Raw genomic sequence first — 107,013 nt, forward strand, 5'->3', positions numbered from 1 at the left:
CAAAGTCCTCAGCTTTTCAACCGGCAGTAACCTTTTCAAAGACAACTTCTATGCCAACCAGTAAGAACAAGATAGGTGGGCAAAGATGACAAAGATAACCACTTCAAGGTCTTGGAATGTCAAGGGTGCCTTACGCATGCTCCTGTTGAATCCAGCCACATTCAACAACTGGAGCACTATGCTGCCCAATAGTGTAGCATATTTAGGACTAGTGATTTTATAAAAACCTGCAAGTCACACAAGCGCTTTGCAATTAAAGCTAAAAATATTGTGTGTATAAGTCTACGTATCCCAATAGTTTAAGGAGGAAAGGCCACAAATGGGTTTGGTATGTAGCAGTGATTCAACTATGCTCTGAAAAGAAATCAGCTAAACGTTAGAGACACTAACTTAATATACACACATCTGCTTGATGTGCGGGAAGGGAATACATTAATTTCTAGGCATCATTGTGCCTCAGGGAGCTTTTAAAAGAACCAAACTAAAAGCAGTCTGCAACAAACGGGCATTACATTAAGCGGCAGAGCAGGAACTAAACAGAAGAAGGTTAAAAATACTAAACAGAAAATGGTTCTCAATCAGGCATTGAGGGATGACACCTTTCTGCCTGAGGCTTCCTGAGGTGTAAGTTCTTAATTCTACGGGGTGCTTAAGGATCATTTTGAGTCCTGCACAGTTGGGCTAGAAAGGTATATTTGGTCCCATGTCACCATAGGAAACATCGTTTATTTAATCAGTACTCTTCTGTCATGCTGTAACATGGATTTTATGATAAATCCTTCACAGATACCAAAATAAGACCCTGTAAAGTATATAGAAACTCTAGCAATCTTAACTGAACAAGGGTGAGAATCAGACAAGGACACATCTATTACAAGAGGAAGAAAACACAACTAATTCTCAAGAACGAAGGCCCATGCGCTGCTGTTTTTCATGTTTTCTGGTAACTTTGTACATGCACTATGAATCAATCTCATTTACATTTTTTTAAAGCTAGGCTCCTGTGTCTGAACACATGAAAGGCAACAGCGGGTCACCTAGAAAAGTGACCTTCCTTGTTCACCCTGGAGCAAGGAAGATATTAACACTCTAAATCCTGATCAATTTCTTTACAGAAGGTGAATCAACAGGGTCTCTACTGGCCACACCAGAGGTTGATTTCTGAGGGAAAGATCTTCTGATCCAAGAAAATTAAAACTGTATTTGTACTTCCTTTGCTGTATCAGTGGCACTGCCTAAATAAATGCAGAAATAGAGATAACGCATCCAGGTTTCATGCCAGATCATACTGCTGTAAGATCTGATCCTAAACTGCCGAAAATCACATAGTTCCTTGGCTGGTTGCTGTCCATTAGTAGAACTATAAGGGGCAGTAACACTTCCAGAAAGCATCCAAAAATGGATCTCCTATTTTCACAGCCAATAGCTGTGCAGCATCAGTCAGAGGTACCAAGCCAGGCAGTGGCTGCTGCTTCTGAGCTTTTGTACTCATCTACATCAGAACAAGTTAGGCACCAAATCGTATTCCCACAATGTTCCTGTGGGCATTACCTCCTCTCCCTTATCAGCTTGCTCCATAACGTCGGGGGTGGGGAGGGGGGTGGGGGGGAAGTTCAGTGATTCCCAAATGGTTTGCAAGACGGCTGTGTGCTCTGCCTGTTCAACCACTAATGACCATTCATAGGACTGCTGCACAGGGTAAGGGCTGCTCGGCCACATCTGTCATCTGCCTAGCAATTCCCATCTAAACCAAAGTGTTCCCTGGGTATCAGAAATCTGAGAAACATTTGCTGAGATCTTTTTTTTTCTATGGTGGTCAGCACACCAGGGCCCTATTCCTGTGTAATTCCTCAGGCACTATGCCAGTGCAAATAAATACACCATTCTGCCTGAGCACGCTTCTAGTGGTGTTTTCATAGGTGCCAAAGGCTACTCAGAATGCATGGATGTGGAAAATCAGGGCCTGAAGCTTATAAACTAAATGTAAAAAATGTCATTACACACACAAACACACCCACACTCTTTGGACAGTCTGCCTGTAAACTGTTTGACCACAGCCTTCAACAAGGAAAGCAGCCTGAGATTTCATGCTGAGAATTACATAGCTCTCACTTTGAGAATGCCACAGGAAAAAAATTAAGATCGATTTTTAAGAAAGGTTTAGGAGGTTTGTACTTAGGCTCTGTATGATTTGCTAGGAAGGTTGGACTCTGGTCAGTGGTCTTCGGCTTATATTTTTCCTGTCAATTTTGCATCCCTTGGAACAGCCTACTTTTCTCTCTACTTTCTCCCTCCATGCTTCTGCCTAAAACACAGCCACTACCATCAAAAGCTGTATTCCGCAATGATTACAGTTAAGAAATTGTAAGATTAAAACATAAAAATTACTGAATTGGGTGGGATTCAGGGGGCACATGCAGTATTCAGGTAACTACTTTTACCGGCCTGCAGTAAGAGCAAACTTGTCAAAGGTTGCAAGGGATTTTAATTGATTAATTTTAAATCTTTACTCAATGAAATAACATTTATTAGACTGGCTAGCAGTAGGGAGACGTTTGTCAGCAGTGCTTAAGTTGGGAGACTCTCTGTTACTATACATAGCCAGAGAGGCAGAAAGTAAACATCTTATAGGATTAGCAGCTATGTTCATAGCTGAGATGAAATTTGGACATTTCATTAGTATAAGATTGATTCTGACATTTCATAAAGCCAAAATGCAAACAAAAAAAAATGTGTCTGATATAAATACAGTATGCGGCACTTACTCAGATAAAGTTCAAGAAGCACAGCAGGTTTAGTACGATGACAAAGGAAATACAGAAGGGTCATTTGAGGACCCAACTTCTGCTAAGCACTTAAGTGTATGCTTAATCCTGTGGGCATCAATCAGATACTTTGGACTTATTAAAAGCACACAATAATAATAATAATTAGAAAACATGAAAAATTTCCATGGCTAGTTATTGTTAATGGTGGTAAGAATTACACCACCCTCACCAACGGAAACAGTATCACAATTGATTCAATTTCATGAAAGTTTTCATTTATTGTGCCACCCTCTTAGTTTAAGATATTCTGTAACAACCACAGCTTGACTGGTGAGACTACAGAGACACATGACAATGTTATAATAGGAAATACTTCATTACCTTAGCTAGGCACTACCTACTGTTGTCTTTTTTTAAGCCCCCCACGCCACAACAGATTGAAAGTAAATATATGCCCCTCCTCTATTCTCACATCACTATTATTCTATGTTTTCATGCTATTACATGCTTTCACGTGCTAAAAGTAAATCAATTGTTACTTTTTTTCATTGGTTAGTTTTTATTAGACTATCTAAAAAACATTCTGTTGAAAATCTTCTTTTGTATGTTAAAATGAGGTTTAAGCAAGGCTCATCTTTAAAGCTATACCTGCATGCTCATTGCTTTGTTCTAAACTGGGCATAGGTAGGAGCGAGCATGTTTCCCTAGTTTCTAGAAGTCCTCTTGCGCGTGTTATCTCTTGAGGTTATACAATGGCTGCATAAGACTCAATTTAGCAGTGTAACAGTACTACAGCTACAACAGGAATCATTCAAACCACTCATGGGTTTTATATAGGAAATTGGGGATTTGTATTTTCTAGGAGTTGCTAGCAAAATTGACGCATTTTAAGAATGTTACTTAGCTTATGTTTCATTGTGAATTTGTTATTAGCAAGAATACCCAATAAACACACACAAAAAATTATTCCCTTGCTATAAACCCAGCAAACAGAATTTGTTTGCAGAAGTGCAAATTCATTAGATTAAACCTGTCATTAAAGGCCTCCGCAGAGGAAGACTGCCCAGCCTTGCCATACAATATAGTCCACTGCTTAACAATTTCTACTGTTAGAAAAGTTTTTCTCATGGTCTAACCTGAATACTTCTGCAGCTGAAGTCACTAGGTCTTGTGTTCAACTTGCTCAAGGAGAATTGATTCATTTTTACTTCTCTGCAGGGTAATTATTTATACCTGTACATACATATATCCAGAGCTTATCACGCCTGCTTCACTCTTGCATCTCCCAGCCTGCCTTTCTTAAGCCAAAAAGCAAAACCTCTTTCATTCTTTCCTCACAGGTTCCACTTTCTAGACTTCTGTTTATTTTCATTTCAGTTCTCTGGAGATAGCACTTCAGCTCCAGCCCTACCATTCCTTAGTAGACTAGCAGCCTTTCTTTACATAGTTTGCAGTCAATATTCCTGCTCATACACATCCAGCGCAAGGCTTGGCTTTTCTAAAACAACACGCATTGCCCATTCATACACAGCTATCGCCGATTTGTAAGCCCTAGATCCTCTTCTAAAGAACTGCTCCTTAACCAGCTTCCCCCTTTCTCTCTTCCTACAACTGCTCATTCCTGCCTACTGCAGTATCTTAGCTTTATCCTTACTGAATTTAAAAGATCAGTTTATCAAGACCATTTTGATCAGCTCAGACTATTGTTAAAAAGAGCTTTCTTCTTTAATAAAAAAAAAAAAAAAAACCCCAACAAAAAGACCCTTCCCTTTTGTTAAGGACATTACCTTCCTAAAACTTCACTAAGCATCTGACAGTGCACTAGAAGCAAAGCACTACAAATTAGAGAGACATGATGAAAGCTTAGAGGCTATAATTGTTCAAAAAGAATGATTTCCTTTTCAAAGGTAAACATCAGCCTTGCAGACAAAGATAAGGCCAAGTGCACAATTAGATACGAAAGTCTGTGCTTCTGCTCATATCTCCTGATATCAAAGATTGCAGGAAAATTCAAAATGTTTTCTTAAAACGTAAAAAAGAAATGAACAGGAAAAAGTGTAGGAGACTAGCAGGAGTCATACCAGAACTGCCAGCAGCTTTTAGGAAAGCTGTTTTCCTCAATGCCGGAAGTCTTTGAAATGGGAGATAACCAGCCATGAACTACAGCAGCCATTCAAAGCAGAAATAATTTAAAATGTTTAGATTTTGTATGCTGGTCTTTTGAATTAAAGCATGCCAACCTCCATAATGTTATTTAATTACGTCTTTGACAGCCTGTCTCTTATAAGCAGAAAAGTATATTGTCAATATACACTGGGGAGAGCAAAACAGTAGCATTTTCACCTATGCAGTTTGAACGCAGGTTTGAACTATTATTAACTCAAAGCTACACTAAACCTAAAACAACCTTTGAAATAAGGAGCAGGAGCCGTTCTTTCTACCTTTGCTATTGCCAATTTTAAAGGCAAAAGTCTACGGTTTATATAGTGGAAACTTCTCTTTTAGTAGAAAAGATATTCTGTGGACCAAAGAGAACCAGGCCTTCAGACAATGACAAGCAATAGGAGACACCTTTGACAAAACTCTCCATTATTATTCATTTTATTACAAGGGACTTTGCAGCTCTAGCAGAAGAAACAGCCATTGAACTAACTATTGTATAAAGCATGTAATGAGTTTCTACCTTTCCTGGATATTCAACAGTTTATAAATAGACAAGGCAAAAGGAAAGCGACTACCTTGCCAAAAGTTACACAGGAGGGCACTGGCATAGCAGAGAGAGAAATACCAGAGTTCTGACTCCTGATAAAGTGAATTACCCATGGGTGCTTGCGGTGTCCCAAACTTTGGAATCAAATTTGACATTCTTTGCTTTAACACTCCCACTGATATTTTTTTCCAGATGCAAGAAGGCAAACTCAGCATCAGATCATGAAAAGCACAGATTAAACAGATTTGATCATTTATGGCAAGATGGTGCATTTAGACTCTTTTAGCATCTTTTTCCCTATCAAAATACTTGTACTTCTTACCTGCAGCTATCTCTGACTTGCTTGCTGTCACTAGGCATTTTCAGTGATATCAAGCCTGATTCCTTCCACCATGATTTGGTGCATGCTAAGGTACAAAAGAAAGAGATTTCAGGTCTCCATACAGTTACACAGGGGTACATAGGCAAGCTCTGCCCTAGCAGGCACCGGCCTGCCAGCACCGGTCGGTGTCTGACCTTCTGGTGGAGTCAGTCAGTCTCAATTTACTCTTCTTCTAGTCTAATGTGAACAATTTCACAGTAGACAAAAAAACCCCTCCCCTCCACTTAATCTCTTATTTTCCCAAGTGGAGTCCATCTAGCTTACATCAAAGAATTGGTCTCGTTAGGCCATTGTTTTATAAGTCTGCTAATATTTTTCCTGTCCATAATACAGAAGACACTGCTGATAGAAATATGTCAACAGGAAAACAAACAGGCAGCATTTGACATGCTATTAGTCCAAGTCTGGGTGGATAAATAAATCATAGATCAAATATTCATAAGGGGGAAAACACTGTTTATTTCCACTGGGTTCATTACGCACACATCTCCCATACAGCACAGTGACAAACACATCCCACAAAAAGGATGTCACAATGTACCCAAGAAGTACTGTTGATACGACGAGGACAATGTTTTCCCTCCTTAGAAAGTGCTTCAGTCTCTTGGGAATGTATCACACCGGTCACACAAAACGAAGCCAGCTAGAAGTGTCTAGCTCTATCACTGTGTAAGGCAGGGTAATTCATCAAGACTGAATCATTCCTAATCACTGGATGTTTCTCTGAAAGTAATTTGTGCTATAAGTGCAATAAATATTAAGTATTTCACTCCTTTCCTTAAAATATTGAAACTCCCACGCTATTCTTAGATGAAAAATATATTCTAATCCTATTCTGATCCTACATCAGGCCTAGCCATCAGGGTATCCCACCATCTTCTAACTGAGAAAATATAAAATAACTTAATGTCATTAAGTTGTTGGCCATCTACATATATTTCAACTCACAAAGCTCTCCATAATAAATGATACTGATGTAGCAAAACTGAACCCAATTTATTTTGGTGATGCTTCCTAATTAAAAACATCAGTAAAAAAACCACCTTGGCAATTGTTTCAGATGCAACCTTAACTATAGTCAACCCAGGATAATAAGGTTAACATCTCTTCTCTCCTAAAAACAGTGCTATTGCAATGAGGTCACCCAAACTCTAAGGAATAAGACACATAACAGATGTGGAGTCTTCAGTTACTAGAACTCTATAGCTCGTGTCTTTAGTGGTGAAATGAGTCATCAGACAAGAATATTCATTTTGAGTTAGAAGTTGCCACTAGACCAATGCCTGTGACCCACTGGTGGCACCCACTTTCAGACAGTGGGAAATGATTAAAAAAAAAATCAAGAGCTTTTTTCTATTTCTTCAGAAGCAGTTACTTCAGAGGAAGCATCTCAGGTAAGTAAAAATTTACCTTGATCTCTAGACAAATGCTGTGTAGAAGTGCCCAGAGACAGAAGGTCATGTTGTTTAAAGCTCAAAGGTACCTCTGTGCCTAAAGTACCATTTTCCAAAAGCCACCTATAGTTTACAGGACCAAGTATCCTTAAAATACATTTTCAGTCTGTTTCTTCAGAAAAGACAGCCCAACCAAGCACAGGGCAGAAAGACGGTGTGATAGAAGAGAAGAAAATCCCTGTTAACTCCATTTTAATTGTGAAAATAAGCTGTCTGGAGGACCTAAGCACAGGACTGGTAGAAAAGCACAAGCCAGTCTTCCCCCACTGCTTTCTTAGAGCAAAGACTGATGAGAAGCCAGGCAGCGTTCACAGTACTGGCAGAAGAACAACTCTCATCCTGGTAATGAGGCAACTGCAACTAGAGGCAGAGCAGCAGCATGACACAGCCCTTTTGGCTTACAGGTATCTCCTCTTGCCAAACGCCAAGTAATTTTCAGTCAGCATTGCTATGGGGGTAATGGAAGATGTTTGCCACCCAGTGCAACAAACCCCGTGTATTTTCTTTGCTGAAAGCCTCATTTATGCATGAGGAAGCTCATCTCATTTATATGGCACAGCAGCACATTGACATAGCTATTGCTACTGAAAGTCAGTGCCGGCTCACAAGGCAGGTCTGTGTGTGTAGGCTTTTTTCCAGCAAAGGCCATTTCTATTCAGTTCTTTCATTATTCAGGGCTGGGTGAGGGAACATTGCCATGGTGTCATATTTTGCTCTGGTCTCTTCTTACTTACAAGCTTCTACTATAACTAGTCAACGTTCATCACCATACTCATTACAACTTTGGTTTCTCATTAACTGATAAATGGTTCAAAAACCAGTGCTGATTTTCTCTGAATCTCTCATCATCATGAAACAGCATTTAATGAATAGTTTTAATCGAACACATTCAGCCCTGGGTTACACCGCAGACCTTATTCCATAGCTTTAGCCTTACTTGCCACTCCTGCTATATGGTTGCAATCACATGCTGTGTCCCCTACTCCTTGATTGGATAAAAATATTTTTAAAAATTCCAAACCATCCCAAAAAGGGAGAGAATACAAACCACTAACCTAAACTGCAGCCTTCCAGGAAATATTAATGCTCTTCCAGGCAATATTAATGCTAAAATCAAGGTAACTTTAGTTACATAACTGTTTCAATGAATGTCTGGCAACTAGCAATCTGAATTTCATTTGTTCCTACAGAATATAATAAACTGAACTTAGTTCTTTTGATTGCTGAAACACTTCCCAAATGGGTGCTTATTCCTCCCAGATTTAGTCAGCGCTCAGTCTTAAGTCACAAAATCATTTCGATCGTATCGCTTCTTCTTTACCTTCACTCTCTCCATTTCTGTCTCTTCTCTGTACAGAACATCAAACACTGGAAGTAACACAGACACGTTTGCATTTCAGATAACTACACTTAGTAACTGGAGGCAAAGAGACTGTATAGTCTCAATAAAAAGAGCTGTATTCAAATCACATCTGTACATCACAGTAGTGTGTGAAAAACAAAAAATCAATGAATCAAGAAATGCAGCAAAAGCTATGCCTAATAAAGTGCCCTATTACCCCTTCCTTGGGCCTTACTAAATGAGTTTCTGGGAGAAGCAGAGCAGCTGAGGTTTTCTCAGAGACAGATGAAATGAGATCCCATCACTCCAAGAACAGGTCTCCCTCATTTGTTTGTTTTAAAAATCATGAAACAGTCCTGAAACTCAATTGCATCCCTCTAGAGACACGTTAAGGGTGATTTTTTTACATATTACAGGCAAATGCTCACCGTTAAAAACAAATGTGTGTTTTTTTCCTAAGAAACTCCAAATAAAGTCATACATCAAGTACGTTATCAAGGTCGTTCCCTTGCTGCAATTCAGTAAAGGATGCATTCCCAACAGGAGATAACACAGTAGATTTTAACAAATTCAGCAAACTTCAAGGGAGATTCAAAGAATGGCTGCTTCATTCCTGCAAAAGGAACCAATTAAAGACCCAGTGCTGAAAGGAATTTTGAATGTACTGCTCTTGAATGAAACAATGTTTGAAGAAGGAAATGAATTTGTTTATGAGACACATTGTTGGCTTTGCTGAGTTTTACCACCACAGTTTTCCTCCAAGAGGAAATACATTATTAAACAAGAAGGAAGAAAGCCTCTATCAATCCCAGTAAGGCAGCCTAACGTTAATGTCAGCAATGACATGGTAAGGCTCCTACCAGAGTTTTATTTGGCATTTTTAATTATAAACCCTCCAGAGCTGCCAAGTTCCAATTTACATCCAAATTCCTTCCAAAAGGTTGGGATTTTGACTTGAGCCTATTACATATTCTTCTCTGTTTTTTTTTAAACTTGGACCTTTTTTAACACTGGCCTTATGTTAGACATTTTGCAGAGCCTATCATAACAGGGCCCCAGACCCCACCAAAATACAAATAATAAATTATTCAGCACAGCAGTCTGGCCTTTCAATGTACATTTTTGGAAGCTGCATTATCAGGTATATCTGCCAAGAAACAGGCCCCAGAAAATAGGTCCTACAAACTGTATACCAGAATCAGATAATTACATTGTATGATAATGAACTAGCACAGTTAAGGAAGCATCAATACTGCCTTAGTGGTTCCTAAAAGTAAAAAAACTGAATTAGTGTGCCATCAGAGCAGTGTTGTTATACCACAGAAACATAGCACGAAGCTTCCAGCACTTCTCTGTTCCTGGCATCATACTCATTCCAGTAAGACAACTGTGCCCTGCTGCTGCCTCTGTAGCTCTGACCCATTTTCACCTTCTCCCCATAGGGGCTGCAGAGACTTACCCGACAGCGGGGACTGGAACCAAGTTTTGCTGAGATCAACTCAGAAGACGGAAAAAAGAATGAGCGTAAGAGAAAATAGGGAAAAGTATAAGATAAATAATATGGGAGCCAGTGATCAATGTTAATGATTAATTTATTGAGAAAGAGAATACTGAAGCGCTTTTGCTGCATTAAACCCTGATAATGACTCCTTACAGACACATAGATCAAGAGTTGCAGGGGCTGAAGCCCTCAGGAAAGGGAGACGTTGAAGACAACCACAGCAATTCTAGAACCGAAAGAAGCAGGCAAACTAGTAACTGGCCTAGATGAAGTAAAATATAGGTAGTTTTGCCTTCAGTAGCCCTCTCCTTGATGAAGTTATTGACCATACCAACTTAATTTGGTTCTGTCTTCTTATTTTCTCTCTTCTAGTCTTGTGAAGTCAGCATATACTGACGTAACCAAATACGCAATATTCCTTCAAAGTAGAATTTGCCTTCCAAATTTTACCCAGGGTCTCCTAAAGCACAGCCCTGATGAAAAAAAAAAAAAAAAAAAAATGCAGGATACTTCAGAGAAGTCCCACACTCAAGCAACTCATCCCCTCATCCTCAAACTCCCCATAATTTCCTCTGTACTTGTTAATTTATTGAAAGGGCTCCTGTGCTAACCAGAGATCAGAGTCCAGCAAATATGCTAGCCAATTCCTTCTTGCAACCTAAATAAACAAACCAGCTCTTAGCTGCCAGGACATCGAAGTCCTCACCAAGCAGCACCTATACCTATCTCTTCCCACCCCCTCCCCCCCAAAGAAAAAAAGAAAAAAGAGAAACCACATTTCCCAACTTCCTCTGAAAGTCTTGAGTAACTCAGCTCATCTGCATCAAACTGCCTTAGCTCACAGCCCTTGCTGGAAGGACTCTGAACTCCTGGCTGGAGTTGAACTCAAGGCAAACCACACAACTGTGTGACCCAGCAGGACTCTGAGCCCCTCATGAAGAGGTATTGAATATATTCGACACTCCCTCGCCCAGAAAATCTGCAAACTGCTAATGAGATGCAGAAGCCAGGGATGAGACTGGCCCTTTGATTTCCTTCTGCAGTATGTATGGACCTCAGGCAGATCCTTGTCCAAACTTTGGAAATAAAAAACAAAACAAAACAACAAAAAATGCTAGGATCACAGGAATGCATTAAGAAACAGAACTGCCTACATTAACAACATGCAGGCTAATAATTAACAACAGCCTGCCATTAATAGCAAAAGCTTGAGGAATTAGGAGTGAGCATGTAGAACAACTTATTGTTCTATGCTGCTCAGTAGCTCACACCGTGTGTGCTAGTGTGTCTTGATTTTCTGTAATAATGTGCTAGTTTGCTTTTGGTTTGACATCCTTTCACGTACATTCAGCTCACTCCCCCCCCCCCTTTTTTTTTTTTTTAAATTTCCATGTGCTCCTTCGCGCAGGAAATTTCTGCACTGTACAGCTGCAGGACAGCACAACTGAGTGGAACGTTATGTAATTAGGGCCTGATCCCATTTGCTTCCCCATCTCTACCTCCCTACCATGGTAGACCTGCAGAATGCGAAGTATCTTAGAAAGGTTCTGAGATGTCTCCCTGAATGCACAGAAAGAGGTTTCCCTCTCCTCAAGACATTAAAAAACACACTGAAAACCCCTCCTAAATTCATTGTTGTTTTTCTTCCAAAAAATAGTAAGGCTTTTTTTTTATTAGCCTTCCGTTTTGGAGCCCTTATGGTTCACATTTTCAAGCTTATGAGCTAGAAATGTATCTTTTTACTCTTGAATGGAAGCTGTGTATCTAACAGAATCACATGAATTCAGAGGGTGGGACTTTATGAAAATCCCCTAAATATTGTGAGGTTTGGGCAAGCTGGCAGCCCTGGGCCCACCCACAAAGGCGGAGGATCCCTGGCGAGCTGCGGTATAACAGCCCATCTGCACCAGGCCACACCACCCACCAGCCCTCCCCAGCTCTGTTCCAACTCAGTCTCGCTGCCAGGCGCTCCCTAGGGCTGGCACCCTCTCAGATTCTCTTTAAAAAGAGATTCCCTTCTGCAGGACATCCTCTTCAGAGCACTACTGTTCCACCCTGTGCTCATTTTTCTGGGTTCCTCTCTATGGCAAGAGCAACGACGGTGTTTGCATCATTCCAGTTCCTCCCCTTACGCAGTGACGGCAGGCCCAGGTCCCGTCCCATTCCCACTGCACTGTCCTTAGTGTACGAATGGTGTCACTTAAAACAGGAGCGAATGGTGTCACTTGGGTTCCCATTCTGTACCCGAATCCTAAAAGAACAGTGGCCGCAGTTCACCAGAGGCAAAAGCACAGATGAAGGGTAGGCGGGTGCATAGCACAATGTTCTGCCATGCTTGGAGATAAGCTGTGTAGCAACTTACTTTGCCTTTCCAGTGCACAGTCATATTCTCTATGCCTGAATTTGAAAAATCCAAATTGCAGACACAGGGAAGGAAGGCAGAATACTCTTCTGCTGAGATTACATGGACTAATCAGTTAATAACGATGATCTGCAAAGGGGTATAAGAGACCACCAGCGGGATAGAGAACGGGGAGACTGCAAATGCAGGTGTTCACTAAGAAAGAAAAGGAACACAGCTGTCAGCTCTTCTTAACAGGGTAAGTTCTCCTTATACCTCATGAAGTGCAATGGGACTCCAGTCACCAACATGGAATCCCAGTGTTACCATACTTGCCACCATGATCCCTTCCTGGGAATGCTAAAAACTTTGTACTCTAATGTGTATCAGAAGAGCAATTATCCCGACATTAAGCTTCCCAGGAGATGGATTTCAGGTAGAACAGAGACTGTATAGTCTGCAGATGTATCCTCAGTCTACAGAAAAGGTAAGAATTAACATTCAGAGGATCTGATTCTGTCCATGGACTAGCAGATGACCTCTTCTATAGCATAATCTGAGCTACTGTTTATGTATCTCTTCTCCTCTCCCTCTAATCTGTTTCCACTGTAATCTTCTGTCCCTGTCTCTGCCTGTGCATGAGCATACGATGAAGTCCACCGTAGACTTGCTATTACAACACGGTTCTAGACTCTGCTATCAAACAAGTCACAATATTCTCTCAGAAACAGCACAGAAATTGTTAATGACAGTATAGAGGTGAGTATATTCAACTTCCCCATCATACTTTCCCAATGAACGATAATTTTTGACCTTGACCACGAGGAATTATACACTCTCTCATCATAACTTGGACACCAAGAGAATGCAACATGCAAATCTTCAGAAAGCGAAAGAGATTTTTTTAATGTTAAGGCTACATATGAACGCCCTGTCTTTTCTTCAGAGTATAATGTCTCACAAAGACTCTCTCATGCTGATTAATCTTCTGGTATCACTACCCTTTCAGTACATAAACAAAAATTGAAGCTTTGGCTGGGCAAAGTATCATCATATTTTTTAATTACATAATTTTATGTTTAGCCATTACTATGCTTATGTTTTACTGAGATGCAAGCAGTGTACTTTGATTAAGAACAGTTTGAAAACTAAATAATCGCAGCAAGGAGGGATGACTGCATGTTTACCTGCTGGTTACATCTGAGCTCATTTATTTGAAACGAACAAAGAAATAACCGATTCTTCAAATCTACATCTCACGTCAAAATCAGCATTTTCATTCCCCTTCCTTTTACGTCAAAGATTCTTGTCTGCTCAGGACAAGGAGCAATCAGGCAAAATTTGGTATTAGCTTTAGGAAACCTACATGGAATTAGTAGGTCACAAAAGTTTCAATTCCTGGAAATGGCAGAGAGACAGAAGACATCTGGTGTGTGAGAAAGCTGGCTGTCAGAGGAATGTCAGAGGCACAGCCATGTTTCTAAGATCTAACATCGGCTCTTGCATTTGCTTGTGTCACAGCAAAATCAACTAAAGCATTATCTTGACAACATTTCCTAAACTTTGATTGCTTGACTTTGCAGCCAGGACTGGCTTTTAACATTGCCATTCATAGGTGTCAAATATATGCTTTAAATCAGTATATTTGCTGCATCATTAAGGAAGTTTGTGTCTTCCTTATTTTCAAAGCAGGTGTCTTTAATTTCTGTAGAAACACACTGAGCTCTGGTCTTTTTAGAGGTCTACAGTATTTGAAAGGAGTAAGAGAACAGGCACATAAGACCAGACCCAGCTTTCCTTAAACGACTTTTCTGAAGTTTCAGGTTCAGCCGTACCAGAAATCCCAGCTGCTGTGCATCCTGCCGCCTACACACCAGAGCCCTCCCGTTAATCCCTGAAGCTGGAGTGAAGGACAACCAGCAGGTGGAGCTTTAGGGCAAGCCAAAAAGACACTTTCTGCCTTTCCTTCCACAGCATTTACTTGAAAGTTGCTCTTACTGTATCCCCACAGCCAGCCACGCAAGGCTTCCTGCCAGAAAAGCAGAGCCGCTCAGAAGCCAGAAGCCAAAGCACTGTAATTATTAACTCTCTAGACACTCACTCAATAACCCCGATCTGGACAAATGCAACCCCATCCTGGCACCTTTTTTACCTGCTCTGCGGGACACATGGCAACAGAACTTGCTACAACATCCTCATCGGGGCAATACTGTCTCTGCTAATTTGTGTGCCTCCTTTTCTCAGTTTCAGTAGTCATGCAAGGATATGTTCGCTTTAATATATGTACACCCAAAGCAGTAAGAGTCATGCAAGGATATGTTCACTTTAATATATATACACTCAAAGCAATAATGCAAGTATTTTTTCTATATCTTTTCATTCTTTGCAAAACAAGTTTAATGCCTATGAAACCATTTGTGCTTAGTCTGGAAATGCAGAAAAGGAATTAGAAGTTAAGTGAGTAACAATGGGGAAATCCTGTCTTCTACTACCCTTCAGTATTTCCATCTACATTAAATACATACACGAGTTTATTTGAAGTTGCTCTCACTGTGTAAAGTTTGTCTCTGACTTTTCAAAGAACAGATATAGCTGGAAAAATATTTTTTTCTTCACTCCATTCTATAGCCTCCCACTCCAGTACCGCTCCATTTGCTAGTGTCCAGGTGCTGGGTGTCTCCAGAAGGAATTTACTGTATCCTACATTACTGGCCAACGTTTTGGGTTTACCTACTTCTTTTAACACACAGACACACCTTGCACTCCTAAAACATCAACTGCTCTGTGTAATGTGGCTGTCACAGTACAGCCTTCCCTTTCAATCCTTGACCTGAAATGCAGTGATACATACAGGTACATACGTGTGCAAGAGAGCGAGGACTGTGGGTCACCTATGGTTTTCAGTGACGAGTGATTTTAGATGCAAATTAATATAGAGATGGCTAATTATAATTTTTTTTTTCTACTTAGAAAAATGTGTCCCTTCTGCAGGGATGCGCAGTTTGGTATCCCCTCCTCCGCTCTCCCCCAACACTCCCCAGCAATCAGCACAATCAGCAGCGTTCCTGCTGATTTGGGAACTCGTAGCCAGTGTTACTTACAGAACTCAAGTGTCCACAGTCCCTACCACATTTAGGACCTAAAAGTTAACTTGTTTTACCTAGACTTGCTTTTTCCCAGGTCCACCTTCCTTCAATTCAGCTTCTTTCTTCTAACCTTTCAGCTTATCAGCATTGATTTATTTAATACAAAGTAGTGAGGTTACCTTGGATCAATTATACCTTTTTTTCTGTGCAATTTCCAATGCTTAATACATCTGTTACTGCTCAGCCGCAGGGACAACTTGTCCAGCTGGATCCTAAATTATTTCAATCCTTAATTCAATTGTATTTTTGCCACAGCCCAGCCAATGAGCATAATTCTTTTATGGCTAAGAAGCCTCTTTAGAAATAATCCAATAGCCCACATTAAAATATAGGTCATTGTGAAAACTGCCAAGTGCCTGACTTGTCATAACTTTGAAGACAGGCTCTGAGTCTCCTTCGGCATTGCTGATTCTTTTTGGTGCTTGGAGGCTTAATTTTAAAACAATCAGCTCAACAACAACAATTTACTTATAACTGTCCAAACTAGTCAACGTTAGCTGGGAAGCTAATTTGCTATTTGGTGCTGCACTTGGATAAATGCTACAACTGAGGGCAACTGGAGGTTTCCAAGTAGTAGATCAGTTCACAACTTTAAGTATTTACATGGACCTGTTGCTATAGAACTGCAAAGGCTCTGGACAGTAAAAATAAGTAAAACCCATTCAAACCTACACATGAGGTGACCAGGTGAAGAAACCACCTGCAAGATGAATGTGTAAACTTACGTAAGGCAAAACATACACAAAAGCTCTTAAACTTTGAGAAGAAATTATTTTTGCCTCTTCAACTAATACCCATGATGAGACTTGGATCCTTTTAAATGTTTATATTTTTACAAATTCACTTGGTTTTAAAAGAAATAAAGAACTCATCTTATTCAGTGTTTTGGAGGAGACTATTTTCAATTAGCTACTGTTTTTTTCTCCTTCTATCTAAAGAGATGAAATCACAATATCAAAAGCTTAAGGAAATCAGTTGCCTTCGGACCACTGACAGACATGTGGTCCTTTCTCTCCAGCTACCAGCAATGGAAAGCTAATTGCTTCTAGGTAGATAAGGTGAATCTGACTTTTTTTTGTGCTTATGCATGTTCAGCGTCTAGCACAACAGAACTCTGATTTGGATATAACTGCAGTGTAAGCCTTGGGCAACAGTAGTGTGAGCTGCTGCTTGCACGCCTTCCCTTATTGAAAATGCAACTTTATTGAACACAATTCACTTGTTTCCAAGTACTCTTAGAAAAGCCAAAAATGACAAACAGAATTCAGATAAGTAAGGCTTTCATTTCCACATCTCCTCTCCAGATCTGTGTATACGAATCTCACTGGTAAAGGGAGCTCTGTTTCTATACCAAAGGAAGTAATTTGGTCCCAAATCATAGAATTGTTTAGGTTGGAAAAGACCTTTAAGATCATAAAGTCCAACTGTTAACCTAGCACTGCCAAGTCCACCACTAAACCATATCCCTAAGTGCCACATCTACACATCTTTTAAATACCCCCAGGGATGGTGACTCAACCACTTCCCTGGGCAGCCTGTTCCAATGCTTGACAACCCTTTTGGTGAAGAAATTTTTCCTAATATCCAATATAAACCTCCCCTGGCGCAACTTGAGGCCGTTTCCTCTCGTCCTATCGCTTGTTACTTGGGAGAAGAGATTGACCCCCACCTCGCTACAACCTCCTTTCAGGTCGTTGTAGAGAGCGATGAGGTCTCCCCTCAGCCTCCTTTTCTCCAGGCTAAACAACCCCAGTTCCCTCAGCCGCTCCTCATCAGACTTGTTCTCCAGACCCCTCACCAGCTTTGTTGCCCTTCTCTGGACACGCTCCAGCACCTCGACGTCCTTCTTGTAGTGAGGGGCCCAAAACTGAACACAGCGTTCGAGGTGCAGCCTCACCACTGCTGAGTACAGAGGGACAATCACTTCCCTACTCCTGCTGGCCACACGATTTCTGATACAAGCCAGGATGCCATTGGCCTTCTTGGCCACCTGGGCACACTGCTGGCTCATATTCTGCCGGCTGTTGACCAACACCCCCAGGTCCTTTTCCACCGGGCAGCTTTCCAGCCACTCTTCCCCAAGCCTGTAGCATTACATGGGCTTGTTGTGACCCAAGTGCAGGACCCAGCACTTAGCCTTGTTGAACCTCATGTTAACATTAGGTCTAGTAGAAATCACTAACAGTGAATAATGTAAGTGTTCTCACTGTTTGTTTGGGCTTCAGTGCAATCAGTGAAATCAGCTGTTCTGCATTTGGAAAAAAAATCAGTCCTATTGTGTCTTCAGATATAGGTGCATGATGCCTCTTAAAAGATTGGCTTTGAATATGTGCAATATTCAGTGTAGTACATAATAAACTTAAGATCAGAATCCCATGTTAAGGTGCCTATTTCTAATTAAGCAAGATATCAGTGCTCATTCTCAGTCTTTTTTGCAGTCTGCACAACTGGACATATTTTACTTGCTGTACAAGCAGAGATATCAGCAAGAGACTGGCACCAAGAGAAAGGACAGGTCCTCCCAGCAAGCAAGGACAGATTGCTTCTGGTGTTTTGTTTAGTCTTTTCGACAGGAGAAAAATAATATCCAGTACCTTGCAATCAGCAGTACAGTAAAAAATGTAATCTTAGGATCATCTGAAATTCAATGAGTTTTCATATCATGGTATATTTTGGGTCATCTCCCCGTCTAGATTTGGACATCGAGCGAGGTGTCTTGTTCAGGGTCTGCAGACGACAGAAATTATGAAGTATCTTACAAATGCCTTGATTTAGGGAGATGCATATAATCCTATAACCACATGGAGTTCACAAGTTAAAACACTTTTCACGTATTCTACCCATAGGCATATAAGCATAGAAGACTGCTACATGCAAAACAAGCTTCCCAAAGGAAGCCAGATTAATCTGCTACCTTATTCTGATAACTGCCTTTTATAAAAGCAAGGAAAACATGGTAGATATTAGTCTATCATGACTTCAGAAAAGCAGCTGCTACAATGACACTTGTAATTGTTAGTTTGAGCAGAGGAGATGAAGATGAATTGTTAAGACAGGAAAGGAACTGACTAAAGAGGATGTAATACTATGTTGTGCTATAAGAATAATTACAGACTTGGAATGAGATTACCCATCCTGAAAGATCTGTTATTGGGAATGAGCTTATTAAATATTTGCATTAATAATATGCACCCAAAAGTTTGTGTTTGCTAACGAAATTTGGAGATGATGAAGTTGGCAGGCAATATTAAATCAGTGAAGAATGGGACTCAGGAAAAAAAGGAATCCTAGAGTAACAGAAATGGGATGGAAGCAAACAGAATAAAATGTTAAACCTGGTCTTTAAGGATTAGAGAAAAAAGAATTTGTTCTGTAAACTACAGGATCATCATCTGGAAATGACAGAGCAGAATGACTTGGGTGTTTATAACCTGTCTGTGGACAAACATTTAATACAGGTGTGAAAAAGGCAAGTGAGATCCCCTTCTCATTAAAGTCTTGGTTGATAATCCTGGGAACTATTACTGTTTCACTAAATGTTTATAAAACTTCATCCGAAACCTAGGCCATTTTTGTTCAGGAAAGGTTTATTCCAACTAGAAAAGAGAAAGATTACATGGACATACGACATGGTGAACCAAGAGGATGGACTACAGTGGACCCAAGTGTTCTGGTTCTTTTACTGTTCAAAGTAGGGACTAGGTCAGCGTGTGCCCTTACTCCCTTCTGGACCCTGTACCTGGATTCTCTTCTGCACAAGCCAAGATGAAGGGCGGAGGATGGAGTGCACTTCGTGCACAGTCAGGCTGAAATTGGGAGTGCTCCCAGTTTCACCTCACTTATACGCAGTTTTGCAAATGGCTCTCATACAACTATCTCTGAGACAGAATAAACCTGACACTAAAGCAGCAGCAAGAGCTAGCGATTCAAAACAGGTAGCGAGAAAGAATACTGTTGCAGCTGAAACTTAACTACTTCCAGTGTGAAATGTTCCAAAGTAGATTTATAATCTTTAAAAGACAGTAAGTGCTAGTAAGCCGGAAAGAGGCCAAAGTGAGGAGAAGAAGGTATGCCTATAGAGAGGGAGCAGTGTTGAAATTGTGAGAGATAAATCTCCTAGACTTCAACATCTTTAAACGTTGGAACAGGCTGCCCAGGGAAGTGGTGGAGTCCCCATCCCTGGAGGTATTTAAAAGACGTGTAGATGAGGCACTTAGGGACATGGTTTAGTGGGCATGGTGGTGTTGGGTTGACGGTTGGACTCAATGATCTTAGAGGTCTTTTCCAACCTCAATGATTCTATGATTCTATGATCATCCTCTCCATACACACACACATACTTTATATGTGATAAAATGATAAAGATGCCACGGGATAGCTTGCTTGGGTAACACTGATGGCTCCCTTGAAGAAAGTCACCTGGTGCCAGGGGTAGCAGATCCCAGGTAAAATGAGCTTGGGAGGCGTGTATTTGTGACAGTCTCAAGCAACTTGATAAGGAAGATACAAATACTACTATCATAAGATAGTAGTAGATAGATAATACTACTATCATAAGGGAGAGGCCTTATCTTCCCCTAGAACTTGGCATTCTTGCATAAATGGAATACCAAAACATTGTGGAGTGCTTTTGTAATATTTATTTTCAGTCTGACGACAGTTTGTAGCTTGACAGACACTGACTGTCAAAATGCAGGGTTGGACCAACCCAAATGGGCCCTCCCAGTGAAAGAGATGCATTTCTTTGGCTCTAGGGAAGAGATACTATGACAACAGCCTGCTAACAATACAACACAAAGCTTTTAAATACTAAGTAAACACTGTATTTGGAATGGCAATATGATTTGAGAGATACAATGAAGCAAACCTGCCCAATCCACTTGTAACAGTCCAAGAAGCTGGAGCTGATATATCTACTGTCATCAAAAGGTGTCTGATACAGTCTACAGCGTGGTATCCGTTACCTGCTAACCTAGAAAGATGGGCACCCCTGCCACTGCCATGTTCCTATCACTGTGAAATTGTTTTAACATTGATTCAGTCAGAAGGCTGTTGTCTACTTTGTTCCCAGTTCCTACAGCAACTGGCTATTCCCCGAGTTTCTTTTATCACAGCATAACCAAACCTAACTTCATTCAGCTTATGCACTTCGTTTGAAAAATGTTTAGTCTTTTAGGGCCAGTGAGCCCCAAGGCCAGAATGAGCTCAGAGTTTCTGTGGATGTACCAGGACGTGAAATTAAACAGTTGGTGTATATATATTTTACTCTTTTCATTATATATTGGATTATAATAAGAAAGTGATGTCCTGGGTCTTCAAGTCCAAATCCCAGCTCTCACAAGCAACTTCATCATACAACCCTGCTCATAAAACAACATCCTAAACCCCAGGTCTTTAGTTCCCACTGTATTCACTGCTTTGATAGTTAGAACTCTTCTTCTCATTTTCCAACTAAATTTATCATGATTCTTCTGTCCTTTGGTTTGAATGTTGGTGGTGGTAGTGGGTTTTTTCCTCAATGACATTAATCTCAATTTATTTATAAAGCAATCATATCCTCTCTCAGTCACTGTTTTGTCTGGCTCAACTGCCAAGCTCTTTCATCAAGTGTATCAGCCATAACATGAAGCAAGACTCTTTCAGATGCACCAACTGTAAAGTGTGAGTTCCAACATATTTGAACACTGTTTGACACAGCCCTTCTCAAAAGCTGGTTCACAGGAAGGACAGTAGCCAGCTCCTGTAGTTCTGTAGTATCAGTGCCAGAGGGCTGTGCTGCCGAAGGTGGAGAATTCAAACCCTGCTGCCAACAAGGACAATGAGCCTTCACACCACCAGCAAATGGAGATCTGGAAGCACACACTAAATTGTTGTTCATTGGGGTTTTTTTCTCCATAGATACTAACATATGAGAGTAACAATCCCAGCTTACTGTTTGTTACAGGATACAGTATATTCTCCTATATGTTGCAAAGAGAAGGATAGACAAGAATTTGAATAATTGATGACTAACCTAGCAACACCTGACTTTTCTGAAGTAAATTATAGCCTATTTCCCAGTCAACGGCAGAGTATCACTAACAGCCTGCCATCTTGCCTGGCTCCATTGAGGTTTCTAAATACAATATTCCCCTCTCTGACTTCAACTCTACCCGCTGTCAGGCTCCATTAGGCATAACAAGATCCAGACAGATTCAAGATTAAGCAACTTTTTTTATAAAATCCAATTGAGGACTTTCTTACCTTGAGGGTGCAGCAGCAATTACATTAACCAGATCGTGCACACTTTCCATGCAAGAACTAAAGGCATATATATATATGCACAGTGACTTAATTCTCTTAGGAAATAAGCGGGGGCTTTCTAGATTCCTCCCACCATAGACATCATGATCAAGCTCAGCTAATTGAGACCTTGTGGTGAAAAGAGTGTTCCTTAGCAAGGCCTTATTTTTCCAGAAGCAATATATGAGTGCTGCTGTCTAAGCGTAGGAAGTCTGTGCAGATTATTAAGGCAGTAATAGTCACGTGGAGAGAGGGGAACCAGGTTTAAAAAGCTCCTTACCGGCTAGGCTACAGCTTCAGCTCCCAGAGAGACTGCAGTCCCAGAGCGGTGGAACCAAGAAGGAGGAATCCCCCTTCAGTCATCTTCCCCCTCCCCATAGGTACCAGGGAATGGGACAGAGACATCCCCAGTGCTACCTGGTGAGTCTGTCAGCAAGATGTCTTCAGGGCTCTGCTGCTGGGAGCGGAGGCTCTCCTTATGCCCAGAACAGAGCTTGTCCTTTATTTGCTATGGGAGAATGGGTGTGCAGGCTCACTGAAACGCAAGGGAGCGTGGGCATATTTGGGGACACTGCATGTAACACGGGTATGTATTTGATGCATGTGGTGGCAGTGACTGATGGATGGTATGAGGAGCAGGCAGCAGTGTAGCTGCGCATGAGTGTAAAAACGTGGGTTGTACTGCATGGGCAAACAGCAAGTGCTTACAGGGTACTATGTAATGACTGTGCACAGGGAAAGTACTTGCAGCACGTACGGCATGAAGCGTCAAAAAGAAACAGTGAAAATGGTCTTATGTGGTGTATTCGGAGAAGATGAGGGCAGGAAATCACAGAGTAACCAAAAGAGAACTTATGAGCTGCATGTTCTAAGCATACAATTGCTCTGAAACAGTATAGCCACAGCTCAAATACTTCACCCAGATGAGGGCTTTAGGATCCAAGTCACAGCTTGGATCTTGGAGCTTGAAGCAAGACCTTTTTGTGAAGGCAGAAAATCTGCAAATTGTCAGTAGCTGTCTTACTAGCATCTTTGTAGTCTGTGGCCTCAAGAGAGGAGGGGAAGATGCCAATACGCGAGCTTCAACTCTGAGCTGGGATTCTTTTTCACATTCCAAGTTTGCAAAGGAACCTGGTATTTCTTGCGAACTGTGACTAGCACCTCTTCATATATTACAATTATAATACTGTCTTATCAGTCCTAGCAGAGCGAATAAGAACGGTAGGCTGTAACACCACCAAGAATCCTCTGTGATCTGACCTATTCTCACGGATGCCAGGCAGAAGGGAAGCTATTTAACACTGGGGAGGGGGAGCCAGTTTCTGCCTTTTGTGCTCAAATTTTATTCCCTTAACAGAGACTGAATGTAAAGTTACTGCTCACAGCTGTAACAGGAAGAGCCCCTGAAAACCCCTTTCTGCAGCTGTATTTAGCCAACTTTTGGCACCAATCACTGGTGTTCTGCCTGCTAATTCTTTGCTCATTTTACACCTAAAAGACTCAGGTCCCATTTGGAATAGCAGCAAATAGTTCATGTCCTGCAAATACCTCAGCCTGACAACTGAATCCTACCAGCCCCACGCTTGCCAGGAAAGAAAAAGCTGGGGCATCCATCAATCCTGGCGTAGGAGTATTAGCAGTGTCCAGCTCTGCCATTCAACCTGCACCCCACCAGGTTCTGATGTCAAAAGCCAAATTCTACTGTTTAACTAAAGCCACTAGCAGACAGGGGAAAGCTGCCTCTCTGCTGCAGTTCAGCCGGGAAAGAAGGGAAGAGGGCAATCCAGATTAGCTCTACCTGTTGCCTGCTAACAGCACTTTCAGATTGCTTGACCCGGGACGCGTATTTTGCCTGGCGGGAAGGAGCAGCTCCGAGCGCCCCGTAGTCGGCGGCAGGACAAGCCCTAACCGTCTAACTCTAAGGTGAAACCGCCGCTGGTGGACAAGGCGCAGCGCTGGCGCTGGGGCAGCACGGGGTCGGACGGTGCGGGGCTCCGGCCGGCTCCGCTCTCCCCGGCTCGCGGCGCGGGTCGGGAGGCTCCAGCTCGGTCTCCACCGGCGGCCGGGGCAGGGGCGGCGTGCCCCAGGTGCGCCCGCGGCTCGGTAGGCTGCGGGCGGCGGCGCCGCTCCCGGCTGCCGGCCGCTCCCCCGCGGAGGAAGGGCGCGGGAAGCCCCGCTCCCCGGGGGCACCCCGGCGGGCGCGGGCGCCGCGGTCCCCCCTCTCCCGCCTCATTTGCATGGCTCTTATTACGGCCGTGCCTCGCTCCTGCCGCGCTGACACCGGCGGGCTGGAGCGCGGAGTCGCCTCCAGCGGGAAGTGCACTTCCGTTATCTGCGCTCCCACACCCCGCCTCGCCCGCTCCCCCTCCTCAGCTCGCTCTCTCTGGATGTTTAAGGCGAGGATGAACAAACAGATCCAGCCCGACCGCAAAGTGTCGGTGGTGGCCCCCTTGCCGGACCGCGCGGGGCCGCCGCCCCCGAAGAAGGACGTGGAGCTGATCCTGGTGAAGGAGCACAACGGGGTGCAGTACACCAGCAGCAGCCTCCTGCCCGCCGCCCCCGCGCCGCGCTACGGCGCCCAGGACAGGGAGACCTGGGGCAAGAAGATCGACTTCCTCCTCTCCGTCATCGGTTTCGCCGTGGACCTGGCCAACGTCTGGCGATTTCCCTACCTCTGCTACAAAAATGGAGGGGGTAAGAGCACCGCTTGCGAGGTCTTTTTCCCCGGCCCCACACCCCGAAGCCGTACCGCCGCAAGGGCGGCATCCCCTCCTTCTCCCCGGAGTTTCAGGGCGAAAGCCAAGAGCCGAGGCTCACCCCGCTGTGCCCGGGAGCGGTGCCGGATGGCGAAGGGAGGAGCGGCGGCACTGCCGCTCTGCCCCAGCGCTCCCCCGCTCCTCCCTTCGCCATCCGGCACCGCGCGTCCCGGCCAGCGGGGCACCCGCCGCGGCTCCGGGCCCCGAGAGCACACGGGTCGCCGCTCCCCGCCCTGCCGCGCAAATCCTTCACGGTAAGGATTGCTCGCACACCCCTCGGAGTTTAACTTAGTTTTGAGCACAGGCGTATTTGCCTTCTGCTGCCACTTCAGCCTGCTTAACACTTTTTTCGTTCGCAAAAAATAGCATCGGGAGGGAAAAAAAACCCCAAACCAAAAACCACAACAAAACCCAAACCAAAAACACTTGAGCAGAAAAACGGCATCTAGAAAAAGTTAGCACCGGACCACTGAAAGGTTTCTTGGGGGCAGTTTTAACGTGAGATCAGGATTTCTGCCCTCCATTCTGCAGTTTGGGGGTGTCGCCCCCCCCCCCCCCCCCCCGTAGGTAGACTTGTTACAAACAAAACCTCACCTCCTGCACAGTTTGGCTATGACAGCAACAAAAAAAATGACACACAATAATTACAGTTAGTTCAGATTGTCTGGCACATCTTCAGTAAGACCTTAACTCCATCATCCCCTTTCATGTCCCTGAAATACGTTGTGTTGTCAGTGATGACTCCACACTGTGATGGAGTAACACCATCTGCAAGCCGGGCAGGTGCCTGGGGTGCTTTCAAATCACACATAGGAAGAACAGACCCTGCCTAGCAGATGGAGGACTGTTTGTGTCAATGGTGAATGATACAGAGAGAAGAACTGCTAGATATTCTGTATCTAGCAATCTGTAGTATCTAGTATTTGGATGTTCTGTAAGATAGTTACGTATGTCTTGATAATGTGGTTGCCTGGTGATAAAGGCTAATGGTTCACACTTGTAGCATAAAATACTTGCTTCCTGCGAAAAGAGGACTGCGGGACGGGACAGTCCCTATCAGTTAAGACAGAATTACACCCGTCCTTGGAACTGAATAGGATACTAGAAAGGGCTGATACTGAAACACGTGGTCTAGTTTGGTACCTCCAAAACTTCTGAGAAGAGTCAGAAATTCTCTCTCTCTGCTCACCACCCAGACAGGCTGAAGAAAGTAGTTAGTACTGAAAAATAACCTCCATCCTTATTTCATTATGTCCAAAAATAATTCTAGCAATTCACACTACAGCAGCACAATGCATCATGAACCCAGCAGGCTTCCACGGTGTCAGGTGCAGGTGTAGCAGCATCATCATTCATGCCACTCAGTATGTATACACCATTGCCAGATCTCCAGGTCATCTTGCAGTTTTTAGGGAAAGAGATATATTCCCCTATCTCACATTGCACAAGGTGACACCCAGAGCGCTTGAACTCTTTTCTGTCTTATTTTGGGTCACTTAATTTCCTAACCTGCTTCCTTTATAATTTGCTGCTAGCTCAGGCACAGGAGGTAACAGTCTGCAAGTCTCTTGCATTTTGTTTAGTCTCTGTATACTATCTTACGTCAGTTCAGCTAGAGAAACCCGGGTCTTCATTAGCATCTTTTAATTCAAATACTTCCAAATTGCAGTGGAGAGACAGCTAACTACTTCACAGCTACAAGAGGCACTTTTCAGTGAAAAGTTTGCACCAATTCTTCCATACCATCAAAGCGAAATCAGACCTTTACAAGCAAAGGTAGAGAGGCCTTATGCTATCAAAGTCTATAGAATGACTGAGAACTGCTTACTGATACAGAGATTATAAACACTCCTTTACTCTGCTCTCCAACAGAGGACAAACCATAGTATGAAGCATCTCAGTCAACCCCTAGGATGTCATTCCCAAACACATACATAATATTCACATCCTTTACTGGCGCTTAAAAGACTTATTTTACCATAAAATGAAAGATGGGATAATCCCGATGGTCAAAAACCATCAACAGTGGGCTTTTCCTAAGGAGGTGTTCTCAGGGAGGTATTCAGCTAGCTGAGCTGGACAAAGACATATCAGCTGTGGCTAATAGGGGGACAAACTAATTTTTACAACTTGATTGTGTTTGTCTTAATGAAGTTTAATCATATATACATATTGAGATTATTTTTCTTTTTCTATGCTGTTTGATAGACTATGGCCATCAGCATATCACTCATGACAGAATTTCCAGGGTAGACCCTGCGCTGAGAAGTGGGAAATGGAAATATAGCCAGGGACTGGTTAACAGCTCTCTTCCTTCTCTTTACGATTATCTCTATGCTATCTTAAAAATTTTTCATCCGTTGCCTCCCATGTTGGACACACACACACACATATATAAAAATTTCATTTAGTAGAAACTCCTGTAAGAGATTCAGGCTCTAAAAGTACTGAGTTTCAAGCCAAGTCAGTCCCTTTTCTCTGTCAAACTGGGTTTGGGAGCTTCTTTGCTCTATGTGTAAATTTTCCTACAAGAACATGAAGCAACAGGCACAAGCTATGGGATACTGTTGGATTTCGTTGCTATCTTTCAGTCCTAAACCACAGATATTCTTAAACATTCCTTGCCCCCGCCCCCCCCCACCCCCCGCTACTGCAGGCGGGAACCTTTTTAGCACTAGAGCAAGTTTTGCTACCTCAAAAGAATAATCCAATGGGTTTCATATGACTGCTGGCTTATATATCTCCATACAGAAGATGTAATAAAGTACTAATAGACAAGGAGAAAATTTAATTTCATTATCTTAGTCGTTTTGCTGGACTGCTGAGCAAGCTAAAGAGACAAAATCAGGTGGCATTTCTGTACTTGTATAGCATGCTCAGACTTGCTCCTTAAAAAAAGTTTTACAAGATGCTCATAATAGGGTTATAGTTTGCCTTTTGATATTTATAAGGAGCTACTAGATAAAGGAAAAAAACCAAAACTGACTAAACTTGAATTGGATGGCATATATAAAGTAAATCAGTGGAAGGAAAAAGGTTTCCTTTCTTCTTCCTCCCTCAGTTTCTCTTTATTCTGAAAGCCTCAGCAATTAGCCTCAGCAATCTAAGTAGAGCTGACTTTAGACAAAGATAGTCAAATGTGGGTTATGAACTTCTGTATCTTCAACAGATTGATACAAAATAGGTAGTGAAAAGGAAGCATGTTGCAATGCCCTATGTCCTAGTCTGCTAAGGTATTTTAGCACTTGTTTTCAGCATGGCTTGTGCTATCTAGCAAAAAGAAATTCTGTTATCCTTCCAAAATCTACACCCACAAAGGTTCTACAAATGGTCTTAAATGTTGAACAGCAGCATCAAGGACATGGAAGTGGTAGAAAATGGCATCCCCCTTTACATCTGAAAAAAGTGACGTGTGAACTGTTGTGTTCCTAAGACTGGCTATGATTAATTTAAGATGCCAGCAGACACACTAAGGGCCTTTCCATGCTTGTAAAAATAGGTGGTTCTCAATAAAGCATGAGAACTTACAGGAACTCAGAAGGAAAGTATAAATACACACTGTATTCCCTCATTCAAAGTTGAATTTTACAAGGACGTGGATACATATACACCCCCACCTTCTTACTAGCCACATCCTTGAGTTTCTTTTCTTTGATAAACTCCAGGGAAATTTCCTCATTAAAAACTAGACATACAGACTTTTGGGTTAGATCCTGAAGTTCCACACATACAAAACTCACGATAGTTTACTTCAGTGAGTTGTACTTACACGAGGCATACACCACCCAGTGGTAGTTATATAGACTTTTTTATGTTAGGTAACTTTGGAGACAGCACCAGTGGTGTTAACAAAAAACCCTATTTGTATTTTAATAAGCTTTCACTAAAAGCTAGAGAGTAAGAAGCATCCAGCAGCACTAAAATGCTGAATGAATAGCCAGAAACATCTGTGTTTTGGGAGTAGCCTGCTGAGAGACCCCAATGGGACTTCTGCACAAAGATAGATGGCAGAATGTAACCCTTCTATGAACAACTGTGATTTCTGGAAACATTCTTCTGCTATTAAAAAAAAAAATCCCCAATCTTTAGTAAGATCTAAAAAGCTAGAGTGTTTATTTTTTGTATCAGTTACCTACTTCCATAGGACTCGCCTGCCTTACAAGGGCAGAGACAGATCCAGTGGCTGTATTCTAATATGAAACGGGCCACAGAAAACTTTCAGGACAGTTTAGTATGAACAGACTGGATGAGATCTTGCCCTCACCGACTTCTTGGAAGCAGGATATGCCCACTATGTGCTCTAAACTACTTCTGTACAGATGATAAAATTCTGCAAGCTCTCATTAAGCACATAACACTCCAGAAGGGGGAATTCTCAAACACTGCCTTGTCAGTTTGCCTGATCAATAAACACCACGACTCACATGTATTTGACTGCTCCTCACAGCACAAAGGAAAAGTACTGTTTGCAGCAAATCAAATACTTTTTGTGCAGTCCATTTGTGAGAGTTTCAAGGAGCAGGGTATGTCACTGGAGAAATCAGCAGCTACGGTCATTTCTACTGGCTATTCTCACAAGTGCTCTATCCTCATTATAACTCATTTCTGGCAAGAGTGCATTTTTCTTTTTTTAAAAAGAAACTCCCTAGCTGTATGACTCTGTCTGTAAGTGGTCAACATCAATGTACTCAAACCAAGTCTTTATAACACATCCAACCTTTTAAGTGCTCCCCAGTGCTGTAAGAGGCTATACATAAGAAGAGTATTAAAATTAGACTCTCATCAGCTTAGGGAAAGATTTACCCTGATATTTGGACTACATCTAAAATTTTACTGATGCCAAATGAAGTTGAGTAATGCCTAGTATGATTAACTGATGTGCTCACAGTGGGGGAGGATGATGCTCGGTCTTAGTTAACAACGCTATTGTAGTTTTTGTACAAGATACTTTTAGTATTAATGTTCATTTTTGTTTCGTTTTCCTGCATAGTCATAGGCAAAATTAATATTCCCCACTGAAATTTGTGGAAAAAGAATTTACCAACATAAAGTACTTTTTTTGTGAGCCAAGGTATTTGCAAGGTCAGTCATGTTCAGACAACTCATTAGGAAGCATGTAATTGTCGGATTAGTCACTGGAGACTTAGTGTATCATAAGAATCAGATTAAGCTTTTCATGAATTTATGAATAGCTGCAGATAAATATTTTAACAGTTCTCTAGCTATCATAATATACACTTTTAATCTCCTCTGAAGCATTATTTTTAAGTGTTTTTAGACCACAGTATTTCTAGAAGAAATTGTTTGCTTCAGAGAACAGTTCGCCAGCAATCAATACACTTTAGAACAGAAGTATCTTACAATTTATCCTAATGCTCCCTTTCCTATTCATACTTCCATGAGCTGTAATGCAGGACTGAGCAATCCACAGCACAGGTACCAAAGACAGCACACAACCAAATCCGACTATCCCCAAACAGGGCCAGCACAAACCCAGAAGCCAAGAGCTGTCACACATTGAGAATGACACCTGTGAAAGTATCACCTCCCACAGAGCTGTAAGCCTGGCTAGCACACCGCTTCACCAAAAGCAAGCTATGATGCTGACCAGCAGCACCTTGCCTTTCCACTAGGCTCTGCCCCCTGCGTTTTGCCAAGTGTCTGCCACCAAGTTTAATCGCTATTTTGAGAAAGAATATAATCTGGCACTTTACACTTCAAAGGTGGATGACCTTTGCCTTGTAATATCAGGGTTTACATTCCAAAATAGCATTGATGATGATAATAAATCAACTTTGAACTAATCTCACGGCAAAGCCTACGCCAAGAGTTTGACTCATCAGTCAATCAAAGCTTAGATGCAAATCTAGTGATTTTGGTTTCCTAATAAGGGGTTTTCAATTCCCGTTAGCACATCGAACCAGTGACCTCAGATAGGTTAAACTATTATGCTGATCTCCACACTGTGGCCACGAGCTTTGGGCTCCTGGGCATCGTGTGACATTGGGGACAATGTTCAGTTGTGTAGTGTGACAGTACCTCCTTCCCCAGAGCTGGATCCAGTGGCCAGCTCACGGTTGCCGTCTTCCCCGTCCCACATGACTTCATCACTACTCTTTCCTTTCCTTGATCAGCCACGAATCATCTGGTGTACACAGAGCATAGATTCACCTAGGCTCACCAGCACTGTAGCTCACATGCCAGTTGCCAGCTGCTTCTCTGAAATTCCCTGTTCTCCTCTGCATGGTTTTTTGGCTCCGCAAAATAAATCTTCAGAACTGTAATGTCTGCAGGGTTATAAGCTACTATGTCATACACCTACTACATATGAAGCATTATGAATAGTTGATAAGGAAGAATTGAATCTTTCTCACCCAAATCTTTCATCAATTCTAAAATTCTAGTTTCTGACTCTGGGGTAAGATACCATGAAATAGCGTGTAAGTGGCACACTATATGGACTCTCAGGTAAATACCTGGCTGAGCAGAAAAGTTATTTGTCCCTGAACAATTCTAGCAACTCTTAGACAGAATTTTACAAAGGTTCTAGATATGTACAAGCATAGAAAGGTTCTAGATAAGATTCATAGTACTTAGCTTGACTTTATGCCTTAAGAGGACCATCCTGTGATCCCCTTGCGGGGCAAGCATTCAGAACTGATCTAAGGGGTGCTCCAACCAACCACCAAAACTGGTTTTCCGCCTTTGCTTCTCCACGTTACCAAGACAATAAAAAAGCTGGTGTGAACCAAATGAGCTGTTCTGACAAAAGCAAAGATACCTCTTTCTAAGCATGCTGAATGAACACATTTTGATTACCACTCAGAAGTGCTTTATTCTAAAGTAAGAGGCAGAAAAGACATCAAGTAGTAAACTTAGTTCCGTTGTTTGGAAATTTAAAATCTCTGCTTAAGGTCTTCCTCCTCCCTGCTCCCCCCGCCTTCATTCTTGTATGCCCTTCTCAATTCTGCCAAGAAACTGAAGTACTGAAATATCCCTAGAAAGCCATTCCAACAGGATATATATCCCTCCTGGCCAAGTAAATTCCAAAAGTCGCATTAGGAAGCCTACTACATTCATATTAACACCTATTAAAACAGATACAGGAGTTTCTTATAGTTTAGCTAGGAATCTCAGGTTTTGGATACTCATTCAAGCTGAAATAGCAGGCACTTAAGCTTCATCTGTTTCTAGTCTGTTTTCTCACTAACATCTTTTTAAGCTATTAAATTCGCTAGAAGAAATAGAAAATAGAAAGGCCATATTAGCAGTGTAGCAGCCAACAGCCCTTCTTTACTGAAGAACCCAAAATATCTCTAAGGAGACTGAGACACGGTCTACATGGTGTCAGGGCAGAATTTCCCTTTCATCTTTTGGCATAATATCACAAACCTGTCTGTCAGTTCAGTGAATATGTGAACACAGCTCTAGCAGTCTAAAGATGTTATTTCCAGACAGATACTTTCTTCCCCGTACTTACACCAATACAAAACAGAATGCTAATACAACTACTTACACATAAGATCAGAGGGAACATACAGCTTTAGTGAGTGTTTAGATATGCTGTGAAGGAAATGATGATTAAAATCAGTCCACAAATTACTGAACCTCTTGCTGTGAATTAAAATGGAAACAAATGGTTTAAAGAATTTTGAGCAGTTCTGAGGAGCAACATCAAATAGCTCATGCCTTCATTTTTGCTGTGTCTAATGGGAAGCACATCAGCAACTCCCAGCTCTAAAGCCTTTGTCCCAGGTTAACCAATTGATTAAATAGTTAAGAACTGTAGTATGACTCTCTAATATTGGTTTGCACTGTAAACTCCATAGCATTTACATATATTGTAATTATTAGATGATGTTGCACCTAACTGCTCTCAGCACTATTACAAGATAATAAACCATAACCAAATAAATATATACTTAGAGATATATTAAAATATTGTAATTCAGGAGGCAGGAGACATTTAAATGGAGTGTCTTTGTAATACAGTTCTAGATATTTCAGTACTATCTTGCTCTTAGTACTTTCCATTCTCTCTGTATATATCCTTCATATAGACTGTACAAAACCGTGATAATGGATTTGGGGGAATCTTGCAACTGACTCTTGACTTCTTGACTTGAAATATGACAACAAGAAATTATTATTATTATTATTATTATTACTACTACTACTACTATTATTACTATTATTGAAGTTGAAATAAGTTGTATTCAGGACAACTCCACTGCCCCAATCCAGTTTCAGTGAAAAGTATGTAAAGATTCCAGGAATATCACACTGATTATAAACCTTCAGTTTCCCTTCCTCAGGGCAATTGGAGATAAAGGATTCATGTTAGTAGCCTATTACCCATGTCTTGACAACCTGTAATTCCCTCCTCCAACTACAACTCCTCAATCTTCCCCTTGCCTTCTCCCTGCCTCCGAGTTAAGTCTTGAACCTTTCATGGCAAGATTTCATCCTAATTGTGTAGATCTTATGCACTGGTGCCAAGTCAGAATAGTTTCAAATGAAAGGCTTTACTGACACTCAGAACTTGACTTCCTAAAGATGGATATCCGAGTCCTTCAGGAAATTGGCACCAAAAGTGCCTAGACCCCCAGTAATGCTGAATAATCCCTGTTCTCATGGAAATTCTGGAGAGATAACTGTAGTATAATTCAGCATCTTAATTTCTGTATAGATTCAACATACTTAATTTTAGCCGTACAGATTTTGAAACCTTTAATCTATAAAGAAGGAGGAAGGAGGTGGGGGAATGGAAGGGAAACAGTTAAGTTCCTTGCCTTGTGACATATTATTCTTCACGAAGACCATAGGAAAGAACCTCTAAACTACTTATCAAAGCTATCCTTTGTTTTATTTTCACTCTTCCTTCTCCCTTCCCCTATTCTCTATTTAAACAAGTTTTGCAATCTCTCTCCTGAAACATGACAAAGGTGACAGCACAATACACCACTCTGAGAGCTAGGGTCTACCATTCAGAAACAAACTGTCAGCAGGGAGGTCTGGCTATGTAAGCCACATACTTCTTTACACTCCTATTCATCCAAAGTACACTACCAACTTTCCAGTGCATGGAATTCTGTGATAACATATTACTAAACAAAACTTGGACAGGATTGGGCAGGCAGTTGTCTTTTGCCAGTCCATAGATGTTTTTTATGACTAGCGTTCTGATTGCCGGTATGCAGTAAGACAAGCTGCCCTTATTATACAATATGCCTTTTTATATTCTTCAACAGCAGAAGAATATTACTCCTTTATAGTCTTTATTTCAGAGCTGGAGAAAAATATTGCATGATTTCCAAGCACTGCAATTAGTGACAGAGTGAGTAAAAAGCCATGTCTTGCTATAGCACTCTTGTTAGTTTGAGAAACAGCTTTTGTGGCATTGATGTACAGGAAGGATTGTGGACGGGTAATTGCATAGCATTCATCTTTACTGAAGTCTGCAGAACTGTGGGAAGCCACTGATTTTCTGGCCCATCGGCAGCATGGAAGAATACACCCTATCTGATTGCCTCACTGACCATAAAAACAAGCTGTTACCATGGGCCTAGCATACGTACTGAAAAAAGCAGCCGAGTATTGTGTATCTTATTTTTTGCTAGCTATTTATAATTTATTCTGCACCTACTGAACTATGTGTACTGAATAGCACTCTTCACTGATTCAACTTTCATTTCTTTCTCTCTTTTTCTCTTCTGTAATCAAACACCTCTTGCAGTGTCTATCCTGAAGCATGCCAAAAGTGACAACACATTACTTGCCCTTAAGATCTGTATCTTGAGGAAAAGTATGATACTGATTCCAGTCAAATTCCAGTTTAATAAATAAAGGAGGAAAGGCTGGACTTTTTCTGACACACCACTCTAGAGTAACAGAAAACTTTTTTCAGACCACAAGGTGGAGCAGCAGATCCTTATAGATCTTAGTAGATGCTAACCTGATAATTAATGTAACAGCAACCTACTGCATTTATAGAAAAAAAAAAAATTACTGGAGGACCTAACAGGGTGGCTCATGACTTTGAAATACAGAGCTGCCCAGTAATAGCAATGATTGTTCCCAAGCAGACCCTTCTTGGATTTCCTGATTCATTTCATTTATTAGGACATTATAGGAGTGGCAGCTTTTAGTGATGCCTAATAAGGAGCTCACTTGTCAGCATGGCCACAACAACAGCAAGGAGACAATCCATTGATAACAAGATATTAGCCCCCGAACACACCATTTTTTAAATGAGTGCAACATTAAAATGGAGATAGTCTCTTCCCCCCAAGGAATGATACAGGAGGGAATAATTTCTCAAATACTAAGTTTAGGAGGTTGTTCTCTGCAGACCTCTCGAAAGATTTACCTTTGGAAAACAAGCTCCACACAGACTTTCACTACCATTCTACAATAAAGAGCCATGCTTTTTTTTTTTTTTTCTTCTTCAATGCTAATATAGCTCGCCTTCCAGCAGATCTCAGCGCCTTGCCTTCTTGGCAGAAACATCATTATTTCACAACACCAGTAATGGAAAGCAAAGAGTTTCAGTGAGCAAGAACAATTAAGTATATTGGACTAACTATGATATTAGAAAGTTCAAGGCCAAGTGTTACCAAAACTTCAAGTTCACAGCTTAGAAGCTACTCAAAAGTATCTCTGCTACACGACTCTTTATCAACATGCAGGACTGTATCTGTCTACTGATGTCCAATAAGACTGATGCTAGAAGAAGGTTCAAAAGCTCGTGCCCCCAACTGAGGGGTGATTATAGCTGTACACAGGCATCTTATAAGATTTATCACAAAACTAAGGACTAGCTTGTGCTGTGCAGTGCTTTTGTCTCCCCTCTAAAGAGAAATACAGATGTGTCAATGAGAACATGAGGCAGGTGTTGGTGAGACCAGAGACACTCCAGATTTTGTTTTGGGGAAGAGTTTGATCATTTGCTCCTTTTCTGCAGTTTGTTTCTCATTTATATATGGCTCTACAGCCTTAGTTAAAATCAATAGATTCGTAAACCACAAGGGAGAAATCCTGACCCAGCTGAAGTCAATGGGTGGTTTTTTTCCATTGACGTCACCAGAGCTAGGATTTGAACCCAAATAACAGACGTCTCTCTCTTAAGGACTCCTAAGTAGACAGAATTTCCAGACGAAGAATTATGTGAGAAGAAAAACAGAGTAAAGTAATAAAAAACTATTCAGACTAAACTGATATAGAAGACTTCCACTGGCTAATAACTGATCTTCACTCAGTGCAATAGCTCAGTACTTCACCTAATAAGCAAAATGTCAGGACTTACATAGATGATGGTCATTATTACACAAAATGAACTTACTCTGTGAGAGTTAGACTATGACCTCGGCATTCTCCCATGTAGGGCTCAAGCAATAAAAAGAAGTACTATTTTAAGAAGTGCTTTTTACTCTTGCAGTTTCATAGACACAAATGATTAGGCAAGAATCTCTTTCTAGCTCTCAAGGCTAAAGAGAAAAACTGGGAAAATACAAAGCAAGTACAAGACTAAAAGCCAGAAGGCAAATAAAAGGATTGGACTAGAAGATCTTCCATTTTAAGATATTTTAAATTATTCTGGGGCCTAACCCATGGTTTTTGAACTTTTGAAATTGGCGGCTGAGAGAATATAGCTGGCATCGGTTACTCTCTCTCCCTTGACTCTTCCCTAACAGAAAGTGACAGAAAACAGTTACCAGGCTATTCCTAAATTGCATGTTAATCCTTCATTGACACATACAGAGGCTGATGACAAAATCACTGTCTCTAACCCTAAATTAAGAGATTTGGAAATCTTCAAGATCACCTACATTTTTCCTTCTAAATACTGTTTTACAGTCATGAGGTATAATGTGTTTTAAAGCTGTTTAGAAATATGAAAAAAAAATACAGCTGTGTGATAAGTTGAAAACACCAAGCTCAGCCACACTGATTTATCATAAGGTCTGAGTAACCAGTGAATAAAATTGCCCCACAATCTGCCCTAGCAAAAGTTTGCACTGTGACGAAACAAGAAGAATTTTGCTTCAAACTGTTAATAGGCCTCTGCTTCATCTTGGCAGTGAGCTATGATGGGCCCTGAGGTCATTTACACATTCTTCTATGGCATTTCAAACTAGGAGGCCCTGTGCAGAATGGCAGTGATGAAATATGTACTGGACAGCTTGGACTGAGGGAAAAATTTACTTCATTGCTTGAAGCCTATTAGAAAAATAGTCCAGTAAATAAGAACAAACATAAAGCTCAGGTTTCAAACTTAAATAAAAACTTTTGTCTGATTAATGCCCACGGAAGAGGGAGAGTAGTCAGACAGAAAATGAAGGAAGGGTGTTGCTAGCCAGTACAGCTAGATTGATGCAGCACTGTTATGGTTTCATGCTGGTCTAGGTGAGACTCCGTTTACCCTTTGGAGCAAGGGAACATCAAGAGAAGTAGTTCTTATAGCCTTCCTGTTGCAGGGATGCTACTAAGAAGTTTTGCTTTGTGCCCACAATGCCCAAATTCTCAGAGACCCCACCTGATGGCTCTGCACTGCATACAGAATATTACCAGCACTACCCTAGGCCAAATACAGATTTTTTCCAAATAGAAAGGTTTTCTGTGAAGAATGCTGTGACAGTTTTTATGAAATTCTTGTGTTCAGTGCTAATAAAAAGGTACAAAGTAAAGAAGCCGCAGCCATTTGGAGCTACCCTCGCCCAGACCTTCCAAAATTTTAGCACAATCCAATAGCAACTATAATCTTTGATAAGAGTACAGGGTTTTGCATTGTCCTAGGCAATTACACAGTACTAGCCATCACTGTAATGGTAAATTTGCCAAAATTGTGGCTAACAGCATCACATATGCAGCCATTAAAGTTTATGAATGAATTAAATTGATGCAACATCTGTCTTGTATAAGAAAATATTATTTATGTCTAGATAGCATACTATCCATTTCAAAATGTGTGAAATCTGTACTTTGCAATATATAGAAATATAGATGTCTCAGAAAACTGTACATAAAGAATACTTCCCAGTAGTGTTGACAGAAAACATAGGTGGGTTTTAATAAAACATGGAGAATGGCTTTATAGTGTATGTAACTCTTTGCCTTCTACTTCAAAGCCCTGTATAAACATGCATTATATGTAGTTTACGGTATAGTTATTCTGCTTCCTTTACTGGCATCAGAAAGAACATTCATCCTGAAGGCCTCATTTATAATGACTGAGAGTAAAGGTTAGATTTACTAGAATTCTTATAGATAGGAACATGTAACTGTCTCATACTTCTGTGATAGAACATAACCTTTTATTGATAGGAAGAATTTAGAGGATTCTGTTGTGCAAGAGTTTGTAAAGATTAAGATAGTACAGAAAGTATTACACTATTACAAATAAATCTCTAATAAAGCCTGGAAGGAAAAGGAATGTTTTGCTTTGGTCATTGAGTCCAAAAATTGGAGCTACAACTTAAAATTGGATTAATTACTAAATGATAAGGCAAGTTTTAAGTGTACCTCAGAGTGTTTATACTTGATTCTTCTCTAGCAGAATTTCAAGACATTTACCTCCTATTGGTTTGTACATTAATCCTCTTGAAAGCTGCCTGGCACTTGTCTAGAGCTGATTTAAGATGTCTTAAGCACTTTGTTTTACCCTGGCACAGTTATGAATCTCATGCTGCCTAAAATGGGTACTGTGTCCTCTCCAGAGAGTGCTTAACTTTGGGGCTGTTTTTTATTTTGACAACCTCCAAAAGAAAAGCAGTCTTTAAGAGAAACACCCTCCATCTGAGGTTGTGTTGTGAACCAGAAGTTGCACTGTTACATGGACAGAACAAAGCACGTTTAACATGCCTTGTCTTACTGTGTACATTAGCTACTACTGTGGCTCTAATTAGCTCTGCCAGGGCAGTCATATCACCTCATATTAGGCACCCAACGCAGGTGGCATAACTAGGAGGTGAGTCTCCCCTGTATACCCTGTACAATGTACACAGGACAGCGAGCAGCTCCCACAAGGGCAATCCTGAGAATGTTAGAAAGAGTAGAAAGACCAAAGCAAGGACTAACCCTGCCTAAATGAGGGGCTAAAAATCCAGAGGATTCATCCCAGGCTCTCTCTGGTAAGGCGGAGGAACGTCTCGAGGATATAAACTTGGCATTCCTGAAGCATCAAATGCGCAGCTCAAAGTGGGTACCATAACTTAATGTGGGTACAAAAAGTGCCCACATAACTTCAACCTGACAATATATGAACCTGCTACACCAAGAAATGCCTGTAAGGTGGGGATTTTAGACAGAAAAGCAGGAATCACTATTACACTGTAGTTCATCAGTTTAATTCACTCAGTCTCTTCAGATTATAAAAAGAAGACCGAAACACTTGATTGCAGCACTTAAGCATCTTTCACAGGAGGGAAATACAAAGTATTGCAGGGTATTTTAATTTATCAGGGAAAGCACTGCCACAATCAAATGTCAGATATATTCAAATTAGAATTCTTTTTTTAAATTAGTTTTATAACACCGAAGTTATTAACCTATGAAATAAACTACCAAAAAAAGAAAAGGAACTGCCTGGTATCTTCAAATCAGGATTGTGTTCTTCTGTCTGAAACTCTGGTTTATGTTAGACAGGAAGATAGATCAAAGTATCTAACAATTCATTCTGGCATCAAAATCAGATGGATCCATGAATTTTGAAAACATTCATTTTAGTTTACAGCTGACTGAGACAAAACAAACACAAATGAACACACAAGTTCTCTGAGAAGAGAGAGAGAAAACTATGACTAACAGTCTGTATCTGAACCGAAGTAAAACTGTAGTTGCCAAAATCTCCCTGGCACCAAGCAAGGACTTCCCTACACTTAAGAGACAGCTAAAGCTGATGAAGTAGTATTTCCTTTCATGTACATGACTATATTCTGTACATGACAGAAAATAGTTTTTCAGTACACACATTTCAAGGAAAACTTATCATATGAGGTTATGTTGTTACGGATTTTCTAGTGCTGGAATCCAGCAAAACCTGCTTATCTTGATCCACAAGCTCACAGCAAATAGCTTCTGATGTCTTCATTCAAAAATATTTTTAGCCATGGATGTTCTGCCACCAATAAATCAGGGTACCTTTTGACAGACACTTGATTTTGTACATCTCAAGTACAGCCTACACCTTACATGGGTGGTTTTGTTGATAGGCAATTGCAGGTGAATATAACCTTGTGTCACCCCTAATAATTGCAAAGTTGGGGAAAAAACACAAATAGAACACTCCTATTAATAAAATGATAGAATAGTATTTTGTCCTCTTAATTTAGTGTCTCTTAAGCTTCCAGTCATGTCTATTGTGAAGCAGTAGCATTCTCCAGCTAGGCATCTGCACGCTGACCCGGCAGTCCAGTACTGTGCACTTCCCCTGACCAGCACCTTCTGACGAGCTTGTGAACTAGAAAATTTGCTGTTTTGTCCCCAACAGCGTTAGCTGTTGCAGGAAAGGATACCACCACTCCTACAAACCCTGTCCTATTGAACATTAGTAATAGTGATTTCATAAATCACCTAACAAAACAGTCTACAAGCTGGCTCCACATTCCAGCTCACTTACTCTCTCATTTCTTGTTTAAACCAGCCAGGTAGTTAAAAAAAGAAAAAGGCACAAAATCAACAAAATGGATTTGGGCAGGAATGTTAGTAGCTAGACCTTCACATTGTTACAAACTCCAAGTTATTTACTTACCAAACTACTGTCAAAACTCACCTTGATGCTAATTCATTTATTTAGAAACAAAGGGGTCAGCAGCTCCAGTAGTACCTCTGCTATAAGGAGGCATGATGTAGAACCAAAAGCTATCACTGCAACCTTGTAAAGCAGATTTTTGGACTCTCTATGGTCACACTCACAGCAGAGATGGGAATGGCTTAATTTCCTAAGCTAGCAGCAGTGAGAGTGTTGTGAAGGTCAGCAGCAGGAACCCCCCTGCAAAGCTCCAGAGCTCCCACTGCCACGCTGGCCATCTTGGACCAACCTGATTTATATTCTCTTAAACCCACCATGTCTCTTTATTTATTCTTTAATTTCCTATCAAACAACATAGGCCAGGGTTCTGTTCTTGTACGTTCCTGCGATTATCTTTAAACTACACACTGTTGTAAATGTTATCATTTCATTAATTTATGTAAATAGGACCTTAGTCAATGACTTGGGTGTTATTTACGAATGAATCATGCTGCTCTGAGTGGCTGGGTATATTTAACTCTCATTAATTTGTTCAAAATAGCTACTAATGGGTTTCTTTAGCTCATTACTCTTGTAACAAAAAGCCAGAGATGACTGGGTTTGCATGGAAGGGCTTGGGTAACCCTTTCTGTTACAACCCAGTGACCAGCTTATAAATACACTGCACTTCAAGTCACTTCAAGTAGTTTCAAGGCAGTAGCAGGTTAACGGCTCAAGATAAAAAAATACAGGCTTCAGTTGGCATCAGCCTATGAACAGCATTGAACCATTTCTGGAAACTATTTGCTTTCACTTTCTTTTGAGTGAAAGGAATGCTATTAAAATTGGAATTCTGGAAAAACTGAAGGCTCTGAGCCCAAATGGAGAGTATAAATAGGTTCAAATCTAGCAACTGTTTGTTAGAGGGAATAGCTAAATATAAGGGCTTCAAAAGAAACGTGTCACTCACCATGGTATAGCTCCACTGGATTTATGATTCAGAAATACTTTCCATGAAAAAGGTTGCATACTTGGAAGATTTTATTGCATACTTGGAGGATTTTATATGTGCAAAGTGCTGCTTAAGTTTTTATAGTGTGTCATGCGATCTGTTTTGCAGAAAAATGTTATTTTTGACTACTATAATCTATTGCTGGCTGGACTCAACATCATCATACAGCTGCTGTTAAAATCATCATCTTGGCTTTGACACTGAGGTTACATCATGCTCCTTTGTATCTCTGACTTCTCTTTGCTGTACCATGCAAACCCTTATTGCTTTTAATCTCAGGTCAGTAAAGGTCTACGCTTCCACCCCTTCTTCCCAGGAGTCAGCAGCAGGCTCAAGCTCGCCTCCTTCAGAGGTGCTCTCGGTGGCGGCACAAGCCAGCTGGTAGCTAGTCTGCTGAAGAGCCAGAACTAACGTTCATGTACTAAGAAATGCCTGCCTTTCCGACTACTTAGTTTTTCTACCTACAGTGATCTTGTAAAATCTAGATTTCAAGATCTCTGCATCGGGGACTTCCTTTTTCATTCACAAGACTCTGCACAGATTAGAGTTTCACCCCATTTCCCTCGTTGTCTGAGCAAATGTACTGCATTCTATCAACTGTTTGCTGATACTGTTTGAAGTACTATTTATTCTGTATGAAAAAAACAAGCAGCGTTGATCAGATACAGAGATTAGCTTGTATTTCAATTCACCAGTTGGGAGATCTTTGTTTTTAGACTCTTTTCCTGCACAAATACTGGAAACACTCCTATCTGAAAATATACTGCAATATTTGCTCAAAGTTTGTTGTTTTAGCAGACATCCCCACCAGTTAACATTTTGACTAGAATAACCATAGTAACAAACGCAGAAGGCTAACAAGCACAAATAGTTCAAAGTTGTTCCAACTACCCCTGGCCTGGCCTGCTTCTTGTATGTGCATCAACAAATCCTTTTAGGATAACAGTAGCTGTTTAAATGATCTTTTTTCAGTCATTAGTAAATTAATGCTTGCTCTTTCTGGCATTTGAAAGTGAGATGAGACCTCCTTGTAGGATTGAGAGGAGTATTTAGAGCTGTATTCCGCTTTCTTCCCACCCCCTAGGATGCTGTGAATGCTGAAGAACAGAGGGAAGAGACACTCTTTGCTGTTATACCAAAATTAAGAAGTTGTTTTGGCACCGAACACAGGAATGCAAAGCCTGTCTTGTATTTTGTCCTTCATTAATTAATTATAATAGTTTTTTTAAAAAACTTCTCTGTAAGTTTCCACTTGAAATTTCACACAGATGGTTCTTGTAGAAGCTGAGGGTTTGACCTAATCTAGTTTTGAGTAAGACACAAGGCTGTCTTACCTCCATGTACATACACTGACACCTTAAGGGACGTATATGGATCTCATTAAATCTGTTAACAGAGGCATAGCCATTCGCAACAGTCCAAGGCCAACGTGGGGCTTTTGAGCTGCATGTGACTCAGTAGCAAGTTAAATATAGCTCTTATGCCAGGGCTGTAATACAGATGTTAATTGCTTCAGATTTTGAGCTGTAAAGGGAAATTAGGAACCATTAGGGATTGCTGAGACCAGTATTGCCTTTTGGGATGCAGCTGTGTGCTCAGCCCCATCCCATCACGCAGTAAGGGGAGTGGAATCCCCTCAAGTGCTCTCAGTATGTTACTGCCAATGCAGCAATCCCACAGATTGCATTCCCTCAGCTCTCTGAGGTAGGTAGATCTTGGCAAGCTAGTCTGAAGCATTAGCCAAACTGTGTGCCCCCTAAGAGGGGGGGCTACCTAGGCTATACAAATCTGACTGGCCCCTTGGATTCATGCAATTAAAGCACGGCAGTTTCTGCGGCCTTTCTGGCACAGGCGGGAGTGACACAGCTGGCATCATGTCACTCTTCCGAACACATTTTGACTTCATAGACCAGGTAGGCATTAACAGCAAGGCTGCGCCTTCAGAGAAGTCTGGTATGATGCTCAAATTCACACCAGTGGACCTAAAGCAAGAGGCCCACCAGGATGCTGGTTTGCCTCCTCCCATGCCCACAGGATGTTAGAATCACACACACAGAGGACAGTATGAAGTCTCCTTCCAAATACCTCTTGTTCATAAGATACCGTACACAAACCAGTCCTATGATGGAGCCCCTGTGCAATCACAGCGAGGTTGATCATATATCACACATATGCTGTCTATAAGCATTTGCACACCGTTCTAGTTTGCAGCAATTTGAATACTACTTTGACCATCATTTATTTTCTGCTGAAGTGCCCATGATCTCAGAAAGGGTTCAGTGAACACAATGAAGTTTAATTCTGGATATTGGCTAGGAAGAGAAGAGCAAATATCAAGATGTTTACAAAATACCTGACTTTTTGGTATTTTTTACCTCATCAGAAGCTGCGAAACAAGAAGTTTCCAGAAGTCTCCAAAACATTAAGTCAACTTAATGTGACTAAGCACCCTTTGATATTTATCTCAATTTCAAAATACTTCAATCATTTAGTTACCTGAAAAGTAACCCAGCTATGAAACCCTGCCATACTGCGTAACTGCTCTTTGCTGAAAATTACACCACACCTTATTAATCCCTTGCGGGGGCAGGGCGGGGGAAGAAAAAAAAGAAAGAAACCTCCTTTAACTAAAGCCTGAAATGACTCGCAGCCAAATAGATGACGCTTAAGCAAGTATGCCTAAGTACAGTACACTTCACAGTTCATCATGGTATTAGTCATACTTGGAAAACACGTATTTTAAACTAGCATTTAAACGTATGTCCACTACACATCTCCGGGATTAATTTTCTCAGACACAAATTTCCCTATTCAATTTGTGGCATCATGTTTTCCAGTCTCTTGACATTAAAGTTAATCAAACAGCACTCTGTGCAAACTCCACACCTCCCAAATACAAGCTAGGTTTGTGAGTCAGCTCCACACACTGTAACACTATCGAAGCAAGACAAGTATGGCACTTCAAAGGCTGTCACTTACAAGAAATCTGACAGTAAAACTACCTAAAATAATTTTTCTAGATACTAGATATAGTGAAAGCAATATGTAGTGTCCCAGATTGATTTAGCTGAGTATGTTTCAACATTGAACAGAGCTCAGAACTGCAGGGTATCAAGTATTTGTTGACTACAAATATTTTTTTCTCTACAATATTCAAACATATGACAGTTCAACATGACAATCATAGAAAGCAGCTTATAAACAACACTGAAACATTATTAAAACATATAACACTGGTACTGTAGTAGCTTATGTGAATGCAGGTTGCATTCACACAACACTCCATATAAACATCATGAAAAAGAAGATTCTTGCCCCCAAAGTGATACAACCAATATATTTCAGCTTTTAGGATACCTTCTCAAAGCTTTAAGCTATTCTTTATTTCTGTTGAAATACCTTGTCTCTCTGTTTCATTGCAAGATTTCAACTTTCAAATGCCTAAACTTACAACTGAATGCTCAATACATTGTCCTTACTATTATGTTACAGCATGTTACTTTTAGAAGTAGATTTGTGGTATGACTAAGAGAACAGAGTTTGTTTTTTCCATTCTTATTCTCCAGTATATACTCAAAAGTCCCTCTCTGAACAGTCATGCTAGGCAGCTCACACTAGTAATATCTGTGGAAAGCAAACGTGAAAGGTAAAGGAGCAGCAACTATTCAGACTTTTAAAAGCACAACAGTACTTTCAGAAGTACTTTTTAAGCACACAGTTCACTCTGCTTACTGGCATGTTTCAGATAGCTACAGTCATGCTTTTGTACTTTTATAGACTACGCATACCTTCTGTAAGTTTATATATTTAGAAGCAGTGCAAACTTACTTCCTTTTGCAAGGAAAGTTTTCAAGTTACTAAAGCAGTACAGCAGATTTTAAAGGTTTGCAAAAGCTCCTACTACTTGCTATTGGGAGAAATAGACAGCTGCTGCTATTTTTCTTTTGCTGAACAATTTAACCATGTTTTTCACAATCTAGTTTCTTTTTCATAGGTAACTCCTAAGGAGAGCAGTCAGTCATTCAGAATATGTAGTTACTCTGTCAGCTCCTTATTTATCGAAACAGTCTAATAATTTTTTATAAAAATTTTACATGAATTGAACTGTTCTGGACCAAGTAAGCTATGCAATAAAATAAAAACTACACTTCACAGATACCACAAAGCAGAGGACTGACAGAGCATCCAGTTATTAAACATGACACCAACTATAATTGTTTTATAGTATCATATGTAGCCATGCGTTGGGGGAGTCTTCTTTCTGTGACCTGGATCATATAAAATAGCTACGAAATTTTCAGATAGTTTTGACATTAGATGATCCTTTTGTATTTCAGTTGGCAATACTTTTTATGATAGTAGCACTGACACATCACGATTTTTCCACAGGGGACAGTTTCTGTGGTATGAACTCACGAGAGAATCCTCAATCAAGTGAAGTTATGTATTCCAGGAAGGTGCAAGCAGCCCCAGCACTGTCCTGCTGCAATATAAAGACCCTGTACTTGAGCCCAGCAGTGAAACCAGACCTATCCTAGTACATACTCCACATTAATGGCAATGAGTATCACTAGGTTGGAGAAGGGGTGCATTGTCTAACACATTTCATAAGAATAAGGGAATTTATTATAGCAAAAACCAAAATATGCCATGGAAACCCAAATTCCATGTGACTGACCAGTAGTGATTCACTTTCAAGCCAGAGGTTCCTGCAGACACCTTACACAGTATGACTTAAACTGCACTTACAGGAACTTGCACAACATTTTTTTGCTTCTGTCGCTGGCCTCCATGCTCCCTTTTGAACATCCTACACTAAAAAAACAACAAAATTTTTCATAGTCCCTTTCCCTTTTAGCTCTGCAAGTGTGTTTGGCATCATTTCTTCTTCAGTTAGGAATTAGTTTTCAGGGTCACATTTTTTTTCCCTCTGAAGCCAAGAAGCAGAGGGGAAACATTAGGGGTAAATAGAAGCCATGCTCTACAGCTTTTTTCAGGGGTTCTATCTCTGAGACCTTAAAAAAATACAGGAAAGGGACAAGAGAACATGGGTCCTTCCTTCCTGATACTTGATTTCTACTTTGCAAAGGCAGTGACTTTGTTTTTAGACAGTAAAAGCAAGCAATAGAGAAAGCAAAATGTAACCAAAACATATCGACTACAATGTCTAATTATTCTCTTTCCAGGTGCTTTTCTTATTCCCTATATCCTCTTCCTAATCATTGCTGGAATGCCCCTGTTCTATATGGAATTAGCACTGGGACAGTATAACCGAGAAGGGGCTGCCACTGTGTGGAAAATCTGTCCAGTTTTCAAAGGTAAGTGTCCCTCTGCTCACTTAGCACCATGAAGGTGCCACACACTTGTGATCACAAAGTAAAGGTCTCTCATCTTTCCACAGACAGCATGATATTTGCTGACCTTTCCTCAACCCTTGAAGTCAGAAGCCTTTTTGTTACCACAGGTGGAGCACAAAATGAGAAAAGCCACAGAAATCATCTTCAGGGTTATTGCTGAGGAGTGCAGCAGAGAGCAATGAGCACGGGCAGTTCAGCCCTGTCCTCCCTTTCCCCTGAATATTGGGGAGTGGGAGGAACTGGGTATCTCTAGGTGGAGGGAGAGGCTGGCAATGCAAACATTTAGAAATACCAAATCCCATTCAGGTCAGTTCAGCCCTGTCTCCCCCAGTGACTAACATACCCACTGACTCCATTCAGTTCATTGTGTGGAGCTTTCTCAGCAAAAGTCAGCATACCACAGCGGCTAGAACACTAAAGTAGAGTTGTGAAGACTGTAGTTCAGCTGCTAGACTTGTAACATCACACAAGTTATCTGTGGCTCTGTACCTCAGTTTTCCTGCCTATGAAATGGGAGCAATGATTCTGACAGACTTTGTAAAGTGGTTTTCAAATTTAGCAATGAAAAGCACTTATTAAAACCTGAACATTATTATTACTGTTGAGTGTTTTCCACGAGGGTTAACTCTCCACCGTCACTGAATAAAAGGCTGTGGAGTGTTGTCTTGTGCACTGAGTTGCAATCATTCTGCAAGGAAGAAACAACCGAGGTTAGGTGTTTGGATACTGATCAGGGTGTTTGGCACTGATCAGGGATAAAGGGATCTCCCTGGGTAAAAGCAGCCATATACTTTCGGTACGTGAAACAAGTATTTCTTAAGGAACCTCAAGAATTTTCTTAAGCGTTGCTTACCAGCAGAAATTGTAAGTTCCCTTATATCTATACCAGATTATATCTAAAATCTTATGTAAAAGCCTTTTCAACACAGAGCTATCTGAAATGAAACAACTCAAGCTCAGCTGATCTTAGAAGCTTAAAATTCAGATCATGTTCATCCCGTGACTGACAAAAGCTGAGGAGCTTAACAACAGCAGTCCAAACTTGGCGGATCCGATGCTTGGATATAGGTTACACTGAGTAAATGTTAGTCGTCTTTCTCAAAATACAGCTTTCCTTTTCAAGGAGGCTAGTGCCGCAGAATAGGAAAACTGCAGGTTTTTTTCTTATCAGTCAAACCCCAAACTCACAGCAAAATTACAGATATAATAAAAAATAAATAAGCGAGCTAATAAATTATGTGTCCCAAAATTGTAAAATTAATTCATCTAGATTTACCTAGCCCTTCTATAATTCCTTCACGGGAGACAAAATTCATCCCAGCACCCAGGAACCTGAAGACCCTTGCTCAGTCAAAATTCCTGCTGGTATCAGTTAATACCTTTGGATGGCAATGAGGATTTTGAAAACCTAACTGCAAATTTAGACCTTAAGGATCTCAAAGTGTTTGAGCCGAATACCACTGTGCTCAGAGGTACTCTATCTGTTGACTTCAGGATTGAAAAGATGATGAGAAAGGAAAACAGAACTTATTTCATGTATAGTCTTGTTGACATTCCAGCTGTGTTTTTAAGCTGACATTTTCAAGGTGGACTAAACTTACGTTACTGTTGATTTTTAAGTGTTCTTATTACTAGCATATAGAATAGCATAAGTTATTTGATTCTTAAAAAGTAATAAGCATTGAGTTGTATTTGCACCTCAGCACTAGTATAAACTCAGTACTTTTAAAGTTTTGACCAAATCTTCTGATAACATACAAACACCTTTTACTGCTAATGCTTTTGAGTTGTTTCTGGAATAACTCAAATCTCTCACTCAAACGAAAACTACAGTCTACACAAATTTGTAACAGCTTCTCTAAATGAAAAGCACTACAGGACTAATTTTAGCTATGAATATTATTGCTATGAACTCTAAGGACTCTACTTCTAATGAGATGCTCTCATAACGCATGCCATTAAAAATATACCCTGTGACCTTTGCACCACAGTCTGTTTTCATCTCTGCATTTTCCAGGGTCTATTTTACAGTGCGGGTGGTGCATCATTACTTTTACGAAAAGCTAGACCTAGAAACAGGAGAGCAAATTCACTCCTGAACATTCTTATGATTTCAGAGGAGTGACATTTAAGATACATTTAATATCAAGATTAAAAAATACTGGATCAAGTATCTATCATTGTCTTCCTGAATTGGAGAAATTTCAGGAACACTTTTTTTAAACAAAAGTCATCCCATTTCAGTGCAACATATATTATTCGTACTTAGTATTTTAACATTCACATTAATATTTAAGAATTATCCCCTTGGGTGATTCCCCCCCTGCTCCATTCTGTTGATCATAATGTATCACTACAGTTTGAGCGTTAATGTACTGCACCATCATTTAAGCACCAAAGATTTGATGATACAATTTCATCTTTACTTTCACAGTCTTTTCCCCAACATTAGGGATGAGCAAACTGGTCTATGTATTAAAAGCCTCCTGAAGAGCAAAGAGTAACTTTGGTATATGCAGCAGTCTTTGAACTGCCTACTCCTTCAGGGTCAGCATCTGTTCCTTATGCAAATTTTAAACCAAGGATTAATACTCAAAGTGTGTGCTACTTCCTTGCTTTATCAAGAAATACAAAAGCCTAATAATCTCCAACTGCTAGGCCTCCAATGCAGTATCTCCAAAAAACTGAACTGAAGAAAATGAGAAGGAAAGGTTTACACTTAGGTGCTGTGAGAGTACAGTGATGGTAGTTATAAAACAGCTGTAGTCTCTACCTGTTATATGTAATACATACAACTTCGGGGTAGGATTCAGAGAACAATGCTGCACACAGAGTGAAGGAAGAATGATATATAGAATCATAGAAGAGTTTGGGTTGGAAGGGACCTCTAAAGGTCACCTAGTCCAACCCCCCTGCCGTGGGCAGGGACATCTTCAACTAGATCAGGTTGCTCAGAGTCCCGTCCAACCTGACCTTGAATGTTTCCAGGGATGGGGCACCCACCACCTCTCTTGGCAACCTGGGCCAGTGTTTCACCACCCTCAGCGTAAAACATTTCTTCCTTATATCTAGTCTAAATCTACCCCCCTTTAGTTTAAAGCCATTCCCCCTTGTCCTGTCGCAACAGGACCTGCTAAAAAGTTTGCCCCCATCTTTTTTTATAAGCCCCCTTTAAGTACTAATAGGCTGCAATAAGGTGTCCCCGAAGCCTTCTCTTCTCCAGGCTGAACAACCCCAACTCTCTCAGCCTTTCTTCATAGCAGAGGCGTTCCATCCCCCTGATCATTTTTGTGACCCTCTGGACCCACTCCAACAGGTCTGTGTCTGTCTTATGCTGAGGGCTCCAGAGCTGGACACAGCACTCCAGATGGGGCCTCACCAGAGTAGAGGGGCAGAATCACCTCCCTCGACCTGCTGGCCACGCTTCTTTTGATGCAGCCCAGGATACGATTGGCTGCCTGGGCTGCGAGCGCACATTGCTGGCTTATGTCCAGCTTTTCATCCACCAGTACCCCCAAGTCCTTCTCGGCAGGGCTGCTCTCCATCCCTTCATCCCCCAGCCTGGATTGATACCGGGGGTTGCCCCGACCCAGGCGCAGGACCTTGCACTTGGCCTTGTTAAACCTCATGAGGTTCACAGGGGTCCACTTCTCCAGCTTGTCCAGGTCCCTCTGGATGGCATCCCGTCCCTCTGGCGTGTTGACCGCACCACTCAGCTTGGTGTCATCTGCAAACTTGCTGAGGGTGCGCTCGATCCCACTGTCTATGTCATTGATGAAGATATTAAACAGTACCGGTCCCAATACGGACCCCTGCGGGACGCCACTCGTCACCAGTCTCCATCTGGACATTGAGCCGTTGACCACTACCCTCTGGATGGGACCATCTAACCAATTCCTCACCCACCGGACAGTCCACCCATCAAATCCATACCTCTCCAGTTTAGAGAGAAGGATGTTGTGGGGGACCGTGTCAAAGGCCTTACAGAGGTCCAGATGGATGACATCTGTAGCCCTTCCCGTGTCCACTGATGTAGTCACCCCATCATAGAAAGCCACCAGGTTAGTCAGGCAGGACTTGCCCTTGGTGAAGCCACGCTGGCTCTCTCGAATCACCTCCCTGCCCTCCACGTGCCTTAGCATAGCTTCCAGGAGGATCTGCTCCATGATCTTCCCAGGCACAGAGGTGAGACTGACTGGCCTGTAGTCCCCCGGGGGTTCCTTTTTTCCCTTTTGAAAAATGGGGGTTATGTTTCCCCTTTTCCAGTCAGCGGGAACTTCTCCGGACTGCCATGACTTCTCAAATACAATGGATAGTGGCTTAGTAACTTCATCCGCCAGTTCCTTCAGGACCCACAGATTATATATGCCAAGGTAAAGCAAGCTTCCTGAACAATTCTGGCAATGAACTTTTGTTCTGCTCTGACATTAGTACCAAAGCTTCCTCCCAAACCATTGGAAAATGTGCATTTTCATGAGGAGAACATGCACTCTCTGGGGCTCTCTCGCTAAAGGCACCCTCCAAGCACACTTCACAGTATGCAAAAATACAAAACAAATGTTCAAAGTCAAAAGGGAATGCTTACAGTGGGGATTCTGTAATCCTGGGGAGATAATGAAATGGTTTGAAAGTCCACACACAGTTTAGCCCCAAGCTTGATATACACCAAGATTTACTGGCATGCCCAAGAACCACTTGAGCCCCTCAGTGGAACAGCAGAGACTGTTTCATGCATGTTTTGGACCTAGTTACAGGCTGACAGAAGCCAATCTGGAGAGTAACAATGGGAAAGAAACAGGAGAGGCATCGGTGTCTGTTCCAAACTAGCTCAGGGTGGGAACGCGAGGCATAGGGAAACTTCACTTAAGTCTTGAGCTTTACTTTTCCAAGAAAAGTTGCCAAGGACTCTGACATTATGAAGATGAAGTGAGTTTCACTCCTAACATGGGCTTGCAATCTTCTGCATTGGAAGCAAATCAGCAACAGAGTTGTACAACAGCAAATTTTGACATTGCATTGCTTAATTCCATTTTCTGGCAAACAACTAGATTTGCTAAAAGCCCGTCATTTTCCAAAATCATTAATGTAATTTTTTGTTTTAAGGTCAGTGACACTGTGTCCACATGTGTGTATGTAAATGTCAAAAATTCCTTTTATTGGTCTGAAGATGTAAAATGAATTTGCAACCATGTATAGCTGAGTTTAACTACAGTGTTTGCATAGACTGTTGCATGTAAAATGCAATGTATAATCTAGTTTTCCTTTGTCTTTAGGTGTAGGCTATGCAGTGATACTCATAGCTCTTTACGTGGGTTTCTACTACAACGTTATCATAGCTTGGTCTCTGTATTATCTATTTTCATCATTCACATTTGAGCTCCCCTGGACAAACTGCGACAACAGTTGGAACAGCCCAAACTGTACAGATCCCAAACTCTTCAATGCATCAGTGCTTGGCAATGGTACCAAATACTCGAAGTACAAGCTCACTCCTGCAGCTGAATTTTATGAGTAAGTGTGGACTTGACTTTGCTATTTATTAGAAATTCTATGTCTAAGAGCATTTCCTCCGGAAGGTAAAATAGCTTAGCATCCAGCCCCTAAAATAAGCATAAGACTAAGGTTAAAATGCAGTTGCAATGTTGATCTGTATTCCTGTGTGATGAAGACTCTTGCCTCTGCAAGCTTTAGTTTTTCCAGTACAAATGCAGTACTTGCCACTGAGCAATATGGAATTGGACCAGACAAATCCCCCCTGATGTTCCACTTTTATTTGCACCAACTTTGCCAGGGCAAGGAAACACAGCAATATTCTGACAAAGACAACTGCATGTCAAACTGAGCTGACTTCAAAGCTTTAAAATAATCATTTGTTCAACAGACTTGGCCTGTTTCTCCACTTGCAAAGTATCTCAGAGCAGACCTCTGTTTACTCAGCTGCTTCAATAGTTCAATGAAGTGAGATGAAACACTGAGCATGGAGGAGAGCACCACAGTTGTAGAAAGACGGGCTTTTTCTAATTCCTAAGCAGAAGAGCATTCTGCAATATGGGCCAAAACAGGCAAAGGCACACTCAAATCAAACACTTGGAATCAAAACCAAAAAGGTATATAAATTAACAACTGAACTATAAAACAAAGATATCAATCTGTGTATAAATAATTGCATTATGGACCTCCAAGGGAAAATAGGATTTGATTAGGATAAAGAAAGAAGGGTGGGCATCAGGCTAATTGAATCAGCTGTTGAATTAATCTGAATAATCAATTAATATTTCTGTGTTGGGAATAGAAGGGTATCAGGGCACACACCTGCTGAGCAGCGAGTCCTACCCTGTAGAAACAAAGGGACACCACTGTTACCATAAATAACCTAGCGTGTGTTACACCATGCCTGGTTATAGTAGGGATCCTGACGTCTGTGTTTATAGCTCTGAAACATTTGTGGCTGCTATTTGTCCTCTGAAGACAGCACAGTGAAAGATCAGTAGTGATAAACTGTTGGCAGGGGTTTGGGTAAACTAAACTCAGTGCTTTGAAAACAATAAGGGGGGTTGAGTTCAAAGGAACTCACTACAATGGCAAATAATGACAGCTAGGAAATCTACTGCCCTTACAAAGACAATATGTGATGTGTTCATAACTCAAATGGAAAGAGAGATCATTTATAGCAAAAGGCTATATACGCATGTAGTCAGTCAGAGAACCTGACTTGGAAGTGAACGATAAGAAATTATACATTCAGCATCCTCAAACAAAGAACTGCATTATTACAGAACTTCCATGTGACCAGCATTTAGAAAAAGGTTTTCTTTATAATTTTCTTGTGCTTAAGCCTTTGTAAAGCAAAATACAATCCCTATATTCTTGCTTTGCTCCTTTATGATTTGAAGTGGTTCTACACATTTTCTGTTACCACATCATGCTTGGGGTATGATTTTGAATTTGTAGTGGGTGAGGTAGTGGTAGAATCTATTCACAATGTTTTGATTTAGTTCCACTGATTTGGGGAACAGCTCAATTTGTGATTCTGTCTGTACACTGAAACTTCAAATATTAGGGTTCTTTCCTTACCATGAAATAGATTCAAGGTGCAGTTTTCAGAACGTAAGAATAAAAAGGGAATTTGACATTTCATTATGCTTTGCTCCTTGAATTTTAGGGCAGTAATTAAGTCCCTAGGCCCTGTACTTATTAGCAACTAGATTATATTGCAAAAATGAGAAGAATAACCACTCAAGTAACACAACCTATAACATCTGCTTCCCCAGCTGTAAAAACAGGGAATCACAAGGGGCATTATGTTCACTTATTCAATATTTGGATTAGCTCATCAAGTCCAGCTGTAAAGCTCAGGTGTGGACCCAAACTTGTGCAAAGTTTTAGTGTATTCAGATCCAACCTAATAGAGACAGCCCAATTCAGAAAGCAGTTTCTTCTATCAAATAACCTAACTCATTCCCATGTTCTTCTTACAACAGGGAGAGCTGAATCTTGATTGTACAAGATTATTATCATATTATCTGCAACAGGGTCAGGAAATAGAAGTGATGATGTAATGTTAAATTTGCATCAGTATAATGAGTTTACAACATGATGCACCATTTTTGGATGCAGTATACCATTAAGTAATAGTTCAAGTAAGGGTCTTGACTGGATACATTCCCTCTGAAAACCCCTTCAAGTAAAGGCTGAATATTCCTTTAAGAATACTGGGTGTCCTTACACCATATTGCACTACTGCTTGAATGACTGCTGAACTTGACCAAAGTGTTTGTGTAGGAATCATACCTGATTCTTCCTGGTAGATAGCCATTAGTCACTTTTAACCCACAAATCTTTGCCAGAGGAGAACTACAGTTCCTGACAGATTAGTTTGTGTCAGGTCAGTCTATTCCTTACAGCCAGAAATCCTAAATTATCGACTGGATAGCTAATTGATCCTTCCTCAATAATACTGTGGATGAGTAAAGAGTTTTTAAGTAACAGCATCATGAAGACACTGGTTTCCAAATTCCATGATCATGTTTACTTTCTTAAGGTTTGTACTGCTATCCAGTGTTGCCAGATATTAGCAATAACAGAAACAATTACTTTTTGGGCAATAGATTTAATATGGCAGATTTCAGATTTTGAGTTTTGATCAGTTATATAGAGAAACAAGGAAATAGAGCAGCTACTTTTATACCACAGGGAAATCAAACTATGCCACTCAAACTTCAGTGGGATACCTATGGAAGCCCAGCCTCTGCACTAACACAAGGTATGATAATTAGTAGTATTAAGAGAGGGATTGAAAACAGCAATAGTGCTGGTGCCCACTGTAAAAATATCATAGAAAGGGAGTGATTTTGTCAGTGCAGGTTAAAATAAGTTCCATTATTCTCCTCAGTAGTACCAAGGCATAAGGGAGACCGCCCAGTTTGGAGTATCTGGGGCCATGTTTTCAACCACTGTAACCAGCATAACAAGAACTTTGTGTTCTGTGTTACTGGGATGCACTGCAGCTTATGGAAAACTTAAGGATGCTAAATGCCCAAGCACTTAAGTCTTCAGCCTCAAGACTACATGGGAAGCAGTACAGCTTGAACTTGGTTCTCTAGGTTGTATATTTACATCAAGAACGTAAACGCAAACTTTTGCCTTCTGGCGGGCAAGCTGAACTGGAAGCAGGGAGACCAGAAACACCAAACATCTATTTTCCAGTTGAAGAATAACTGAAAAGAGGTACTTCCAAAATAGGCCACGAGCAGAAAGCTGGTGTGGTTACCCTTAAGAGAAACAGACACCTCTTCTCTTTGGGGCACGATTCCTTCACACAAAGCTGGCCTGACCATGAATTTAGAGTAGGTTATTTCCTAAAACCATGCAGCTGCCAGAGCTGACTCTCTATTGCCACCAGCACAGGAATAAACTGTAGGAAGAGGTGGGAGTACTGCGATGTGGCAGTTCACCTAATACTTCAAGAAAGGCACCTCGAAGTTCAACAGAAACATGCTGATTCTCACCACTTACACTGAGTGAGAGAAGGGAAAACTTGCTAAGAATCTATGCCAAATCTTTCAGCTGTTCAGTGTTTAGGGGGGAGGGAAAGCAGAGAGAAACCTCTAAGCCTCAGACTTGGAAGAAATCACTTCAAATTGCAATTTCCAAGCCAAGGCAGTGACAGGCGGACTTTGACAAACATATTTGGCTTTTGTTTTCAAGCCTTAAGAGTTGGGCAATAATTCAGGTTAAAGTGGTTCTACACTTAGGCTTTCTAGAGCCTTTTACTAAGATACATTTTACTAAGTCTGGTTTTCAGTCATTCAGGCTTAATTCAGGCCAAGGTGCCACTGACGTCAACAGGACAGTTGCTTACAACGGGAATATAGGATGGAATGGGATCTCTACAATACCTCATTAGAGATGGTTAAAATCAATTATAAACTATTTGTACACTGCAAACTTAGCAAAGCAAGCACTCCAAAATCTGAAAACAACTGGTGCCCTTCTGCTAGTAATAGTCAGTCATAAGAGAAATCCAGTTAGGAATAAAATGTCAATTCCACATTTCTTTGGAGACGCACACTACTGTAATTACTTCCCTGTTCATTGGTTTGGAATTAAACACACAAAATGCAAAAGACCTTCTATCCTTTCAACATGTTAAAATAAGTCATTATAAACATTTTTTTGGAAGAACACAAGTGCTTCACTGCAAAAAAAGTTCCCCTATCTACTCCATATCACTCCTATTTAAATACTTTATCTGAATACAGACGTACTTTATATTTGTTCTCTCCATTCTTGTGTCTGGGAAAAGTTTGTTACCATCTTGCTTTCATTTATGCTGACAATTAAAAAATACCCTTTTGGAGGAACAAAAGCACTATTCTTCTCACGAGGTACTGTGCTTGTAAAAAATCATCATCTGTTGGAGGAACAAATCCTGGCAATTTTTTAAACAAAATAGTGAAATTGTCAACAAATGTATTGAGCTACGGCTATTTTCCTCTCATAGTACTCTTTCTCAGGACTGTAATCCATTCTTTCTGCGTAAGAAATAAAACACATTTTTACGGGGAAATTTTCATGCCAGACTCAGTAAAGGAAATTCACAGAATTCACAAGTCTGCCCAGATGTAAGTAACTGCAAAAAGCTACCTAAGAACAAGGAATAAAGACAATGTTCAGTCACAGCAGTCTACATCTATCATATTTATGAACACAAAATTACGAGGAGTGTGTGAACCGAGAATATCCTGAGAAAATCCTCACCCTATACAGCAAAGGGAACTTTTATAGTCCAATAGGTTTGTGCTTTGGGGTACAAGTCATAGAATCATAGAATAGAATCATAGAATCATTAAGGTTGGAAAAGACCTCTAAGACCTCTAAGTCTTCACAGGAAATACCACCACAGACCAAAGGGTCCACATAGTTCAGTAGCACGTCAAATGGAGTGATCAACGCTATGTGCTGCAAAGGAAGATGCAGGAACCTATCCCCATAAAACAACTGTGGAGCAACCTCTCCCAAAAGAGAGAAAACACCATTTCAAAAGTAAGCATAAGCAATTCTGCTTATAAATGCTTATAACAACTGAATCAAACAAGAACTAGTGAGAGTGGATAGCTCTATATTCTGCTAATCACCTCAGGTAAGAAAAGACTCTAAGCTCATGCTAAAACATGATCAGCAGTTGTCAGTAATATACCACTTTCCTGGACAACAAACCTCCACTGAATACATCTGAAGCTTCTTGAAGAGGTTTCTTCACGCAACACCCATACCTTATAAACTAATTTGAGAGTTTGCAAGCAATGAGAAATTAAGAACCTCTCTAGACATCTAGACTTACTCATCTTTTGCATCTTAATTGAAAAGAAAGTTGTCAGATGTTTCTGACAGATTTGCAGTTGAGTAGCAGTCATCTGCTTACCTTCACAGAGATCACGCAATCAAAGACCAACAATAATTCTAGCCAGGTTCTGTACCTTCACCCCTAGAAAATCCCCTGAATATAACAGAAGAACTCCTCTCAAGTGGGCTTAGAATCAGGTACATTATTAAATACTTTACATGGGAAATTTATGGCCACATTGCTGAAAGAGCAGTAAGAAAGCTGCTTTCGAAATCAATTCTATATTAACTGCACAGGCATATTTAGGAAGTGTTTGGGTGCATTGTTTACACATCCATAGCCTGAGACTAACATTTTTACATCCCTACACATTGTATATTTACTTTTTGACTGTGTTGACTTTTTTGGACTCAACTAAGTAACTCAATCTTTCTCTTTTTGACTCAATGCCCAGAAATTTCTGGTACAAGTATTTATGTGCATAAAATAAAAAACAGCTATTCCACAGATATTTACATGCGCAGCTTTCAAATTTATTTTTCACATATGTTCACATCTTCACATTTGTTGACCATTTACTTACACAAAGAGAAAAGAAATTAAATGCGAGTACAGTGGAAGTCAATCCATGTAAGTGTGTACGCATGTTCTTAGGCTTTGGACAGCTTTATGGAAATGATTCCTAAACCACTACACGCCCTTGTGTAGTAAGTCCAGAAGACTGGAAGAATGACCACTTTGCCAATTTAAATTTGCATGGGGGGGTGTATGAGATACTGCAAACGTCAGGAGCTGCACATTATGCTGCACGCGATTGGCTCACTTTGTGCTAACTTGTAGGAGGAATTCTAATTGCTTATCTTTATATACAGAATCCTGTGTAGTTTGGTAGTGGTACCAGGCTCTGAGCAATAATTACAGCAGGTGAGGTCAGAGCTGCAGTACCTCCCCTATATTACCTTGCATTTGAAATCCTGGCAAGCAGAAGCTTGTTCTCTGTGGAACATCTCCACCTGCACATGTTGCTCAAGGTGTCGCACACAACTAAACACCCATTTATTTGTATTCACCTGTTTCTTATCCAATGTTCTCTATGACAGTACTGACATGGTATCACCACTAGTGTTTTATGTGTTGCTTCCTATAGGGGAAGTGTTTGCTCATCCAAAACTATCACATCTAAGCATTAATCCATGAAAAGGTTACAAACTTAACCTCACTGTGTAAAGGACCCAGCATTACAACAAATGTCAAACCATAAAGTGAGCATTCATTTGTTTAAATGTGTCTGCAGTCCTCAGTTTGTGGCGCGTGGGCCTATTCCTATGGTTGACTTTCTTCTGGCAACTTTGTGTCTTTCCATGCAGCTCTTCTGAAATCAGTGAAGTTTCATGAAAGCTCAACAGCTTCTTTGGAGAGGCTGGGGCTCTTCTTTCACAACCCTCCTGTCTAGGGCAGTGCATGGCCCATTGAGAATGCTGACAGAAGCACCATTTAACTTGCTGACTAAGGGCTGGGGCAGTTGGGAGCACGTGTGCTCTAACTGCTTTGTCATGTATCCTCAAACAATAAACTTTTTTTCAGGAGTTTAGTATTCATTAGACCTACGGAGGGATGAAATTCAAGCGTTTCCATTCTATCTGCAAATCTCAATGTAATGGTTTAAAAGCAGATTTTGAAAATCTCTTTTTTCAGAGTGCTTTGCAGACTTGAATGTGCTGAAGTGTGGCACAAATAGCAAGGGAGGTCAGAATTATTAAGTTAATGGGAGAATTAAGCTGGGTAAAGACTTAAGTGAGTGGAGATAAACATTCTCAGTGAATGAAGAGTTTTAGTCCTAGTGGCCACATATAATTTCAGGATTATTGTGATTCAAAAAGAAATACCATTTCATTCAGTACCAATAGTAAATATGCCAACCAGGGTGCCACTGGTAAATTATCTTTCTGTAAGTGATTCCCAAATGTAGCTTTAAGTCCATTACATAGCTCCATTCTCCAACACAAGAGGGAGCTGAAACATCTTCAGAAAAGAAGATCCCAGACAACAAAGGTGTTGGCAAAAGACAATGCAGTATCCAACAGAGCTGCAGTGACTATGTCCAGCTGAACCCAAGCTGGCTGCTGCAGAGCCCCTGGCTGCCTCTGATGTGTGCCCAGCGCTCCAGGGCGGGGGGAGGTATGTAGCGCACATGTAGCACTGCACGTCAGATGGCTTGGCAACACTCTCCTATGTTCTTGGCTGTAGAAGAGCACTCCCTCCCCTGGAGCCAGGCTATCCTTCTGCATTGCAGTGATGCCATAGACAGAGCTCCTTACAAAGCACCCAGAGGCACCCAAGCAGCTCACAGCAGCTGCATGTATAGCAGAGCTGGATCTGAGCCAGGCTAACCCTGTTGCACTTTGCTGACTTCTTGTGGAGCCACCCTGCTATCTCTGCACTGCACCCCCAGCCCCAGAATTACAGTGAGGAGACACTGATGTTCAACCTGCATGGAGCCAGCTCAGGTCTGCAGGGTTTGTACCACAAGCTCCGTGCCACACAGCTGTGGATATACACCTCGTAGACACAAACTGCTGTGGAAACAGTTCAGCTGAATTTAAGCAGTGCTGTACCTGAAGTAAAAATACCTGGAGCCTGGCAAACTGTGTAAAAAGAAGTCCATCCACAGCTGCTTAAAGCAGATAACCTAACCTTCCATGGATAAAAGATGCAACTGTATTTTATACTCTGAAGGAAACTGGCAGCAATGACAACCAAACTATGGTTGCCCAAATATATAACACAAGAGAGGCATGTAGGAGAGCCTTCTAATTGAGTACAATTATCATGCTTCAAATTGCCTTCTAAATTGAGTATGTAATTTAATTTCTATGGATTGCACACTGTATACACTGACAGTCCTTTTAGCATCTTCAATCTACAATTTGCATTAAGTTTCAAATCATAAAAAAACTAGTCTAAGTACCAGAATAGGCAACAGAGCTCAAGAGACCAGGACTATATCTATTTATATCTTAGCCAATTTGCTGATACTTACTCTATGCAAGCCATTTGGGTTTGATCCCATAAAAGTGACTACTAACTTTTAGAAGTACTTGGAAGTTCTAAGAAGTACTTAATATGTTAACTAACAAATGTATTTGTTAGTTAACATACTAATGTGCTGACAAGTTGATGACATTTTTGTAATCTGAACAAATCTGATACAACACATCTAAAAATTGTTCAGATGAATGACACCCTTCTATTGATCGCATCAGATTTAGGCAAATAACTTTTGCCTTTAATAAAAAGAGAAAGAATGAGCCTATGAAGCTGTGTAATCATATTTGGATTGAAACCTAAAATTATAATTGATTTGGGATTGAAAAACGAGGCCTACTCCAAGGCCTTTAACTTGATCTGCTTGTACAAAAGCTTCTAAATTTCCAAAATACAATCGTGTAAATCTCCATAGGGATGAATAATACAAAAGTCTCCGTAGAAAGTCCTTAGAAAGAACCAGTCTGACAAAAACATCTAGGAGAATTCTACACCTAAAACACTTACCTCCTGTTTTCTGGCTATGGATTAAATGTTTTGGAGTGAACAAGATACACAGTATTTTTCAGATCATGACCCGTGGCATTTCTTTTTCCTTTGGTTTGGTTCCCTGTTTATACTCAAATACTCACCACTTCCATAAAGAGTATGTTCTGAATTGCTCAGAGTGGAGACAAAGCAAAGGTTTATAATAATCCTTATTTTATAGATGAGAACACTAAGAGACAGAAGAATTTCTTGGTTCCAGCATCACCTATTATTAGAATGATGACTGGATCCTTCATTTACTGAGCCCCACTGAGCAGCTGCCCTCCTGCCTCCTCAATAATTTGTCTTTAGTAGGGTTTATGTGTGAATACCAAACAGCTGGGCTTCCTGTTGGCTCTTTGCGATCTGACACCAAATTAAAGAGGATCCAAGTGCTGCACAAAGACAAAACAGAAGACAGTGGTACCAGCCAACAAATTGCTGTTTGCTGATTTCAACAGAAGCAAACTATTTCCCTTTAGCTGAATGCAGTGCGGAAGTAAGGCAAGAATTGGTGCCAGAATTATTGGGTGACCAGGGGAATCTTTCCAGCAGAGAGCACAGGGAAGGAGAGGACCAGAAGAAATCTCCGAGAGAGAAACCAGAATCTCTGAATGCAGCTTCAATCTGAAATCCCTTCACATTCCTGCTCCTCTTGCAGATAGGCAGAAAGACTCTTGGGACCTGTATTTACAGTGATGTACAGTCTCAAAGTCATTGCAAATGTAATTTACACTCCCTTACATGGAAAGCAGTGTTAGCATAAATCAGGCTCCTTTGCACAAATCCCTGATTAAAAAAAAGTTCATTTCTTATCTCTAGTGCATGTTCTTTGATTCTAGGTGCTGTACTAACTAAATATTGCTAGAGCTCTGACTAGAATATCAGAAAGCTTAAACAACTTATTAGCTCTTCTTGTATTTTGCTCAGCATAATATAGTAGGTCCCTGTTCTACTTTCTGTCAGCTCCATCTGTTAATGTTTATTCTCAATCTTTCCCCCATAACATTTTCTTCTCCTTTTTGCATGCATTTCTCATCTACTTTTTCTTTTCTCAATAACAACAATCTGCAGGCAAAATACTAATTCCAGCTGTCTTACTGCCTCTGACTTTTCCTTTGACACAGAGTTGTGAATTATTAGAGTTTATTTTGTTAGCAGAATTGGACAGATATCTCTATACTTATGAAACAAGAATCACTTTCAGAAGCTTTCAGTTAAGACACTCCCAGTAGCTTTGGACATAATTTAGAGAAGTTGACAGACAACAGAGGCTGATACTAGTTGGTGTTATATTTCCTCTGGTTCCCTGGCTTAGGGATTTAAGAGAGATCAGTTTATGCCTTTTTTTTTTTTTTTAATGAGTTGTACATGTCTTTATAGCATTGGGAAATGGGACAATCCTGCAGCTAGTGAAGACAACCCTCGATTCAGGAATGGACGTTGGCCACGCATTATTCTGCTGTAATATCAAAAGGCTGAAAATTCAGGTGTTTTGACCTCAGAGCTTCCTGAACGGGGAATCTTGCAGTATCTCTTACTTCTCATTTTCCTCTTCATGGCCAGTATAAGGGAAGTGACCAAGTATAATGTAAAGGAGCCAGTCAGGGATTCATCACTCAACCTTTCTTAACAGAGACAGGCTAAAAACAGCCTCAGCTGCTCCTGAAATAAGTACTCCTTGATGTGAAACAAGAATAATTGTGGCATAATTGAGCTAACTGGATTTTCTATAGCATCACTGATGTATGCTAACTTGGATGAACATGATGAATGCAAAGTTCTTTTCAAATTTGCCCTTCTCCAAAAAAATGACTGTTTCTCAAAGAACGTTAGAGAGCTATATCCTTCAAACCAAGAAAGTTTAGTCTATCTAATACTTTGGCTGCTGCTTCTCTCCTTCATCTCTTCAGATGTCAACACATCTTAACCTAAATCACAGCCTAGCACTAGATCTTTTATACTTTATGGTGCTGCTGGAACAGAAATTTAGCTTCTAATACGTAAGCATTCACAAACTACTTCCCAGCAACCCTCAAAAAGGGCATCTTTCGGAAAGCTTCTATGACTTATCTTCAGAGGTCACAAAGAAGAACAAAAAAGAAAAAAGGAAAAGGGAACAAAACCCTCCAGAATTACAGCTCAGTAACAGCAGCTGTCTATGACGATTTCCTTGCTTAGCTGCCCAGTTACACAGCTGTTTTGACTGATTACAAAAGTATTTTTCTCTTCCTATTTTATGATCCCTTACCCCAATTAAGGGAGCAGAACTTTTGGAATGGAGAGTCTCCTGAAAATCATGGGAATACCACATTTGAAATGGCAGTTCTGGCAAGTGTTCCAAACAGTAAGATGCATTGCTAGCTGCTTCTTGGAAAGCAAACACACAAGGAAGCAGGTTTCTTTACAAATCCAGAAAAATATTTGGGCAAGAAGAATAAAAAGTTAAATGGGCACAAAGAATGCAAGTTCAGATTCAGTTTTTCTGAGTAGGCATCTACACATCATAATCCAAAGGACTTTCTTTACAACATCCAGCTCTGATAGTGATAGCAGTGTAAGTGTGATAGGACAGATTGCCAAAACCCTCCCAAGATCCTGGACAAATGTTCTGATCAGAAGCCTAGGAAGCTTTTCCCGGCTACACTTACCACTGCCCAAGCTGGTAAGTTTAGAATGGAATCAGGCATCCCTGCCCAGGATTCACTTACGCCTGTGGATCCTCTGGCAAATGATACTTTATTAGCAGAAATACAAGTAGCTTTCACTCACACTCTAAGCAAAAGTTGAATGAGACCTGCCTATTTATTTACATTTAATTAAAGATAATAGGTTTTTAGATGAGATAAAGAAGTCTGCCTCTATGTTTTACTGTTTCCACAGGTAACAGCTATATTGTTATATAGCTATATTGTTGTATAATAAGAGTTAAACTCACCTCATACTTTCTAAATAGGAACATTCTCGAATATATGCCACAAACACATGGTCACTACCTTTTTAATGCCTCACTTGTTATTAGCCTTACAATGCAACAGAAACAGATCAGCTGCTTAATTTAGGAGGATGCTTTCTACAAGTATCTTTTATCCAACCTGGGATAAATCACAGAAACAGTCCAAAAATACAGCATTTCTTATCAAACAGGAGAAACTACAGAAGCAGAACTATTACAATTCTTAGTTGATCATATCTCGATGCTTTAGGAATCGAAAGGGAATTGTATGCAACTCTTTCATATTACTAGATCGTTCTAATGGGCCTTAATTTTCCCAGCATGTTTCTACAGTTTAAGTAGTACAGAGACATTTTTCAGTTTTCCCCATTTAAGTTGACACAGGTTTGCCCTGTCTTGGAACTTGCTCAACCATCTCACTCATCTCTGACTTGGCAAGACAAGTGCTTAAGTTAACTCTGAAGCACCATCTATCTAGTAAGAGATTGTACACAGACAGCCAATAAGGCTGGAATTATACTCCTGAGGATTTAGTCTCCACATGTCTGCAGCCATGCAGAGCAAATCACTCAGTACTTCAGTTTCTCTAAAATGTAGTTATCTTCATAAAACATGTCAAGTTTCTCCAGTGAAAAGGGCTTCTTTGATTTATTTGTACCATCATGGTGCTAAGAAAAGCCAACAGAGATCAACTTTCTATTTTATCCAAAAAGTGCATAGCAAATAAAAGGTGACAGAGAAAGGGGAGGAGACAAGGAAGGTCATGACCATTTTATCTGGATGGGCACTAAAACACTAAGACATTATATCCCTGAGCCAGCATCCTGTAGATCCATATCAGAACAAGGAGTTAGCTCTGCAGTTCTCCTCTAGTACAGGGCTCCAGCCGCAATGCCATTCCTCTTTGCAAATACAGCTTTCAGTAAAGCAAAATATTTCTGCATTTTTTAGATCTGGAAAAGCAGCGAGACACTTCAATAGCATAGAGCTGAGTTAAAGCAAGGGAGATCTCTCCCATAACCCTGCTCCTGTTGCACACAATGTGTTTTGACAACGCTAATTGTAGATATCACCAGTCATGGGGACAAACACTCTTTTCTACACTTCAATCCATTTAATTGTGTAGATCTCAAAAGAATTAGCCTACCCTGCTAAGCAACAGATTTTCCTCTGCTATCACTCCACTATCTCAGTGAACAACACAGAGTACTATATCCAATTTAAATTTACCAACTGTTGTCTTTCCTATCCAACCACTTTTTTGCAGTCTCACAATAGTCTATTCAAAAAGAAATTGAAAGTAACTTTGGAACTGCCCAAGTTGCAGGAAGCCAGCTGTTTGCTTATCTAGAATCACAAAATAATTTAGGTTGAAAGAGATCTCTGAAGGTCATCTAATACAACTCCTTACCCAAAGCAAGGCTAACTTCAAAAGTAAATCAGTCTGCTCAAGGCCTTTACTGGCCAAGTTTTAAAATCTCCAAGGATGGAGATTCTCTGGGCATCTGTTCAGTATTCAAGCATGAATCAATGAATGACACTTCCAAAATCCCCAAACAATTCCAGTGAAGAAAGTGCTACCATTATGGCACTATGGTGTTAAACAGACACTGATGGGCCAGTGAGAACATAAAGGCATTGTGGGAAGAAGCTCAATACATGGCTTCACAAAACAGGATTTCACTAATGGGTAGCAATGTCAGTAGGGCAGCTACTACTGCAGTGCAGCATCCATTTCTGCTGCCCACAGGATGAGATATGTAAAAACCTTTCTCCCCCAGTGACTTCGCTTTGTTTCTGTGTATCTGGTATGTAGGCGAGGAGTTCTGCACCTGCATGAAAGCCGTGGAATCCATGACCTTGGCTTGCCTCGCTGGCAACTTTCCCTCTGCCTCTTGGTGGTGGTAATCATTCTTTTCTTTAGTCTGTGGAAAGGCGTGAAGACTTCAGGAAAGGTAGAGCTAATATTGTCCTTCTATCTCAACTACATTCTTTGTCTCCTTTAAGAAGTCTCCTAATTTTAGAAAGCAAGAGACTAAATCACTGCTTCTGAGGGATCCTCGGGGACCAAACCATGCGAGAGGCCTTCAAATATGTACAGTGGAAATACACAATCCAGATTCAGCCTTTATTTTATTTACAAGTTTTGCTTGTGTGATGTTCCAACTGGAAATTTTATTAGCATATTTTTTTCAATTCAACATTAGTGGTCTCATCCAGAAAATATTCTGAAGGACTTAGATGTCTTAAATTTGCCTCCTATTCTTAGCCAAATGTACTAATGTTTCGATGGTTTAAGATGCTTTCATTTTATTATATAAAATGCCATGACAAGAGAAATATCTGATGAAAGTAATTTGAAATTACTCTTTGACATCCCTTAGAAAACACCTCAACAGAAATTCTAGTGTTGGATACACCTGAGAGCTTTTTGTACATTTTCATGAAAGTATCACCTAACATCAGACAATGACTGCACTTGTTTAGTAAATGAATATATAGCTGAACTATCAGCAGTCTAACACACACTGGTAACGTATAAGCACTCCAAGTCTTCTGTTTGTCAAAACTGTCTCCTACTGGTATCTGTAAACATACATACGTAAAGAGTCATGATACGTAACAGCATTTTCCCAAGACGTCCTCTAAAGAGCGCCTCCATCGAACTGCATGGATAAAACCGAGAAAGTGTCAGCTGTATTTTTCACACATTCTTCAATCTTCTGTAATAGCTGATTAACCTTTGGGATCTCTGTTGTCTGCAGGTTGTTTGGATAACAGCCACTTTGCCTTATGTTGTATTATTTGTCTTGTTAATACATGGAATAACCCTGCCTGGTGCATACAATGGAATAAATGCATACCTGCACATAGATTTCAGAAGATTAAAAGAAGCCACAGTAAGTGTACTCTTCTGCTCTCATTCCCTTGTTATTATTAAACCTGTTGCCCCTGTTATTAAAACTGAAAATATTAGAGCTAATTTCTGAAATTATATAGCCACACTTCTGCTTTTGCATAAGCACTAGTCCACTGTCCCTGATAGTCTAAACTTTCCAACACTGTCCATAACAGGACTATCTCAGCCTGAACCCAAACTGTTCTGATCACAAAAAAAACCCTGTACAAGAGCAGTTTCAAGTGTGGCAGTCCCTTAAAGTCCATGCCTTGACTGTGTACCCCGTAAACTACAGTATCCTTTATACACGAAAATTGAGTCATGCAAAAATTTAGTTCTCAAAAGGCTAAGGATTCCCTCAAGAAGAAAATTTTGCTTTTTGAACCACTAGGTTAAACATTAACCTGGTAAACAAAAATCCTGGCCTATGAAAACCTTGCTAAACATACTAAGCCAGGACTAACTCGTCTAATCACGGTCCTTCATACAAATGAGATTTTCAATAGTACGGTGTTCTTATCTTACTATTGAAAGTAACGTACATTTCCTTGTATCATTTAACAACGTTGCAAGACATTCTCATTAAATATATCCAAACCAACTCACTTCGTGGAGTACCCTGGAACTAAGAATTATTTCATCCATTGTAAAGCAAGATCTACAAGTATAGTGACTAACTCATGAAATCACCAGCATTTCAGACCTACGAAGAACAATGATCTGGTGACTACAGATAGATCTTACCACTGTGCTATTCTAAAAATGTCATAAATCATTTATAAGACAGTGGTATCTCTGTGGATGGGTCGTGAGGCCATTCAAATGGTTACAAAAAACATTAAATAATTAAAAAGGCAGACAAAGACCTTGAGTGTTAGAATACAGACCTATTTTATATTCTCTTAGCAAAACAATCCTTCCTTGGTTTTGTAATACTAAATTTGGAAACTGGCATTTCTTCAACAACAGAAGTTATCACCAGAACCCAGACCCCATCTCACTCCATTTTGGAATAGTCAAACCGAATTTCAAATATGGGACTTTCATCCACCTTTGTCACCAAGGCGGTAGCCACCTCAGTAGTTCACGTTTATGCATACACATAAATAAAAAGATGCAAGGATGAACAAAGGAGGCGCTGAAATTTTTCTTATATATTTTAAGTGCTGTTTGGAAAAAAACATCACAAATTCAACTAGACGTCTATGGAGCTGTGCCAGCTTGCATCAGTTCAAAATCTAGGCCTCCATAATCATAGCTGCCTTCTGCTTTTGGAAGGATATTCTGTGCACCGCTCTTTCTTGGCTTAATACTTCTGCAGCTGCTATTTGAATGACCCTAAAGTTATTTGTTTCGAAGACTAAATTTTTCAGACAACAAAAAAAAAAGTTGCTCTGGAATAATAAAAGGCTAAAGTTCATTTACAAGGAGAAGTTTTACGAACTGCTTTGTCACATCAGCCTTTCTCCTGCTCAGAGACTGGGACACCTACTGCTGCAATAGGCTCGTGTGTTTAATCTTTGTCCTCAGGCTCCGAAGAATAGACTCCTGCTTCAGTTCTATGTCAATGTGTCCCTGAATCTTTTCAGGGTTTTTTCCTCCCAAATGAAGAATCTAACAAAGAATCATCGTAAGTCACAAACAGTAATGACCTACAGAAGGCTCTGCCAATGCTCTTCTAAAAGACCTTAGAGCATCCTGATCAGCGTCAACGTCTGCCTCATTTTATAGGGCCACATACTGCACAGCGCTGAGCAAGCCCTAAGACACCTCAATTTTCAGGGATATTGAATCCACAAAGGGTGTCTCTGTAAAAAGGAGAGAAAGATATTCACCTGAGAACCTCTTAACTAGACCGATGCCTAGCTATGTCCCTTGCTGAAAAAACCAGAAGCTACAAAGCCATAGTACTCATCTCCACTGCACAAATGGATACTTTAAACATCTGTGTAAAACAGCAGCTACACTTCTGGTCTGCTAAAGGAATCGGCGTTAAATATAGAGTTAAATCAGACATGAGAAGACACTCGCTCTTTCATACACCTTAACAAGTTTCCTGAAGTTCAAATAACATCTGGAGGTGCACACAATGTTTCCTCTCCACACAGCACAGTAATTCTTTAAATCCACATACACAAAAGTTATAATGGCATAAACAACCATGAAGAAAGCTGGAAAGATTGATGACTGCCTCCTGTGTAAAATGTTTCTATTTTTTCATTTTTAATGCATATAAAAACAGTATCCTACCATAAAATATATTAGACTACGCATCAACCAGAAGCCATTCAGCTGAAGTGAACAGAGAACATGAGTGTAAACTGCAGAAGAACAAGCCCCACTGTCTGCTTCACATCCTGCTTTGTTACAACAAAAGAAATGGTTTGCATTTAATCTTAGTTGTAATGGAATTTCTGGTTTCTGCTTTTTTTCCCCTTCACCTTGATCTTCTCAATTTGTTTTCTAATCAGCTACTATAAGCCAAGACTCTTACTCAAAAGATACTTAAGCATATGCATAACTCCTTTGGTAGGCAGTAGGTGCTAACCTCTTCTTTGAATCAATAGGACTTAAGCAGATGCTTAACGGTGCTTGAATCATAAGAAAGGGGAAGTATAATGAGTCAACTCCACTGGCAAGACACAAAAGAGCTAGAGAACCACTAAAAACAAGTGCGTTACGGTGGCAGCATGCAGATCTAGTTATAGTTTAAGCAAAATTTATTTTAAAAAAATTTCAGGAACTTCGTTAACAACACAAGTTATGGGAACTTTTAAAAAAAACAAGAAAAACTATAGGAGGCTTTACATCCCTCCTTCTGCACTCTTATCCACATAAACACTCTTCAGAGAGTACAACCCTATTTGATCTCAACCTTTGTGTGGAGATAGAACATGAAGATGTAACTGGGTATATAAAAGAAACAAGCAAGGAATTAATTTTACAGGATTGTTTTGCTATTTAGTAAAAGAAATCCATGATACCTGAAAGTCCTCTATGAACTGCAATTTGAGAAAAATCATATCTGCCTATCCACTGGTTTGCAATAAACATATCATAGATTGTTCTTCATATTATCTTTCAAGTAATGAACTCTCAACAGTTCATAAAATTAAGTTTCCCTACAAAACCAGAGTTCAATAAATGGTTCACAGTCTTCAGCAGGCAGTAGTTGAAAGCGTCTATCATCTATGTTGAGAAAAAAATAGATCACTAGCATAAGTGCTTTCATAGATCATGTTTGGATGGGATACGGTGCTCTCTTTCTTTTCACTGGGCCAAATGGGAAAGCTTAGCATTAAAATCCCAACGCAGATGGAGCTCATAAGCTGCTTAGATCTGTTAGAAAGCCACAGCTCAATAGATACATCTGCTTTTGTAGACATGGATAGAGGTGAAATCAGTGCTTTTCGTAGTCTTGAGCGCTTGGCAGATTTAATCAAACATTGAAGATCTCATTTTGAGAAATGTTGAGTATTATTCACTCCATTGACTTCATTACCCTTGTTGAAGATGCTTGTTTAAATATCTCTGTGTAAAAACCAAATAAGTGAAACCCTCATTAACCAGGGTAGACTATTTTCAGGCTTCTGATTCAGGAGACCAGCACTGTGGCATTGTTCCTGACTGCTGTCTGCACATCTTGAGTGGATGTTGGGCTGCAGGGTCACTTTAGAAAATTTTACAACATTAAAAACATGTTTTCCCTAGTGGACGATTCTTAAAGTGACCACGCTGCATCTAAACTGAAAATTAACGACTATCACAGGAATAACTATCTCCAACTAAGTGAGAAAGGTGACAGATAACCTGCATGGTTCTGTTCACAGCATGTCAGTCGTGCTTCAGCTTCTGAAACAAGAAAGCATCATGTAAAGTGTACTAACAGTCCCGTAAAGAAAGCTCTCTTATGGGAAATAAAATGTCCTGTAACTCTTGACCCATTAACTATTTTTACTTTTCTGGTTGTACATTCCAAACTAACTTGGAACAAGAACTATTGGAAGTGTATTTCTGTCACCCAGGAGAAAAATCATGTAATCATTTCAGAACTCAGCAAAAGCTCAGAAGTACAGATCCAAGTGGTACACCCCACCGTGGTAGCAGCGTGCATGCACTGAGAACTTGCCCACTGCTTCGGCCCTTACCATTTCGGGTTAAGCCATTCCAGACCATGACTGTGCTCCATGTGACATCTCATGAGGGCTGAGAAGCACTTACACTCCCATAAGCATGAATGCTGATCATTTTTCAAAAGCCAGTTGTCTTGTACACGCTTGCATTTCCCTGATGCATCTTTTGGACTGAACTGACACTGACAATGTTGGTGTCATTATGCAGGTATGGATTGATGCAGCTACTCAGATATTTTACTCCTTAGGAGCTGGGTTTGGCGTTTTAATTGCATTTGCCAGTTACAATAAGTTTGACAACAACTGTTACAGGTAAGAGCCTCTTCTTTCATTACTGCTTCAGAATGACACTATTTTACTCTAACTGCAGCTGGAATAAGTACTAAGCTATCTTTTTATCTTCAGTCATTTATTAATGATGGTCAGTCTTGCGTGGACATAGCAACCAACCCAAATCTTGAAACACTGTCTTTCTTACTGAAATTTCAGCAGCAGGAACCTGCCAAGATATCTGCTGTACAGCAAAACAGAATGGGATTAGGTTTGGACTTTAGACAGCTGTGTAAACTGTGCTTGTGTTTGCCTTTCAAAAGTACCATTAAGAGCAACAGAGAACATAGGATGAAATCTTATTGGTCCAGGAACTAAAAGCAGAAGGATTCCATTTTCCAGAAGTGTTTCTGTGCTTTGAGATTACATTTCTGATATTTTATGTTGAGCTCCAATTTAGGAATGCACTTTAAATCAAGTCAGTTTCTAAGTGTTCTGCTGAATCACCACCATGGAAATTCAACCAGAACTGCTCTGCACCTTCTGAGAACTTCCAACATTTAGAACTTTTGTTACCATGCCATTTTGGAATGAAAACAAGCATCGCTTTAAAACTTCCCATGAAATATAAATTCAGAAAGTACATGTATTATAAATACATTGTGAACTGAAGGATGGCAAAAAGTTGTTAAAGTGAAAAGGTACAAGAAAATATATAGATTTGAACTGCCTTAAACAGATCGAAAGCCAAAATCATGGAATACTTCCACTGACTTCAGAGAGCTTTGTACTTAACCTAGAGCGATTTTAGGTTGCCAGCTGATTATTTGCAGTAGGTAGTATTACCAGGTTTGAGAACCCTTCAGTTAGAACACTAGCCATAGCAGTCTTCCAAAATAACATTTATCGTCTTCTGCAAATAATTTTGCATTAATCTCATAGCAGCTCCCTATATAACTGTTTTTCTTCTGTATTCTAATTTTGCTCTGAAATGGAAAAAACCCACTTGAAACTAAGAAAACACCACAGACTATATGTGAAATCATATTATTTAGTTCCTAGTTTACTATATTTGTTCAACGTTGCTTCATAAGCCTTGACTTCCCTGTAAGAGTAATCTGTAGTTTCATTAAATACTGTGTTTTAGTTCTTTTTAATTCTAACCATAAAAGCAAGCTTCAATTCAGTAACATTTACAACACTTAAAATTTCCTTCTTTTGGTCAAATAAGTCCATAATGTGCTGACATATTTTGCTCAAAAGGCTTTCTTGAAACAGAACAAATTGAAAACAGTACTGTTTCCAAATGAAGGCCATGACTCAGCACATGTCCCATCTATGCTTCAACACACCTTCCTTGAGAGGAATAGTGTCAGTAACGTAAGGTAGGGTAACAATACTGAAAATCAGGGCCAGAAAATAGGAGAATCTGTACTTAAATTATGATCTAGTTTTACATGCAAAATCCTGAGAGCTAGCTCAGCTCAGTTTATGAGGACATAAGCATCACATAATCCAGTTATTGACTAAGCAAAAAGAAGCATTATTCACTTGCATAAAAATGTTTTTGAATTATGGGAAACAAGAAATACTGTTGCCATCTTATCAGTGACAAATACCTAGCAATTTTCTTCTTTAATGACTGAAAACAATTTGAGTTTATGGGTCCAATCTGGTCTCTCTTGATCCTGCCGCCTTCCCCCAGGAAAACACTTTAAGAATTGCAGGACATAAATCCTTCAGTGTTATCAAAATAAAGTAATATAAGGAAGAGGATGAAGTTTAGTGTATGGCACCTATGTTTTTGGGTAGCGTAACTGATGAAAGGAAATCATACCTACTTTCTGCTTATTAAAGCACTGTTTGGCATTACTGATGTTCACAGAGCCATGTCCTCTATTCTAAAGGTCATATGCAGCAAAAGATTACATACAAGACACTGTGCAGATTAGGTAGACATCTAAAGACATATGGTCTACTTATCTTCAAGCTAGGTTTGGTAATAGGGGTTATTAATACCTAGGAAAGCTCATACGTCTATCATAATACCATGGCAGATTGATTAAAAACCACAACTTTGTACAATCATTACTATATGATGCACAGTATATAATATTTAACCTTTAAACTAAATTCATTATTGTAACAATCTGATCAACAAGAGTTGTATTTTTTTCAGAAAAGCCTAGCCAACTTCATAGATGAAGGGACCTCATTACAGATTAAGGATGGTTATCCAGTGCCACCTGAATGGCAGCACAGTTTGCTAAAAATGCACTGAAAATACTCCTGAATATCTGCTCACGTGAATTGATGAATAGTAAGGCTCTTCCACTTCAGGCCACTCTCTTGCTACGCTACAGCGACCAGCTAGGATGATGACATTACTCTTTAATATCTTTAATATTTAATATAGCTTTGTTGATTTTTTTTTTTTTTTAACAGAACTCATTTTTAAATCAAAATAGTAAACAGAAGTAGGTCATTTCCTAGCATAGTATGCTGATATGAGCTTTTGATCATCAGGATAATTGCACAATTAGCATTTTCTCAAGAATCTTCCTATCGCTATAAGACAATTCCCATCTTGTTCTTAAAATGTTTGTGGGTTTTTTTTTCACTGGGCTGTTCTTCTCTCCATCATTAGGGATGCTTTGCTGACTAGTACCATTAACTGTGTCACAAGCTTCATCTCAGGATTCGCAATCTTCTCCATATTGGGCTACATGGCTCATGAGCACAAAGTTAAAATTGAGGATGTAGCCACTGAAGGTAGGAAGTTAATTTTATACTAGTTTTACCACTTTTTGTCCACCATTTCTTTGCAAATGTGTTTATATTTGTTTCAAACAAGTATGTGAAAATCTCATGGAAGTGACCTGAATTAAATTACTTGGAACTAAAACTCTGTGTGTACATGCCTTGCTGAAATGTGAACTCCAAATGGTATTGATTCATCTCACCTCTACTGAATTGAGGTTCCCCGACATCCTGCCCCTCATAATTTCAGCCTGTGCAACAAACAGGCATTTACCACTGCAGAGTATCTTGCAAAAGTATTGCTGTTCAGTGCCATAGGTTACTGTTTTGGATGATTCTGGTAGGTTTAGCTGTAGAGTCCTTTCACTGGTAACAGGCCACCCATGATTTCAGTTCCTGTATCTCTCATCACGTCTGAGAGTTCTCCTGCCAAAGAGTGGAGTCCACATTCACACGGTTTCTTCTCTACTACATAGTTGAAAAACAGGTAGTAAGGTTGTGAATCCCATAAAAGATTATTAGAAGTGGAAAAGAATGGGATAGAATTGGTTTTTTAATATAAAACTGTCATGAGTACATTGTTAAAGTATTTTGGATATATTTTTGGTATAATGCAAATTTTGTTTTAACAGCTACTCAGAGTGTGATGTGGACTGATGTAAATGCCAACTTAGTCATAATTTATCTTATTAAAATGAACACTTTTGTGAAGGTAAGAAACATCATTTAATAATACTTCTTTTTTCTTTTTCTTTTTTATTTCAGGAGCTGGTTTAGTTTTCATCCTGTATCCAGAGGCAATTTCAACTCTTTCAGGATCTACGTTTTGGGCTGTGGTATTCTTCATCATGCTCCTTACTCTCGGCATCGACAGTTCTGTGAGTATTTTTTGCTTCTAGCCTTGACATTTTTCCTTTACTGTTATATTCTGTAACTGGAGAGGTATCAACCTTAAACAGGGGCTTTATTACATTTCAAATAAACATTCTGTATATTCCCTGAATCTGTGTTCACAGTCACAGCCAACATACCAATACTATTACTCCTGGCAATATATTCAAAGACTTACAATATTGTAAGAGGTTTAGGAAAAGATCAGATCTTTTACAAGCCAACAAATAATTACTCCCTGCTGCTTTTTTATAACCTTACAGAGAGGCTGTTCATCAACAATTATTACTATTTAAAGGTACAACCCAACATCACTGCTATGAACTATTACTACTATGAACCTGCAATAAGGTTTTGGAACCCTACTGGCAAAACACAAGCCACAGTAAGACACTGAGTAGAGTGTTTTCTAGAAGAGATTTTTACGTGCTGAAATTCATTAATCTGCTCAAGATATACTATGTCTGAAAGTACTCTGATTTTTTCCTACAAGCACCAATACAGAATTTCCTGTAAATTTAGTCACAATTTAAAAATCACACCAGAGTATTTCCATAGTTTTCATTTTACTACTGTCTTACTGTATAACGTCTAGGCTAATGAATGTGTTTGCTCCTTCCATAATGTGATGACTTTTACTCTACCACAATATTCAGGATCATAAAAACTTCAGCCCAGAAAATATCCCAAGTCCCCTAACAAATTTTGTACTGCTTTGTTCTTGCCAGAGAGGCATCAAGACATCCTGTTATATTTAGCTTAAAGGTTTATTAATTTCTGGGAAAAAAACAAACAGGGTCTTTAACTAATAGTGAACCATGAACAAACATTCATCATTTTTAGTAGGGTAGGGGTTTCTTACTATTCTAAAGCATAGAAGTCTCTTGTAGTTCTGAATGTACAGAGCTGATCTAGGAATTTCTTGCTGGAAATGGCAAAAACCAATGTTTCCATTGCTTACAACTTCAGAAAACTTCATTCATTTTCAAGGACAAGAAAGGGAAAGAATGAACTGACATGGAGGAAAGCAAAACTAAGAAAAATGAGGTTGCAGCAGGAAGCTTTAATAACAACTGGCAAAGAGCCGAATGAGATCTTGTGGAGTGATGTCTGATCTGTAAAGGTCAGATTCAGGCCTAAACGTTTCCAAAGTGTTTGGATTTTTGGATTCCCACTCAGGTTCAATGAAGTTTGTCTTTATACACTACGCTCTGGATCCTTATTCAAAAGTTTGAGGCAAGATTATATCTGGGTTTGTAGCTTGGCTATTTTTCAACTGTAAGCAAACATGAAGCATGGAAAGGAAGGGTTTAGCACAGTGGAAGGGCATGAGTGACCAGTAGGAACAGGGAAGAATTAAGAAGAAGAAAATACATGCTCAGAAGTGTTTAGATCTAAAACAGTTAACTTTGCAACAGCAGTAAATTTAAGGCAATGTAAAGAAACATTTGGGTGACAAAGACACAGGGCTTTAGATTGCAGAACATACTTTTCCTACAAGTGGAGAAAGCTCTTTCTTGTGGAGCTAATTAAAATACTATGAACTGATAAACTGTGGCCAAGTTTAGCTGTTTCTTTCTAAAAGGGGAGGCATTTGCTTGTTCATGTTTTGTTCAGGATTTTGCATCATTTACCTAAGACAACTCAGGTCATGCAGTATTTTTTATGGTGGTCTTCTCAACTCTCCCCCCACATTTGACTAATCAAGTCCCTGAAGGGAAAATTAAATTTTTTAAAGCTAAAAGCTTTAGCTTTTTTTTTAGCTTTAAAGCTAAAAAGAAAAATCAAATAACCCCGAAGCTAAAGAGGAATAATTATATATGAATAGTTTTATTCATGCATATAAGCCTGCACTGGCACAGAAATACAGACATCTGTACAAAAATGGAACTGTCAAAATGTTTAAGCAAAGAGAAATCTGATCATGCAAGTTTAAGCAAGCAACAATGAAAAGGACAGAAAATGGAACAAATGTTCACAAACATTTTTTGGAGTGGGTATCTAGCTTGGCATAGGGAATTAACAAGGGGAATAAATAGTGATACATTAAGAAGTGGTCCTTAGCCAAAATAATCCAAGCTGTCTCTTTCCATTTTCAAATTCTCCAAGACCATTTAAGTGCCAACACGGTAACAACTTCTGAGAATATCAAATATTAACCCATCTTAACTGCAGGGCACTCACTGATGACCCCCCAGACATTAGGAAATACAAGCCTAAAGTAGGTTTTGGGACATTTTACTTGTGAACTTTAGTTACCTTTAAAAAAAAAAAAAAAAATAGGTCCACTGCCCCCAGCAATTTGGCTCTAGACAGGAATCATTCAAATTCTAGAGAGATAATTCTCCGCTACTGATTTCAGCCAGAGATGTTGGTTTCATCAAATTCTTATAGGAAAGGTACAGGATATGTCAGCACCTGCTAACCAAATATTGTATTGCACCAAGCACTCCAGGTCTTGCCATGGTCTTTCCGCATCAGAAAAAGCATGGAATCCAGCCTATCTAAAACATTAAATAAGTTTATTATGACAGGAGACTGGAATTCCTTTTCACAACTTCTTGGTGGAAGGGGAGAGAATGCTTTCATTGGCGGAAAGAAACTAAAATTCCTAACAACCTACTTAACCAGGCAATTTCAGTGATAACTTGGAATGTACCTTTCCTATATTGCAAAACAATGGCTAACGTTCAGCATTTACTCCTAGAAAACAAAGTAAAATTCTCCGATATTGTCAACAAAAAAAAAATTACATCAAGCTTCCTATGTAGTGATTCTTCCAGGTCTGTGAAGATTTTTGTCAAACTGGATTTGGTTAATCAACGGCTAAACTGAATCTTTGTTCAGTACATTTCCCCTAGGTGCTTGTTGTGTCTGTCTTTATATTAGAAATCTCTTAAGGAGTTTGGTTACTTAAGCTACCAGCTTTTTCCCCAAAGTATATTAACACGTATATTATTTTTCCCAAGTACTGTCTACTTACTATCCTGGTGAGTCAGCAAAGGGTCTGCAGAGGATATGGCTATCAAGCCACCAACCATGGGACTTGATATCCAGTTCCCTGACTCAGTTCTCTACCACGAGAAAATAAATTATACCTCAGAATGCCAGTGATTTACAGCTGAAATGTCAGAAATCGTACAGTGGTTGGGAATTAATTATACAACCTCCTTTACATTTGACTCGTATTTAGAACAGTCAGTAGTGTTTAACCAGAGCTCTTGCCTTCCCTTCCTCAGATGGGCGGAATGGAGGCTGTCATTACTGGCTTGGCAGATGATTTCCAAATTCTGAAGCAGCATAGAAAGCTCTTCACCTTCGGTGTTTCTTTTGGCACTTTCCTACTTGCCCTTTTGTGCATCACCAATGTAAGTACAACAAAAGTTTCCATCAACAAGTTACCTTAAAAATGCACTTAACCTCATCAGATAGAAATATGAATAGGTGACTACTTTTATTTTACATTTTAATTCTTAAACAATATGGTCAGAACATTACTTTTAGTCTCATCTACATGAAGCTTCTCTGCTTTTTTGCACAAGATCATTAGCTATCAACTGAACCTACAAGTCTTTGTTCCAAAGAACTGTCTATGCTACTGTTGGTCTTGTTTGGTTTTGTGTGTTTGGTTGTTTTTTTTTTTTAAATCACATTAAATGGAACTGTGTTGAGTGCTTATTCCTGTGTGAGGATTTCAAGTGACCAGACCCTTAGTCATCTGGATATTCTCATCTTGAAGCAAATAAGAAGCATTCACTTCTTGTGAAAGGAGTTTAGAATAATGATCTCCTCTCCCCGATGTGTTTCTTAATGTTCCTTCATGTACCTAGATCTTCTCTCTTACTCTTAACACCATAAAAAGCACACAGATAGCTTATCCTGAACATCTAGTAACCTGTATTTATCACTACCATCATCCTGCATAATTTGCCTCACCAGGCTTTTGAAAATTAATTAAAGGTTGGAGAAAACTTTTTTTTTTTGACAAAAAAAGCCAAAAGCCCTGCAAGCAAAGATGCCAAGTGTCAGAAAACAACTGAAACTTGAGGTAGCCACCATGAAAGTAGATGTACTGAACCTCTCCCCTTCTCTAGAAACGGTTTCCAGATCTATTATTAAGATTACTGAAACAGCATAAGCTTATCAACAAAGCTCTTTTTACACTAAAAGAATACCCCAATATTTTTACTCTAGTTTCCTCAAACTGGAAAACATTTGAGACACTACAAATAGATATATCATTTAGAACACCTATCCTTTTAATACCATGCTATCTCCATTGTTACCTAAAGAATTGAACATGCTCCTTCCTTATTCAAAGTTTCAACTGGAATAAAATTTCCTGAAGCTCAAGATCAGAACGAACTTGGTGGTTAAGAACCTGAACAGGTGCCAGTGGGTGCAATTCCACTGCCTTCGAGTGAACTAAAGCAGTTCAAGATAACAACCTAGCTCTAGCTTTTAAATAACGTCATCTGTTTAGGCTTAAGTTCATCCCACCAGCTGGAACACACAAAACTGCCCAGACTTGTCCAAATGTATTGGTTCACATAACTGAAGAAGAACATTTCTCATGTGTACAAAATACAAAGAAAATCCCTTGTGATACCATCACATTACATTAATCTGTTTGATTTTGTGCTCTGAAACTTTAAGGCTGTATTTTCAAAACATGTTTCTTACAAAACCATATTTGTCATTCACTTTACTAAGTTTGATAGCAAAGGCATTCATTTAGAGCAGGTGTAGAGCAAAAACAAGAGGTCAAACTCAAATGTCATTCAATAAGCAACATTTTCTTTCTAAGACAACAACCAAAGTTCATTCAGCTTCCGGAAAAGTCCCCACAGAATTAAAAACCTAGACAAGGCCTAAGTACTGTTCTCTCTATTTTTGTAAATATGCACAGCTGTTTCAGAAAACCATCTTTTTATAAGAAAAAAGAAAACTGATTGATTGCAGAGATTAAAATCACCTAGATATCTAACTAGTACAAGTGAGATTTATACCATTGCTAAAAACATGCAAAATAATTCCTTTGTTCCTCCCCTTCTGAACAGGCATAGTCAGATTAAGTGTGGTTGTAAAAAAAGATTATAATGAAAATCTACTGCAACTGCAAATATTTCAGTTGTTTACATGTGACAAAGAATGTCCTGAAACACATTATTCAGGTTCATTTTGAAACAAGCAAACATACCATGGTCTTCCATTCCTTGTTAGCCCGAACTAAATAAAATGAGCAGTAATTTACACAAATTCATACCACATTGTAAAATGAGGCAAAAAGTAGTCAAATTGCAGCTAAAAAAATATCAGTGAAACAAGACTTTAGTAAATGCATTTACAGTTCTCAGTCATGAACCACTGAAGAACAGAAACGTGCTGTTGGGAAGGAAGATGATCTGGTTTGCTCTCTCCACTGAGCAAAGGCTTGCTAATACCACAGCAAAGAAACTAAAGAGGGCAAAGCTGCTTCCATGTTGGGCTGGTAACAGAGACTTAACATGCAACTGCTCCCTTTGCAGGAACATTGGAAAAGAGAGATGCAGGCACTCTGGGAAAAGGAAACATCAGTCTAAGACTGCAGATCCACTGGACTACAGAATAATTGGCCTTAGGAACAAACTGGGTGATAATGGCTTGTGGAAACTCTGGTAGCGCTCCATTCCTGCCAATAATTTAGGAAGATCCTCATCAACTGCTGTAGACAGGCCCTGCCCTACAGGCTGCTGAGCATTCCCCCCAACAGCCAGTGCCTTCAACTTCCACTGAAAACACCAAGTGCCAACAGCACTCGTTAATCATGCTAAGCTGAGGCTTCTGTTTCCCAGTTCAGTGAGGACATAGGTGAAAGGAAGCCTGTTCTAAAGAGTTGCAAGTCTGATTCCACTATTTTGTAAACATGAACCTGTGTCTGCAGCATCAGCTCCATATTAAAATACTAGGGTTAAGATAAAGTTTCAAGTAAAGCAGATTTCTGTTAATTAGATACGAAACTACTGAGATTGTTCTATTTGTAACTTCGTTTTGTTGCATCTTTCAACTCCTCAATCCTAGGGTGGAATTTATGTGCTCACGCTCCTGGACACATTTGCAGCTGGGACTTCGATATTGTTTGCTGTTCTAATGGAGGCAATTGGAGTTTCCTGGTTTTATGGTAAGCACTTCATTTTGTACCTGCAAAATCTTTTCTAAAATTCCAAATGCTTATGACAGGCTTACATGTTGTTTTAAGGGAAAACAGCACAGCCTTGTACACATGAAGCCATGACAAGCCAGGTTTCATACAGTGATTTTTCATCTGATTTATGAATAGTGACAGGAATGCAGACATTCAGTGGGCCAAACTTTGAAACCCTGCACAAAGCCAAGGAAAACAGTAGAAATGTTTGAATATTTGATTATATATATAGCCTGCTAAACCTCCAGTTATAAAGTTATGAGAGAGTATCTGGCCTGTGGGTGTTCTCCCCATCCCTAATTCAGCATTTAATAGATGAGGTAGTTTTAAATATCTGAAGTCAGAGTTTCAAACATTACCTTTTTCCCCTACGCCCCCAACCTAGAGGAGTACTTTTTATGCTCTATCACTGACCCAGAGATCAAAATTTCCCCTATCATATAAGGAAGGTAGGGCAATTCATAGCCTCAAGCTTATTCACTGGAAAAGATGCCACCTCCAGAAGAGCAGCAATTACAAAGTGCTGTTAAGTCACCAAATCAAGCAGAAAAAAACAAGTCATAATTTAATCTGAATTAGGCATATCTTGCTGAAGAAACAGTGAAAGTGATTTTTCCTTTCTTTTGGGGAGAATGCCATCAGTTCTTTATCTTGTCACAGACAGAGTTAGTAAAATTATGAGGACCCCAAAAAGAATATCTCATTTTCTCCAAGTAAAGCAATAGGATTCTGCATCTTAGGTCTTAGGTCTTATACAAGCCATCGCACTGCAACAGTCCAAACTATCAGTTATATCTGAAATTGCTTGCTGCTAAATTAATCAAGTTTCTTGAGCTCTTGTTTTTCTTCCTCATCTCCTCTTAATTCTCATGTCATACTTTCTGGCTGGTCACAACTCTTTTCGTTATTACCAGGTTTCAATGTCACAGCAGCCTGCAAATCTTCTTCCCATTGAAATCTGTATTGAACTAGCTGCCCTGATTCCCAGTAAGATTGTTCTTCCCCTGAAAGTCACCTTCATTTCTATTCAGAGATAGTGTTTATAGTTAACGTATGTTTCAAAAGGTTCTTAGACACTATCATTCTTACCGCCATTTACCTCCCTCAGTCATGCTGCGCCACCATATTCTTCTAGTCAAACTCTCGCTTGCAGTTAAAAACTGTTGATGAGTGAATGAGGTGAAAGAACGGCATTCATGCATAAAGCTATTCAATCTACTAAAGAAATAGTTTTTAGCTTTAATATACTAATTCTGTCACCCAACATCAGCATGGAGCTAGCAGCTCATATGCTGTTCTCTCAAGATAGTGGAGGCACTAGATTTCGCAGACAACTGTCTTTAATACCCGTAAAAGAGCTGAATGCAGAAGAGTGATCATAGCTTAGTTTGGAAGCAGAGGCATAAAAATATTCTTCAGTTAGTAAGGGCAAGTTATTATCTGCTGCTACTAAAATAGGATTTACTGCACTTTACAATAGCTAGGCTTTGTATGTGGTTCACAGACTAAGCCAAGGTTAGTCAAATTTTGTTTATTTGTTGCACCTTCTGTCCTTCATCATACTTTCCTTTCTCCCTCCTGCCTCCCCATAACTGGGAAAATATCTACTCATTTGTCTTAAGCAGCTGACAGATGTTTTTACTGACACAGCATGACCTGTTGCTTTATAAAGAACTTATTACAGCCCCGGGTGCTATTTAAACTGATTAAATCTGGCATGGTCTTGTCTACCTCTTTTTTTCTGATAGACCCCGGTTGCCTTAATGGCCCAGCTGAATATTGAGTCAGCCTGAAGGCAAGCATTGACATTTTGGCACAGACCAAAAAGGTGGAAATTTAGTTCAAATTATACCTATGACCACTTACTTCACTTACTGTGAAGTTTCTTCTTGCAAAGGCCACCTGTATGTGTAAGACAAGGGAGAGCTAGTTTGTTTTACTACGCAGATGTATTTTAGCTATGACTGCTAGCTTGTTACCATTTTTCCTCTTGTGCAACCCTGATATCATCCCTCTGACGAATATTCTAAGAAAAGCCAGACACCTCTCCCACTGACACAAAACTGCTCTTCTGTTTCAGTCGCGGGAAAATCTCTGCTCAGTCAGATTTTAATGTGAATATCCCCCTGAATTACTAGAATAAGCTCAGTATGAGCTAGCAATGATCTTCATCCTCACCTGTAATCTCATTGCTTTCATTTACTTAAATCATTCCAAAAAAAGATCCCTTAGACTGAAATTTCAGACCAAAAGGGGCATTGATTTGAAAAAAAAATCTAAGGTCGACTGTTTGATTTTGCAAAAGGGAAAGAAATTAACCAAGTACTGACTGCTGGAACTCATCTTTGCTCACAGATGCTTTTGTATGGATGTGTGCCTGGCATGAGAGACAAAGTATGAATGCACACATTTCCACAGAATGTAAATACAAATGGGGCAAACCAACTTGGAGAGCTTACTGCACTGCCATGGTGGGGAAATGTTTCCTACTGTTGTTCTGCTTGCTTTTACACTAGCACAGCTGCCTTTCTTTGGGAATGGTACTGGTATGGCTTACTCCCTTACCGCCACCAGGTGAAAGTCACCACCAACGAATATCGATATTGCTCCAGAGTTAGAAAGGAGACTCAGGAACAAAAAGGGACAGTTGTTGTTACTTCACTACACGGCTAATCAACAGATACCTTGTTCTGTGCTCTGTAGGATTTGCAAATGAATGCCACACAACGGCTTTCGTATTCTTTTTATCCCTTCTTTCTCATGTTCCCAACGCCAACGATCGCTGAACTGCATGAAAAAACAATGTCTTTGCTCATCTTCTCCTGGATGAGGGCTTGTATGACTGGGGTTCTGCATTTGATAGATACATGCTTGTTAGGACAGAAGCAGGGGGCAGGTGACATCTTTATGTGCAGAAAAGCAACTCAAATGTAGTGAATGGATGACAGGATGGCTGAGTGCTTGTGGGTCAGGGCAGAGGCCAGCAAGGGTGACATTGTGGGGAATATTGTTACAGAGCACCTGATCAGGGTAAGGAAGCGGAAGAAGCCTTCTTTAGGCAACTTAAAAAAGTGTCCAGATCAGATCCTGGTTCTTAGAGATGAAGGTATCAGAAGCAACTTCTTAGCATAGATGCTAGGTGGACAAACGAGAAGTAACACTCTTCTGACCCACTACTTGCACTCAAAGAGCTGCTTGGGGATGTGTGCAGCAGGCTAAACAAGTCAGAAGAGTGACCTGCCAGCACATGAAGGCCAACAGCATACTGAGCTGTAACAGAAGCATAACCAGGAGATTAAGGAAGTGATTATTCTCTTACTTGGCACTTGTTAGACTGCATCTGGAATTGTGTGTCCTGTTTTTAACCCTCAGTAAAAAAAGGTGGTGTTAAACTGGAGAGTTCAGTGGTGGGCCACCAAGATGTTCAAGAACTGGAGCACATGCCCTGTGAAGAAAGTCTGAGAGAACTGAGCTTATTTAGCTTGGAGAAGGCTTAGGAAGGACCCTATAGTGGCCTTCTAATACCTACAAGGAAGTTATCAAGAAAGAGAGCCGTGCTTTTCATTGAGGTGCACAATGGCAGGACAGAGGACCATGATCAAATTGAAAGGAGGAAAATAGTTTTTCTGTGTAAGGATAATTAAACATTGGAACAGTTTGCCCAGAGAGTGCTTGCTGACTCTGTTCTTAGAGGTTTGCAAGACCCAACTGGACAAAGCCATGAGAAAGGTGTTCTAAATTGTGCTGACCTTGATTTGAGCAAGAGGCTGAACTAGAGACCTCCCAAGAACTCTTCCAACAGGAATAATTTGATGGTTCTGTGATTTACTGTAATTCCCAAGGGCCAAAATATAAGATGGCCCAATGAAGCAGTTTCACTACAACTCTTCATTTGCATACAAACTGTGTGAGCTCATACACTGCTACGCACATCCACAGAAGTAAAGCTCAATATGGGGGGGTGGGGGGGAACAAACAGTGATGGAACATTCACAGGGAAAGGGAATTAAGTGCAAAATAACTTGAAGATTGATTCAATATACCTTTTTCTTACTACTGTATTATTTCAGTGTAGTTCATTTGATTTCGTGGATTCATTTAAATCATATGTATGGCATTAAAGGCATTATTACTGATTTTTACTTTTCAAATTAAAAAAAATTCCAAGCATATAAAAGAATACTCTACATCACATAGTTAGACAAGACAGGAGGGGAAAGCAACACATACAAAGATTGCTTGTAGGGATCCAAATGATTGTTGGAGCTATGACACTACTTTTTGGAAACATGCCCACAAATTATTTCAGCCACTGAGCAGTTTAGCAGTTTCACCTCAGGGCCAAGACGTGCTCAAGGGCTTCTGTGCAAGTGAGTGGCTCTGAAGCCATTGGCTGAGCCTATACAGCAAAATGACTTTAAAGGTCCAGCAGGCAGCGGGTGCAGGAGGTACCGGTAACATGTAGACTTCCATTCTATCCGAACTCTGATCTCTGCATCACTGAAGTGAAAGAAGGTTGTCCCAATATGAGGAGGGTAACTTGCATTTATAGCCAAATCTACTTTTCACTTTCTTCCTAATCTGTACTTTTTTGCATATTGATTTAATTCCCTTGACAACACAATATTATGTACATAGAAAATGGGCCAAATTTCCTCTGCCATTTAATAGAACATTACAGTGGAGACATTCTCAGGCAGCTGCAGTGTTTATCAGTTCAGAAATTACACTGAAATTCTCTTTGGGCTCAGTGTATTTAACCAGGATTTGATCATAAATTGTAATTATCTCTTACTTGTTTTTCACTGGAAAAGCAAGGAGATCATTTCCATATTCAACACCAGGTCTCCAGTAAGTAATCTAGAGTTTTGTTTGTGGTACACCAGTCCCTTCCCGTAACTAAATGAGCCACCCACAGTTTCAGTTTATCCTACAGAATCACAAAAAAACCTGGGTAAATGCTTTTAAGAACTGGAAAAAAAACCTAAGCCCTACAGGTACCATCATCTGTGGCTATAGCTATGTCCTACTTTACAGGTTGATTCTCAGAATGGATATTTGAAGACATATAGTATTGAAAAACCATGCTGTTGAAAAAGCAGTCAGAGCACGGACTACTTATCCCCCATTTTCAGTAGAAATTGAACACAAAGCACTATTTAAGCTCTGGGTATGTCTGTTTGGAAACCTATGAATAAAATTTTTGGAGATATCTAGTCCTTGTCTTTGACCTTCTACACAATGATAAATTTCACTCAGTATTCATAGCAGTTGAAATTCAGTCACTTTAAAGTTCACAGAAGGCACTGCAAATAGAATTAGATTAAATTTAAAGAGCATTTGCAGATCCTTTTGGCTACTTTGCTTCACCTGTACATAATATTGGGGGGGTAGATATCAAAGAGAAGCTTATACTCAAATGTCCAGACCTTGTAAATAAGTTACACCCTGGCTGCACGTAAAGGACTAACTCAAGCTGTCCTAATTATTTACATTAAATACATTAAATAAATCCTACTGAACTAATTCACATGAAGAGAAATAATTATTATGGTAAACTATACATCCTCTCTAACAAACAAATATGCATGGCAAAAAGCTGCATTTCTGCTGTTTACCTAATAGGGTTCAGGATTAAAAGTAAACTTCCTGAGCACATCGAGTATAACAAATTACAGACTAGTAGTCTGACATGGAAGATTGCACTAGAGAGAACTACTTCTCCGTGAGCCAATGTCTCTAAGGCATAAAGTCAGACATTGCTTTCTTTGTAAAGAAAACAGAGAAGGACATTTTTTTCCCCATTTTTATATCAGTGATAATCATCCCATTCTAAAATACAGTGTGGGAAATAGCATGGGCTTAGATTAAACTTTTGCAAGATACCTTATACTGCTAAGTCCAACCAGAATAGAATCAATAAGAAAAACTGCGAAGAAGCTACCATTCAAATGGACATTTTACAGTCACTTCAAAACGCATATTTGCTTTGCAGAGTAAATTGTAGTAAATTACTTAATGCAGGAATGTTTCAATAAACACTGAAGATGGAAAATGTCCCACTGAAGACCAGAGTATTTCCAGAAAGCGCAAAGCATGTGAGTTAACATGAATTAATATTACTAGAGTAAAACAAAAAAAAATAGATTTCTCACATACAGACAGACTCATACCCTTGCAGACTACTCAAAATATTTAGCTAGATCAGGCTAGTGCCACTCACAGAAAGCACGTTATACTTGTGCAGTCCTTCCTAAGGTATTCAGACACAGAATTCATAACACTTACTTAAATGCATAAAACCCACAGGGAATTAAAAGGCACTGACTGAAATGCTATTTCTTATTCACTATTACAGAATTTGGTATGTCCTGAGGAACCCAGGACAGCAGATTTTTTTGTTTTCACCTTGGTCTGCACAGCATGACCTATTCCGATTTTGAAGTCACTGTCTAGATAGTGTTTCTGAAGGGGAGTCAACAAGGTCAGAGGACCTTCCTTTCTGCATTGGCTGTGGGAAGAGATTTCTACTGCAACTATTTACACTGTTTCTATAGCTATTAATACTTCAACTGACATAAGTACTAAACACACACACGCATCAACACACACACAAAATCTAAGACTAGATGAATTCAAGGAATATTACAAACTGAGAACTGGGTATTTGCAGCTCTTCTCCCCTCTGGCCATTATGTCACTTGCTAAACACTTTGTTCTGATGCCTCCATTTTTCTGCACTGCATTGAATCCCACTGCAGGTAGCTAATATTTGAGTGATTTTGATTCGAATACTGTTACATAGTTTTCCTGACAATAGAAATCTTGTACATCGCTTCTTGCATGCTAATATACAAAGTCTTATACTGAAATATTGTATGTTACTATCAAGGTTTTGATAATAATCTAGCGATCAAGCCATCCATGTTTTTAAACCCATATTCTATATTCCTGGTACAATTAGCAGGACTTATCTTTGACCTACGTCTTCATTTAATGATTTTCATGTTATCCTCTGCCATCTTAATTACTGCAGCAGCTAAAATTTCTGACTACTCTTGGTTTTTACTCACATGAACAGATCATGTATCTTCTAAGGTATCTACAACAGCTACATTACTAGATATTTAAATGCATACAGAGGTAACAATTTTAGAAAATTCTAGTTGGTACTATTAATTTTCAAAAACACACAGGATACTCTAAAAAAGGCCACCTGTTTCTAGCTAATGTAGTTTTGTACATACACTGAACAGAAGAAGCATCTACCCAGTTCCTTGCAAAGGTGATAAAAGATGAAATTACATTTGTCATAGATATAATGAATATACTGTGGTATTTAGTGAAACACTGAAAGATGAGTAAAGTATGCCATTAAGTGGAACAAATAAGTCTCCTTTGATAAATTAAGAATCATATGGATCTACCTCATTATCAGTAAGCAGTTTGTGTGAGTAAGGGTCTGTGTTCTCCTTCAGCGTACTCATAATAGTATTGAGTAATTAGGTTACAATAGTCCACAACTATTAAAAAAAAAAAAATAGTGTGTCCCCTTCACAACTTAAATTCTAGATATTTGTGAAATGTCACTTTTCAATGGTAATGCTATTTGCAACAGACCTTAAGTGCTCACAGGCATTTGAGTCTTGGATACAGTGACGTTAAAGACACATCTAGTCATTGAAAAGAGATCAATGCTTTTATATGTCTTATGATTTGGAAGTCGTCATTGTCTGCTTTCTGAAAAAGCAGATGGTTTTGGGTATGTCAGCATCTCATCAGTTTAGATTTACACCAGTCTGATGTTCACATCCCTTCTAGGTGTGGACAGATTCAGTGAAGATATCCAACAAATGATGGGCTTCAAGCCAGGCCTCTACTGGAGATTGTGCTGGAAATTTGTTAGCCCTGCTTTTTTATTGGTAAGTGTTGATACTTATTTCATCATGGAAAGAATGCTAGTATGTTGCTTCCTAGAATATACAATAGGTACCAAGAGCAAGATACTCATTGCTATGCCTGATGTCATCAGGATGAATAGAAGACACCCCAATTTAATTCTTTTTTCTCCTCAATGGCATTGGTTATGTTTTGTATAATACATTTCAGTTGTGAAGCTAATTGTGGCTGTGGTCATCTTCTGTTCCTTCACTTTAGCAGGATTTAAAGAAAGCAGCTTTTCTTAGGGAACACTGAACACTTAGGCAGTGTTCTCCCTGTCCCCCCAGCATCTATGCATATTAAACATAAATCATTCTGTTGGGAAAATAAACTAACCAGGGATAAGAGCTTGTGTTAGCAAGAATTTATTTTTCACTGGAGGATACCAAGATTCCCGAATGGTGGAATGACACCTTAGAATAGCTAATATGCAACTACATCCAGTAATTAGCTATGTGAAACATAGCTGAAGAGATGTGTTAAATATACCTTGTAAGCTGCTTGATGTGAAAAACAAGTGCTTCGTTACATTTGGGGAAAAAAAATCCCAGAGTGTGAATTTGGTTGCTTTATGTAAAGGTTAGATTCAGAACTACACTACAGTTTTATATTGGGATCCTTTCCTATGCATATTTGTAAATCAAAAGGTCAGGATGAATAATATGGAAATTTGACCTTGGTATAATTCTAGGAGACTATTAATTGCATTAAAGCTGTGCATTCTTAAAGCAGTACTGGTATTCCAAAGATACACCGGGTAGGCTTTTATGACAGCCTTCAGGTCCACTCCTTTTTTTTAAATATAAAAGCTTCTGGCCCCACTTCATCAGTAAGCACCTACCAAGCATGTATTAATTATCCTTTTAAACACTGTTCTATAAAGAAGCTTGTATGGAACTATATCCTGCAGCACTTCAAACAGGCTGACTCAAGCAGAACAGAAAAATGCTGTGCCAAGCATCCTTAGGTTTTGCACATTAGGAGACTGTTGAAAATTTAAATTTTACAAAGAGCAGAGTTCTAGAGAAAGCTGAAGTGATTATCAGTCTAACCTTCAGGCAGCTTAAGATTTCTTGGTGAAACGGCCCTAATACTTTCCTACTGAAGCCTATAAACATAAAGGTCGGAATGAATCTGTAGCTAATGCATCTTTCAGCCATCATGATGCACAATTTTTTTCCCAGCTGGAAGTGCTAAACTTGGAACATACCAACTTAATTACTGGGTACCAATGTATTTTAAAACCCATGGGAATGATATCACACTGGGTAGGGGACATTGGGCAGTTTTGTTACAGCTGTACATTTTCTCAATTTTCTAAAAGGCAACATGGACATTACAATCTTGATTTACAGGGGAAAAGTAAATACAATTTACCTTCTTACAGCCTATCTTCTGGGTTTATTATTCAGTACATTAAGAAAATAAAGCAAATTATGTGAAATTGACCAAAATGGTTTAACTTAGTAATTTATAAATGAAAACTATACAGATGGTCACTAGCATGAAAAAAGTAGTCCACCATTAGCCTACATAATTTAAAACTATAAATTCTAGAACTTTGGTCACTTGATCTAAGAAACAGCATTTTTTATACCACCTGTATGAAGCATTCAAACTGCCTCACCAGAAGAGACTGAGACCATAAGCATAGCAAATACAAATAAATAAAAAAAATCAGATATAGTTTCTTTGATATATATAGTTTAGGATAATTTGGAAAAGGCTATAAAATTGTCAGACTTCAGTATAATTCTTGCTCTAACAATCCCATGTGTGCTTAGTGCAAGGTGGCCCTTGTTTGGGACTGGTATTGTATTACAGCAGTTCCTAATGATAAATACAATTCTCTATAAGATAAAGGTAAGCTGGGGTTTGTCAGGTATCTGGTATTAGGAAATATCTCCTTGAAGCTTTCTCTCCATACTGTCTGCAGCTGTGTACATCATCCCAAGAAAAATCTCAAACTGGAATTAGTATTTTTCTAACGGGATTTCACACTATCAGCTTCCTTTAACCCACACCATTACTCTCCTTGTGTAGCCTTTGAAACCCTAGGCTCAAAATACTCAGATTTGAAATTGCTATATGGAGCAGAATGTATAGACCCAGAGAACCAAATCAAGGAACTCTGCATATTACACAATCCATATGGATTTAACAGGAGGGAAATAGGGTGGTGCCCACTCCTTCCTTCTTGCATCTAGTAGTGGACAGGGTAACACCAGCAGGAAAAAAAAAAAAAACAAAAAACTTTGTTTTCCAGGCCTTAAGGCTACTTGACCCTTCCTCAGTAAATGTATCATACTAGAGTTTGCATCATGCCTCTCATTGAAAAATGGGTACAAAACTTCTAAATGAAGCCTAATGCTTCTGGGAAACAAAGAAGGGAAAAACAATAGACCCTGCAGAGGTTTTTCTTGACTACAGAATCCCTGTTTTGTATCTGTAACATTAGCATAAATGAGGCAGTACCAGACAACCACCTGATCTTCCCAACAAAATATCAAATAATCTGTGTCCAGAGTAGCTAAAATGAGCTGTTAATACTAGTAAATGCATCAAGAACTTCAACAGTTTAAGCAGTAAGAGGCACAAAGTAAATAGGATGAAGGTAAATGGTAAAGCTGGGTTGAAATACACCTTAGAGTAGCTGCCTAATAAAACACATGAAATAGGTTTTCCACTACGTTTCTTCATCTCAAAACTGTGGTTCATTTTATTCTTTCTTCCCTAGTTTGTCGTGATAGTCAGCGTAATAAATTTCAAACCTCTGACCTATGATGACTATACCTTCCCTCTCTGGGCAAATCGCATTGGCTGGGGAATAGCATTATCTTCAATGATGCTTGTGCCTGCCTATATTATCTATAAATTTATGAATGTGCGTGGGACCTTTAAAGAAGTAAGTGGAATGCTAATAAAATGTCATGAAATGTTGCTATGAAATGAAACGGCTGGATCTAAGTTGGTAGTCTGTTTCTCTTACTCCCGAAACTTATTACTTATGAGTGACCTTTTAGATCCAACTGTCAGATGGATTGGAGTTTTGAGGTAGGATTACTGCATGCTGTTTGAATTTCTAGATAGAAATTAGCTTTCCAGAAAGCACCATAATAATTCTGAAAAATGATATTTGATGCATGTAATTAATCCAAACGATGAAACTATTTTTTCCTTATTAACAAAAAATATAGAAATTATGGTATCTTCATATTCAGCTCTGAGGTATGGTCTTCACACAGCTCTATCTAAACAGAGTTCAGTCCAAGGTATGCTTTATCACTCTACACTGGAGTGTTGTAAACTGTTATATGTACAAAGTTAATTCGGACCTCTCCTATCTTAGCATTACAAGAGTCTCTAAACACATATCCACATGCTGGGAGGGTGGGATGTGCCCCCAAAGTAGCCCTCTGTTCAGGATGCCCTTTGTTCATTTAACGAGCATCCAGAAAGGACAGAAGAAATACTTTACTGGGTCACAGCAATAGCTCCATTCAGTGCAGTATTCTGTCTTCAACAGCAGCTGCTTCGTATTTGATTTTCTCTGTCAAATATGCATTCTTATCCTCTATTTACTGGAATTATTTCAACATTCTGCCAAGGCTAGAATTAATGCAGATCTTTCTATTGTGGTCATCACTAACATCAGAATGCTTGAAGAAACTGAATATTCAGGGTAGACCAAGGTGCTGAAATAGATCTGGAAATCAAGAAACAATTCTGAAATAGGCAACGCTTATAGTCTCATCTAGCTTACTGCTTTTTAAGTGCTTCAGTAAAAGAACCAGGGTACTAGACAGCAGCATCTTGCACTACATAAACTCACTTCATGCATAATACGCCTGGTCTGTGCACTGAATGAAGCAGAAACTGAGGGAGAAACAATTTGTGACCATCTTATTCTAATGATTTGCCTAACAGCAAGAAGTTTAATATTGCAACCTTAATAGTGTTCTTTTAACTTCATTTATACGTTTGTGTGTAATATTAATATATTCATTCTATTTAAAAGAACCTGCTTCAATGGGAAAAAATGCATCCGTATTTCCTTACAGTTCACCCCCCTGTGCTTTTCTTTATTTATCAGTTCAAACCAGCACAGGATTAAGGTTCACTGATCATATTAATTTTACCATCACATTAATTTTACCATCACTGTCATAGTAAATTATCTACAGTCTTAAAACCTCTAACGGTGCTCAGAAGTAAGACTCCTCTCCACTACACAGCACCAATTTTTGTCCCATCACATGTCATAATTTTATAACCTAATCTAGACTCTCTGACTTACACCTAGTTCTGTTGCTCTCCTTTCCTAGAGCTAGAGTTACACAATGGTGTAGCAATATATTGACACTTTTAGGCAAATCACTGAACCACCACCACACAGAGAATTAAGTAGAAAATAAGATCTCACCCTTTAGCTAGATAGAACGCATCCCACTCGCATCGACCTGGCAGGCCCAAAGGGATAAATGCCTTGTTTCTGAAACATTACAGTCACCTCGCTTAACGTTCACCTCAGAAAGGCACCCCAAAGTGGGTGTTTTCATCAGCTCCAACATCTCAATATTGTGCACAATTTCTAGCTCTCATTTCCAGCAATTCTATAAGCCCTTTGTTTTGTTCCATTCCTGGGGGTTTACAAACCCATTTTCTAGTAGCACCTAAGTGTCAAAGAATAATTTGTACTGGCCCAACAGGCTTTTGCCAGCTTGCACAAGTTTACAGATATAGGGATGCAGAAGCCTTTGGCCAAACACACATTTGCTCATTCATTTTGTAGTGTTAGCAAGTTCTGGTTTGTCTTTCACAGCTCCGTTAGACAGCAACTCTTCAGTCTCTCCATGAGAAATATAGCAAAAGGCTAGTATGTTCCATCCAAGTAACTATCATAAGATACAATGCCCTAAATTGTGGCTCTTAAAAGTATGGGGAAAGGTATGCTCTTAGTCTAATGGGAACTCCTTAAGTTGGTTGAAAGTTCACGATAAACAAAAATCTACATGTGATCCCAAATGGCACAGCATAGGGTAGACAAGGGAGATGAGCTGGGAAATAGTCAGTACCTCCTTTCTCTCCCACTGGGACTAGTCAACCTCATTACAGCACTAACAGAAAAGTGTGAATTTAGGGGATGTAAGGCCTGTGATACCAACTTGTTCCTGATGTTCTTTTCCAGATGCACTTGCTAAACATTCGGACTTAGTATTTGCATAAACTTTCTACTGTTGCTTCTTATATTAAAGGCTAATACCAAGGGGCTTATAATAAGATCGTTCTCTCAGTGACTAAGTTAAAGGCACATGATGCAGTGATATTAAAGATTTAAGTTACCGTTTTAAATAAAGTTCATGCTACTTCCCCATTATAGATTGGGGATTACAGACAATCCCACTTCATATGGCTGACTTTTTTCCTCTTCTTCCCATCTGGTTTAGAGACTAGCTTACTGCATCACACCTGAAAATGAGCACCAACTCGTGGCCCAAGGAAATGTCAGGCAGTTTAAGGTTTGTACTCCTTTCACCATGCTTCCTCTCCTGATACCAACCCTTTCCTGTGTCTTTAGCAACAACAGGTTTGCACCAATCTCCTCATAGTCGATACCTTTGCAAGTCTGTGGTTCTTTTTTTCTGCCAGCATGACAAGATGCCAGGAGGCTCAGTACCATATGCATCAACTCTGTTGGAAGGCTTTTGGCACCTTCCTTCCTCAACTAAGCAGAACCCACAATTTTACAGATCACTTGAATCCAGTATTTTAGCTTGTATCTGAATATAGTGAGATCTCACCAAGAGATGAGGGTATTCCCAAACTATCGTGTGCATTTGAACAGGTCATACCCTCTCCCTCAGTTATTGCACAGCAATCTGAAGCCATGTTTCCTCAACTCCAATTATGTACCACAACACATAGTAAAAAGCAAAACAAATATCCAGTGTCAGAGCTCAGACATAATGGCCATGATGCAATGCACTAGGTTATATGGAATAGGCTTTCCCCACAGGCCTACAGTTGATTGAAAACACTGCTGGAGACTTCTTAAGCAGCCATGAAAAATATGCTACAGGATTCCAAACGCTGCTTTCCTTTTAGCAAATAAAATGAGCTTATTGAAATAAAGTCCTTTTTGTAGCAGATAAAAAGGATGCAAATATGAAGCTTGTTACACTTATCAGCATGCATGCTGGACCGCTTTCTGCCTTCAAAGTTGAAAGCAACTAGAATTATGCATATCACCTCAAAACATGACCCAGATTTTATAGTGTTGGTTTGTATGTTGGTATTAAAAAAGAAATTTGCATTTTGCTTACTCTGAAAAATACTGTTTGAAGTATAATTTTTAATTTTAAAGGAAATAATCCAAGTGTAGATTTATGGGATGCAGAACAGAAGCAGGAAGAAAAGGCTTCCTGTTTCGTGACCACAAGTTATTTGATGTGGCCAAGAACATGTAGTAGCACAGCACCTCTTCCTGCCTTCTCTTTCCCCCTATTCCTGCCCTCAGCTCTCTGAAGATTTAATGTTCCAGCTGTAAGTAATAACTTGGTTTTTCCAGAGGCAGATGTTCCTGTGCGCATGGGCTATAAGCAGCCATTCCTACACAGTAGCAGTCTTCTGAACCCACATCTATAATGGCAAAAAGGAAGCAAATGAATTTCACTTAAATTAGAAAAGACTGTACTCGGGAGTAAATTCCTAATGATACCTCAAACCATGTCAAACACTACGGCATATTAATTTGTTGCTGGGTTCAACGAACAGCTAGGAATAGCTTTGTTACTGCAAAAGCATATGTGATTTGTTCATGATGTTTAAGTTTGTAAACAAAACACTGACTACCATAACCAAACCAGTACAAAAATTTTCTTCTCATATACATTTGGCAGTTCTGAATTTTAGAAGTGAACTGAGAGCTGACTAAATAGCCTTTATACTCAGCACATTTCTCACTGCAAACTGGAATCCACAGAAATTTAGCTATAATCTATCCGTTATTTTGCAACCTCTTTGTAACTCTAGATTTGTCAGCTAACATATTTAAAACATCTCTCACTATCATCATCTGAATCAATAATGTTATTAAACAATTACTTCTGTTCCCTTACAGCTTCAACACTGGCTAACAATATGACAACCAACAGGCTGAGGAAAAAGCCAATATGTTAAGCTAAACTGGGAATACAGAAAAGTCAACTTCAAAACTCCCTCGATTACGCTTGGACCAAGCTGGCTCAGAGCTTATCTACTGACTCTTTGAGGGAAGACATCTGCTCTCTGTTCTCAATGCCTCCCTTCAATTACTTGGCTTCAAATGATCTTTAAAGACTCCGTTTAATTTTTCTTACATCCTTTGGTGCCATGAGATCCCTACATGACCAAAACTTGTGAGTTTTGCTATTGGCAGAAGTGGAGGAGGGGGGAGCAGAGAAAAAAAAGCAATCAACATAAGTTAAATGCTCTTTTATCGTGAAGAAGTGAATTAAACTTTTTTGACAGTAATAATTACTTCAGATATTCATGCCACGACCTATTTTAAACCAACAACACCTGAACGTTCTTAGATCTAAGGAAAGAGTACACCTCCATTATGAGGAAAGAGCAACTTTAACTATGTACTAATGTCATTAGCTTTCTTGCCATAGTATCCTTTGGGATATGAGTTTGCATCCTTCTGAAGTGAAGACTCAGTGCTTCATTTTCAGTGGTTTGTTATCAGTTTCTTCTCTTGGTGAAGAACGTTGTCTTTGTTGTCTGTATATGTCCATGCCATTTTCCATCCAGTTTAATTATACAAGCTGAAGAGCAGCAGGAACAGAATTCCTGTTACAGCTAAGTACAGATAGTTTAATACCACACTGTACTTAATGAAAAATATATTCCCTTATATCAACAATTAAAATGGCTTTATCATATGATCCATACTCCACAGACTTTTTCAGCTAAGTATGAAAGTTACATGCAAATAGACAGACTTTCATCTTTTTATTGTATTTTATGCCAAATAAAGAATGTAAAATACATAGGAAGAGAGAATGATTTTTAGAATTACACAATCTACCCACAGGCACCAAAATACCAAACTTTGGCTTTATTCTCCTGCTGTGAACATGCTATTATTATAACCTAACCTGGATTCACCTACCAAACCATAGTAAGATTGTGTTAAATAATTTAGAAGGATATTTTAGGCATACTCAGCTCTTTAAGCCTATTCCAGCTCTTCTCTATGGTAGCATTATGCAAGGTAGAAGACACAGAACAAACTCTGCATTTGGGTGCTGTTGTTCTTCTGTGGTCACTTATCACTGTAGTATCTTCCCAGTGATCACTAGATTTGGTAGCTTTGAGTTATTTCTTGTACTTATTTATCACTAAATCTATAGTAATTTTCAGAGGCAGTAGCTTCTCAGCTGAATCCAGCCCAGAGTTTACCTCTGGACCTTACCTCTGAATTGTTTTGCCTTTATACGTTCCATTCAGCTTGTCTTTTAAATGTATGCAGTGCTTCCTCTTTTTAAAAAGACCATTTAAAAGGATGGAGCTTTTTTATTTATAATACTATTTTTGTTGAGGGTTTTTTTTTTTTTTTCCTTTTTAAAAATAGCCCAATTTAAAAGTCCCAAGCGATTTTGGCCTTTTCCATTTAACATTGATTTATGTTCAAAATAACGGAAGGGAAATTTCTCTCCTTATTTATCCTTTCCCTCCAACATAATCAATACTTTGGAACACACCAAGTATTGTCCTTTTCTTAAAGAGTCTCTGTGACAAATAGTAGTTTTATTTAAACAGGGTTTTAAACCCAAAGGATACCTTCTTCTAATTATAAAGGAAGTCATTTTCTGGCCCAGCTGATGGCCAATAGCTGTTTAAACCCTGTTATTAAATACAGTTCAATAATAAAGGAATTTCAAATGTTGCGGTTCTAGTTCTGTAATTACACAAGAGGCCAACAGTGAAAATATGTTGAGGGCTTCAAAAAAGCCATCCCACCAACTTCATAGTTAATCCTATTTTTATTGTTTGCTAAACTACATGAGAATCTTTTCATTGTTACAAAGATTACTTTTCAATAATACAGCTGCTTCAGATACTGGCTAGGCATGGCTCAAAAGCTTCTTAGCATAGATACAATTACCAAGTTTTGAAACTCCTGGGGGCTCTTTAACATGGAGCTTTAATAGCTTGTCACATTATACATTGTTTGGTTTGCTCATGATTGGAATGCTAACAACCTGCATCAATGTTCACTTGTGACACACCCCATCACCACCATCCGTACAGCAAAACCCATGCAGGAAAAGTTACATTTTATCACCACTCAGCTCTGAAATAGAAGCAAAGCTATCTCAACATGGGAGTGAAATCAGCTTTTCCCAGCATGTTAGGGTTTGATTGTATTTTTAAAACCAACTCTCAAGGCAATTACCTACTACATTATTTTTATTTCTATTACTGTATAATTTCTTAGGTTTAGTTTAGTATTTATAGCTCAGGACTCCATTGCACTATTGCCATCCTGTTCTGTGGTTTTATAGACAAAGAACTTGCAATCTATACAGAAGACAATAGGCAAATTGGAGAAAGCAGGACTCTTACTACCATGAATAACGCAAATGAAAAAGAAAGATAATACAGATTGCATGACTGCACAGCTAGGCTTTAAGTTCAAGAGGTTGCCCAAAGGAAGTCTCCCCAAAAATAATACAACTTCTGTCCCAGAGATGAAGAGCAAAGTCTTCAATTCTCCACAGAGTAAGATGCTCAACTACCTCATGCCTCTTGGACGATAAATGATGCCCTTAGACACAAACTAGCATCTGTTCAAATGACAAATACCTTTGTGAAGACCGGGTTATATTCTTTTCCTCGACTCAGTGATATGGTGCAGACAGCCCAATAACAAGCCACAGCTGTGGCACCCAGCTCCTCTTAGGCACCTGCTTTGAGCTGCCTAATACATTTTCAATATGGAAAATATCAAATGTCACTAAGATACTCATCTCCCTTCAGTTCAACCACTTGTAGTTTAAAAAAAATAATCACCCAGTCAGGTCCTTATACCCATGTGGTTTAACTGCAAGTCTTCCTCTAACTTAGTCTTGAATTTTCAGCCACGCAGGTCACTCCTTCCCTCAGCTATACCTATTGTGGGAACAGACCTGCTCTGGGGACTGGTGCTCTCCCAGATATCCCCGTGGGATGGCAAGTATATGCTGATGGAGTAGGCAGCCCACTTCCAAAAGGAGAAAATTTTTGATACAAGCTTCTTCAAGATGCAGTATCTGCTTGCCAATTATTTTGGCTGTTTTGGTAACAAGCCAGTGGGAAGAATTGAGTGAAGCAATTAAATAGCTCATCTGACAGTTCTAGAAAATATTTTCTTGAAAGCCTTTTTGTAATCTGATAAAGGAAGCAGCTGTCATACACTAGCATCTCTCTTCTGACCTTCCTTCCTGTCAATGAAAAAGACCTGCCTGTGATCCATATTTTTTCATCAAGCCACAGAAAGTTAGTTGGCGCCAAGGAAAGAGATCCTCCATTTTCTTTGTACTCTTCCTGCTGTCATTCAGCAGAATAATTCTTCATATACTTGGTACTGTTCTAAAGCTACATTACTAAAACTCCAGAGATTTCAATTTCTGGTAGAAACAGTGGGTCTTTCATGGGCAACAGTCCAAAAAGCACTAGTGCTATTTAGTGTTCAGCCCCTGTTTGAACTCTATGGTTTTTGTCAGTCCTTCTTGTGTTCTGTCATGTCCTGAGGCATACACCCTGGCAACACTTGAAAGACATCTTACCATAGTGAGGGATTTTGCAGGAAATCCAGGATCAAACACGATATTTTAAATATAGAACATAGGAGAAATACTTGGCTGTTACTATTGTACATGTTCCCTAACTGCACGTGCAATGTATGTTGTATGTAATTTTCCCAGAGGAAATTCCATATAATTGGTCATTTCTTCTCAGAAAAATACCATTTAAATGCTATTATTTAAAAAGGTCAAACCCAAACATTTTGTATATATATCCACTTCTTACGCTATTGTTTTGACATGAATTAAGTTTATTTTGTCCTGTTAGGTTGTAGGAGGCCACGTAGAAAGTTCTTCTGCTTTTAATGTCTCTTTTGCAGTTCTTCCGATTCATACAGCATTAATTAGCGGATACTTGCTTTTATGGGAGTAGATAGCTTTCATTCCTATCCTGGACTGATTCACTAAGTTTCACGAGGCACTGGCAAACATTTAAGAATTTATTTCCTAAGAACCAAATTTAAACCATAGATCAGCGATTTCAAAAGAGATGAGACTTACAAATGTTTTATTTGCAGTGCCCCGTTAAAACATTTTAAAATGGGCCTGAAGGACTCAGAGATAAGACAGTCACCACAGCTCAACAAATGACAGTATATAATCTACCTGCAGAAATTATGTGTGCACTCTGAGCCTCTCAGAGCAGTAAAATAGGATATGTTTGTTCTAATATACTTTATTTTCTCAGGGCTGAGAATATTTATGGTCCACAGATCAGCTCATGTGCAAGAACTCTATCTCCTTAATTTAAAGGCCAACATGATGTTTCAGATTAGACCCTTGAACAAGTTTGGAATTTTTGGCTATAGTACAGGGAGACAGATCTTCTGGAAACACTTCCAGAAAGTCTCCTCCAAAGGAAAACACTTTTTCAGTCTACCTTCCTCTGATTCATACCCACGTTCCTGTCGGTGACTGTGGGCTGACCTAGCTAATCGGTAGAAAGTTAAGCTGTTAGAATACGAAGCTAAACTGTTTATTATACATTACAGAAGTCAGAAACAGGACTTGAAGTGACCTTACTAGGTTCATATCTATATACAAGCTGAAAGTAGCATATGGACTAAATAAGTAAAGCTGGCCAGAAATCACCATACAGGACTGAATCTGTGAGCTGCTTGGACACCTGAATTATTACAGATCTTCATTTACTGAACTATTAGCTGGTACACGAGAAAGCCAGACACATTCTGGCTTCCTTTAGGAAAAAGGTACACTAGTACAGGATACTGCAAAACAGTCTGGAAATCTTTTTAGAACTTAATTTACAGAAGTTAAGCCTTCAGTTAAGCCCTGTTACATCTGTGATCCTCCATCACCGAGTTTCAGAGACGATCATATACAGGGAGTAGTTGTACCTCAAACATCCATGTTTGAGTGTTTCTGTGCTGTGGAAAATATTTTTTCTTCAGCAGTTTCAACCTGTTGTAACTCAGACTTCAACTGGAACATTTCACCAAGCACTTGCCCCCCTCTAATCCATATTCTGAAAGGACAGTTTTTGCTGACAATCAGCCAAGACAACTCAGACTGACCAAGCAGGCATGCATGTGTTCCTTAGCTGTGATTAGATGTACAATTACTTGGTCTTGCCTGCTTAAGCGGGGAATGACAAGACTTGTAAGCCATGCCATGCACAGAGAAACTTTTCCTAGGCCAAAAAGTTTCAGATTTTTGCACATTGTTCCTAATAAAAACTAAATCCACATAGGACCAAGATCCTCAGCTGGTGATTAATTTGTACAGTGGTACTGTTCACTGCCTGAGACTGAATTTAGATGCATCTACATGCATCAGAGACTACTACAGAGAACTAGATGGCAGATAAAGGCATTTCAACCAGCAGAAAAACGTAACAGTGTAATATAGCTGCTTTTAAGTACAGAATTTGATCAGTTTTCCTTCGCATTTAAAAACAGAGTATGTTTAGACAAATTGCAATCTCTGTATGACCGACCTAGCAGAAGCACACAGAGAAACAGAAGACAGCCAGAAGACTATAAGTAACACATATATCACAATTGTATTCAGTGAAACTGTCCTCCTTAGAAGAACACAAAGGTGTCCAGATGCAAGTGGTTGGGATGGAGCCAAGAAGGGGAGAAACTGAGAGGCTTAAGTCTCAGTCCAGCAGTGCAGCCGTCATGTAAGTTAACCATTACTGCCATTAGTTTTCACGTTGAGAACAGCAGGCCTTTTTTGCCTACGCACTGACAGCAAGATTGGGCCACCTGTGTGCTTTGCTTTCCTCCTTTCTAAAGGGGTTTCTTTAGCTGTTGTACTAAACAAAAGTTGCTTAATTTCTTTAACAAGGGAACCGCATGAATTCAGTGAACTAAGAAAATTACTAAGCCTTAAGCTGGCTCTCTTTTAAAGGTGTCATGTTGTTTCTGGTCACTGCCAAGTACCTCAAACTTGCAGGTGACCTGCATTTGTAATTTATGTTGCACTCTCTGCAAGCCTATCTGCAAGACTTAGCTTTTGTTTGCTACGGGTAGTATCAGTTACAAAGGGAGAAACTCCAAATAGTACATTTTGAAAATAACTTTTAATAGGTCTGATGAAGATTTGCCTTACAAATAAAAGCTTTATAGTGAGCATTTACTTGGTTTACACCAGTGTTTTACTTAATTTTTAATGCCTTTTTATAGCAGTGACTAGACTTTACCTTAGATAAGGGTACCTCTGTATAGGAAATATTTTAATATTTTTACCAGTTTTTTTAATTTTCATAGAATATAAATGTATATTGTAAGGCGAGAAATTCAACTTTGATGTAAGAAGGTTATCACACAAGACCTATTTCTCCATTATAAGATTTTGTAGTCAAGCAGTCTAGTTCAGTAATATGTTGGCCTTTGATTATAAATGTAAAAATGTGATAAAGGAGAATAATACATTATCTACAGCTAAATGCACATTGTAGCACAATATTCTCCATTGCTGCCTTAATGTCATAAAAGGAAGTCATGTGTTTTGAATTTATATTCTAAAAAACCAAAAAAATCCAGAGCATCCTTTGGCTGCAATTTTGTGTTGTTAGATGACTTAACATTAAACCAAATGCATTAGTGTCCAGTAGGTCTACTTCCAAAGCAAGAGATCACACTGCAGTTTTCAGGAATAAGTTTTCATGGGAGTTCAAAACTTGCCACTAGTAAAAATACTCTCCAAAGCGCCCCAGTGACCAAAAGTGTCCAAACACAGCCACCACATTTCCATGCCTGATTCCATTAATTGTGCAATCTGCAGGTCCATTGCCTTTTTTTGTAAGTCTTTGGTTATCTGGGGGAAATGGCATTTCAGTTTTTTGTTTGGTTGTTGTTTTTGAAAGGGAGACACCTACATGCCCATGTGTGTAATTAGAAACAACTACATTTCTTATAAATATGGATATGGATGTGTGTGATGTGTGCTGGTTAACTATACTTAAAATGCTGATAAAGATGGTGAATGTAAAGTATTTGTCCTCATTCCTCTGTCTTTCTGTGATCAGTGTAAATAAGAACTGTTTTAAGCTGTGCATTAATGTAACAGATTATTCCAATATTGTGTATAAAATTATTTAAATAAAATCTGACACATATGCACATAAAAAGAGTATAAAGAAAAGTCTTATGTACCAAGAATTTACTTATGACAGTCAATTAAAAGCTGAAATGAAAGTTTTGCTTGTTGTCAATACTATTCCCAGCTAAAGCTTCACAGTGACAGCCAGTCTTTGGCTCTGCAGCAATCTCTCCAATGGTGGTACGGTTGCCTCCCAGGGACAGGCATTTCTGGAGCAGAACTGCCTGACAGCAGTGCAGAAAGGGCTTCTAGAAGCCAGCCTTGAGCTGACTCTAAAGACTAGCAGACAGCTAAAAACAAAAGCCCAAAAGCCGGAACCCTATACAGCTCTCAACCTTCATGAGATAGTTCACATCTTTTTGGTGTCCAGTGGACGCAGTGAACAGATTAATTTCTACATTTGAACTCCTTTCAGGAATGTAATTACAGTAATGCAGTGAAGTTTCACAACCACACATTGAAAGGAAATGATCGAGACCTTTTAGGAACATGAATCAAAGTGCGTAGCACAAAAGCTGTAATTCCCCAAGGCTATATTGTTTTCCTTTTTACAAGCAATTCCTTTTGTCTCGTTAACTTTGCCGTAAGTAGTAACAGCCATAAGAGCATTATTCTTAATTTATGGATCAGCCAGGAAAAGGCTACTCTTACCTGACATGACAGAAGAACAGATAACAATGATTTTTTTTTTTACTAAAACTTAAACTATTTTCTTATATTTCCAGATGGAACATCACAAAATTATGTGAAGCACTATTTCCAAAGGTACATTTTGTTAGGCAATCTCAATTATCTACATACAAATTTCATGCTTGGCATGTACAGAGACTAATCTACTTCCCTCGGCACTTTTTTTTTTTTTAAACAGATCTCAATGTTATTAAGGTACAGCCTTCAATTGTTTATATTCCTCTACTGCCTTCAAGCAAGAAAGAAAAACATGGTTTAAATTATTTTTTAATACATCTGAAAAACTGAATAATGACATTTTTGTATGTCAGTTTTTCATAATGTAAAACACTTAAAACCACAAATTAGTATTAAAATAATTCAAAGTTAATTGATTTTAAAATACTTCAAGTGTTTCACAGAAGTTTCTTTTAATCTATTTTGCTGTTCAACAAAAGCCTGTTTACAAAATTTTCATTTTTCACTACTCTTCATTCTCTCATTTACCCTTTTCACCAAGCTTCAGTCAATTGGTAAGTCTTTTAGACTCAGCATTAGCATACTATTATGAAAACAAAACTAGGCAGGGCTTACTTAAAATAATGGAGGAATTTTGCCCTCCTGGAAGTATTATAGAAACCAAGTTTCCTGTCTGCTTTTGGATAACTACATCATCTCTTCTGATATTCCCCTCATTTACTCTAAAAGCAGGAACTTAAGTTACATCTTTTTTCAACACCCAAAACAGAAGAGGCAGATTAGGTACCGATGCTGCTAGTAGTAAAAACAACTGCTTCAGCATCTCTGATTCTTCAGCATCTCAGAGTAAACATGAAATTTTAATTTGCCCTCTTACCTAAGCTAACATTTATAACCTAAGTTAATTTAAAATGCAGAAGCACAACAAAAATTTTATCTTTGAGAAGAAAATTGAAGGTTGAGGAAAAGTCAGAATACATCTGATTCTTTTTTTGTTATAACACAAATCAACAACGCTGCCAAAAAGTTAAGATATTACACTCTTGTAAGTGCAAAGAGAAGGGAGAAAAACAGATGTGATGTGTTTAAAAGTAGTAACTACAAGTGTTTGTTACTTGTAGTTACTTTGAACTTTTAAAAAAGTTCAACGAGAACGCAGTTTAGCCTTTTTTTAAAACCAAAAATATACTGCTATAATTGAGAACCAGAAATGCTCACTTGCATAATCCACCAATGTGTAATTCCAGCAATAAATCAAAAGTAATTCCTAGAGAACAGAAAGGCTCTCTGCTTCCTCAACTGTAAAAACAGTGATAATACTGCATATCTCTATAAAGTTTTGCAAGATCTTAGATGGACCAGAGCAATGGCATACACAAGTCAAATATCAGAACCCTTCATTCTTACACTTATTAAAACTTACTAAAGCACCAAAAAAACCCATAATGTTGTACCCTCCTATAAACTCTCCTATATTTTGGAAAGAATTTTGCCTTAGCTTTCTTTCACATCTGCATTGAAAAGAACGATTTAAAGTCCTTAACTGAAAATAATACAAGTGGCAAAAGCACTTTGCCTTTGAAAGTGTCTGCAGTTTATGCGGTTCTGAAAGTAACTTCAACAATCATTTCCGACGAAACTACCTGCTGCTGCTTCCTCTTCTCCCAATCCAGCCATATGCCTGCTTCTCTTACTCCTATTTTCTTCAGCACTATTTTCAAAGTCACCTATGAATTTTGTGGGGGTTTTAGTAGCCTCCTGAAAGCAACCAAGTAGCCTCTTTGTGCCTTTATCTTCCTAACATCCTCATAAGAGCACATTATTAGTGCCACTTACAGAAGTCCCAGGCAGACAAAGGTCCAGATCCACAAGATACACCTTGGACATGCCTTGGTCCACAATCTCAGAAGTCCAGCATTTCCTCTCAAGAAACCTTCCTCTCCGAGAAGTTTACACACACACACACACATATATACAGGAAGCTTACTGCCTAACTCAGTACTGTGGATTCCAGTCTGAGAGTCAAGAACTGAAGAACTATGCCTTGGGGTGCCAAGCCCCCTCAAGGGTCTTGCCCTCAAACTTGGCCAAAGTTGCAAAAGAGATAATTTCTCTCACAAGGCCAGTGACAGACTTGCAAAATGACTGTGTAAAACAGACTAGGAAAAGACTAGCCAGTCACAACCCTTCAGCTAATATACCACTGCAGCTGTCAAGTTGTATTCTGTTGTTTCTCATTATGCTTCTAGATGCAAGTTAAGAGACATGCAAAATTGAATCAGGTATCCACCTCTGTATTTAAAGTGCTGTGAATATAAAAGATCAAATTGAATTTAGAGAAAGAGTCACATTTAGAGTGACTACTACAGTTTTCTTCTTGCATCAATAAGATCTTTCCCTATGCTATCACAATTTATTGTCTAACCATTTCTCATAAAATCATCTTTATACTCTTGCTACCAGATTAATAATTTTTTGGCATGGCAGAATAGGTCAGTGCCCACTATGTTCCTTCAGAATACAGGAATAAGCATACCATAAGTTTATAGGCCCAGGCAGCACGTACATCCAAACATTGCGTATTTTCCACTGAATTATTCTAGATATCAGATGACGTGACATTTAGCATTCTGAAGCACAGTCCTCTCAAATTTCATAGTAACAGAACAAATCTTCTGGTTTTATACGAAGCTCATTAGTTTTAACTATCCACCTCAGCCAACAATAAAAAT

General features: G+C 39.5%; 1 protein-coding gene across 2 annotated transcripts; it reads left to right on the forward strand.

The window, feature by feature from the left end:
- The first annotated feature begins 22,316 nt into the window (after positions 1 to 22,316).
- SLC6A2 (solute carrier family 6 member 2) lies at positions 22,317 to 96,528 on the forward strand. 2 transcript variants are annotated; one of them, XM_076348917.1, is made up of 15 exons: positions 22,317 to 22,346; positions 24,323 to 24,620; positions 46,608 to 46,739; positions 52,052 to 52,289; positions 65,970 to 66,108; positions 66,919 to 67,053; positions 71,394 to 71,497; positions 74,103 to 74,227; positions 74,981 to 75,093; positions 78,346 to 78,474; positions 81,167 to 81,266; positions 89,112 to 89,212; positions 91,969 to 92,136; positions 94,679 to 94,750; positions 96,352 to 96,528. In XM_076348917.1, the coding sequence occupies exons 1-15, from the start codon at positions 22,317 to 22,319 to the stop codon at positions 96,373 to 96,375; spliced, it is 1,908 nt and encodes a 635-aa protein (XP_076205032.1). In that variant the 3' UTR covers positions 96,376 to 96,528. The 2 variants fall into 2 exon arrangements, with proteins under 2 accessions (XP_076205032.1, XP_076205031.1); XM_076348916.1 differs by lacking the exon at positions 22,317 to 22,346 and having other exon boundaries at positions 24,164 to 24,620.
- Positions 96,529 to 107,013: the final 10,485 nt, after the last annotated feature.

Source organism: Aptenodytes patagonicus, chromosome 11 (assembly GCF_965638725.1).
Source record: "Aptenodytes patagonicus chromosome 11, bAptPat1.pri.cur, whole genome shotgun sequence".
Lineage (NCBI taxonomy): Eukaryota > Metazoa > Chordata > Aves > Sphenisciformes > Spheniscidae > Aptenodytes > Aptenodytes patagonicus.

Bases quoted from the DNA above. Each gene is read 5' to 3' on its own strand.
- SLC6A2 (XM_076348916.1), top strand. From the start codon at position 24,164: ATGGCTCTTATTACGGCCGTGCCTCGCTCCTGCCGCGCTGACACCGGC. The intron at 78,475-81,166 runs GTAAGTACAACA...CCTCAATCCTAG, and splicing joins CCCTTTTGTGCATCACCAAT to GGTGGAATTTATGTGCTCAC. The intron at 81,267-89,111 runs GTAAGCACTTCA...CATCCCTTCTAG, and splicing joins TGGAGTTTCCTGGTTTTATG to GTGTGGACAGATTCAGTGAA.